This window comes from Hippocampus guttulatus, chromosome 6 (genome assembly GCF_054856545.1).
Source record: "Hippocampus guttulatus isolate MCC_2025c chromosome 6, RoL_Hgut_1.0, whole genome shotgun sequence".
NCBI lineage: Eukaryota > Metazoa > Chordata > Actinopteri > Syngnathiformes > Syngnathidae > Hippocampus > Hippocampus guttulatus.
The window spans coordinates 2,161,308-2,305,486 of record NC_141266.1 but is presented as its reverse complement, the minus strand read 5'-3'; the positions used below and the strand labels follow the sequence as shown (position 1 = coordinate 2,305,486).

Below are 144,179 nucleotides of genomic sequence, written 5' to 3'. Positions count from 1 at the left end.
CACCGAGACTTTCACCGTGTATTAGTACTGTAATTTTCATTAATTACATTTAATTAGTTAATTACATTTATGAATTAATAAAAACAGACAATCTGGTTTTTATGATACACGTGCTGTAAACAAGAATAATTAAAAACACAATATTCAATGTTAATTATTTTGTTTAAAAAATGACATATTCTACTCTTGGTAAAGTGTAACTAAATCCTGATACAGTTGACCATATTTTGCATTAGCTGCCCAGCAAAATGATACTTTACCATTCATAGTAGAATGTTTAGGGTGTGGTCAAATACAATCCATCTCGGACATAGTGTAAATAAGCAAGACTGCAAAACAGAAAACACCGACAGAATCCTCTCATGCAGAGAGAAGGTAAACTGTCTCTGATTGGAGATTCGGTTTGACACAATGTCAATCAAAACAATAAATGCTCAAGGTGATTGGCAAATGGGAAAGGTGTCATTGAAAGACAGAATAAAATCATGAAAAATACATCATGGTCACATTAAAAAGAGTACAGCAGTCTCTTACTAGGTGTGGGTTATAAATTTGTCAACCTTTCTTGGCAATATTGCATTACCCCCCTTAAATAGGTTGACAAGGTCTGCTTTGAAACTGGTCCACACACTATTTTGTGTGGATTAAAAAAAAGGTCAAACAACACAGGCAGTTGTTTTGGGGTTGTGGCTTTGACAATCGGCAAAATACATAAAGTGGCTTTTGCAGAAAAGTACAAAGAATTCAAGGACGATCTTGGAAGTGGTCAACTTTTGCACTGTCCTCTCCGCAAGTCTCAAGTTCCTCCACTTCCCCAGTTCAAAGGGAACCGGAATGAGTTCAGATCGTACTGCATTAGTGTGATAATGAGACACCTTTGAGTTGTGCCATCCACTCAAGAAGGGTGGGCCAGACAAGACTCAGCTGCTGATGCTTGTTTTGAGACGTTTGCATGTAAAAGGCAGAGAGGATTGCCGAGGAGGGTCGCCACCTCAGAAATAAGCACTTCTGACATCAAACACGGCAAATCAACTATAAGGGAAAACAATGCAAACTTGTCTGATACCACTTAGACACGTGTGCTGATTACACTGATAGTGATAAATGAATGTGGTTGTTGATTAATTCTGGAAGTCACGAATAAAGTTCAAATTCACAGAGATTGGCGTGAATATATGCCTTTGGTTATCCAAAATGAAACTGTTACGTTTGTCTGAACAAAATGCAGGAGACTATTTTTTTTTTACTGTATACCACTCATTTTACAGTATTTTCTAACCATGATATTCTGATATAATTTGGTCATTTCTATATAGGGGATTATAGTAACGCGCTAAACTTTGATAAACAATTGGTTTTGAGAATGATTTTCATTTTTTCACTGTTCGATTGCTATATGAATATTGAGCGATAAGGTCAAGGTCAAGGTCATCTTTATTGTCAAATATGCCTACATATGACATGCAGCATAGATGAAATTTCTTTCTCTCAATCCTCAGTGCAAATATGCATGCAAATGTGCTGTGCATTAAACACACAGCTAAGAAGATAGCAGCTACACTGTATAAAAAGACATAATATGCAATCTGAACAGGATAAACAATATAGATGATATAGACAATACAAACAGCATATACAATGGCACTTGTGGCTATTGTGGGTAAAGTGAGGTAGTGCATTGTGCAATACGCAATACGCAATATGCAGATGTCAGATAATGAGGGGAGGGTCATAGTCTGTGACAGGAGGCAGGGGTCGGGCAGAGGCAGAGGGTGGGGAGTGCGGGCAGAGCAGGGAGAGACTTGAGTCTCCTAACTGGAAGAAACTGTCTTTGAGCCTGCTGGTTCTGGCACGGAGACTTTGCAATCTCCTTCCCAACGGCAGCAGGCTGAAGAGGCTGTGGGATGGGTGGGTGGGGTCACCTGCGATCCGGATGGCTTGGCGGGTCAGACGGGAGTAGTAGATGTCCACGAGTGGTGGGAGATAATATGTTCTCATTAGTGATGGGACGATGATACCTCAAGGAGTGTATTGACCCACTTCACAAACTGTGTCAGCACTATATTGACACTGTGTTGGTCACCCAATAGTGACCCCTGCAGTAGTTATAAAATCATTGCAGGTAAAGAAATTCCTTATTTGTGTAAATGCTAAACTGAGTTGGTATGTAAAATATAGCAAATTTGAGTTCCAATTCAGATTTTTAACTTATGTAGAAAATTTTGATTAAATCATGTGAAATAAAAGACAAAAGTGATTAGTTTATGAATTTTTATTGAGGAACAAAAGTTTTTGGAGTGTCTCTGCTCCAAGGCGATTTCTCCTCTTCGACAGCAGCTCTCCAGCCTCAAAAAATAGTCTTTCACATGGTTCAGATGACAATAGTGAGCAGAGAGTTTTAAATGAAAGTTGATGCAGATGTGGATATATTTTCTGGTTCCATTTCCAATATTGTAAAGCGTCTTGGTTTCTGGGTGTGTTTGCTTCTGACAGGCAGCATTGAACTTCAATTATGGAGGATCTCGCAACTATAAGATAAAATGAATAAAGCAACTGTAAGACTCTTTAACTGACTATCATATGGATAACAGGCAGTGGCGTTCCGTCAAGGCCAGCAAGGCCTTCTCTGCTGGCTTAAACATTCTCAAATTTATTAAATGTACTTGTCTGGGAATAACATAAATTTAATTTGTTATTTTATTTTCATAAATATGTAAACAAAATTATTCTCTGTATTCTTTACGTCACATTATTTCCACTTAGTCACTTATTTTAAATAACATTGAAAGCCACTTGATAAATAACTTATTTATTATGGTAGAGTTTTTAACCAATCATGTTTCAGCTAGCTTGTGTTGCCAGGTAAATTAAACTTCAGATTAAATAGAGCAGGCCCCTGAGCGCTGTAAGTGAACGGGCACAGTCAGGTTGCAATAGTCTGAGACTCGTGATCTGACTCGTCTGCTAGCTAGAAGGGCTTACGTCGAGACTGGACGTGCACGTTCGGTGATTGGATTAGCGCCTGCTAGAGCTATCACTGCATTTTAACCCAAAATGGCCGATGGAGAAGACGTTGATCTGGTTGCAGAACTACTTTCCACACAATTTTCAAGACGGACCTTACACGAAAAGCTGGATATTGTGCAAAGAGATCGCCCAACTCCTGCGCTAGCTAGCCTGTCCCAGCAAGGAAAAGGGTTTGTCCGTCATTTTCAGACGAGCAATTATGAACGGTACCCGTGGCTCACAGCCTCCGAGAAACGCTGCAAATTGTACTGCTGTGAATGCCTATTGCTTGCAACTGACCGATTTGGTGTTTGGAGCCACACTGGATTTACCAATTTAAGTTGTTTTACCAAGGCAGCAAGGAAACATCAGAGCACGGCTGGGCACTTACAAGTTACGGTGCGTTTAAAAACGTTTGGGGACACTCGCGTAGATGTGCAGCTCAGTGAACAGGCACTACATTGGTGAGTAAATTAATTTTATTTTACATTTCTTCTTGTCATTTTATTTCATGAGTATTAAATTAATGGTAACGAAATAAAATGACAAAGATACAAAAATGTATCAAATAAATCTGCTCACCTGCAATTTATAATGGCGCATCACCTTCATGCACGAAAGTTCGTTCAATTTCAGCTGCTCAACATTTCCAGTTATTTGCTATTGTATAGCCGATTCTCAAAATGCAAATGATCTGTTTACTTGATTTTCAAATAATAGTTTATTTTGTTATTGTTTGGTTGGTGTCTTATATGAAACTGCGACATTGCGCAATTTATTGGACAGACTTGTTTAAGATCACACAGCGTAATTTGGGTGGCATTTTATTTAGTATTTTTAAATCATCTTTTTATTTTTGACAATATCTGTAAATTTAGTTTCCTGCTCTTCATTGTGAATGCATACTTGATGGTTTTAAATGCTCCTGAAATTAAGTGCTGCTTGACGAGCCTATATTGTGTTAATGTATGTGACGTCACTGAAGGCCTAAGGTTGAAATGCACGGCCCGCCACTGATAACACTGATAACACTTGATAAACTGATAAAGTGGGTGCAATGTGCCACCGTAAAAAAAAAATTGTATATAACAGTAAACAATGCTCAAAGGAGAAAAAGATTTACCAAGATCAAAATTCTTCCACACTGGGGAAAACTTCTTAGAACGATCCATAATTTCGCAAAACTCCAGCCAACAAACCCACGACATGTTGATACAGTTTGTGTCCTTATAAACACACTTTGGCGCAGCACATTCAAACAATTCAGTTCCTGGATTGGTCACGTGATTCTTTCTTAATGCAATACACGCACCAATACTGGGTTTCACTCTTGAGCTCTCGGCACTGTGCTAACGTACCAGTGTCGCTCGTCCCATCACTAGTTCTCATTACAGCTGGGAGCAGATATAAAGGGACCTGGCAGCAATGGAAAAGTTGTGTTCCTGGGACGTTGGGATACCGGGACACTGGAATTGGAATTTGGGGAAAATTAAGGAAGTGCATCAGATTAAAAGCTGTTTCGATGAAATATGACTTGTATGAAAGGCCTAAAATGAGATAAAATTTGAAAGTAAATTAAAAAACTTTTCTGCTTGGCTCTCGATGAAGGCGGACGCTTTTTTGCTCTGCTCCTGTCCCTCCCCTTGCTTGCCACTCAGTCTATGTGCTGTCCTTGTGCTGTCTTTTCCTAGCCTCCGCCGTATTTTCATCCGAAAAACAAACCATGGAATTGGTTAGCTGGTCTCTTGATGCAATCGACAAAATTTTCTCGACGAGAAGAGCAGGCAGTGGGGAGCCTGCTTACCCCTCGGGACATTTGCTGCCGGGTACACCCTAGATCCATGGAGGAAGCGGAGAATGGTGTGCCTGTCAATACTGTCCATTGAGGAGGAGGAAGACATCTACATTATCAGCCTTCTGATAGCAGGTATGCTGCTGTTTGGTGTGAGCAGTTTCCTGATCTATCGCAAAATTCAACCGACGGGAGCAGCTTTATTGGAAGTGAAGAAGCTGCCGGTCTTTTTGGGATGGCACGGCGCGGATGTACGACACTCCGACTCAAGCGATGACTGAGCTCAACCGCAAAATGGATGCGGTTTTGGAGCGTCTCCGTATGATGGTTATCAACTTGGAGAAGTTGAATCTGCTCTTCAGAAAGAAATGGCGGATTTGGCTGATCGGCGCCTGTGAAGGGATACAGCCACGGACTCAAGGCCCCCTGAAATTGTTGGCGGCCGTCCCTCCAAAACAAACAACGCTATTTGGATTCTTTCCCCTGGATGGAAGTATGCACGGAAGCTAGTGACCCCACCATCACCCGCCTCCTTCTCGGCCATGGACTGATAAACCGGGACTGCCTCCACGAGCAGACCTTGACGAAGCAGCTGAGGCCTGTAATATGGCAAGCCATTTGAGCATTTATTCCAAATCCCTGATATCAAACATAAGTGTGTTACACTAGTTCGATCTCTTTCAGCACTAGTTCGACACTCGGCCACACTAGTGACACCGAATGTCGAACTAGTTGCACAGAAATCCTCACTAGCCACTCATTTTTGGCAACTAGTGCCACTTTTGTCCAACTAGTGCTGACAAAATTCTAACTAGTGACACCTGGAAGCACACAAGCAGAGGGAACTTCCCAGCTAGTCAGCTTTTTTATGCCCTAGTGGCCCACTAGACCAAACTAGTGAGGTTCAAAGTCTTACTAGTTTACTAGTAAGGTTTAAAAAGTGTTAACATGTTAACTAGTAAAACGTGGATTGTTCTAACATGTTAACTAGTGGCCTATGATTTCCTGCACTAGTTAACTAGTGGGAGCTGAAATATCCATTAGTTAACTAGTGGAGGATAAAACGTTGATAGTGCACTAGTTTAAGACCGTTAAAGCCTTGATATCCAACTAGTGAGTCCAAAAATGTTACTTGCTCACCAGTGATATCCCAAATATCCACTAGTTCCACTAGTGCGACATTTTGACTTCACTAGTTCGACTAGTGAAGTCAAAATGTCGCACTAGTGGATGTCACCCTACTCACTAGTCAACTAGTTAAATGGTCGTTTGATTTAACTAGTTAACTAGTGATGGCAAAATGTTCACTTGTACAACATGTGAAACACTAATGGCTCACTGGTCACACTAGTTACGCTAAATGCTAATCAGGAGGCAGGACAGTGCCAGAAGTGAACACCTCCTATTGGCTCCACGATAAGAGCACCACCCAGCAAAAAATTAACCCTTTAAAACCTGATTCTGAGCTTTCACAATTATTTACCGCCATTTGCGTAATATCTGCAGTATACAGAAGGAATCAAGCAATTTTTACCAGTCAATGTATCTGTAGGTGATGTTTATTTATTATGTACACGGAGATAAAGAGTAATGGTACAGCTCTACAGTATCTTTCCACTTTTATATATGTATGCTATACTAAATAAAATTAATACGGCACCATATAAAGCAACAGTTCTGCAACATATTCTCCCTAAATAATGATGTGAATTTTCAGTTGTTGCTAAATCAGTTAGGATGCTATAATTTGTGGTGTAGATGCGAATTTAGGAGAGCAGGACATCGCATTGCAATTGGAGCAGCAGCTTGGTTGATGATGTCCCCAAACCGGCTCATCTATTATATTTGTCGTGCAATACAACGAAAATGAGCACAATTGAAAAACATAGGCTTCTTGTATTTTAAAATAAAATAATCACATGTTTACCGTTCTGGGGTTTCTACAATCATGAATGAAGGCATTATTTACAGCATCTTGACAGCAGTGTGATCGAGCAGATTAGATGGAGTAGAATTTGATTGGGGCTTCACTGATTTATTTCATACAATTCATATCCAAAACACAGTTGAAAAATCCTCCTCCTCCTGTTCCTCAATGAAGCTGATCACCCTCCAGCTCCCGTTAGAAACATCGTGCTGCTGACGGTGTGCCGGCAGAATGGTTGTGATGCAGGAGGTGCTGTGGACTCTCCCAGAAACGAGGACCTAGTTTAGTTTAGTTGTAGATCCAGTAAAACATAGTGCAAATGTTACATTATTTATAATGCACAGTTACAGTCTTGTGAATATTAAAAAATGTACTTCATGTAATGCAGGCAGCGAATAATTCAAACGAACTAAGGCAGCAAACAGAAAGAGCAAAATCATGTTCCAAACATTAACTTTAACTCTTTTTTAAATGTCAATTAGCTTGTGAGTAATAAGACAAAATGTGACTGTCAGACAGAGAACTGTCAGAGCAAACGGCAGATTTGAGAAAGTCCTGCCGAAATAAATCTGCACCCGACTGCGACTGTCAGCGTTGAACTGCCGCCATTGCTGTCAAAGTCAGACACATCTCCGAAATCGTTGGAGCAAATTTTTAAGCAGGCTTCATCTTGATAAATTGACCACATATTTGACATTTACACCATAACTTTACTAAAATAATCGTAAAACAACATTTTGTGTAACAACAAGAGTAATATTTACCCGAAAAGCTTTCAATGCGTCTGAAAGTTTTCTCCTCCGTTCTTAGCTCGAAATGCATCATGATTGGCTGGCTGCCGAAGTCCACGTGTCTGTCGGACGTGCTCTCATTGGTCTACAATACAATCACGGATGAATAAATACTCAAAGGGCTTGCCAGGCAAGCCCTTTGAGTATTTATTCCATATTGCCCACTAGTTCACTAGTAAGATCATTTTGACGCTTACTAGTGAACATGTAAGCCACAAAACGCCCACTAGTTCACTAGTAAGATCATTTTGACGCTTACTAGTGAACATGTAAGGCCATAAATGTGCCCACTAGTTCACTAGTAAGATCATTTTGACGCTTACTAGTGAACATGTAAGCCACAAAACGCCCACTAGTTCACTAGTAAGATCATCTTGACGCTTACTAGTGAACATGTAAGGCCATAAATGTGCCCACTAGTTCACTAGTAAGATCATCTTGACGCTTACTAGTGAACATGTAAGGCCATAAATGTGCCCACTAGTTCACTAGTAAGATCATTTTGACGCTTACTAGTGAACATGTAAGCCACAAAACACCCACTAGTTCACTAGTAAGATCATTTTGAGGCTTACTAGTTGACATGTAAGCCACAAAACGCCCACTAGTTCACTAGAGACGCTCGTGTTTATTCAACTAGTTAACTAGTGGGAGGCATTTTGTCTCACTAGTCAGACCAAGAAATGAACTTGTGCAAGGTTTGACTGAACATTTTTGACATTTTTCCTACATGTTGGGCTTTTCTTTTCACTTGTTGGTGTTAATCAGCACTTGTGAGCGAATGTGCACAACGAGTGCAACAAATATCTAACATGTAGGGATTTTTGTTGCACTAGCTCATGTTTTTGGCATACTAGCTGGCATGCACATTGCACTAGCTAAATAAAATTGCTTACTAGTTGACATGTGTGCACAACTAGTGAACTTGTAAAGTTTTGTAACTGCCAAACATGTAAACTAGCCAAATGTGATTATTTCACTAGTAAACTAGATGTGTGCACATGTCACCTAGTGCCCAGTTTTGTCAAACATGTTCAGTCAAAGTCTATACATGTTCAGCATTGAGCCTGACAAGTGAGACAAAATACGTTCCACTAGTTAACTAGTGATATGAAAATCTGTGTCACTAGCTCACTAGTATGTCACACTGAACCCAACTAGTTTACTAGTGAGGAAACATGTGTATCACTAGTTAACAAGTACAGTGAAAATGAGCCCAACGAGTGTAACTAGTGGATATCTCTACATTGACTTGTGAACATGTTCACATTTTGAAACCGTCTAGTTAACATGTAAGGTCAAATCGATTGCACCTAGTTTACTAGTTTGGATTTCTGGATTCACTCGTCGACATGTAACCAATAATGGGCATCCTCCAGTGAACTAGCTGCAAATCCTCAGGACAACTTGTAAACTAGTGTAAAACATGCAAATGAAGTGGGTGTGATTATGACAAAATCTGAATCCCGATTGGTGTATTTTAACTGCAGATCCAATAGGAATCCTGCAGCCACATTTCTGCCCCACCTCCTCATTATATTTTGTGCAACTAGCTTACTAGTGAGCAGGTTGGCATCCACTAGTTCTACTAGTGAACATTTTAGACCTCACTAGTTGAACTAGTCCGACATTAAATGTCACACTAGTGCAACTAGTAAATATTTGGGGCATCACCAGTGAACAAGTAACATTTTTGACACTCACTAGTTAGATATCAAGGCGTCAAGGGGCTTTAACTAGTAAACTAGCTACTGTTTTATCCGCCACTAGTAAACTAGTGAGTATTTCAGCTCGCACTTGTTTACTCGCGCAGGAAATCACGGGTCACAAATTCACATGTTAGAATAATCCATGATTGACAAGTTGACATGTTGCTGAAAATGAATGACTAGTTGGAGTTTGTATGCAACTAGTTCGACATTCGGTGTCACTAGTGTGGCCGAGTGTCGAACTAGTGCTGAAAGAGATCGAACTAGTGTAACACACTTATGTTTGATATCAGGGATTTGGAATAAATGCTCAAATGGCTTGCCATACTGTTACGCACACACAACCAGACAATCACACGCGCATACACATCCTTATCATCACCGCCTTCATTGTTCCTGGTTTTTCCCCGTGACGTGACCTGATCTGCTGTGCGCTGGATGGACTGGCAGCACGCCGGTCGGGCCGCGTAACCCCCCCCCCCCCCCCCCCATCCATCCGCCCCCTCATTACATGTTATGTCTTGTGACTTGTTGTAACTGACTATGCTTTTGACGTGCAGGGATTTTTTTTCTCCAAGACTTAAATTATCCTCAGAAGAGGATAGTTTGAGCATGGTTTTTTTCCCTCTCCTTCCCTAGTGTTTACTTTCTCAACTAAGATCTCGGGGCGCTGTACATACGGCGAGTACCGACAGGCCCTTCGCACTGTATCCCATGTTCGTCATTGTTTTTCATGTTTCTTGTGCAGAGCGTGCCTGTTCAGTCCAAATTAGCCCATGGGGATAAATAAAGTTTTCTGAATCTGAATCTGAATAAAAATGGCTAATTTCCTTTTGAGTTTTGAATAGGGCTCCAGAGACTTTTTTTTTTTAAGTCTTGGGTTATTTTACATGTGCCTCCAACTTTTGGTAGAGCTTGGCAAAATGTTCAACCTGGGCTGTTATGTAAAAATAAACACGTAGAGGGCTCAACTAAGCCATCTCTTCACTCCAAATTGAACTCATAAAATCGTGATTATTTGGCCAAGCATGATGCGTGTCGCAAATTTCACGTGTTTTCCTGAATGTTAAGACGATCAAAATCAGGATCTCAATAAAACCCCAACAATGGGTCAAAACCTGAAAGAAAATCCAAAATGTCAGAGTTCCTGTTAGCATATTGCCCCCATTTACTTTTTTGGAGGTCTTGGGCTGTTACATATATCTTCGGGCAATATCAACTGGTTTCCAGCCATTCACAGGGCACACGTAGATGAACAACCACCCGCGCTCACACTCACACCGAGGGACAATTTAGAGGGATATTAACCTGCTATGCATGTTTTTCGATTGTGGGAGGACACCGGAGTACCCGAAGGAAACCCACACAGGCACTGGGAGAACATGCAACACACAGGAAGGCTGGGGACAAATTCGAACACATGACGTCTGCACTGATTTCCTCCCACATTCCAAAAACATGCATGGTAGGTTAATCGAGCACTCTAAATTGTCCCAAGGAGTGAATGTGAGCACGGATGGTTGTTTGTCTATGTGTGCCCTGCGATTGGCTGGCAACCAGTTCAGTGTGTACCCTGCCTACTGTCCGAAGATAACTGGAATAGACCCTTGTGGGGATAAATTCGGATTGGAAAATGGATGGATGGATCATAATAATAATGGACGGCACAGAGTGTGACTGGTTAGCACGTCCGCCCCAAAGTGTAGAGGTGCAGGGTTCGATTCTGGCCCCGGCCTTCCTGTGTGGAGTTTGCATGTTCTTCCCGTGCCAGCGTGTGTTTTCTCCTGGTACTCAGCTATCCCCCTCCCCCCCGCCTACTGCCCGAAGACAGCTGGGATAGGCTCCAGCACGCCCGCGACTATTGTGAGGATAAAGCGGTTCAGACAATGGACAAATGGATGGATAATACCATGACTACTACTAATAATGACAATAATAACAATACTACTATTTTTCTAATAATCAAATATCAATGTTGGATGCAATCTACACTTGTTTTTACATTGTATCTAACTGTGTCCATTCAATAATTGCTTTACATATTATGGGGGCATTTTTGCTTCCTGGTTTTGCAGAGTGGTGCAGATGCAGAACTAGTCACGAAGAATCTGTAGTCAGGTATATTCAGATTCTGAAGATAGGCAATTTCAAATTATGCTTACTCAGCATGAGTATAAGGGTCATTCATGCATCCATCCATTATCTGAACCACTTAATCCTCACGAGGATTGAGTGCGTGCTGGAGACTATCCCAGCTGTCTTCAAGCAGTAGACAGTCGTAGGGCACACGTAGACAAACAACCATGTACACTCACAGTCTCACTTCGGGATAATTTAGAGTTTTCAATTATCCTACAGTGCATGTTTTTGGAATGCGAAAGATGGAGTCGAAGAACACTGGGAGAACATGCAAACTCCGCACAGGAAGGCCGGGGCCGGGAATTGACCTGTGCACTGTAAGGCGGACATGCTAAACCAGCCATGTCCAGCTCCGGGCCTGGAGGGCCACTGTCCTGCCTGTTTTCCAGCTCTCCCGGCTGCAACACACCTGATTCAGATGATCAGCTCATCAGCCAGCTCTGAAGCAGCATTAGTACGTTCCTGATTATTTGAATCAGGTGTGTTGCTCTTGGGAGAGCTGGAAAACAGGCAGGACAGCGGCCCTTGAGGACTGACTTTGGGCACCCCTGTGCTAAGCAGTTGATCACCGTGCTGCCAAGAAATTTTGAACATGTTCAAATTTTGATGATGTCCAGAAAAACTTTGGAACTATGAAAAGTGTCTGGGGAACCCCTTTGCAAGTGTTGGCAACTTTGAACGATCCCTGATTAATTTTAAAACCACAACATTCGCTACGTGCGCCAGTGGCTGTTCTGGATCAATTTCACTGAGGGGGCCGAGCTGGGGCCAGGGGTTTTGATGGAGGGGCACATTCAACCTAGGGCTAAAAAGACAGATTCGAAATCTTATTTGACTTTTTATTTCATCAAACTTTGAAAGCATTGTAGTCATAACATTACAGTGATGAGAAAAAACAGTATTAGGAGGGCTAAAATGTCTGCAACAATACGCCGAGTCCATCTGTTGAGAATATTCAAGCTAGGGGTGGATATGGTACCAGCCTGCCTTGAAGCTCCTTCTCCTGTCTCCCATCAGGGTCCTGAGAAACAGTTTTAGGTCTGGCTGCATTGGCGGATCCTCTTTGCATCTACTGATGTCTGTGGACAAAGACAAACCAAATAAATGTAAACACAAGTTCTGCATGGACACAGCATATTCACTAACCCGCTACAGTTACATTGCTGAGGCACTCAGACATACACAAGTGTCTAAAATGTATTGATTGATGCTATTTATTAATTGTATTCATTATTTTTTTTAAATTGTATTCAATAAATATAAGTTAATACATTCTCAAGCCTAACCAGGGACTAAAATTGCAAATACACTGAAGCTAGATGTTTTACATGCATACAATTATCCAAATTTTAAAAGGCAATGTCTTATATATTGTTCCTGTTAAATAAAAATTAAAATAAAAAGGGATACTAAAACAGTTACACACACACACAGAACAGGTCGGATTTGCCTGCAGTGTGCACCTAGCCAATGCAAAAGGGGACACAAGGAAAACATGACAAAACTAAAATCTAATCAAATCAACAAAAAACAGATCATGACACCAATCTGTATCAAGCACAAACACTGTATCATTTGCTGTCATAGTCTGTTGCTCGTGCACATACAGTAAGAGAAGACTAAATCACATCAAATGCTACTTCAAATGAATCTGTTTTGAAACCTCGGGTGTACAGGAAGGCTTCCGAGTGGCTTCTCCAAGCATCTTGACCTAGCTGTGCTTGCTATTTGACACGTCTAAAGGCTTCTTTCTGACACTGTGCCATCCTGCCAGCCTCCCACTCCTGCAGTGCTCGTGCCAGGCAGGCCGGAGAGGAGGGTGATCTGGCAATGAGCGTGCCATCCTGGGCCACCACCATCCAGCTGACAGCAGAAGGTCTGTTGGTTGCAAGCCATGGCAAGAACTCTGCCCCCTGTTGCTTGTGATGTCAGCACATCGTGGCCGCTCATAGGAGAGATCTTTGCCTTTGTCAACTTCGGGTCTCATCTTAACAGCCGTCCTGCCTCATGTGTGGTGAGATTATTCGGCAAACGAAAAATGTATGGTTATACTGTGTGTACTGTATGTTATGAAGTAAAGACAATTTTACAGAAGAGGAAACACAGTAAAAACATTCACATTCAAATACCTTTGGATATGTTCACCACCCAACAATCTATTTCAGTTCTCGGCCAATAAATGAGCATTCATTTTTAGTGGGATGTTCCAAGTTTATTCATTTATGCATTATTATTTTCTTTTGATAGTTTAGTTGTCAGTGCAAATAGTTTAATCCGTCATATGACAAAATTCAACCCTAGAACGGCGAAGATGTTGACCATGTGGAAGCAGAAGTTATGTGAAAGTGATAAGGACTGTGAGGTTGATGAGCTGATTAAGAATGATCGTGATGGCATCAAGCCAAGCACAGGAGTGGCCAACCAGTCAGGGACTAAGAGACAATTTTTTTACGTCTGACTGCAGAGCCACATCATACTCATGGGCATCCCTTCCTCGCTCACGCGCACACACACACACACACTTTTTTTGCCCAAAGATCGACTTTTGAAGCAACCAACTTCCCACTATCAGGATACACACACACACACCACACGCACGCGGGTGCCCAACCATGCGCTCGTGCACATATGTACTCACTCCACGATGAGCAACAGCTCGAACATGAACGAAAGCTAAAAACGCAAACACACAAATCTTTTTTTCCCACCCATTTACTGCTCCCACCCCTTGCGGTCCGCTGGCTCGTGGTTGATTGCAATCGACATATTGGGCCCCCTGCATTAATTATCAGAGGTAATTTGCTGACTAGCTTAGCGCTTTGATTCAGATGAGCTGTGATTCAGTCATTTGATTGGTTGCCTTCTATGTCAATCAAGTAATGGGATTGACAATAGGCTGACGTAGTACGTCAGTGTCTTCTGTCTTTAGCCCCTTTGTTTGAATGGCAGCGCCACTGCTGAGGCGTTTTCGATGCTAGTCGTGTGAAAGCCCGGGAGCCGCATTGAATCAGCCAGAGAGCCGCATGCGTCTTACGAGCCGCGGGTTGGCCACCCCTGGCCTAGCACTTCAAGTCATAAGAGGAAAAAATACGACATCGTGATTGAGGTAGCCCTACGTCAGGAAAAAAACATCACTCAATGGTAATTTCCAAGGCAATTCATATAGTCCAAAAAAATTGTGGTTTTCCCCTCTCAAAAATTTAAAAATTCTCTCTCTCTCCCACGGTTGCCAGTGATGCAGCAAGACTGTGCCTTCACATCTCCGATCAATGGGTAGACCGAAGAGCAGGTTCTCAGTTCCATTATTTTTGGGGGTTTGGAAATTTCTTGCCTTTTTAAAGAGTCCTCCATGGTACCTTGTTTTTTGTTTTGTGATATTGTACATTGGGAAACTAAAGAAGAGTGCCATAATTTTGCATATAGTGTTGTACATTTGCATTAGTTGATGTAAACTGTATTTAAGCCTGGATATTGGGTAAAATATATCTGATGTTAGTGACGGTATTACTGATTTTAACGTTAGTGTTCTAGGGTTAAGGAAAGTAGAATTTAAAAACTTGGACACTAAGTCCAAGGGAGATTAAAACACTGCATTTAGGATCGCATAGATTTTGTCTTTAGAGTGGAGTCGCACATTCTGTTTCGGGCAGCAGCAGCAGAAACGGGCCTGTCACATTTGGTGCTCAGTGTGGGGGTGCTTGGTGAGTTGACATGTTCCAGCTATCCCATGGAGACATCCTTCAACCCCTCCACACAGACTCAGTGTTTTCTAATTTGCATTTGCAAATGCAATCCTGTATGCATGACTTCATAAAACCCAGTAATTAAAACTGACGTCCGTTGGCTGTTGTCACACTCGTCTACTCTGTAAGCAAACCTAATACGTGTGTGTGCGTCTCTCTCTCTCTCTCTCTCTCTCTCTCTCTCCCTCTCTTCGGGCAGTAGGCAGGGAACACCCTGAACTGGTTGCCAGCCAATCACTGGGCCCACATAGACAACCAACAACGATTTGCACTCACAACCACACCGAGGGACATTTAGAGTGTTCCATCGACCTACCAAGCATGTTTTTGGAATGTGGGAGGAAAACCCACACAGCCACGGGGAGAACATGCAAACGCCACACAGGAAGGCCAAAGCCAGGATTTGAACCCACATCTTGTGAGGCAGACGTGCTAACCAGTCAACTGCGTGGGTTTTCTCCCGTCACTCCATTTTCCCCCCGCATTCCAAAAACGACAGCCTAATTGAACACTCTAAATTATTCCTAGTTGTGATTATCTATGGGTGCGAATAGTTGTTCGTCTCTGTGTGCCCTGCGATTGGCTGGAAACCAGTTCAGGGTGTTCCCCGCCTCCTGCCCGAAGACAGCTGGGATTGGCTCCATCACGCCCCATGACCCTTGTGAGGATAAGCGGATCAGAGAATGGATGGATGATATTATCATGCTAACCAGTCGACCGCAGTGCTGCCACGTGTTACATATTTGTATAGTATTGTATTAAAATGTAATTTTGACAAACACTGTTCCTTCTATATAGAGGCGTTCCTGAACCTGAAATAGAAAAAATGTCGAAATGAATGCATCTTACCTTGTGACAGTGAAGATTGACTTTAATTTAAAATACTTTAAAATCAGAAACAGCGTTTAACTTTAAATCTACCAGAAACTTTCTAATCACACCACAAGAATAATAGTAGCATTTGTTGAACCACGAGGAAGTGAACTTGTCCACTCATTTTTCATGGCAGGAAAATAAAACAATTCAATGAAACCTGGGAGCCAAGGAGAGAGATACAGCTTAGAATTTGGAATGGCAATATTTGAACTGTTGTTGGACTCTTGCATGAACAGGTTGCGTGTATGATTTAATCAACCACACAGGCGGTTGGAGACGGGCACCCACCATCACCTAGAAGGATGGAGCCAGATGGAGGGAAACATGGGCTGCTCTTCTAACCCTGGTGTCACGCACAGATCCTGGGAACTCCCCAAAAATGTCAAACGTACCATTTGCATCATATAGTGCCGATGTGCTGATGGATTGCAAACCCTTGTTGTGAAAATCATCCATCTGATTTATGTGACTCTCATCGATTGCATCGACATTGTTTAGGTGTTCCTCACAATTTGAACACCCCGCCAAAAAAGGGAAGTTCCTTCTTGATCAAGCTCGACTTTGTTCCATAAATGGTAGATCATCATATTTGAATTCAAGATCAGATAAGATAAGATATGATATGAAAACCTTTATTTGTCACACAATGGAGAAATTCGCAATTTACAGTAGCAAATTTTGGAGAGAAGCAAGTAGGAACACATGAAGTATTTACATGCACAAAATATATTGAAAAATGAACTATACACAGTACAGAATGGAATATAAAATATAAAAATATAAGCATATATGCAACTGCATATATGCTGCACAAGGTGGCTGTGGTATTTAAAATGGGTGAGTGGGGGTGAGTCCGGGTTCTCAGGACAGTCTATTCAATAGCCTGACAGCAGTGGGCAGGAATGAGCGGCGGAAAATCTCCTTCTTGCAGCACTCATGTATCAGTCTCTGGCTGAATTAGCTGCCCAGTGCTGTCAGGGTGGCCTGGAGGGGGTGGGAGGGTCTGTCCATCATAGCTGTTAGCTTAGCTAGCATCCAGCTGTTGCCCATGTCCACCAGAGTGTCGAGGGCGCAGTACGGCACTCGGCGATCCACCTGGAAATTTGTAACATTTTGGCATTGTACTGGGAATTGCAACAGTTACACATGGATAAATATGATGTCCTTGACTGCTAGCACATATACATAATGACATGCAAGTTAAAATTTCAAAAAGATTCAAAAGCTACGTTGGCAAATGAATATATATAACCATGCTCTTTGAGGGACCCTCCAGAATAGGTGCCCACAGTATGTTGACCACCTCTTGAGTACCTGAGGCTGTTTTGGGCATTTGTATTTCCTTCAAGAAGATATAATTGTAACAGTGAAAATCATAACATTTTAAAAATTCCATTGCTCTAGGATTTCAGGGGTAGACCACAAAACAAAAAAACCTGCAAAAGTCCCACGTTCCTTAACATCACAACTCAAGAGCACACGTTACACTTCTACATTTTCTTACTGCATGTCTTCCCTCACGGCATCCATGAATCTCCTCTTTGGCCTTCCTCTCTGTCTCCTACCTGGTAGCTCCATCTCTAACATTCTCCTACCAATGTATCCACTGTCCCTCCTCTGTACATGTCCAAACCATCTCAGTCTGGCCTCTCTAACTTTTTCTCCAAACATTCCTGTCTGAGTTGTCCCTCTGATGACATCATTTCTGATCCTGTCCATCCTTGTCACCCCTAAGGAGAATCTCAGCATCTTTAACTCAGCCACCTCTAACTCTGCCTCCTGTCTTTTGCCAATTGCTAGTGTCGCTAGACCAGTGGTGGGCAAACTACGGCCCGCGGGCCGAATCCGGCCTGTTGGTCTTTTTAATCCAGCCCGCCGAAGGTTGGTCCACAATTAAGGTTCGATGTGAATGATTGCATTCATTTCAATTGGACTTGTAATGACAGGCATTCACCGCCAGGTGGCGCATTGACTTGAAGTTGCAGAACATGGGGGGGCGGGGCAATCTTTTCGACCACCTAGTACCTCTGTATCGCTCTACTTCTACTGGTCTGATCACAACCCATCTGCAGCGATGCACAGGCTAAAATAGGTCATCAACAACACTTTTGTCATTTTAAAAAAGTATATTAATACCGTACTTTCATGCTTTTGTTCTGTTGATGTTTGATATGGACTGTCAACAAATGCAGTTTTTTTTTAATGTACCATAGCTTGTGCTGACCTGGCCCTTCTGTCAAATTTTAAAAGTCAATGCGGCCCCTGAGCCGAAAAGTTTGCCCACCCCTGCTCTAGACCGTACATCATGGCTGGTCTCACAACTGTTCTGTAAACTTTTCCCTTCACCTTAGCTGACACCCTTCTATCACGAATCACTCCTGACACTTTTCTCCAGCTGTTCCATCCTGCCTGCACTCTAATCTTCACTTCTCTTCCACAGTCTCCACTGCTCTGCACTGTTGATCCTAGGTACTTAAATTCCTGTACCTTCGCCACCTCTGCTTCCTGTAACCTCACCGTTCCACTGGTCTCCCTTTCATTTATGCACATGTACTCTGTCTTACTATGACTGACCTTCATTCCTCTTCTCTCTAATGCAAACCTCCACCTTTCTAGGTTTTCTTGTAGCTGCTGCCTCACTACAGATCACAATATCATCTGCAAACATCATAGTCCAGGGCGACTCCTGTCTGACCTCATCTGTCAATCTATCCATCACCATAGCAAACAAGAAGGGGCTCAGGGCCGATCCTTGATGCAGTCCTACCTCCACCTTGAAGTCTTCTGTCCGTCCAACTGCACACCTCACCACTGTTGTGCTATTCTCATACATGTCCTGAACCAACCTAACGTACTTCTCTGCAACCCCTGACTTCCTCATACAGAACCACAATTCCTCTCTTGGCACCCTGTCATAAGCCTTCTCTAAATCTACAAATACACAGTGCAGCTCCTTCCTACCTTCCCTGTATCAGCATCCTCAGGGCCAATATTGCATCTGTGGTGCTCTTCCTTGGCATGAAACCATACTGCTGTTCACAAATCTCCACTTCCTGTCTCAACCTGGCTTTAACTACTCTTTCCCAAACCTTCATCGTATGGCTCATCAACTTTATCCCCCTGTAGTTGCTACAACTCTGTAAATCTCCCTTCTTATAAATTGGTACCAGGACACTCTTCCTCCACTCATCAGGAATCTTGTTTGTGTCTAATATTCTACTAAACAACCTAGTCAGAAAATCAACCGACACCTCCCCTAAGCACTTCCATACCTCCACTGGTATGTCATCTGGACCAACCGCCTTACCACTCTTCATCCTTTTTAATCCTTTCCTGACTTCATCCTTTCTAACCTGATCGGCCTTCTTCTTAATCCTCTCTGGCTCTTCACTCCTACGTTCCCTATTGTTTTCCTCATTTAACAACTCCTCAAAGTATTCTTTCCATCTCCTCAACACACTTTCCTCACTCGTAATGACATTTCCCTCTCTGTCTTTGATCAACCTCACCTGCTGTACATCCTTCCCAGCCTGATTTTTCTGTCTCGCCAACCTGTACAATTCTTTTTCACCTTCCTTTGTGTCTAACCTCTCGTATAACTCCTCATATGCCTTCCATTTGGCCTTGGCCACTTCTCTCTTCACTTCCCTTGTCATCTTTTTGTACTCTAGCCTGTTCTCTTCTGTTCTCTCACTATCCCATCTCTTCTTCGCTAATTTCTTCCTCTGTACACTTTCCTGAACCTCAACAATCCACCATCAGGTCTCTTTGTCCACCTTTCTCTGTCCTGAGGCCACACCTAGCACCTTCTTGCCTGTCTCCCTCATCACTGCTGCAGTAGTCTCCCAATCATCTGGGAATTCCTCAACGCTGCCCAGAACTGCCCTAACCTCCTTCCTAAATTCTTCACAACAGTCCTCTTTCCTCAATTTCCACCATTTTATTTTCTTCTCTGTCTTCACCCTCTTCCTTTTCCTCACCTCCATTGTCAGCTTACACACTACTATCCTATGCTGTTTGGTTACACTCTCTCCTGGCACCACCTTACAGTCGTTAATCTCTCTCATATTACCTCTTCTACATAGGATATAATCTATCTGTGTGGACCTGCCTCCACTCTTGTAAGTTATCAGGTGTTCTTCTCTCTTTTGGAAATAGGTGTTTACCACGGCCTTTTTCATTCTTTTGGCAAAATCTACCACTGCCTGTCCTTCCAAGTTCCTACTTGCCCATCACTTCCTCATCACCTCTGTTACCTTCCCCTACATGACCATTTAAGTCTGCTCCAATCACTACTCTCTCTCCCCTGGGAATGCTCTCTGTCACGCTATCCATCTCATTACAGAACTTTTCCTTTTCTTCTAACTCACAGCCCACCTGTGGGGCATACCCACTGACTACATTCATCATCACACCTTCTATCTCTACCTTCACGCACATCAACCTGTCTGACTCTCGTTTTACTTCTACTACATGTCTAGCATATTTTTCCTTTATTAAAGTATAGAATATCCTAATAAAATCTCAAGTGTCATTAGTTTGAGAAAAAGATCTGTCATGGCATTTAGAAGCACCGGTGTCTGTGTTTTGCTCTGATGGCGTTTAAGCCAGCTCTATCGTGAGCATTTATTAACAACTTAAAAACACGGTTAATTGTAAATTTGTAAATTTAATAAAATTCCAGAATGTCATTGGTATGAAAACAATTTGTCAGCGGCGTTGGTGTTGCTATTTGGTGTCCGGCAACCAGCGTTTAGAAGCAACTCAGAACATATAATTTTACCAAAGTATAGAACATCTATCAAAGCCATGAGTGTCATTCCGATGAAAAAAAAAATCAATATTACTTACATACATGTGTTTCCCTTTTCTTAAGAACGGAATCTCATCTCTCACTTCCTTATGTTAAACCAATCAGTCATTATTTGATAGGGCCACTGGCCATGCCAAAATCTTGATGAACCATTGATGTTTTAATACCTCTATTACCTGGCTGTTTTTTTCAACTCCACAGAATATCCAAAAAGAAATGTATTTTAGCCGCATATATCTTTTCCAACATTGATGAAGTGGTTTGGTGTTAGATGGACATGCTTGGTTGAAATGCAAATGTTTTGCAGTTATTTTTTAATTAATGTTTCTACAAATTCATTTCTATGAACTTTTCACTTTTTTTTTTAACTTTAATGTGAATTTCTCATAAGGTTATTTTACCCAGTATTATTATGTATTAAATCAATAAACTTCAATATATAAGTTGGTAATGGTTTTACTTTCACGGGACCATTATTTTTGAAAACCTCAACAAAATACACTAAATACACACAAGTCTAAATGAGCATACACTGATGGGCTAACCTGCAGTGTAGGCAGACAAAAGCAGAGCAATTTGGTAACCCAGTTCAGGTTAGCAGCAGGTACAGTGTGCGTTTACAACTTTACCTAGTACCTCAGAGGAGAACACGTTTGCTTGGTATAGAAAATGTTATCTGGTTATTGACATTTGAGTAGACCCACGGTTTAGATGTTGAAGTTAGACATATTTGGTTTATCGCACCTGATTATGGCACTTGCGTTCAGCGCACTGTCGGCTTTGGCTTGGAGTGAGAAGGCGCGCCAGGCTCATCAAACATCACACCCCTGATCTTATGCATGCCATGCAACCCCACTTGCACAATATTATCTTATTGTGTTGCACAGAGGCGACTCTTCATTTAATTTAACAATGTTAAGTCACACTTGTGATTGGCACCAGGTCGGTTGCACCCACGCTATGCACAAGACTCAAGACTCGAGACCGAATTACTGTATATTGCCTCATGCATCACCAGCAAAACCGGCTAGTAAGTTTTTTAGTACCGGTGAGAATTTTAACCCGCATCTGGCAGGTGTTAATTTTGAATTCTGTTTACAATGTATATCGGGGTCAGCCCATGAGGGCCACATGAGCAGCGCGTGAACCAATGGCGGATGCTGGTCTGTCAAGGAGGGGAAGCTCAATTTCGGCCAACATCATAAAGTGTGTCACTTTTTTAATACGTGAGTTCTATTCTCAGTTCCTTTTCAAGAAAATGATCTGTGACCCTGTCATACCAACAAGGCATCTTTTCCAGGGTCTTAACTGTGGTGATTTAAGTCAGTCTGCGAACACAAGCAACTACAATAAAACACACGATCCATCCATCCATCCATTTTCCGAACCGCTTGATCCTCACTAGGGCCGCGGGGGGTGCTGGAGCCTATCCCAGCCGTCTTCGGGCAGTAGGCGGGGGACACCCTGAATCATCCATCCATCCATTTTCAGAACCGCTTGATCCTCACTAGGGTCGCGGGGGGTGCTGGAGCCTATCCCAGCCATGTCCGGGCAGTAGGCGGGGGACACCCTGAATCAGTTGCCAGCCAATCGCAGGGCTAAAACACACTAGAAATAAAATATTAATCTGTCGTTAGTCGTTTTCAACAAAGAGAGTGTGGCTAAGATTGTTAGAAGAAGTCTCCAGTTCAACTCAGAACAGAATGAGAATTGAAAAATGCTCCCACGGATGCCTTCACTAAAAGATTGGTGATTGGCTCATTTCGCTGTCAATCAAAAAGAGATTCCGCCTCAGACAGATCATCCAATTATCATGCAGAAAAGCTCAACGTCCGGGCCAGCCCATAAACCCCCACTGTAAATGGACTCCCAGAGACGCTGAGCGTCCAATGGGTGGGACAAAACCAACATTGATCCAATGACTCGTCTCGTTTCAATGCATTGGGACAACCTACCCTGAACTCTCTCGCCGCCCAGCGTCTGCGCTGTTGACACTTAGTGTCCACACAGTTTAAAGCACAGTAAAGCTGCGGGAATGAATGAGAAGAGAGTCACGACGTAACTTGTAATAAAAAGCTGATTCAGAACAAAAGTTGAGCGCGTTGTAGCGCATATTTAGTCAATGACATGTACACACAATTTTATGTACACTCATATATTTGATCACTTATCTTATGACATTTTAGGGGAAGCTGAGCTTCACTTGCAGTCTTAGAGTAATCGCCTCTGGCGTGAAACTCTTGAAAAATATCTCACCAATGATGTGACATTGTGTTTTTCTTGAAATGTTACAGAACATGGACACTGAGATTTGTAAATAATAACAATAACAGTAAATGGTGACCCGGTGGTTGAGTGGTTAGCCGGTCAACCTCCCAGTGCACAGGTCATGGGTTCGATCCCAGCACTGGCCTTTCTGTGTGGAGTTTGCATGTTCTCCCCGTGCCTGCGTGAGTTTTCTCCGGGTACTCCGGTTTCCTCCCACATTCCAAAAAACATACATGGCAGGCTGATTGAGCACTCTAAATTGTCCCTAGGTGTGAATGTGAGTGTGGATGGTTGTTTGTCTCTGTATGCCATGCGATTGACTGGCAACTGGTTCAAGGTGTCCCCCACCTCAGACAAAGTGCGATAACAAAAATATTTATGGCAGAAAAGCGCACCAACAAAGTACAAACTGAAATCGCTGGTCACAAGGAGCCAGGAAAAAAACAATGCATAAAACAAAATGCGCTTGCAAAGGCAAGGTACAAGAGAACACGCAAACGGAATATCACAAGTCCAAAACCAAAAATCAAGATATCGATAAAAAGGAATAATGAAAATACAGACTAAGTCTATGACAAAACGAGAGTGACGATGAAAGACAGAGAGGTCTAGAATACAAAACTTGAAGCAAAACAGCAAGCAAGGTCAATAATTCAACAAGAGGCTCGATAATTTGACAGTCCTTCAATACATGGCAAGCTTGATTGGTAAACACAGAACAGGTGCGCCTGCTGGAGGGAAACCCCCTTCACTACAGTTGGGGGTGAACACAAAACTAACAGACAGACATGACATGGCTAGGGATGATTCATAGTGCTCATTTAACCTACCCTGCGTGTTTTTGGAATGTAGGAGGACACCGGAGTACCCAGAGAAAAACCAAACAGGCACTGGGAGAACATGAAAACCACACACAGGAAAGCTGGAGACCGGAATCAAAGCCTGGACCTCAAGTCTAAAAAGCTGCCTTTAGTTTCCTTTTAATAAACACCTTGTCATGCAGCACGACATTCGGCTGGTTAGCACGTCAGCAGTCGGCTGGTTAGCACGTCTACCTCACAGTGCAGAGTTGCAGGGTTCGATTCCAGGCCCTGGCCTTCCTATGTGGAGTTTGCATGTTCTCCCGTGCCTGTGTGGGTTTTCTCTGGGAACTCTGCTTTCCTCACACATTGCAAAAATGTTCATGGCAGGTTCATGGGACACTCCAAAATGTCCCTCGATGTGATTATGAGTGTGAACGGTTGTTCGTCTGTGTGTGCCCTGAGATTGGCTGGCAACCGGTTCAGGGTGCACCCAAAGACAACTGGGATCACGGCCATCGGGAGGATAAGCGCATTAGAAACTGGAAGGATCGATAAACACCTTATCCTTTCACATTACTGTTAAAACTTCCAATAATGTATAATGTAACAAAACCAGTTGTCATTTTCATGTTAAGAGGAATCGTTCGTGTCCGCCGAAAGTAACCGATAAAGTAAATTCTAATCTAACTTTTAAAATCAAGCCATCTGAAAAGTAACTTCCGGTAAGTTTCTTTTTCAAAGTAACTGTGGAAACACCGGGTGCAATCAAGATTCTGAACATGATTATTGACAAACAGATGACAGAAATATATTGAGCATCATCACAATGACAACTGGGAGGTACATGATTTATATTTTTAAAAAAAAATTGTCAGTGGGAGAAACTGTGTGATCTGTTTTTATGTCCTTTCTCATTGCCAAGCAAGACCATCAGCATATCCCCACCCCACCACCCCCCATACAGGGAAATCTGCTGACTGCGGTATCACATTATGATTAACAATGAACCCCGTCTATTCCATTGTCATTCTACAGATGAGAATAAGAACCAAACACCAGTGACAGTAAGCTTCATTAGATTCATTGATAGATTTATTGTTTTCCACAGTTGTAATCACTTCCCTGAGGTAATTTGGGAGATGTCTATGATTCAGATGTACTGTATTAGCCTTGAAGACAATTAATAAGCTCTGCGTAGAGGTTTGAAAGTACTGCTTGAATTGATAAGTGCTTCAAAGTCTCTGAACTACAATTTGTTCTTGTAGCGACAAAAAAAATTAAATAGGCTAACAGGGACACATTATATCTGGTTCACTCTATTTTTTTTGTTTTTTACCTGATCAAAAATCAATTAGATATAATTCTCCTTATGAAAAACATAGTTTTCTATAATGCCTTTTTTCTGCTATTATAATGCATATACATTGAATTCGTTTCAAAAACAACTGTTTTGACACAGTATTCATTAAAAAAATTATAAACGAATTACAATTTTGGAATAAAAAAAGTTTACTACTGCAGTTGTAGCTCACAGTGCCGTGGAACTATGCTGCGTCATATGCTGTTTTGAATACTTTGGTTACCTTGCTCTATTTAACTGCACAGTGTAAAAATATTAGAACCTTAATATGTTGCAGTGCAAATCTAATCTGTGTCACTATAACTTCAAAAATAATCTCACTGTTTTGACACTATCCACTATAATATAGTGCTGTATATCATATGTTACATTATATTATATTACTGTATTATAATCAGAAAGCCACATACAATATTTGCTCTGCTTTTCATGGGAGCACCAGAGGTTGTTGCTGGAAGACAGCTGGAATAGGCTCCAGCACGCCCCGCGACCCTTGTAAGGATAAGCAGATCAGAAAATGGATGGATGGATGGATACTAAATGTAGTTTATAACAATATCTTGAGAAGTGTTCTTTTGGCGTATTGGCATGGTATAACTCAATACAGCCCTTATGTAATTAACGAACGATTAACAAAAATAAACATGATCAGAAGAAAATTTTTGGTTGGAACAGGGGCTTATCAATTTTGGAAAATAATGTAATTTAGATTTTTTTTCTCTAGAAATTGGATGATGTGTTTCTCTCAATTGAATGCAGGCCTTTGGTGCTGAAGCGTTTGCTTTGCGTGACCACCGCTTTTTGTTGACGGAAACTTCCAATACAGCCATGGTGAGGTGAAATATCATGCCAGCAGAGAATGAAGTAGAACATGACCTCTTTTGTTAAGAACAATTAGCATTGGGCTTTGTTTGTCAGGCGTTTTTCAAATTTTTAGCATTTATTACTCTGTCCATTGATTTCCATCCGTTGGCTTTAGTTTGCAGAAATGTCACTGTTGATGTTAGGATGTAGGAAAGTTCAAGTGCTGGTGTGGGTTGTTTTTTTTGTTTGTTTGTTTTTGTTTTGTCACAATAATGTTAATTACTTTAATAGCGTGACCTTTAGGGGATCAGATGAAAATATAATTAAAAGAGCAAATCCATGATTTCAATTTGACACTGCGTGCTTTTAATTGTTCACTTCCAGAGCAGTATATGGTGTTTCTTCTCTGTACAAAGTTAAGACAGTTAAGGTAAGCTGCTATAAAAAACAGGTAATCCAATTAATGTGAATTCTAATAAACTAATCTTTCTGTAAATAAAAGAGATGTGTGTCTTTAGATTGATATATAGCTAGCTATATATCAAACAATTAAACTCCCTCCAGATCCTGGCGCGGGTGGATGTGCATTGCATTTTACAACTACCCAGCCATTCGCCCTGAGTTATTTGTAATTGTCGTGACTTTTGCCACTTTTCCGTAAAATAAAAAGATGAATGCTTCATACATGACATGAAACTTCAATCCATATCTGATATTGCTTTACAATTTTTTCCCCCTCATAAGCGTTCTTAAATTTGTCAATGGCTTTGTGTTTCTTGGTAGATTTTACCTCTTCTCAAAATAATGCTTTGGTTGTGCCCCTCCAATGCTAATCTATTCCTTCTCAAAACTTTACATTTTACCCCGTTCAACTATTGTGCACATTGCTATCATCCCTTTATTCGCCCATTGCCTGTAACCATTATCATACACCCCAGGAATGAACCTGTCCTCAAATTCAATCCAGTTTAAAACCTTTGACTCTTTTTCCAATGAATATCTTTCAACAATCACACTCCATACTTCTCTAGCAGTTTTTGTTTACGCTCCCAATTGACAACTTAAAATACTCAACAGCTGCTATTGGCTGGAAACCAGTTCAGGGTGTGCCCCGCCTATTGCCCGGAAAGAGCTGGGATAGGCCCCAGCATGCCCCTCGATCCTCATGATGATAAGCGGATTAGAAAAAGGTGCAATACTGTTTTCACGGTGCAATACTGTTTTCACTGTGTAATACTTTCTTTACTGTGTCCTTACTGTGCAATACTGCTCAATGTGCAATACTATTTTGTTGCTGGAACCACTACCTCAAGACCTCAAGTGCTAAGCTTACAGCCCCACTCTCATCCTATGTTTTTCCTTTGCTCTGACTGTCTCTATAAAAAGCCGCTCTCGCACAACTCTAATTGCCCCACGGGGATAAATAAAGTTTCCTGAATCTGAATTCAATAGTACAAACAAACAGTTACTTCCATTTAGCGTTATGTTTATGTCAAATTCCCATTACACCAGACAACAAGACAACAAGAGGAGCCGCTGCGGGTGCCCGCAGTGCCATCAAAAGAACAGTTAACATAAAATGACAAAATAATACAACACAACACATAAGACACAGACAGTCGTGCAATCTTGACCACTTTTCCTGCATAGATTTTGTTGTTTGAAGCAGTTATGAGATTCAAAGTGTCCTTTCACCAGTGGATCAAAGATGTCATGCTGAAAATGTGCACGTCTGCTACAAGCTAAGTTTGAAAGCATATAATACAAGTATAGATTTTATAGTGCACATTCAAAAGTGATTTACAACAGGTCTATTCATCCATCCATTAATTTTCAACACCGCTTATCCTGAATAGGGGGGTTCTCTGGAGCCTATTCCAGCTGACTTCAGGAGGAAGGCGGACAATACCCTGAACTGGACTGAAGACCATGTGTGGAGTCTGCATGTTCTCCCTGTGCCTGCGTGGGTTTTCTCCGGGCACTCCGGTTTCCTCCCACATTCCAAAAACATGCTTGACAGGCTGATTGAACACTCAAAATTGTTCTTAGGTGTGGGTGTGAACACGGATGGTTGTTCGTCTCTGTGTGCCCTGCGGTTGGATGGCAATCGGTTCAGGGTGTCCCCTGCCTACTGCCAAGAGACAGCTGGGATAGGCTCCAGCACACCCCTAGACCCTTGTGAGGATGAAGCGGATCAGAAAATGGATGTATGGATGGATGATTTTTATTGTCGAGCAGACTTTGGCGGGTTGTGCATGTATGTACATCCAATAATTGTTTGCAGTGGCCAGATTATGAAATTTGGGCACGACACACCCAAATTGGGCCCACCATAGAATCCCGATAGCCTGCTGAGCAAGAAAAGCCTGGTGGGCTGGCAGCCTTCGGAAGAACTCAGGGAAACCTTGCAGTTTCCTTTCACCACTGGATCAGAGACATCATGATCACAGCATGCGTGACGTCACACACATCTGTTACAAGTCTGAAAGTAAACAAACAGCTGTCGTGTCCGTTGACGGGCAACACACATACTGTACATGTGGAAAGAATAGTTAGATTCTCCAGTCCCATTTAGAACCGCTTCAATTCCAAGCGCTCTTACTTCCAAATACACATCTGCGCTCCACACGAGGCTCCTTTCTCCCCACCCTCAGCTTCATGACTCAATTGCACCAATGCAGACTGTCCAACATCCTTGCTGAACAAAATGGGGCATGTTTCGTTTCTCAAGTTGTCACATATCTTTTCATCACAAAAGCAATTCCGGTTTCCTTAATCCGTTATACTTTGGTCTGTCTTTTGTCTATACTTTATACTTTTGAGTTACGATTCTTTGTTCTTGTTTTGTCTTCTGTCTTCTCATCTAAATTTGTGTAGGTTTGAATCTGTTCCTGTTTGCACATTGGTCTTCATTCCTTTATCATTTATTTCAGATTTCCCCACCTGTGCTATTGTTGTGTATTCCTTTAAAGCTGAGTTCTTTTGTTATTACTTCCATTGTTTTTTGTTTTGTTGTTTAGTAGTTATTGATTCCTCCCACATTCCAAATACATGCATGACAGGCCCTTTTCAGCGTGTATCTTCCATCATGCTTTGTCAATCCACCTTAGTCTTCTCGTATTCACTGTCCATAGACTTTTCATCATCAACCTTTTGTTGACGTTATTTGTCTTGTTCATGTTGACGTGCTCCTTGGTTCAATAAATTATCAATTGCTCAAGTTGAGTTGGCTCTGCTTTGGGGTTCCAGATTCTGTTTGTATGATTTTAACGGAATATTTTGGCCATGGACCTTGAGCATTCTGAGCATAACTTTGTCAAATCAAGGGAGACTTGTGGGCCAGCATGGCCTGAAATTATAGGAGTTTATAGAAGCGCTGAACATCCTTACCACTATCAACATAGGATCCTTCCATTTAGCCCAAATGGGCCCAATATGTCAATCACGATCGAGGCAGCGGACTGGTCGATCAAGAAGAGGGGGGAAATGGAAAAAAAAAGATGTGTGTTTGTGTGCATGTTATGAATATTATATTTTTGTATGCTAGTGCACCCTGCATCCTAAGCATCCAAACAGTTTCCTTTTCACACAAAAAGTATTGAAAACATAAAATGAATTAAAAAGCAGGTGACCTTTAACTTACAGTGGTGCATTATCTGCATCACCGAAAGCTGTTAGCGTTCAGCAGTCTGCAACTGCAACTTGCGATCAGAGCTGTTGCGATATATCTTTTATTGTTGTTATTATTATTATCATTATTGTTATTATTCTCATTCAATTATTGTTTCATCAATATAATTCACTGGCAAAGAAGGGGAATCTGGAGTGCCAGGAAAAGCATTTTAAAACAGTACATGTGAGCGTGTACACCAGTGGTCCCCAACTGCCGGTCCGCGGACTAGTACCAGTCCGCAGGGCATTTGGTTCCCCTGCCGCACAGAAAGAACTTGCCTTAATTCCGTTTTATTTATTTTGGAATACGAAAGATGTTTTATTTTGAAAAATTACCAGATTCTCCGTTACATCCGTCTCTGTCACGCTTGACACGCGTCAAACCACGCTTCTGCGTCACGTGACCGATTACGCAAAAAAAAAAAAGACAACCGTAATGTGGGCTTCAGGAGGTCATCCTGAACAAAATACATGTTGAAGTGGACTGACCCGTAGAATGTGGGCTGAATGGTTACTTCGAAACCCACAGTCACGGTTGACCACGAAACAACTAGTAGCTCAGTGTTCCAACATCCACAAACGGTAATGGTGTGTGTGTGTGTGTGTGTGTGTGTATATATATATATATATATATATTTTATTTTTTTTTTTTTTTTGGAGCTATAACGGCGGGATAGCTCAGTTGGTAAGGCATCGGTTTGGCATACGGGAGACGGTGGTTCGAATCCCGCTTGGGGCAAAAAAAAAAAATGAGCACATAACACCATCCAGTGTGGGTCCTTGGGCAAGATCCTTCACGCGAATGCCTACCTCATACAATGATGAGAGACAATAAAACAAATTACATGCCGGCTCAGACGTCGCCCGGCCAAACAAGGTCTGCGTCAGGTGCTGGGGAACCAGAGCACCTTGATAAAAAATGGGCTACTGGAACAAAGCGGAGATGGGCGAGATGCGATAACATGGCTCTGTTGGAATGCTACAACTCAAGCAAACCTCGTCAGAGGGGTTACATGCAGAGAATGTGGGCTGAATGGTTACTTCGAAACCCACAGTCACGGTTGACCACGAAACAACTAGTAGCTCAGTGTTCCAACATCCACAAACGGTAACTGCTGTCATTGTCACAACTTGAGATTGATGAGGTACAACGCAGGTTCCATGGTGAAGGGCCCCAGGCTGCCAGATCAGAGGAGGAGGTCATACCAGAGATTGGGAGGCAAGCCCCAATGAATGCATATGATGAGATTGGGAGGCCAGCCCCAATGAATGAAATGCTGAGTGAGGCAGCAACTGACCTGAAAGCTAAGATCATGGCGAGAATGAAAGCTGGGCAACCTAGAAACCGATTACAACGGCTATGTGACGTACCACCTGAAAGTCTCATGGAAAGTGTGAATGCAGCACTGAGGGCGATCCCTAGCGTAACGATCACGGAAAACAATGAGCTGATATATGCTTCAGCATCAGTGATCCTAGAGATGCTTGGCTATAAGAGCAACCATGGGAGCCATGAGATACGTTACCCACCATGGAAAAGACGGTTGGAGGCTAAGATCAAGGCGACTCGGAAAGATGTGAGTCAATTGACGGAGGCCCAGAGAGGTGTGATGAAAAGGCCGATACCCGAGAGGTACATCCAGATGACCATACCTGAAGCACTCGAAACTGCCAAACAAAGGCCTTGTCCAGCCGCCTAAAGCGGTACACGAAAGAGAATGAGGCCAGACGAATAAACAGGCTGTTCGCAACACAACCTGTGAAAGTGTACTCTCAGTGGCAGGGTCCTAACAACAGAGCTGACCCACCAAGACTGGAAACTGAAAGGTACTGGAAAGGCATATGGGAGAAGGAGGTTGCACATAACAGCAGTGCACAATGGCTGGTGACCCTGAGAGAGGAGCACAGCAACCTCCCTGAACAGAACCCAGTTACCATAACAGTGGCAGACATACAGGAAAGAGTCTCAGATATGAAGAACTGGACAGCACCAGGCCCGGACATGGTCCACACCTACTGGCTAAAGAAACTCACAGCACTCCATGAGCGCCTAGCAGCACAAATGAACCAGCTGCTGAGGGATGGGACTCACCCAGGATGGCTAACGGAAGGGCGAACGATCCTGATCATGAAGGATCCCTCAAAGGGTGCAGTCCCATCCAACTATCGGCTAATAACCTGTCTCTCCACAACATGGAAGCTCATGTCAGGCATCATTGTGGCTAAGATAAGTGGACACATGGATCAATACATGAGCGAAGCACAGAAGGGCATTGGTAGAGATACCAGAGGAGCCAAACATCAGCTCCTGGTTGACAGAACAGTCGCACAAGACAGCAGGTCCCGACATACCAACCTGTGCACAGCCTGGATTGATTACAAGAAAGCCTATGACTCGATGCCACATACATGGATCACTGAATGCTTGGAGTTGTATAAGGTGAACAGGACCTAAGAGCCTTCGTTGCGAACTCGATGAGGATGTGGAAAACCACACTTGAAGCCAATGGCAAGCCACTTACCCAAGTGTCCATCAAATGTGGCATATACCAAGGTGATGCACTCTCCCCACTACTGTTCTGCATAGGACTGAACCCCTAAGCCAAGTAATCACCAAGACAGGCTATGGATACCGCCTCAGAAATGGAGGTACGATCAGTCACCTCCTCTACATGGATGACATAAAGCTGTATGCTAAGAGCGAAAGGGACATAGACTCCCTGATCCACACAACCAGGATCTACAGCAGCGACATCGGGATGTCATTCGGGCTTGAGAAATGTAGTCGGATGGTGACTAAGAGAGGAAAGGTAGTCCGCACTGAAGGGGTCTCACTCCCTGAAGGAACAATAGCAGACATTGAGGACAGCTACAAGTACCTCGGTGTGAGAGCCACTGTCCAGGATGAAACATCCAAGCTCTATGAATACATCAAGGAGAAGGCTCCAACGGATGACGTACTCAGAGAATGTAGGTTGTGCAAAGAGGCACCTGAGACGATCCAACACATAACTGCAGAGTGTAAGATGCTGGCAGGGAAAGCCTACATGGAACGCCATAACCAGGTGGCTGGCATAGTCTACCGAAACATCTGTGCGGAGTATGGACTGGAAACCCCAAGGTCAAAATGGGAAACACCTCCGAAGGTGGTGGAGAATGACAGAGCGAAGATCCTGTGGGACTTCCAGATCCAGACTGACAAGATGGTCATGGTGAACCAACCAGATATCGTGATCATAGATAAAGGGCAGAGGAAAGCCGTTGTAGTGGATGTAGCAGTCCCAAGTGATGGAAACATCAGAAAGAAGGAACACGAGAAACTCGAGAAATACCAAGGGTTCAGAGAGGAGCTGGAGAGAGCCTGGAAGGTAAAGGTGACAGTCGTGCCTGTGGTGGTAGGAGCACTCGGGGCAGTGACCCCCAAACTAGATGAGTGGTTGCAACAGATCCCAGATTACGCCTCAGACAGATCATCCAATCATCGTGCCAAAAAGCCGAGCATTCGGGCCAGCCGATAAATGCCCACTGTCCATACACTCCCAGAGACACTGAGCGTCCGATGGGTGGCACAAACCAGCATTTATCCAATGACTCGTCTTGTTTCAATGCATTGGGACAACCTACACTGAACTCTCTCGACGCCCAGCATCTGCGTGGTCAACGCTCAGCGTGCACAGAGTTTAAAGCACAGTGATGCTGTAGGAATGAATGAAAAGAGAGTCGCGTCGTAACCAGTAGTAAGAAGCTGATTCGGAACAAAAGTTGAGCGCGTTGTAGCGCAGATTTAGTTCATGACATGTCCACACAATTGTACATACACACATATATTTGATCATTTACTTTTTGACATTTTAGGGGAAGCTCAGCTTCCCTTGCAATCTTACAGCAATCACTTCTGCTTTCCATCTCCCCCCATTGCAACACAATGGTTCAATTGATCAGGCTTTATATTAATAATAATAATAATAATACATTTCATTTATAAGCGCCTTTCAAAACACTCATGGACACTTTGCAATCAAAAGAAGAATAATAAAACCACAGATAAAATTTAAACTGAATATAGCGACTCCAAATAGTTGACGCCGGCAACATCGCCGCCGCAAGGAGCACCAGCCGACCCAGCAAGGCCGGCCAACACGGCATGGTCCGCGGATCGGCCGCCGTTTCTGCCGTTGTCTCAGCGTGGCTGGCGGGAGGACGACCAAAAGGAGAGGCTACACGCAAAGACACTGAGCTCTCACTACTACACAGATACATCCAGTTAGGGTGGTCAACTGAAATTCCCGAAAATGTCAGGGTATTTCACAAAAATAAAGATGAACTTTCTGTAGAACAGGGATGTGTTCATTGGGGAACAAGAGTAGTGGTGCCAGAGAAAATGAGAAGAGCAGTGTTAAAAGAGATCCACGACGGACACCCTGGTATCGTAAAAATGAAGACAATTGCACGACAATATGTCTGGTGGCCAAATATTGACATGGACATCGAGAAGGTCTGCAGGCAGTGTGAGACGTGCCAGCTAGAACAACGCATGCCACGCCATGTTCCACTGCACCCATGGGAGTTTCCTGGAGGGGTATGGAGAAGGATTCACATTGATTTTGCAGGTCCATTCATGAGTCACATGTTTATGGTGGATGCGTACTTCAAGTGGCTAGAGGTCTTCAAAATGTCACAGATAACCTCAGCAGCCACCATCACAAGGCTTAAAAGACTGTTTGCAGCACAAGGAGTATCCGAACAAATCGTCATTGACAACGCCACTACCTTCATGTCGGATGAGTTCCCTCTCTTCATGAAAAGGAACGGAATCTTGCACACTACTGGAGCACCGAAACATCCTGCTACAAATGGACTCGCTGAGAGATGCATTGCAACCTTCAAGGCAGGCATGAAGAAGCTTGCAAGAGAAATTTTGAGTGTTGAGGATAAGATTTCACACTTCTTACTGCGTTATCGCACAACACCAAATAGTACAACTGGAGAGTCACCAGCAGACTTGTTCTTAAAGAGACATGTATGAACACGGCTGGATTTCCTTAAACCGAGCATCTCTGAGACGGTGAGGAGGAGACAGTATCAACAGAAGGAGGAACATGATCGTCAGGCTGCCGAAAGACAGTTTGATGTGGATGACCCCGTCTATCTACGCAACACAGCAGGAGAACATCCCAAATGGATCCCTGGAGTAGTGACACAACGGACTGGACCAGTGTCATACCATGTGCAAGGTGAAACTGATCAGGTATACAGGCGCCATGGAGACCAGCTGCGCTTTCGATACCCACCTGACATTTTAGATGCGGGACCTGAAAGTGCGACTCCGTCAGCTGAGCAGAAGAAAGACTTTGACGAACCGGAGTACACAATTCCTGCATCACCAGCTTTTGCACCAGACCCGCCTGAACCACTTGTGCCAGAGACAGTAGCTTTGAGACGTTCAGGACGTAAAGCACAACGCCCTTTACGTTACAGGGATTGATTGTGATGTCGTAATTTGAAAGATGTTCAAATTGAGTTTGTTTATTATTGAAGAAATGTTATGCAGTATGATGGAGAAGGAAATGTGAATTTGTTCTGTACCTTTAAACTAAGGGGGGAGGTAATGTGGTGTATTAACCATCATAGTTATTTGTACGTTGTTTGGACGCACTGACTTCCCGTACTTTGTATTGCCATCTACTGCGCATGTGTGAAATGTTACCTTCAATGTCGAAGTCTCTTCCCCATAGTGGAAGAAACCGAAGTAGCAAGGGAAAACCCACGCAGCCACGGGGAGAAATATTTTTGTTGCTAAAGTTGTATTAGCTCTACTTTGGGGTTCTCGATTCTGCTTACAGGTTTGTAACATCAATTCATATTTGACAATCAAAAAGATATCCCCAATCCTTCACCAACCCAATGAGAATAATATTATTTCACCACATGCAATTCTTTTTCTGATGAAAACCAATCAATATCAGGACCATTGTTGTCGTCTACAGAGCACAACTCGCATGCCACCCCGTTCTTGCTGCAAGCCTGCCATATTGAGTTGTTCTCACTGTATATTTTAGCACCTATCCCCTGCTTATTCCTCTCGACTTCCTTGTATCTCTCTCTCCCTCTCTCTCTCTCCTCTCTCTCACTCAGTAGCTCCACGCGGAATAAACATGCTGCTTCTTATATTTTGTATTTATTCAGTCCGCATTTCTCCCCAAGTTTAGTGTAATTTATCATACAAACATGATACTCATCCAATAAAAGCACTGTCAAATACATTAAGAAAAAAGGAATCTCCTCTGTAAGAAACATACAATTGATGCCACACAAATCCAGAATTGAATTCCAATAACATATCGTCATCATCTCATACAATCTCAAAATTCATTTTCTAATAATATGGTATCAGCAAAATTAAACATCCAGTTTATGCTATATTTACTCAATTTATATTGTTCGGTACTATGTACAGTACAGATTCAATGATGGTGTATTTCACGAAATGGCAACGGGCAGGCCGCAAGTGGTCCTCAACCATACTCGGTGTGGCCCTCAATTATCCATTCATCCCTTCTCCAAGCCACTGATCCCAATTTTTCAAAATAAAAATGTTTACTTGTGCTGAACACGAACTTACCTGTGTGTGCAGATCTATATATAAATAATATTACTCCTCTCGCCCCTCTTTGCTTGGTCATTCTCCACCACCTTTGGAGGTGTTTCCCATTTTAGGACCTTTTTGACCTTGGGGTTTCCAGTCCATATTCCGCACAGATGTTTCGGTAGACTATGCCAGCCACCTAGTTATGGCGTTCCATGTAGGCTTTCCCTGCCAGCATCTTACACCCTGCAGTTATGTGTTGGATCGTCTCAGGTGCCTCTTTGCACAACCTACACCTTGGGTCTTGTCTGGTGTGGTAGATCTGGGCCTCGATGGCTCTGGTGTTCAGGGTCTGCTCCTGAGCAGCCAGGATGAGTGCCTCTGTCCTGTCCTTCAGGCCAGCCCTCTCTTGCCACTGATTGGACTTCTTGAGATCAGCCACTTCAGTTATGGTCCAGTGGTACATCCTGTGCAGGAGCTTGTCCTCCCATGATGGTCCCAGCACCTTATCCTCTGTTCCCCATAGTCTGAGACATTCTCTGAGAACATCATCCATTGGAGCCTTCTCCTTGATGTATTCATTCAATTTATAGTCTCTATATATATATGTATATGTATATATACAGTATATATATAGATAGATATATGTATATATGTACATATACATAGATATGTGTGTGTGTGTGTATATATAAAAAAGAATTCTTTGTCTCACCCCTCGTGGTGTCCGTCCTCCATTCAGCTCAGGTCCTCTACCAGAGGCCAGGAAGCTTGAGGGTTCTGCGCAGTATCCTTGCTGTTCCCAGCACTGCGCTTTTCTGGACTGAGATGTCCGATGTTGTTCCCGGGATCTGTTGCAACCACTCATCTAGTTTGGGGGGTCACTGCCCCGAGTGCTCCGACCACCACAGGCACGACTGTCACCTTTACCTTCCAGGCTCTCTCCAGCTCCTCTCTGAGCCCTTGGTATTTCTCGAGTTTCTCGTGTTCCTTCTTTCTGATGTTTCCATCACTTGGGACCGCTACATCCACTACAACGGCTTTCCTCTGCCCTTTATCTATGATCACGATATCTGGTTGGTTCGCCATTACCATCTTGTCAGTCTGGATCTGGAAGTCCCACAGGATCTTCGCTCTGTCATTCTCCACCACCTTCGGAGGTGTTTCCCATTTTGACCTTGGGGTTTCCAGTCCATACTCCGCACAGATGTTTCGGTAGACTATGCCAGCCACCTGGTTATGGCGTTCCATGTAGGCTTTCCCTGCCAGCATCTTACACCCTGCAGTTATGTGTTGGATCGTCTCAGGTGCCTCTTTGCACAACCTACACCTTGGGTCTTGTCTGGTGTGGTATATCTGGGCCTCAATGGCTCTGGTGCCCAGGGCCTGCTACTAAGCAGCCAGGATGAGTGCCTCTGTGCTGTCCTTCAGGCCAGCCCTCTCTAGCCACTGATAGGACTTCTCGAGATCGGCCACTTCAGTTATGGTCCGGTGGTACATCCTGTGTAGGGGCTTGTCCTCCCATGATGGTCCCTCTTCCAGCGCCTCATCTTCTGTTCCCCATTGTCTGAGACATTCTCTGAGTACGTCATCCGTTGGAGCCTTCTCCTTGATGTATTCATGGAGCTTGGATGTTTCATCCTGGACAGTGGCTCTCACACTCACTAGTCCCCGGCCTCCTTCCTTTCGGCTTGCGTACAGTCTCAGGGTGCTGGATTTGGGATGGAACCCTCCATGCATGGTTAAGAGCTTTCTGGTCTTAACGTCCGTGGTCTGAATCTCTTCCTTTGGCCACCTTATTATTCCTGCAGGGTATTTGATCACTGGCAGGGCATAGCTGTTTATTGCCCGGGTCTTATTCTTGCCATTGAGCTGGCTTCTTAGGACTTGCCTCACTCGCTGGAGGTATTTGGCCGTAGCCAGAAGTGTGTCCCATTTTGACCTTGGGGTTTCCAGTCCATACTCCGCACAGATGTTTCGGTAGACGTTATATATATACATGTATATATATATATATATATATACTGTATATATACAGTATATATATATTTTTTATTTTTTTATTTTTTTAGAGCTGTAAAACAATTAAAATATTTAATCTAATTAAGGACGCAACTGTCATAATTATCTCAAATTAACTAATAATTAATCGTGACTACTCACACATTTTTTATCGTTTCTAAATTTCCTTTTATATTTATTGTCCTATTTTTCCCCTTTTAATGCTCTCATCAACATGGAATCCTGGATCAGTTTTCCATGTGCAAAATGCAAATATTTACTGAAACAACAATTTCGATTTTACATGAACATTTTTCACTTAGAGCAGTTATTCACACATAATCTCTCACACAATATAACTGTCTATCAACAACAGTGAAAAAAAATTGTCACACAACAGCTCCTTTACCAGCTCTTTTTAGGGAATCAAAACAGAGCAATATAAAATTATAAAGTGCACATCTAAGGTAAACTAGTACTCAGCCTACAGTATAGTGGATGTAAGCCATGGTTGCATACTTCGTTTTTCTCAAGTTTGCTTTGAACACAGCAGTCAGGCTCCGTTGATTCTGTTGGTCCTTCTTCCGCGGAAGTCTCTCTATGGTTTTGTGTAGACATCATTTCGGATGACTACACTTGGTTCAATGAAACACTGGAGAAGTTTTCTTATTTTCAGCGTGGTCGCGACCACTGCACCGCTGAACTCTCGACGTGCCTCAGCGCACCGTCACTGTCAGACAAACACAGAGAAGCTCCACCCCCTTTTTTATCTGGACACGGAACACGGTACCCTTCCACACAAAATAGTTCCAAACAAGTAACAATCGTGTCCGTGGCATACATCGTACTCAACAGGCTACCTGCTCTTTATTCACCAGAGGCTCATCAACCTAGTCTCTTATTTCTTTCCCGAAACAGTGTCTTCTCCTGCTTGGTGCACCTTAGCCTTCTTCGCTACGTACAATTTCTGTACATAGCTTGTAATGGAGGCTCTCGCTGGCAATCCGGAGTAGAGCTAAGATCGGTCCGAAAAAATCGAGCCCGGCCTGAACCGGCCCGAGGGTATTTAAGCCCGACCTGGCCCGAGCCCGATCACTTAGCTTGATTTGCAGTCCCGAGCCCGAACCAAACCCGACATTTCATATTTTATTTGTGAGGACTCAGGAGGAAAGCCTCCTCGCTGCCCATCTTCAAAACCTGCCTCAAAACTCACTTGTATTCTTTGGCATTTGACTCAGCATGACTTAGATTTGTTCTTGGTTTTGCTGTTCGGTGCTTTCTTTATTACCGATTTGCTTTACTGTTTGTTGTATATGTTAAATTGCTCCATGTACAACACTTTGTATGCAGCGATGGCTGTTTGAAAGTGCTCTATAAATAGAGTTGAGTTGAGTTGAGAGGATGATCTGTTTAAGTGGGATATAGGGCCGCAAGCCACCCCAAAACCTAAAAACCTTGTCTATCACCTTGAACAGAAAGCCTTGATGTTTTTCAAAAAATTGTCAGAAATAACACAATTATATAAACAATGTATCATTGCTTGCTTGGTTTTCCGTTATTCATACGTCAAAGGAATAAAATGAATCTGTCTATTTTTCTGTATGCAGGACTTGGAAGGAAAAGCTTGGACAGCCCTGTCTTCGACGAACATACTGTATTAATTTTGTTGCAAGTTAAAAATGAGATCACAGAGGTAGAAGGGGCAAAATAATGTCCATGTTGCCGAAATAAATGGGAAATCAATTTGTGTAATGACTCCAAGACCATTAACAGAACCGATAAGGGTGGATCTTATCAGTCATGCAGTTTAGTACTCCGGTTCCCATCCCTAAAGATGAGATGACACGTCATCTTCTACCACAACATCTCTATGCACTGCTTTTGCAGAGGTAAAAATGGAACTCATACAAATTAATTAAATGTATCCATGAATGGCTTGAGAGTAATCCACAAGAAAAGGGAGCATGGGAAAGTCTCATTTTCGTCAGAGACTTAAGTCAACATCCTTACAAAAACAGTATTAAACTGAAGCATGCTCACTGAGACTAATAGAATGAAGACAAAATGGTTCTTGTTATTGCTCCAGAACAGAAATTTTGCACATTTTAAAGCCACAAATGCCATTCTACACAAGTATGGACACACTAATGTCTTATCACTCCATGATGTTACAAAAACGTCACTTTTATATGCAGTAAAAGGAAATATCGATCTTGTGCTTTTCCTTCCCAACTCAATGTTTTTTTTCCACTCATAATGGAAAATCTTCATGGGCATTTCTTCAGCCTTTTATTCATTTGTAGTAATTATAGAAGGGGAGGTAAAAAGATGTCTTCCATCTCATTCTTTTCTTTCTTCTCTCCTTCCCAGCTTTTTCTCCCTTTTGTGCATTTAGAGGAGCTTTCACGACTACATTCTTATTAGAGACATGTCTGAAAGGCTCTCGCAGCGTGTGGTGTCCTCTGACCGTCTGCTATATGGGTGCCTTTTGTTGGCATTAACAAGGCAAGCAACTGAGGATAGCTTTTCAACAGGTTCAAACTTTTCCTTTTGGATAATTAACTGCATTCAGACTGTCAGTGAAGTAAAGGCTACTGTATGTGGGCACAGACACCTAGAGAGGATCATATGAAGAAAAAAAGGAGAGAGCTGAGGGGAGGGAAACTTCAAAAGACAAGATGTTCACTTGGGTGTTGCTCAGTGCAAGTGGGTTCTTTACTAAACTCCGATTCAAATGCTACTTGCTTCATCATCTTCCTCTCTGGCCTCTTCATCTTTTCATTAAAATGACAGGGGAAACTCTTGCCATTGTCAGATGGGCAGAGGTCTGCTGGTTTAATGACTAGAGAAACCTAAGAGAGGAATGCTGCGCTTCATCAACGCAATAGTCCGAGGATGCCTCATGAAGAAGGCCTCCTCCACTAATACTGTTATCTCTTGCTGAAGGGGGCACACAGCAAGGGTAGAAGGGGAAAGTAATTTTCCTCCCCGTCAATCAGTTTTTTTGGGTGGGCTGCTGCCACTTTTTATGGTGTACTTTCATAAAGCTCAGAATTACCTGGGTAAGAGCCCTTGAGTGAGCACGAATGGGGGTTTTGGACAGTCCTACTGTATCTTCAGCATTTTTCGCTTGTTAGGGCCCGAGCAACGACTGCCGAAAGTCCCTATTGTTTTTGAAAAAAATATTATGATTATGATTATTATTATTATAACAATAGGGGAAAAAAGTTAGTTTTCAAAATAGTATTTGGAGAGCAGGGGGCATCAAAATTTGTGTTGAACAATAAATCTTTCACCACAAACAAGTAAATCCTAACACCCCTGCGCATGCTCTAAAAACATGTATTTAAATGGTCGCAACCGGAAGACATCTATATGATAACATTCTGTTATACATGAAGCACTACCTAGTGACGACTAAAAATGTCTTTTGTTTTGTACATTTTTATGGACTGCACGGAGCCCGTTGAATTATTCCAACTGAAAATTTGTCTGAAAAGCCTCATGTTGTTTTTGTTGATGTTAGTCTTGCGCTTTTTCGAATTTTGTGTCCATTACGGTGCCCCAACGGCAGATGAATCACAGTGACAATCATTTGACCCAGATGATCCAATCTTCTCTAAGTTGCACTTATGTGACCAAAGTGCAGGCCTGAAGACATAGACAAACTTATTTTTCAAGGTAGTGGTAGCACCACCGACTGGCTACAGGAAATAAATGTTCTGTTCTTTGACATTTTTCTCCTTGCGGGAAAACTAAATCTACTTCATATTTGCTCAGAAGAGTGCTTAGACGTCATGGTGTTAAAATACGAAATGTCTGAGCTTTCGCGAAACGCTGTTGACATGGGAACACGCACTTCTCCAAGAAAACAATGCTAAATTTGAGGGTCTAAACATGAATTAAAATTCATGATACTCATGAAATCACAAATATTTTATTCAGTTATTTTTTTTAAAATGTCTCACTAGTGCCCCCAAGAACTTTTTTGACAAACCTGACCCAGTATTACGTTTCACCTCTATGTAACATGCCAAGAACCGACAAAAATGTCTCTTGGAGTCTTATGCTAAATGTAATAGGAAGGCCACCAGTTTGAATTTACTTTGAATCTTAGCTTTGGCTTTGACAACAAAAGCTGCTGTAACTTGACCCACACATCATATCTTCTCAAGATTTCTCACATTTGATGATAGGCCACCTACTGGCTAAAGGAAATATATTTTACACATTGCTGTTTTTCTCCCAGTGGGTGAAGCAGATTTGCCTCATATTTGATCAGAAGTGTGTTTAAGCCTTCATGATGTTGAAACACGAATTTGTGAATTTTCGCGAAAAAGCTGTTGCCATGGCAATGCACTGATCACCAAGAAAACATTACTTTTGAGCGTTTAAACATAACGAAAACTCATGAAACTTCGAAAATACATCAAGCCTAGCAATAGCATCAATATTTTATGAGATTATTGTGCTATTAAAAAAAATGCTTAACAACATCTGTAAATTTTTAGCAAAAACTCCCTGATTTATCACTGCCATACCCAGAGGTTTTGGTGCTCCCTAATGTTGCCAGTGGTCTCCCTTTTTGGGACATCAGTCCAAAACTGACGACATTAAAACTGTGGGTGCTTTATTTTACTGAATGCTGTTGCAACGTACTGTTTGCCAAGACAAATCATTGATTTTGATGGCCTTAAAACACATGATATCATATGACACTTTACTTAAACATCATGCTTTGAAAAATAATCACTATTTTATAGTTTTAGTTGATTGTGCGTTTTTTTTTTTTGTTTTTTTTTCACAAAAGCCCTTGGGAATATTTTAATGAACCAGTTTGGTTGCATGTTTCAACAAGATCGACCAAAGTGTAGCGGAAAATGTGACAGCCCAAGACCTACAAAATAGGCTCTTGGTGTCATGGTTTGCTTTGTCTTTGTTTTGTTCCATGAGTGTTTCAGCACCAGCTGGAGTGTGGGGCGTCACCTTCCAGCGGTGCACCTGTGCTGGATCAAGGCAATCTGTGCCGCTTGCTTAGAGACACCGACCACCTGTCTCCTTTGTCGGACTATTGCTCTTGTTCACCGCTTTGCCCATGTGCTTTATGTCTCGTTCATGTTTCTAGTCACCCTCCTCGGCATAGTCGTTCGGGTTTGTGAGTATTTGTTTAGTCTTGGTATCGCACTTGGTTTTGTTTCTTGTACTAACCTCTATTTGTTTTATGTTCTCGATCGGTGTCGCTGGACCCATCACTACCATCTCCACTTGAGAACGCTTATTGGTGCTGTTCTGAGAGTTCTTGTTCTTCCTCAGTGAATCTTTACCCGACAGCCAAGAAATTACTTATTTTATACTTTTATTAATTTCTTTTAACCCAAACAAATGACGTTATGCATGAGTGGTGGCTCTTTTATTTTGAAGGTGGCCGACGCTGCTCGCTGGAAGCAGATTACCGTAATGCACATGAGTAATCGCTGTGGCGGCTGTCTTGATTTTGTGTTTCCGTGTTTTAAATGGCCTGACCACAGTGTGATTTCTTGGAAACGACTCGTGCTCCGAATCGGGGTTTTTTCATTTGGCACGCCCACTCTTGCTCTCAAGTCTCTGCACATCTCATAACATGATTCACTCTGGCTATATGCTCCTTATTTGAAAATTTTGTCTAAAAATCCTCTGACTTCTTTTTGTTTAAACGTTTGTCATATGTGTATGTATTAATAACATGTTCGTTTTGTTTTCTGTTCACTGAGAATTGTATCCTGACTCCTTCAATAAAGATTTAAAAAAACTCATACCATGAATCGTCATAATACGTCAGCGGAAGTACTGAAGCGCTCCAGCAGACATACGTTCTGTTCTTCTCGATATGAAGGGCAGCTCACGTTGATAGAGTCCTGTATTGTAATTGTGTTTATGAGCGGCTATACTACAATGGAAGCAACACAAGCAGGTATTCAATTAGTTTGGCATTTTATACTTGCCATCATTCGCACGACATATTTATCGAGACCGGGCTAGGCAACTAAGGTCGCAGTCTTGCTCCATTTACGTTTATATTTGCGTTTCCCCATATGTAAGGGCGTATGCAGCGACTTGTATCCCGCAAATGGTAGTCCGTGGAGCAAGCTACGTTGCTATCTCAAATCAGGATAACCTATAAAGTGTCGCACAAATCCCACAGTTTAACGGAGCGGCGTATGGAATGAAGTGGCTATTGTGAAAACAATACGAACTCGTACAAAATGTCGCTAGCAGCAGCACACTTTGTAATTCATCTTTTGTGTCCATTGTCTTTTGTGACCCGTTTCAGAGGAAATTCACTTAAGACACGTGGAGACCGACGTGCTCATCCCCAAAATGATGAGGGAGAAAGCCAAAGAACGCTGCGCTGACAGAGTTGAAGGTTTGTGTGCGCGTGCGTATGCGAGTTGAACACGTTTCAAGTCTAATTTACTGCAAAGCGAAGTATCGACCCAAAAACGGTAGCCTCTGCTTTTGTTGTCTACATTTGCAGCAGGTGTGAAAAGACCAAGTTTACATTAGCTGAACATTCGGATAACTTAAAGCCCTCTTGCTTCAATGGCACCTGCACCCTGTTCCCCTCCTCTCACTGTCGCAACCTCTGTGTCCTTTTTGATAACAACCTCTTTCGACCAACACATCACCCAAATCACCAAAACTGCTTTCTTCCACCTCAAAAACATTTCTCGTCTCCGCCCTTCACTTTCTTTCAACGCTGCTCAAACCCTCATCCACGCATTCATCACCTCCCGCCTTGACTACTGCAATAGCATCCTCTACGGCAGGGGTCCCCAACCTTTTTTGCCCCACGGACCGGTTTATGTCAGACAATATTTTCAGGGACCGGCATTTAAGGTGTGGCGGAAATAATACAACAAAATAATATGCTATGAGCTGCATGAAAACTGTGGCGTTTTCGTAATATAATAACAATAAACACAAGGAGCGTATAATCTGGCTGCAACACTCTGATCGCGATGGTAATGTTCAATGCTTTCAAAATACGATACAATGCAAATTTAAAGTGCATGAAAATGACGACTCACCACAGCCCCGAGCTTGATTTTCTGCAACCAGACGGTCCCATCTTGTGGGAATAGGAGACAATGACACCTCAAGTGTGTGTTTTATCTCCAGCCTACTTCGTAATTTTGTTTTAGTCGCCGTTGCTGCAGAAAACCCCCGCCTCACACAGGTAGCATGTCGGAAATAGCAACAGTGCTATTGTGGCGATCTCAGAATATTCAGACATAACTTTAATCCAGTTGTCTCGAACGTCCTTTTAAGGCCCCTGTCATTTGCGATCTCCAGCATTTTTTTTACCAAATTTCTAAGCCTTTTTTTTTTTAAGCGTAATCGGTCACGTGACGCAGAAGCGTGGTATGACGCATGTCAAGCGTGACAGAGACGGATGTAACGGAGAATCCGGTAATTTTTCAAAATAAAACATCTTTCGTATTCCGAAATAAATAAAACGGAATTAAGGTAAATTCTTTCTGCGCGGCCCGGTACCAAATGCCCTGCGGACCGGTACCGGCGGTTGGGGACCCCTGCTCTACGGTACAACTTCCAAACTCCTCAATAAACTACAGTACATCCAGAATGCCGCCGCCTGCCTACTCACCCGCACTCGTGATCACATCACCCCCGTCCTTAAAAAGCTCCACTGGCCCCCCGTTCCCCGGCGTATTCAATTTAAACTCCTCCGACTCACCTATAAAGCCCTTCACAATCAGGCCCCCTCCTACCTTTCCGACATTCTTTACCAGTACACTCCTTCCCGCAACCTCCGCTCCTCAAACACAAACCTCCTCGCCATCCCCGTAACCAAGCTCAAAACCTGGGGGGACCGAGCCTTCTCTGTTGCCGCCCCCACCCTCTGGAACGCCCGACCACAACACATCCGCAACTGTACTGACCTACAATCCTTCAAATCATCTCTTAAAACTCATCTGTTCCGCAATGCTTTTAACACCTTTTAATCTCTTTTACCCATTTTTGCTTTTTTGTTCATCGAAATGTGCTTTTGTAAATTATGTATGCTTTTTTTAAGTGCACATTTTTATCCTGTGTTTTAAGCTCTTGTAAAGTGTCTTTGAGTATAATGAAAAGCGCTTTCAAATAAAATGTATTATTATTATTATAATTATTACTCACCAATTTTAACACATGCTACATGCCAATCTGCCCGTCTAAGGAATGAAATACTGACAATAGGTACATGGTTATGCGTGGTAGCAGTTTCCAATGTGCCCACCAAGGACAGGTGTAGAATAAATAAACATACCTCGACCATAGGTTTTAAACTTTACCTCTTTTAGTACAGCAAAGCCCTGCTGTATAATAGATGTTTCAGGGATAGTGTTTTAATGGCTTTTTGTGAAAACCGTTTTTAACGTTTGAAAAATAAAGTTTAACTTGCGTGTGTGTGTGCGCTCGCATATATATATATATATATATATATCCATCCATCCATTTTCCAAACCGCTTAATCCTCACTGGTGCCGCGGGGGGTGCTGGAGCCTATCCCAGCCGTCTTCGGGCACTAGGCAGGGGACACCGTGAACCGGTTGCCAGCCAATCGCAGGGCACATGGAGACGAGCAACCATGCACACTCACACCGAGGGACAATTTTTAGTGTGTTCAATCAGCCTGCCATGCATGTTTTTGGAATGTGGGAGGAAACCGGAGTACCTGGAGAAAACCCACGCAGGCCCGGGGAGAACATGCAAACTCCACACAAGGAGACCGGAGCTGGAATCGAACCCGGTACCTCTGCACTGTGAAGTCGACGTGCTAACCACTGGACTACCGGGCCGCCCTACATATATATATATATATATATAGTATAAGAGCTGTCAAACTATTAAAATTCAACTGCCATAATTAACTCAAATGAACTAAAAATTAATCGTGATTACTCACGCATTTTTTATCGTTTCTGAATTTCCTTTTATATTTTTTTGTCCTATTTTTCCCCATTTTAATGCTCTCATCAACATGGAATGATGAATCAGTTTTCTATGTGCAAAATGCAAATATTTTCTGAAATAATTTTGATTTTGAATTTGACATGAACATTTTTCACTTAGAGCAGGTATTCACACATAATTTCTCACACCATATTACTGTCCATCAACAACAGTGAAAAAATATTTTGTCACACAACAGCTGCTTTAACAGCTCTTTTTATGGAATCAAAACAGAGCAATATAACATTATAAAGTGCACATCTAAGGTAAAGCCAACCATGGCTTAAATCAGCATATAGTGGATTTAAGCCATGGTTGCATACTATGTTTTTCTCAAGTTTGCTTTGAACACAGCAGTCAGGCTATGTTGATTCTGTTGGTCCTTCCGCGGAAGTCTCTCTACGGTTTTGTGTAGACATCATTTCGGATGACTACACTTGGTTAGATGACAACACTGGAGACGTTTTATTTTCAGCGTGGTCGCGACCACTGCACTGCTGAACTCTTGACGTGCCTCAGCGACGCACCATCGCTGTCAGACGAACACAGAGAAGCTCCACCCGCTTTATTTATATGGCCACGGAACACTGTAACCTTCCACACAAAATAGTTCCAAACAAGTAACAATCACGTCAGTGGCATACATCAAACTCAACAGAATGTCTGCTCTTTATTCACCAGAGGCTCATCACCCTCGTCTCTTATTTCTCTCCCGAAACAGTGTCTTCTCCGCTACGTACAATCTCTGGACACAGCTTGTAATGCAGGCTCTCGCTGGCAATCCGTAGGGGAGTCGTTAGATGCAATGTGAATGATTTCAGCTTGAGTCGAGCTGTGGACAATGTTGACAGGCTTGCATGCAGTCGCCATACATTTAGCTATGGCTTCAGCAAATTTGTTCTTCGTGGTGTTATCCATTTTCTTCACTTTGAAATGACCCACAGCTGTCTGTCTTAGACGAGGGGGCGGAGTACTCACATCAGCTGTGTGCTTGGCCATTATGTGGTATTTCAGATTCGACGTGCTATGATGATAGCTCAGTTTACGACTGCAAAACATCCAGGTAAATTTGGTCTTGTCAGTGGAACTATCTGGCAACTTCTTAAAAGTAAACTTTCCATTCATAAACTCTTTAGGTATCCGTTTTCGGTGTCTCGCGCTGCCATGGCTGGCAAAACAGACATGGGCGTGGACTTTTGCAGCGCACTTGTTTTGTTTCTGGTTTATTTATAGAGCAACGTAACATCCGCTGTGGCATGTGCCGCGTTAATCTCGCGAGAAAAAAATTAATCCCGTTAAAATTCATTTAAATTCATGCCAATAAAAATGTGCTAAACTGACAGCTCTCTCTTCTCTCTCTCTCTCTCTCTATATATATATATATACACACAGTATATATATATATATATATATATATATATATATATATATATATATACAGTATATAAATCCTCGTCTCACCCCTCGGGTGGTGTCCGTCCCTCATTCAGCTCGGGTCCTCTACCAGAGGCCAGGAAGCTTGAGGGTTCTGCGCAGTATCCTTGCTGTTCACAGCACTGCACATTTCTGGACTGAGATGTCCGATGTTGTTCCCGGGATCTGTTGCAACCACTCATCGAGTTTGGGGTCACTGCCCCGAGTGCTCCGACCACCACAGGCACGACTGTCACCTTTAGCTTCCAGGCTCTCTCCAGCTCCTCTCTGAACCCTTGATGTTTCTCGTGTTCCTTCTTTCTGATGTTTCTATCACTTGGGACCGCGACATCCACTACAACGGCTTTCCTCTGCCCTTTATCTATGATCACGAAATCTGGTTGGTTCGCCATTCCCATCTTGTCAGTCTGGATCTGGAAGTCCCACAGGATCTTCGCTCTGTCATTCTCCACCACCTTCGGAGGTGTTTCCCATTTTGACCTTGGGGTTTCCAGTCCATACTCCGCACAGATGTTTTGGTAGACGATGCCAGCCACCTGGTTATGGCGTTCCATGTAGGCTTTCCCTGCCAGCATCTTACACCCTGCAGTTATGTGTTGGATCGTCTCAGGTGCCTCTTTGCACAACCTACACCTTGGGTCTTGTCTGGTGTGGTATATCTGGGCCTCAATGGCTCTGGTGCTCAGGGCATGCTCCTGAGCAGCCAGGATGAGTGCCTCTGTGCTGTCCTTCAGGCCAGCCCTCTCTAGCCACTGATAGGACTTATTGAGATCATCCACTTCAGTTATGGTCCGGTGGTACATCCCGTGTAGGGGCTTGTCCTCCCATGATGGTCCCTCTTCCAGCGCCTCATCCTCTGTTCCCCATTGTCTGAGACATTCTCTGAGTACGTCATCCGTTGGAGCCTTCTCCTTGATGTATTCATGGAGCTTGGATGTTTCATCCTGGACAGTGGCTCTCACATTCACTAGTCCTCCTTCCTTTCGGCTTGCGTACAGTCTCGGGGTGCTGGATTTGGGATGGAACCCTCCATCCATGGTTAGGAGCTTTCGGGTCTTAACGTCCGTGGTCTGAATCTCTTCCTTTGGCCACCTTATTATTCCTGCAGGGTATCTGATCACTGGCAGGGCATAGCTGTTTATTGCCCGGGTCTTGTTCTTGCCATTGAGCTGGCTTCTTAGGACTTGCCTCACTCGCTGGAGGTATTTGGCCATAGCCGTTTTCCTTGTTGCCAGTTCGAGGTTACCATTGGCTTGTGGTATACTGAGGTACTTGTCGCTGTCCTCAATGTCTGCTATTGTTCCTTCAGGGAGTGAGACCCCTTCAGTGCGGACTACCTTTCCTCTCTTAGTCATCATCCGACTACATTTCTCAAGCCCGAATGACATCCCGATGTCGCTACTGTAGATCCTGGTTGTGTGGATCAGGGAGTCTATGTCCCTTTCGCTCTTAGCAGACAGCTTTATTTCAACCATGTAGAGGAGGTGACTGATCGTACCTCCATTTCTGAGGCGGTATCCATAGCCTGTCTTGGTGATTACTTGGCTTAGGGGGTTCAGTCCTATGCAGAAATGCAGTGGGGAGAGTGCATCACCTTGGTATATGTCACATTTGATGGACACTTGGGTAAGTGGCTTGCCATTGGCTTCAAGTGTGGTTTTCCACATCCTCATCGAGTTCGCAACGAAGGCTCTTAGGGTCCTGTTCACCTTATACAACTCCAAGCATTCAGTGATCCATGTATGTGGCATCGAGTCATAGGCTTTCTTGTAATCAATCCAGTCTGTGCACAGGCTGGTATGTCAGGACCTGCAGTCTTGTGCAACTGTTTTGTCAACCAGGAGCTGATGTTTGGCTCCTCTGGTATCTCTACCAATGCCCTTCTGTGCTTCGCTCATGTATTGATCCATGTGTCCACTTATCTTAGCCGCAATGATGCCTGACATGAGCTTCCATGTTGTGGAGAGACAGGTCATTGGCCGATAGTTGGATGGGACTGCACCCTTTGAGGGATCCTTCATGATCAGGATCGTTCGCCCTTCGGTTAGCCATCCTGGGTGAGTGCCATCCCTCAGCAGCTGGTTCATTTGTGCTGCTAGGCGCTCATTGAGTGCTGTGAGTTTCTTTAGCCAGTAGGTGTGGACCAGGTCCGGGCCTGGTGCTGTCCAGTTCTTCATATCTGAGACTCTTTCCTTTATGTCTGCCACTGTTATGGTAACTGGGTTCTGTTCAGGGAGGTTGCTGTGCTCCTCTCTCAGGGTCACCAGCCATTGTGCACTGCTGTTATGTGCAACCTCCTTCTCCCATATGCCTTTCCAGTACCTTTCAGTTACTAGTCTTGGTGGGTCAGCTCTGTTGTTGGGACCCTGCCACTGAGCGTACACTTTCGCAGGTTGTGTTGCGAACAGCCAGTTTATTCGTCTGGCCTCATTCTCTTTCGTGTACCGCTTTAGGCGGCTGGACAAGGCTTGGAGCCTTTGTTCGGCAGTTTCGAGTGCTTCAGTTATGGTCATCTGGATGTACCTCTCGGGTCTCGACCTTTTCATCACACCTCTCTGGGCCTCCGTCAATTGACTCACATCTTTCCGAGCCGCCTTGATCTTAGACTCCAACCGTCTTTTCCATGGCGGGTAACGTATCTCATGGCTTCCATGGTTGCTCTTATAGCCAAGCATCTCTCGGATCACTGATGCTGAAGCGTATATCAGTTCATAGGTTTCCGTGATCGTTACGGTCGGGATCGCCCTCAGTGCTGCATTCACAGCTTCACATAACCGTTGTAATCGGTTTCTAGGTTGCCCAGCTTTCATTCTCGCCATGATCTTAGCTTTCAGGTCAGTTGCTGCCTCGCTCAGCATTTCATTCATTGGGGCTAGCCTCCCAACCTCATCATCTGCATTCATTGGGGCTTGCCTCCCAATCTCTGGTATGACCTCCTCCTCTGATCTGGCAGCCTGGGGCCCTTCACCATGGAACCTGCGTTGTACCTCATCAATCTCAAGTTGTGACAGCAGTTGCCGTTTGTGGATGTTGGAACACTGAGCTACTAGTTGTTTCATGGTCAACCGTGACTGTGGGTTTCGAAGTAACCATTTAGCCCACATTCTCTGCATGTAACCCCTCTGACTAGGGTTGCTTGAGTCGTAGCATTCCAACAGAGCCATGTTATCGCATCTCGCCCATCTCCACTTTGTTCCGGTAGCCCATTTTTTTTATCAAGGTGCTCCGGTTCCCCAGACGTGTTCCTCCGGGCGACGTCTGAGCCGGCATGTCATTCGTTTTATTGTCTCTCATCATTGTATGAGGTAGGCGTTAGCGTGAAGGATCTTGCCCAAGGTTATACAGCCGCTATATATATATATATATAGATATATCTTTCTATATAAATATATACAGTGGGGCAAATAAGTATTTAGTCAACCACCAATTGTGCAAGTTCTCCTACTTGAAAAGATTAGAGAGGCCTGTAATTGTCAACATGGGTAAAGCTCAACCATGAGAGACAGAATGTGGGAAAAAAACTGAGAAAATTACATTGTTTGATTTTTAAAGAATTTATTTGCAAATCATGGTGGAAAATAAGTATTTGGTCAATAGTAAAAGTTCATCTCAATACTTTATGTTCCCTTTGTTGGCAATAACGGAGGCCAAACGTTTTCTGGAGCTCTTCACAAGCTTTTCACACACTGTTGCTGGTATTTTGGCCCATTCCTCCATGCAGATCTCCTTTAGAGCAGTGATGTTTTGGGGCTGTCATTGGGCAACACGGACTTTCAACTCTCTCCACAGATTTTCTATGGGGTTGAGATCTGGATACTGGCGAGGCCATTCCAGGACCTTGAAATGCTTCTTACGAAGCCACTCCTTTGCTGCCCTGGCTGGTTGATCAAGAAATAACATTAAATGATATAGTTAGCCGAAAACGTTTTGCGGATGGGGTTGGGGGGCTAATATTCTTTTCAAAAGAAATTACGAGAGCACTTTGCAATACACTGGCTACACGTGTGCTATTGTAAACTAAAACGATGATCCAGCAATTCGTTGCGCCCAAAATAGGCCAGTTGTATCTATATATTTTTACAATTGTAACATCTTCCGTATGATGTCCAGCAAAATGAAAAGAGGCGGGTGGCCCGGTGGTTGACTGGTTAGCGCTTCGGCCTCACAGTGCTTAGGTGCAGGGTTTGATTCCGGCTCTGGCCTTCCTGTGTGGAGTTTGCGTGTTCTCCTCGTACCTGCGTGGGTTTTCTGCGGGTACTCCGGTTGCCTCCCACGTTCCAAAAACATGCATGGCAGGTTAATGGAACACTCTAAATCAAGGGTGGGCAATCCCAGTCCTGGAGGGCCGCTATCCTGCATGTTTTGCATCTCTCCCTGTTGCAACACACCCGATTCTAATGATCAGATCATCAGCAAGCTCTGCGGAAGCCTGATATTGAACCTGTTCATTTAAATCAGGTGTGTTGCAAGAGGGAGAGTTAGGAAAACATGCACGAATGGTTGTTCGTCTCTGTGTGCCCTGCGATTGGCTGGCAACCAGTTCGGGGTGTCCCCCGCCTACTGCCCAAAGACTGCGGTGATAGGCTCCAGCACGCCCTGCGACCCTTGCGAGGATAAAGCGGATCGGCAAATGGATGGATGGATAGATGAAAACAAGCTCCATTCTTTTTCAAAGAAAATAGACATTTTTTTCCCTATTTTTCACTCTTTATTATTTTTAATCCAGAGTACAGTTCTGTAAAATAGAACACTCTATCCCTGAAAATAGTTAGCTCTTAAAACAATCATGTACGAACTCCTTTACACTTTTTTTTTAAGTTAACATGAGTAGAAGAATACATTCAGAAATGCACACAGACATACATTTTTAACATTGTTCCCGAATATGCCATAACTTTAAAATGGGAAAGTGATAGCAGAGTAAATTAGCCATAACCTATTGCGGATTTCAAAACAAAAACACTGCCAGTGTGATATATTGATGCTGTATTCAAGCGACAGAACTTCTTTCATTTTGGAATCAGTCAACACAAAATTGAGTTTGGAGCATTTGATTAAGAGTATGACTGAGCTATGACTGTGCGTCGGTGCAACCTCATTTTTCACCCGTGAGAGGAAACATTGTTCTCAATCCATTCAGACATGAGCCGATTTGATACTTTCCTACCAGTGACCTCCTATACTTTCATACCATGGTTTGCAAGGACATGCGGGGTTACCTTGGATCAGTCGGTCTTTGTCCATTTCAGACGTACTGCAGAATTCCCGTGAACAAATTCCAAAACGTTTGGACAAAAAGAAATGGCTTCATCACACATTCGTTTGAGGCATAGTTAAAAACAAACAACAAAAACCACTCGACATATTTAACTGGTTGACCAAAAGACATACAGTAATGGCTACAGTTGTGTCACACCGAATCATGTTCGTCGGGTGTTCCGGTTCCCACCAACAAGCAGAGATTGTGATTGGGGCACATTCCGCTTTGATGGAACCACTTTCCATGCATTTGGGCGGTTGTTTGGTATCTTTTTAATTATTCTGAAACCTTTTTTTTTCTTTTAATGTAAAGATGCAAGGCAGTCACAAATTAAAACTAGGTAATGCGTGTTTAGGCACATCGGAACATTTCATCATGGCAAAGCACCCTCATTAAAAGAGCCAACCTGGATATTTTCAATAAGTCACACATTATTACAATCACCGCCGCCCCCCAGCAAATAAATGTTTGTCTGTCTAGTATTTGTACAGCAGTGCGACATCAATTATATGCTCAGAACTACCAAAATGGCCTGAATATAAAAATGACATGATTTGACATTGCAGAATAGGTACAAATGCACACATAAATCAAGCAGGGGGTCTTAATAAACTAATCCGTCTCAATGCTTTTGTGTCATATTTACAGTGCAGTGGCGGGAGACTGATTCACCGGAATAAAATCAAACTGCAGACATTTAGGCAAATTTTTGGATTCCCAAGTGTCGCAGTTTAATACCTGTACTTTGCTTTGTTACTTGATCTGCTGGAGTGTTAGTACGCTTGAACGAGAACTTTTTAGGTTCACCAAAAAGTCCCAACGGGGCACAATTCATCTTACCTGTGCTCCACGTCATTCATATTCAGGCCAGGATGAACATTGAAATCTTTCATTTTGGAACGAGTGCAATTGTTCAAGTTGGGGAGGTCAGTGGGAGCTTTTCACTCAAAATCTCTCGATACATGGCCCCATTCATTCTTTTCTTTACACAGATCAGTCGTCCTGGTCCCTTTGCAGAAAAACAGCCCCAAAGCATGATGTTTCCACCCCCCTGCTTCACAGTGGGTATGGTGTTCTTCGGATGCAATTCAGTATTCTTTCTCCTCCAAACACGAGAACCTGTGTTTCTACCAAAAAGTTCTATTTTATAATAATAATACGTTTTATCTGTAAGCGGCTTTCAAGACACCCAAGGACACTTTACGGGTTGAGCAGCTGCAGCCAAACGCACCAGCGTTCACTCAACCCGGAAGTCAGAAAGAAACCACAAGGAAGGGAGAGGGGGTGGGGGGGGAAACCATGCTCGAACTATCCTCATTTTGAGGATATTTTGAGTTAGGCAAAAAAACTCCTGCATAAGCATATGACAGTTACAACAGGTCACAAGACATAAACAATGAAGACAGTGATACAAGGGAGTGTATGAAGGAGGGGGTGATGGTGGGGAATTAGCTTCCGTGCATACTTTCATCAGGGGAAGGTCGAGATAGCAGATGTTGTTTTGGTAACAGGCTCCCCAAGAATTTAAGACAGCCTTGAGTCCGTGGCTTATGTCTCTTTAGTGGCGTCGATCAGCCAAATCCGTGATTTCTGTCAATATTTGAGCATGGATTCCAGTTTCTCCAAGTTCTTGACCATCTTGCAGAGACGCTCCAAAACCGCAACAGTTTGTGGTTGAGCACAGTCTGAGTCTGAGTGTTGGAAATCCACACTATGCCATCCTTAGACCGGCAGCCTCTTCACTTCCAATAGAGCCGCTCCTGTCGGTTGAATTTTGCGATCGATCAGGAAACTGCTAACACCAAACAGCATACCTGTTATCGGAAGGCCGATAATGTAGATGTCATCCACATCCTCAATGGACAGTGTTGACAGGCACACCATTCTCCGCTTCCTCCAAGGATCTAGTGTGTACCCAGCATCAAAGGTCCCCGAGGGGCAAGTAGGCTCCCCACTGCCTGCTCTTCTCGTCGAGAAAATTTTGTCGATCGCATCGAGAGACCAGCCAACCAATTCCATGTTTGTTTTTAGGATGAAAATACGACAGGAGGCTAGGAAAGTTCGACAAAAGACAGCACATGGACTGAGTGGCGAGCAGGGAAGTGTGGGGGTGGGGGGACAGGAGCAGAAAGCAAAAGCGTCCGCCTTCGTTGAGAGCCAAGCAAGAAGGTTTTGGTTTTGGTTTCATCTGACCATAACACATTCTAATGCTCTCTAGCGAACCGCAGACGGGCCTGGACGTGTACTGGCTTCAGCAGGGGGACACGTCTGGCAGTGCAGGATTTGAGTCCCTGGCGACGCAATGTGTTACTGATTGTAGCCTTTGTGACTGTGGTCCCAGCTCTCTGTAGGTCATTCACTAGGTCCCCCCATGTGGTTCTGGGATTTTTGCTCACCGTTATTGTTATCATTTTGACGCCAAGGGGTGAGATCTTGCATGGAGCCCCAGATCGAGGGAGATAATCTGTGGTCTTGTATGTCTTCCATTTTCTAATAATTGCGCCCACAGTTGATTTATTTACACCAAGCGTTTTACCTATTGCAGATTCCCAGCCTGGTGCAGGTCTACAATTTTGTCTCTGGTGTCCTTTGACAGCTCTTTGGTCGTGGCCATAGTGGCGTTTGGAGTGTGACTGACTGAGGTTGTAGACAAGTGTCTTTTATACCAATAATGAGTTAAAACAGGCACCATTAATACAGGTAACGAGTGGAGCCTTGTTCGACCTCATCCGAAGAAGTTCTTTGAAGCTCTTTGACAGCCAGAAATCTTTGCTTCTTTGTAGCTGACCAAATATTTATTTTCCACTCTAATTTGAGTTTTTTTCCCACATTCTGTCTCTCATGGTTGAGCTTTACCCATGTTGACAATTACAGGCCTCTCTAATCTTTTCAAGTAGGACAGTGTTTCTCAAATAGCGGGGTGAACACCAGGGGGGGGGGGCACGTTTGACCTCGGCGAACATGCTTTTAAATTTTTTTACCTTCCTAAAATAACTTGCAGTTGCACCTCCACTACATTAGGGGGCAGTGGCACTCTCATTGGCAGAGTTTGCTCAGGGAGCATTCTCAGGGAGGAAATATGACGAGGCGTATGTAGAGCTTGGCTTCAATGTGCCTGCGGTGGCAGATGAGGGAAGATTGATGTGCTTACTTTGTCTAAAAATTTTGGTAGCGGACAGAATGAAGCCATATAAATTAAGGCGTCACTTAAAGACATTACACCCCAATCACGCTGATAAGCTGCTTGAGTTTTTTATAGCAAAAACGTGCCGAAAATTGCCAACAATGTGTGTTGTGACTGCTACTTCAGTAAACTAATCCAGGAATACACATTGAGCAGGAGCCGAGAGTCGCTGTGTCCTTCTTCAAACCTCGCTTCGAAAAGCTGTGCATTGCAAAATGTGCTCATTGTAGCCATTAATCCAGACATCATCTTTGATTAAAAAAAAAAAGCACAAATTCTTTTATATATATATTTTTTCCTGGTTAAAGTTTTTTAAAATATTGTGCTCCTGAGATAATGTTGGTGATTTGTTTGAATGCATTATTAGTTATTGAGTTTATGTCATTTTATTTTTCAGTATCATATGGTTTGATATGGTCAGTCAAAAAATATTTATTGTTAAATTAAGGATTCAATGTTATTTTTGAATTTCAGATGCACTTTAAATCTTTTCTGTTCCAGTTACTAAAGCTATTCTTTGTTGTAAGTTGGTCCATATTTCTTTCTTTTTTTATTCTCTTATACGTTAATAAGGGTACAGTGTTATGCAAAGGTGTACTTACAACAATTTTATAGACAAATGATACTATTTATAGCCGTGCGGGGTGGAGGGGGGCGCGAGATGTTTTCCTCTTCCTTGGGGGGGCATGACGGAAAATAATTGAGAACCACTGAAGTAGGAGAACTTGCACAATTGGTTGACTAAATACATATTTGCCCCACTGTGTGTGTGTGTATATATATATATACAGTATGTATGTGTGTGTATATGTATGTATAGGTGTATATATATATATATACATACATACAGTATATACTTTATATACTGTATGTGTGTGTGTGTGGCACGGTTGTTGACTGGTTAGCATTTCCGCTTCACACTGCAGAGGTGCAGGGTTTGATTCTGCTCAACCCTTCCTGTGTGGAGTTTGCATGTGGAGTCAACATGATTCTATTAATTGTTGCTGGTCAGCGAAATGGCACACATAAACTGCTCCCTGAGTTATCAGTTTTAACTTTTTTTTTTTTTACTCCTCAAGAAACTATATTGTGATCACATATAAGCAGGACTGGGAAAGCAGACACTTTCTATCCCAAGTTCACGTCCTTGAAATAGAGTACACAGTAACTTATACTACATTAGGCATGTTTTGGATGCTTGGAGTATAGATTACATTCCTCATAATTGGGAATTAAAATAATTTTTCATTACTTAATGTGATTGTTTTCTTGTACATTAGTGTCCCTGTTTGTTTACTACGGAGCCCCTAAGGGGACATGGAAGGGGGAAAAAAAACTTTACGAAATCCCGCAAAGTAATGCAAGATCTTGCAATACTTTGCAAAGAATGTGAGATCTCGCAAAGATTGCGAGATTTCGCATTCCTTTTTTTTTTTAATGCGCGTTGATCTACTTCCGGGTCAGCTTGGCGAATGTTGACTCTCGTGCGCGACTGATTTGAGAGACGACACTACCTCGGGGGGAGGAGAGAATCATGGAGGAGTACTTGGAACACTTCTTGCGATCAAGAAATGTCCCTCACATGGACATTACGCGCATGAAAAGCGACAAGGTGGGCATACAGCCACACACTGTAACGTAATGAGCGTAACAAGAGCAAAATGGACACTGGCTCCGACACACTCACTTTCCCTACTGTTAATTTTCTGTCTCGTAAATACGCTCCTGTCGTGCAAACCGTTTGATTCTTTTGAGTGGTAAGAAAAACATTTCATAAATTGTATTATTATTGTTACTCGTAGTAGTAGTCATCGTAGTAATAATTAGTAATGCAGACCTCCAAATACAGTGAGAAACTAACTTGGCAGGGAAAGTGAAGCTAGCATTTCTATCTACTCTACCTGTACTGTTGATGTTCTTACAATAATGACTTTATGTAACACAATTTAAAAACGACATCACAGTTAGTAAATGTGCTGCCGCTTCCTGATGTATTATGATTATATTAAGTAATATTGAATACAAATAATGATGACTGCTCTGTACCATCATTCATGTTACATTTGTTAAAAGTTATTATTAAAGAAGTCAAAATTTCAAGCATTCATTCTCACAATTTATCTTTGCAGGTTGACATGGCAGTAATTTCTCTGATGACTGAAGAGCAAATGGGCAAATATATCACTTCCTATGGTGATCGAATAGCTGTCCTTTTCTTTTGTCAACAAAAAATGTGAAGTGGTGATAATGAAATGCTCCTCAAAGTTTGAGAGACAAAATAAGATCGAGGAAAAAAGGTGTGTGTGTGTGTGTGTGTGTGTGTGTGCGTGTGTGTATATATATATATATATATTAGAGCTGTCAGTTTAGCGCCTTTTTATTGGCATTAATTTAAATGAATTTTAACTGGATTAAATTTTTTCTCGCGAGATTAACGCGGCACACGTCACAGCGGATGTTACGTTGCCCTATAAATAAACCAGAAACAAAACAACAAGCGCGCTGCATAGGTCCACGCACGTTTGTTTTGCCAGCCACGGCAGTGTGAGACACCGAAAACTGATACTTAGAGTTTATGAATGGAAAGTTTACTTCTAAAAAGTTGCCAGATTGTTCCACTGACAAGACCAAAGTTACCTGTATCATACAGGTATACGATGTATGCCACTGACGCGATTGTTACTTGTTTGGATTTTGTGTGGAAGGTTACAGCGTTCCGTGTCCATATAAATACAGCGGGTGGAGCTTCTCTGTGTTCGTCTGACAGTGACGGTGAAGTTCAGCGGTGCAGTGGTAGCGACCTAGCAAAAATAAAACGTCTTCAGTGTTGTCATCGAACCAAGTGTAGTCATCCGAAATGATGTCTACACAAAACCGTAGAGAGACTTCCGTGCAAGAAGGACCAACAGAATCAACATAGCCTGACTGCTGTGTTCAAAGCAAACTTGAGAAAAACGAAGTATGCAACCATGGCTTAAATCCACTGTAGGCTGAGTACTCGTTTACCTTAGATGTGCACTTTATAATGTTATATTGCTCTGTTTTGATTCCATAAAAAGAGCTGTTAAAGCAGCTGTTGTGTGACAAAATATTTTTTTCACTGTTGTTGATGGACAGTAATATTGTGTGAGAGATTATGTTAATAACTGCTCCGAGTGAAAAATGTTCATGTAAAATTGAAAATCGTTATTTCAGTAAATATTTGCATTTTGCACATAGAAAACTGATTCATGATTCCATGTTGATGAGAGCATTAAAATGGGGAAAAATAGGACAAAAAATATAAAAGGAAATTTAGAAACGATAAAAAAATGTGTGAGTAATCACGATTAATTTTTAGTTCATTTGAGTTAATTATGACAGTTGCATTTTTAACTAGATTAAATATTTTAATCATTTGACAGCCCTCATATATATATATATATATATAAAAAATAGAGAGAGAGTGAGTTGAAGCATTTCATTGGCTCTGTTGTTCATTTGCACTTTTGAGATGTAAAACATCTGGCATACTTAACCACGTGAAGGGCAGTCTGCAGTTGTATTTTCCATTTGTGTATTGTGCATTATTACAATGCAATTGATTCCACGTTAATTCTCCATTCCTTCCATTTTCTGCACCACTTATTCTCATGATGGTTTCAGGTAAGAAACGGTTTGACCCAAAGGTTTGAAGTTGATACATCATAAATGGTTACTAATATTTGCACTGTTAGAAGAAAAATGTTTTTCTTGTTTATATTCCATTTAAATTTATGAGATTGATGTTTGTAAGAATTTGTCAATGTGAATAAAATTTGTTCCAAATCATTCTAACAGTTTTTTTAACACAAGACACCACCTGCTGAGGAAAGTGAGGAGTGACAGTTACGTCATCATTTACAGGCAGGTGAAAATTCAATTGGGATGATGTACAAGTATGCAGGAATAATGAGAAGTTTCAGCATCCACGTTGGTTAAGTATTTGTGGATAAAGTCAGCAACCAAGAAAGAATGTTTATTTGCACCAAGAATGCTTTGACAAACAAACATTTTATATTGTAAATCAAATATGTTGTCCTTATACAGTAAGAAAAACAGCAGATAAAAAATGTTTTTAATTGTGATGGCTACATATTATTGGTCATCAAAAGTGTTTCAATTATCCATTGAAAGTGAAGTGATAAAAGAAATGACAATGGTCAAAGTCAAGCTTCAATAAATGTTACTTCTCACACCAGTTGAGGAGCCATAATATAGTTTGGCCCAAACACCAAGCAAAACGATGGCTGTAATTTATATTTACATTTGAATATAAAATAATAGAATATAAATACCATTCTAATATGATTGGTGTTCGAAAGGAAACCTACTTTCACCAACAGTTAATGTCTCTGAACCCTGAAAACATAATCCTCCTAATTTAAAGAGTTGCGGTGAGGGCCTCTCTGAGGTGCAAATACAAGTGCACAGCCTGATACGGATCTTTTGGTGGCATCAGATCGGACTGGGCCATTAAGAAAGCACACAATGCAAATACATCTGGATCACAAGGCATGGTCAAACGAAAGACACACTGGCTTTTGCACAGTTGAACTTGTTCATTGTCAACTGGGGAGAGGAAGTCCCTTGTATCATAAAGTTCAGGTAACGTATACATCACGTTGGGCCGACCACTGGGGACATTCATGTTCTTTGAGGGCCTGATGAGATGGCTGTTCCAAACTAGGGCCGTGTCATCCAACTCATCCTGTTGAAAATAATATACAGACAGATTTAGGAAGAGCTGCACAGTCATATCAGCTTTTATGAGCAAGAAAGTATGGCATGAAGCTGCTATTTTTGTCTCACTCCTCCCCTCTCATGTGTACCACATCTCACCACTCCCCACTTTTCCTTCATCTGTATTTACCTTGGTCATTTCATCTTCACACTGTGACCCCCCCCCCCCCACACACACACACACACCATTATCTTCTTTCCTTCTTTCGTGTTCCTGTCCACTTTCCCATCAACTCACTCTCACATGAAAAAATACACATGTAATTAATGAGTCTATCAGAATGTATGAACTCACCCGAATAAGTCCCATGCAACAAAATTGGAGGATGCTTTTGTCCAGAAATCCACCATCAAAGAAGCCATTGTCTCTGAGGTCTGTGAAGAGGGATAACCAGAACTCCATGCACTGGCTGCGAAGAAACCGCCACCAATATTCAATTCTTTGATTGGCGGTGCTGGCTCCATCCAAGTAACTGTCAAGGCTGCTGCCTGGCGTATGGGCACCAGGAAACGCTGGAAGCCTTTAACGTGACCATTTTCAGTCCCAAGATCAGCTCAAACGATTCGAGGACAACCCCCCAAACGGTGCACAACTTCGATGTAGTAACCTCCAATCAACTTCGGGTCACTACTTGTTATGTAGGCATTGAGCCACATTATTTTCCTTGAAAACCCATCAATAGTCCCATTGATACAAATTCCAAATGGTTTCAGTTTGTCATCGGAGTCCATGTGCCATATAAAATTTGGCCCTTTGGAGAAGTAGTTTCGTCGTCTCAGACGTCTTGCTTGCCTTAACGACACTCCTCTCGGATTCAACTCTTTCAGGACCAGACGAACATCCTCTTTCCTCACAAGAAGTCCATATTCTCTGCACTTACTGTATATCCACCTGAAACCGTGTCGTTGTCCGGAATGCTGCAATTGGTTGCGAATGAAGTCAACCAGGACTCCCAAGTCATTGAACGTTTTCAGACGAAATAGTCCTCTTTGATTCAGCACTCGCTTCAAATGTCTTTCGCTTCTTTGGAAACCGTATTTAACATCAAGAACAGATTTAATGTCTTTGTATTTCAAGCCAATTTCAAAGTAAAATTCTCTTAAACTCGCTCCATGATTGTTGTTTTCAGTTACACGTACGATGACCCGAAGCACATCGAGCGTTAAAAAATTAAATAAATAAAACAGATTGCGAGATATCGCAAACTTTTTTTTTTCCCTTCCATGTCCCCTTAGGGGCTCCGTAGTTAACTGTACAAGTCATGTCAAATATAGCGAATTAAACAAAAGTCCTTTCTAAGTTTTTAACATCCTCATAATAATGGCCAGTGATTCATGGATTTTTGGGGGCATTTGAAGCGCCAGTGCAACACGGTCAACTCACAATTTGCAGTGTGTCCTAAGCATGTGTCCAAAGCAAATATATATTTTTTAAAATTTCAAATCCCATTTTTGTTTGATTGTACATATAGAGTATGCCAATAACTAACATAGTTAAGAGGAGATAATGTATCTTTTCCTGTTTGTGGTCTATGTAGATGTACTTTTGTTTCTAGTTCGCTTTTTAGACGGTTCTACTGGTGAGGTTCTCCATCAACCCATCTTCTACCTACCCGGGCTCGGGTTGCTGGGTCGGCAGTTTAAGTAAGGAAACCCAGACTTCCCTCTTCTTGGCTACTAAGGCCAGCTCTAAGGGGGCAGCTGGAAGAAGGAGTCATTAAGTTCTAACAATTCAAAACCTTTTCTTCCTGCTCATTTTGAACCATATTAACATTTCGCAAATAATATTTAATAATTCGATATTCATTGGAATAGAGTCACCTTTGTCTGCTTGTTGGTACAAGACAAGACACAAGCATGCTCGTTCTCATCTCATTTTCTCGTCACATATTTATTTATCTGTGTCTAAATAAGTGTTAGAGCATCACGGGATGATCCGTTTGAATCTAAGTCGACTCAAAATATAAGCCGATTGCTTCTGCTTTTTAACTGCCCAGCATTGCACGTGCAACCTTTCACAAGTGACGGTGAGATGAGGCGTTTCTTGAGAAGCAGACTGCCTTTTTTATTTGACTGCTTGTTAAGCTGCTGAGGAGAGAGGCAATCCTCTATTTGTACCATGGGATGCAGGAGAGGCACTGGTTGATTAGATTAGTTTCACTGTTCTGCTCTTCTAAATTGGTTTGGTTTCAAACATGCATCCTGATGAAAGTGCCTCTGTGATAACCATTCTCATTTCACTGATGAAAGGTAATTATAATATTGCTTGTTTAGCGGATCAAGAGTGGGGGGGGGGGGGTTTCAACCTGATGAAAAAGTTTGCCAATGAGCTGCCTTTTCCCTCTTGTGGTATGCTGCCTACGAGATCAAATAATAAATTCCCTTTTATTGGTAGCTTTTAACCTTTGAATTGCAGCCTTCAGACAGCAGGTAGAGTACATTGTACGACATAGTGTTTTTTGGAAAGTTAAAATTGCATTTTATGCAGGATACGGAAGACTCTGCCTGACCCCTGCCTCCTGTCACAGACTATGACCCTCCCCTCATCATCCGACATCTGCGTGTTGCACAATGCACTACCTCACTTTACCCACAATAGCCACAAGTGCCATTGTTTATATTGTCTATACTGTTTACATTACATTACATTCAACTCAACTGTATTTATAGAGCACTTTCAAACAGCCACCGCTGCATACAAAGTGCTGTGCATGGAGCAATTAACATACACAACAAACAGTAAAGCAAATCGGTAAAATAACCCGAAATGGCAGGAGCGTCGCCGAACACACTGGCGCACTGTCCACCATCTTGATACTTTGTATCATTGTATACATTAGCTGCTATCTTGTCTTAGCTGTGTGTTTAATGCACAGCATGTTTGCATGTTTGCACTGAGGAGCATTGAGAGGGAGAAATTTCATCTATGCTGCATGGCATACATGGGGCATATTTGACAATAATGATGACCTTGACCTTATTCTTCCAAATGTACACAAAATCTTGGTAGGTGTTATCTGTGTGTCTTTCAGTTTTCAGTTATGTTCAAGGGAGTAGGAAGAAGTAAAAAACTTATCTAGTCCTACCCCGTTATGTGATTGTATCTAATAAATCATTTTTATATCAATCAGAAAAGAAAAAAGTAAGAAGAAAGAAGTCTCCATTAAGGCTCATACTTTACCCTTAACCGTGATATTTTTACAACTTTTGGTTTGTATCGGGATTTTATACTTCCACACCCTGACACTCTTGTGTCAATTTTCTCTTGTATTCATAATGGATATTTATATACCTTTCTCTATTTATCAACTTAGTTCTGATTTATCATTATATTTAATGTTTTGAATTTATCATTTTAACTCTGATTGATGTAGGTTGTTTGTACTATTTTTTTGAATTTGTTTTTGAACTCAGCAAGCGATTTACTCATTTTCAGGTCCGTTTCGAGATTATTCCACAGATTAACACCTTTGATAGATACACTTCTTTGCTTGATGTTTGTTCTTGTTTTGAGTTTTTTGAATAAGTTGGTACCTCTTAAATCATAGCTGCTTTCTCGAATTTCGAAAAACTTCTGAATGTTTTGGCAGAGCAGGTTATTGTGTGCTTTGTACATTAATTGGGCGATTTTAAAGTCAACCAGGTCATAAAATTTCATCGTATTTAATTTGATAAATAGTGGATTTGTGGGTTCCCTATATTTTGATCTATTAATAATTCGAATTGCTTTTTTTTGTAGGTTGAGAATAGGGAGTGTGTTTGTTTTGCAGGCATTTCCCCATAATTCCACACAGTAGGTCATATATGGTAATAATAATGAAGTGTATAATGTGTACAAAGATCTCTTATTTAGCACTTCCTTGGTTTTGTAGAGGATCCCTACGGTTTTGGCTATTTTTCTTTTTACGTTATCGATATGTGGCTTCCAACATAGTTTTGAGTCTATTACTAATCCGAGAAACTTGGTTTCATACGCTCTTTCTATCTCAATTGAGTTTACCATAATTTTAGCTTGGTGTTTGATTGGTCTTGTGCCAAAAACAATTAACTTCGATTTTTTCAGGTTAAGTGACAATTTATTTCTGTCGAACCAGTTTTTTAATTTGTTTAATTTGTTTTCTACGGTTGTCAGGAGCTGTTTCAGATTTATTCCAGAACAGTAGAAAGTTGTATCATCAGCAAATAGGACACATTTAAATTGTTTTGAGACCTTGCAGATATCATTTATATATAAGATGAATAGTTTTGGACCAAGCACTGACCCCTGAGGAACTCCGTGAGCGATTTTCAGTTGATTCGTTTTTTTATTGTTGAGTTGCACGTACTGATATCCATCCATCCATCCATTTTCCGAACCGCTTGATCCTCACTAGGGTCGCGGGGGGTGCTGGAGCCTATCCCAGCCGTCTCCGGGCAGTAGGCGGGGGACACCCTGAATCAGTTGCCAGCCAATCGCAGGGCACACAGAGACGAACAAACGTACTGATATCTGTTTTCTAAACAACTTTTTATCCGTTTATAAGATACACCTCTAATGCCATATCTTTCTAGTTTTTTCAATAATATACTGTGATCTATTGTGTCAAAAGCTTTTTTTAGATCTAGGAAAACCCCAACAGTAAATTCTTTATCTATATTAGTGGCTATTGCTTCCACAAACTCCATAACTGCCATTGAGGTGGTCCGTTTTTCCCTGAAGCCATATTGATTCTCACTTAACAGCGCATGCTTTTGTATAAAGCTATCAAGCCTGCGAGAAAATAGTTTTTCTAATATTTTTGAAAATTGTGGTAGTAGTGATATTGGTCTATAATTTGTAAACCGATGTCTTTCTCCACTTTTATAGATTGGAATAACTTTAGCAATTTTCATTTTTGATGGAAAGATACCAGCTTTGAATGACAGGTTGCATATGTGCGTGAAAGGTCGCACTACATATTCTATAATCTGCTTTATTATTGTCATGTCAATATTAAAGCAATCAGTTGACTTTTTATTTTTAAAAGTTTTTATAATATTTGATACTTCTTCTTGTTTTACAGCAGTAAGGAACATTGTGGAGGAGTTGTTTTCTACATATCTATCTATTTCAAACAAGTTTGTTGGATCAGGAATTTGTTTTGCTAGGTTACTGCCGATGTTGACAAAATACTCATTAAATTCAGTTGCTATTTCATTTAAGTGCTTTGTCTACATATATTGCAACCCCCCCCCCCTCCTTTTTTGTTTTCCCTATTAGTTGCAAACATTTCATAACCTTCTATTTCCATTTCAGTTGTTTTATCTTCATCAAGCCAAGTTTCTGATATGGCAATTATTTAAAATTTATTGAATTTAGTCAGGTATTCTTTGATTTTTGTGAAGTTTTTATAGAGACTTCTACTGTTTAAGTGTATTACTGAAAGTGCATTTTCCAATTTTATATTAGTGTTGAATTTTTCATCCAGGTAATAGTCAGAGTTTGTTACCCTTTGTTTGTTCTGGAAGAAGTTGTTGTCTGGGTCCAAATTGTTCTTGGGATCGAATGGCTTATAGTCAATATCTTCAAAGGGTTGGAAGTCCATGTTTTTGGGATGTGAATTTCCCGCTCCCACGCGGTCGTCGCTGGCTCCCTCGCGGTCGTCGTTGGTTCCCTCGCTGTCGTCGCTCGCTCTCTCGCCGTCATCACTGGCTCCCTCGCGGTTGCTGGCTGGACGTCTCCTGGCTCCCTCGTGGTCGCTGGCTCCCTTGCGGTCGTCGCCGACTCCCTCACGCTCGCTGGCTGGCTGTGTAGACTCAGGGAGGATGCCGCGGGTTGGGACAATTCCCTCTCAGCCATTGTTAGAGGGTACCAGGACACATCGCCCACAACTACCCTGCTCCAAAATCAAAGCAAGTTGCGAAGTGCGCGGCTTCAGTACTGTTACAATGCAAATCAGAGATGGGCTACCGAAACAATGGCATGGATGAAAAATTCACTGCTTAACCATATGCCTATTTTTACGTTAATAGGGGGTTTCGTACATCCCATCCATTTTCTAATCCGCTTATCCTCACGAGGGTCGCGGGCATGCTGGAGGCTGTCCCGGCTGTTTATGGGCAGTAGGCGGGGGACACCCTGAACTGGTTGCCAGCCAATTGCAGGGCTCACACTCACACCTAGGGACAATTTAGAATGTTCCATTTATCTGCCATGCATGTTTTTGGAATGTGGGAGGAAACCAGAGTACCCGGAGAAAACCCACGCAGGCACGGGGAGAACATGCAAACTCCACACAGGAAGGCCAGAACCGAGATCGAACCCACGACCTCTGCACTGTGAGGTCGACGTGCTCACCACTCGACACCGGACTGCCATATAAATAAATAAGTGTGTGTGTGTGTGTGTGTGTGTGTGTGTGTGTGTGTGTGTGTGTGTGTGTGTGTGTGTGTGTAAAAAATCAAAAATAGAACTCTAATTCGGTCAATTTTAGAGGTGAAATGCAAAGCTATGTTTCGTGGACTGATTTACAAGAAAGCAGCAACAAAACATTGTCCATCCATCATCTGATTCGTTTCATCCTCACGAGGGACACGGGCGTGCTGGAGCCCATCCCAGTTGTCTTCGGGCAGTTGGCGGAGTACACCCCCCATTCTAACCTCCATAAATTAGCCTGGTTAGAATGAGGACAATCTCAGTCTTTGTACTCTACTCATGATTCAAATCAAATGAACTACAAAGGGGAGTCGGCTTGTTTCCTGTGTCTGTGTCAAGCCCTGTTTAGCTCTAATGTCCTGCACTTTTCTTCTGTTCAGCTTTCAACCACTGTTGCAAAGATTCAGGCTTCTTCATGGTGTTCAAGTGTCGAGAGGAAAACGCTGCCCTGAAAGACTGCTTGACACAACAGTAAGTGCTTTTTGTGGTGGCTTGTCACAGTGTGGCGACTGCTCCACGTGCTTGTCTTCAAGTTTCAGTGGAAGGGCCGTTTGTCATGAATACATCATTAGTTACTTTTACATTTGTCTCTCACCAGCTACAAGGACCCTGACTTTTTTCAGATGTGTAAGCAGGAATACATCGAGGAAAAAATGGAGTTTGAGAGGACCGGGATCCCTGCAAAAAACCGACGACAAAAGCTCCCAACAACCATGTAAACACAACCGTGGATGTTTGGAACATGGATGGAAAAAAAAAACACTTTAATTTTCAATACTGAGATGTAAATGTGTCTTGGAATTAAATGACTTGAAGTTTGAGAGATATTTGAACCCAGATACCTTCCTTTTCTTCAGGAAATCACGAGTTTTCATTTTTGACTATTACTCTTTCGTTCACAAAATACCATATTGGCCCGAATATAAGACGGCCCTGATTATAAGACGACCCCCTCTTTTTCAAGACTCAAGTTTGAAAAAATTACTTTTTGAACACCAAATTAATTTTTATACAGAAAATAATTAGAGTACATCTGAAACAAATGATTATAACAATATATTTGAGAGAAAAAGCATGTTATTTTGCCTCATTCAAATCTAAAGTGCAATCACATTGGTAAATGAATGGCTTCTGGTTTTTGAAATGTAAATTACATCATAACTTCTCAGCTGCCGGTTAACCTGGCCAATCGTCGACCCACTTTTCTCCAGATTGTCGCTGCGTTTCTCCAGCATTCTGTTATCTCTTCTATTATTTTCTTCTCTTTTCTTTCTTACCGCTATTTTTTATTTTTCTTCTTCGTGCTACCGCTATTTTTATTCGTCGTGACGGGTTCACTTTGGCCTGGGGAGTCAAGTTAAGCATTCGCTTCAATGATATCTGGCGCCATCTAGCGTCGTGAATGGGTATAACGTCTAGACCCCGAATATAAGATGACCCCCACTTTTTCGGTCTTATTTCAATGCAAAAAAACACTTGCATTCGGGCCAATACGGTATCGACATGAAAAGGTTTTATGGCACCGTTTTATAGAATTGTTTCGTAATATAATCGCGCGAGACTACACAGGATCGCGAAGGAGCCAGTCTGACTCTCATGCATGCCGCTGGAGTGGGGCGAGATGGCTCCTCTGCAAAAGTGAAAATGCTTTGCTGGTTTTCAATGTATCTCAAGTTAGAGATTGCAAATGAGACTGGAGTGATAATAGGTACAAACATGACATCCATATCGCCTGAATAAATACAAAATAAATTTGAATCATTTCTCCATGACTGTTAACAGAACCGTTGAGGGTGGAGTTTATCGATTCTCCGGTCTTTAATAATTCATCGCGGGTGACAGTTTTTGCACCAGGGCTTGGTACCCATCCCTACCGATGACCATATACCACCTTGCAGGGAAAATGCCGAGACTAAAAAAGGACCCACTTGTTTGTCCTTCGTACAGTGGATTTCAAAAGTCTGTGCACCCCTGTTCACATGCCAGGTTCTTCTGGGGGGGGGGGGATTATTACTAAAATAAACAATTTTATTTCAACCATCATTACACCACATTTTCTGTTATCTCTTCTATTATTTTCTTCTTCGTGCTACCGCTATTTTTATTTTTATTCTTCGTGACAGGGGTTCACTTTGCCCTGGGGAGTCAAGTTCAGCATTCGCTTCGATGATATCTGGCGCCATCTAGCGTCGTGAATGGGTAGAATGTCTAGACCCCAAATATAAGACGATCCCCACTTTTTCAGTCTTATTTCAATGCAAAAAACACCGTCTTATATTCGGGCCAATACGGTATGTATCAAATTTAATCTGGTTTTAGTTAATGTTAGCAAAAAAGTCTAAGCTGTTAACATTTTTAACCAATTCGAGTGATTTGACAATCTCGAGTGCAGTAAATCTAAAATGGATATCTGCTGTACATTGCATGTTGGTTTGCAAGTATGATTCTGCCATCTATTATTGAGAACTGTTTCAAACAACAAAGCGTATGCAGGAAAAAAGTGGCTAAGATTACATGACTGTCAGTGTTTTATGTAATGTGTTGTGTTTATATTATTTTGTTATTTTAACTCTTTATATTGTTTGTGTTATGAAACCTGCCTTGGGACTACGGTTGAAAACGAGCAGTTATGCTAAGTAAGGCACATTTACACTGTTTATTCTTGTTGATTAACTCATTTACACCCTTTGACGTATAAATACATCAATTTGCGCATAGCCGTTCCCTCCCCATGACGTATTAATACGTCAATCACGTGTTTTCGTGGGGGGGGGGGGGGTTCAAGAGAGTCCGATGCAACTTCTCACCACCGGATTAGGCTCGACGGCAATGTTAAATAGCAAAGAAATGGCCATCGGGTGGCAGTGGTGCAAAAATCAACCAGGATCACGCCGCAGGAGGAGTAGAAAGGGCATACAGTGAAGGAGGGGCGTATGTGGATAGTGGATTGGAACATTAGCAACGAGCAACGATGGAGAAAAGGAAATAACTAACTAAAAATTATTTTTTTTTTGGTATAAAAGCGTCCTCGAAACAAAACAACAAAGGAGATGGTGTTTGTGTGGAAGAGAAAATGACGCTTCGGTCACTAATCGAAAGCGGCACCCGTCAAACGAACGTCGGCCTGCACAAACATGGCGTGCTACACGCAGCCCGCATAGCTCATGCCGAGTTTCGAGTTCATCTGATGAAGATGAACTTGCTCCACGTCAGCGATCATCGCTTGGCAGAGCATTTTGTGCCTCCCGATGCCCCACGTCGCCCACAAATCGTCTCCCCGGCGACTTCCAGCGATGACGGCAAAGAGACTGCATGGCCGACGCCGGGCACACGTCAGCGATTCGTTGGAATCGTCTCGTAGACGACGGCGAAAACGATGAATTGGAGAGCAATTTGGATCCCGATCTGTCGGACGAATACGTGCCTTCGGACATAATGGAAAGCAGCCGAGAGTCCTCGCCAGAGCCGCTGGAACGAGGAGGTAACCGCTGACTAGCTTGCAAGTTCCCATTCAAAACTTCATCACTTCTTATGCCTCATCAGTCACTTTTATGTACGGCTACATTCCCCGCTGTTCTATGAAGTTGCCAGTAACACCCATCATTTATGTACGGTTGATGCGTCTCGTAGATGTGGATGAAAATATGCGCTGACTTGCATGTCGCCATAGGTTTTCAAAAAACAAACAAAAAAAAAAACAGGACACATTTGGTCCGCTCAGCTCTGCTAAAACCACTAGTGTTAAATTCATATTACATTTCATTTCAAATTGGATGCTGAGCAACGTGGAATGAATGGTGTAAATAGCAGTGTGCGAGCATGTATGTGTCTGTGTGTGAGAGATGTTGAAATGTAAGTGGAAAGCAACAATAAAAAAAATTGAAAAATAAAAGTGTGGTAATTGTACATACTTCTATACATTACAGATTGTCCAACCAGAAGCCAAAAGATGACGACTCCTCGCTTTGGTGGTGGAAAGAAAGGTAAATAAAATGATTGTACCTCACTCTGCAGCAAGATATATTTGCAACTTTTTATGTTTCTATAATTTATAGGTCGTGCATCTGGACGTGGTGGGATGAATCGATGTGGTGACAAACTGGATGGAAGCCAAAAACCATCTTCTCCACAGCTGCACTTTTGCTCATAGTTCAATAGTTTTGTTGTTTGTAAATAAATTATTTTGCGACAAAAACATTATTTGTAATGTTCTTTTGTAGGAGGAACACATTATTGAGGTATTTGAGCTGCCACAAAAGCAAAAAATAGTGTCAAACTTGAAATGATGCTTGAAATGCATGCTTTTACAAAAAGCTCATTTTCTCTGGATTTCTGCAGAAAATCGGCCTTTTCCATCAAACTTAGCAGTTTTCTAATGCTGATTGCCAACGAACGGAGAAAGCTAGAAACAAACTTTTTTTTCTGCTGAAAGAAGAGAGTCTCACCTTTCTTTTGGCAGGTTGCATGTATATATAGCCATAGGACAGAAAATTCTGTGGGCCTTGCAAATCAGTCGAAATTCAGTAAAATGTGAGGGATTGAGGGGGTTGCTCCAGTGAAAAGGGGTGGTATTCAATGAGTTAATGTGCTCTGTCCAATGAAAGAGATATAAATGATGTCACTTTCAGCTTCACACTCACAATCTGGTAGCTGTCGCCTGTGAGATTTCGCATGCTATGTTTGTACAGTTCATCATATAGTTCATTAAAAGATCTGTTTTCTTTCGAATCCTGTTTTACTTGCATTTGTCAATGACTTAAACTACCGTCAGGCGAATAGCTCAATAAATCTTGGCGGCAGGCGTCGCACATTGGCGGCTGTGACAAATTTTAGGCGGCAAAATAATTAATTATATATATATATAAATTATCTATTAATGACCCCATAATTGTAAAAAAAATTAAGAATTACATTTGTCAAAGAGAGTTATAGCAACAAAGTGTTGAATGTTGCTCCAAAATCATGGGGTTGTTAACCCATCCACACCAGAATTGTAACAAAAATGTGAAGAAGAAAATCCATATATTAAGCCCGGATGGGGGCCCAGGGGTCAAAGCCCCCGGAAGCTAATGGGTTTTAGAGATTTTAAAGCTTGAAAACCAACCACTTTCTGCTTGGCTCTCGACGAAGGCGGACGCTTTTTTGCTCTGCTCCTGTCCCTCTCCACTCCCCCCCCCCCCTTGCTCGCCACTCAGTCTATGTGCTGTTCTTGTGCTGTCTTCTCCTAGCCTCCGCCGTATTTTTCATCCTAAAAAACAAACCATGGAATTGGTTGGCTGGTCTCTTGATGCAATCGACAAGATTTTCTCGACGAGAAGAGCAGGCAGTGGGGAGCCTGCGTGCCCCTCGGGACATTTGCTGCTGGGCACACCCTAGATCCATGGAGGAAGCGGAGAATGGTGTGCCTGTCAATACTGTCCGTTGAGGAGGAGGAAGACATCTAAATTATCGGCCTTCTGATAGCAGGTATGCTGCAGTTTGGTGTTTGCAGTTTCCTGTTCTATCGCAAAATCCAACCGACGAGAGCAGCTTTATTGGAAGTGAAGAAGCTGCCGGTCATTCTCGATGGTCTAGCGCGAATGTCCAACACTCAGACTCAAGCGGTGACTGAGCTCAACCGCAATTGCGGTTCTGGAGCGTCTCCGTACGATTGACAACAACAGGGAGAAGTGGAATTCTCGCTTCGAAAAGTAATTGAGGATTTGGCTGATCGGCGCCAGTGAAGGGATACAGCCATGGACTCAAGGCCACCTGAAATTGTTGGCGGCCGTCCCTCCAAAACAAACAACGCTATTTGGACCCCTTTCCCCTGGATGGAAGGTATGCCCCCACCATCACCCGCCTCCTTCTCAGCCATGGACTGATAAGCCAGGACTGTCTTCATGAGCAGACCTTGATGAAGCAGCTGCGGCCCGTTCACGCATACACATACACAACCAGACAATCACACGCGCATACACATCCTCATCCTCACCGCCTTCATCGTTCCTCTTCTTTTCCCCCGCGACGTGGAATGATCTGCGGAGTGCACGGCGGACTGTGCAGCTGGTCGGACGGGCCGCGTCGCGGTCACCCTCCTCCCCCTCCCCCCTTCCCATTCATCCTCCCCCTCATTACATGTTATGTCTTGTGACTTGTTGTAACTGTCATATGCTTATGTAAGTGCTAGGGTCTTTTTTTATCCTGGACTTAAATTATCCTCAGAAGAGGTTAGTTCGAGAGTGTTTTTTTTTCCCTCTCCCTACCTTGTGGTTTCCTTTCTTGACTGTAAATTTCCCCATTGCGGGACAAATAAAGGATATCTTATATCTTATTAATTTTATCAACAAAATTGGAACTTTATACTAAACATACTAAAGATGAAGAGTATTCAATGTACACACTACCTGTTCTCGAAATTTTCACAGAAAAAAAAGATCCCAAGATTGTTCACTATTCTTTCAAGTGAAAATTTGACATAGGCCTTGTGCAATTTTGCTTATGCATTCCTGTTGAGCACCAACATGTAATTTGAAATTTGCAGCTCAAAATCAAAACTAAAAAAGGAAAATATTCCCTGCCATATTTAAGATTTGTTCATCACTTGTACAGTATTCATAAAATGTTGTGTAAATGTGATAAAAAGCTCTTGATTCTTACCTCATACAGTGGTAGTTAAGTCCCAAACTGTTTACTATATATGGGTTATGAATGCATTTTCCGTATCGAACAAGGTGTCAAACGTACGGCCCGCGGGCCGGATCCAGCCCGCAAAGGAGTTTAAGCCGGCCCGCGAGATGATTATGTAAAGTATAAAAATGAGCTGCAATTTTTCATTAAACTGCTGTTCCAATTGCATCCACTGGATGGTGCAATTGGATTGTGGGAGGCATGCAAACTGTTCATACCATACTGTTCGCATTATATGCTTTGTCACCCTCATTACCCCAATATGTCGCTGTCAAAAAAGAGAAAAGTGGACGTCGAGTGCAGTGTTCCAAGAAAAATGGTCATCCTCCTATTTTTTCACGGAAGTGAATGGGAAAGCAGTATGTTTACTGTGTTCACAGCATGTTGCAGTGCTGAAAGAATATAGCCTTCGTCGCCACTATGTGAGTTTTCATGCCAACAAATATGACAACTTTCAAGGACAGCGGAGAAAAGAGAAGGTGGATGAACTGTTGTCGGGTCCGAAGAAACAGCAGTCTGCTTTTACTCACAGCCAAGACATCAGTGACGCTGCGGTGAAAGCTAGCTACCTCATTGCTCATGAAATCGCAGTGGCTTCAAAACGATTTGGTGAGGGTGAATTCATAAAAACATGCATGGTGAAGGCAGCGGAGATAGTGTGTCCTGAAAAGCGACAGGCTTTTGCAAATATTAGCCTGACAAGAAACACCATCGCAGACAGGATTTCTGATCTTTCAGTGGATTTGGACAGCCAGTTAAAGAACAAAGTAAAGGCTTTTATTGCCTTTTCAGTTGCCATTGATGAAAGCACGGACATTACAGATGTTGCACAATTGGCCGTTTTCATCCGCGGAGTTGATGACACATTGACCATCACCGAAGAGTTCGTGGAGATGATGCCAATGTACAACAACAGCCGCTGATATTTTCGACGCACTGGACAGGGTCGGAGTGGACTGGTCCCGCGCTGTCAGCCTGGCTACGGATGGTGCACCCTCAATGATCGGGAAAAAAAGCAGGTGTTGTGACAAAGTTCAGAGAGAAAGTGCGATCTGTCACTTGGGGGTCCTGGTTGACTTCATTCGCAACCAATTGCAGCATTCCGGACAACGACACGGTTACAGGTGGATGTACAGTAAGTGCAGAGGACGTGATTTCTGGACTTTTCATTGTATTTTGCACCAGGAGGCTTTGTGTTGCAAGTCATTAAACATGAATCACGTCATGAAAGTGGTCATCCAAACGGTGAATTTCATTCGATCCAGAAGCCTGAATCAGCCGTCAGTTTGACAGCCTTCTCACAGAGAAAGACCACATCAATGGCTTGCCATACCACACTGAGGTAAGGTGGTTAAGCCGAGGTGCAGTGCTGAGGCGTTTCTAAGACTTACTAGAAGAAATTGAATTTTTTTGGAAGAAAAGGACAAACCGATGTTAGAATTTCATTCCGGAGAATGGATGCAGGACCTTGCATTTATGGTGGATGTTACCGAGCACCTGAATACCTTGAACAAACAACAAAGTTGTCATACAGTAAGATGATAGCATATGCGCTTTCAAATTGAGGCTGTCATTGTGGGAGATGCAATTCGCCGGTGGTGATGCAGCTCACTTCCCCAGTCTGAAACGTGTGCGTGACCCAACGCGTCGCAGACATGAAGCGGTTCAAAGATAAAATAACGGGACTGTTACAGGAGTTTGAGCAACGTTTTCAGATTTTTGGTGAACTAGAGAAAGACTTCAAAGTTTTTTGCTCGCCATTCACCATGAATCCCTCTGATCTGCCCGTCAACATCCAACTTGAAATAATTGACTTGCAGTGTGATTGGGATTTGAAGGGCAAATTTGCCACAGCTGGCTTGGACACATTTGATCAGAACCTCTTGCCAGGTTACACCAACTTGACAGCCCTCGCTGCAAAGCTGTTGTCCATGTTCGGAACCACATATCTCTGTGAGCAGGTTTTCTCTGTAATGAGCATTAATAAAACAAAGCTGCGGTCAAGGCTCACGCACAGCCACTTGAACTACATCCTGAAGTTGGCTGTTACTCAGAATGTGACGCCTGATATTGATGCGCTGGTGAAAGCTAAAAGATGCCAGGTATCAGGAGTCAAATAAGCAATGTAACCCCACTTAAAGTGCTGCATTAGACACCTTAATATAGTTCTGTGATCTGTGAAAGAGTTCTGTGAAGTATGTTTGTGTGTTCTTTGTCCTCAGAATTTTCAAATAACTTAGTGATTTATGATGAATAGTGACGTCGTGTTTGCACTATTTTGGATACACTGTCCTCAGGTTTCAGCTTTATGTTTATATAATAATAATATAATAATACATTTCATTTATAAGCGCCTTTCAAAACAATCAAGGACACTTTACAATCAAAACAAGAACAACAAAACCACAGATAAAACTATAAATAATAGAAGGCGAGATGAATTTAAACTGAACATGCGATTCCAAATAGCGATTTTAAATAGCTGACGCCGGCAACATCGCCGTCGCGAGGAGCACTAGCCGACCCAGCCAGGCCAGCCAACACGCCGTGGTCCGCGGATCGGCCGCCGTTTCTGCCGTTGTCTCTGCGTGGCCGGTGGGAGGATGACCAAAAGGAGGTGATGCCCCTGGTGCCATCGAGGTGGAAGCCCCGACGAGATCCGTGGCGGATGCACCCCCGGGAAGGACGAGGAGCGACGCGCGGGAAGCGGTGCAGCGTAGGCGGGGAGCCCGACCGAGGACAACCGACGGTCCAAAACCACAACGAACCGCGACAGGAGTGCAGGGACTCCCCCGTGACGAGAGCAAACCGCAGAAGCGACAGCAAACCGCAAAAAAAAAAGAAATCCGCTAAAAAAAGAATAATTGCGGGTGAGCAGCGGCAGCCAGACACGCCAGCGTTCACTCAACCCGGAAGTGTGTGTTACCGATGTTAGATGCCATGTCAGACTTTTTTTTTTAATCTTTTTTTTCCCCACGCATTTCCTCCTCCCAACCCTTGCGGTCGACTTGGGACCAGTTCGCTGGCTCCCGGTCGATTCTGATCGACGTATTGGGCACCGCTGCCTTAAAATCAGAGGTAATTCGCTGACGATCTTAGCCCTTAGCGCCGTTGTTTGCGCATGAGCGGTGATACAGTCATCTGATTGGTTGCTCTCTATGTCAATCAAGTAACGGGATTGATGATAGGCTGACGGACTACGTTCTGTGAAGTTGGCGCTTTGTTTGAATGGCATCGCCGCTGCCGAGGCGTTTTCGATGCTTGTCGTGTGAGAACCCGGGAGCCGCATTGAACCAGCCAAAGAGCCGCGGGTTGGCTCTTTGGCACTACACCAGGCTAACTAACCAGTTAACCTGGTTAGCAGCCTGGTGTAGTGAGTGCCTGTATTTCCTAAATTTTATATATAACAAAAAAAAAGACATTAAAACATCTTTTGAGATGGACCAATACACATTGAGAATATGTATGTCATCAATTTAGTGCTTAAGAGAGAGAGAGAGAGAAATATAAAACTGAGTTTATTTTTAGAGTATTACAATTGGCACTGATTTGGTGGAATGGTGCGTATAATAGAAATAAATATAACAACATATAAGATATACACATTGATGTTTGTATGTTTCGGTTTTAATTTGAGAACAATCGGTTGCATGGTCTCTTTCTTCATCCGTGACTCAGTGTTGGATGATACTTAAAACCAAAGACTTGGACTCTAAAATCTGAGGATAACATTTGTATAATAATTTAAAACGTGGTGTAATGATGGTTGAAATAAAATTGTTTATTTTAGTAATAATCCCCCCCCAGAAGAACCTGGCATGTGAACAGGGGTGCACAGACTTTTGAAATCCACTGTACGAAGGACAAACAAGTGGGTCCTTTTTTAGTCTCGGCATTTTCCCTGCAAGGTGGTATATGGTCATCGGTAGGGATGGGTACCAAGCCCTGGTGCAAAAACCCGCGATGAATTATTAAAGACCGGAGAATCGATTAACTCCACCCTCAACGGTTCTGTTAACAGTCTTGGAGAAATGATTCAAATTTATTTTGTATTTATTCAGGCGATATGGATGTCATGTTTGTACCTTTTATCACTCCAGTCTCATTTGCAATCTCTAACTTGAGATACATTGAAAACCAGCAAAGCATTTTCACTTTTGCAGAGGAGCCATCTCCAGCGGCATGCATGAGAGTCATGACTGGCTCCTTCGCGATCCTGTGTAGTCTCACGCGATTATATTACGAAACAATTCATAGCCTTCTATAAAACGGTGCCATAAAACCTTTTCATGTCGATACCGTATTGGCCCGAATGCAAGTGTTTTTTGCTTTGAAATAAGACCGAAAAAGTGGGGGTCATCTTATATTCGGGGTCTAGACATTATACCCATTCACGACGCTAGATGGCGCCAGATATCATTGAAGCGAATGCTTAACTTGACTCCCCAGGCCAAAGTGAACCCGTCACGACGAATAAAAATAAAACTAGCGGTAGCACGAAGAAGAAAAATAAAAAATAGCGGTAAGAAAGAAAAGAGAAGAAAATAATAGAAGAGATAACAGAATGCTGGAGAAACGCAGCGACAATCTGGAGAAAAGTGGGTCGAAGATCGGCCAGGTTAACCGGCAGCTGAAGAGAAGTTATGCTGTAATTTACATTTCAAAAACCAGAAGACATTCATTTATGAATGTGATTGCACTTTAGTTTACACATTTAAATATTCAAATATTAAGATTTGAATGAGGCAAAAATAACCTGCTTTTTCTCTCAAATATATCGTTATAATCATTTGTTTCAGATGTACTGTAATTATTTTCTGTATAAAGATTAATTTGGTGTTCAAAAAGTATTTTTTCAAACTTGAGTCTTGAAAAAGAGGGGGTCGTCTTATCATCAGGACCGTCTTATATTCGGGCCAATATGGCATTATTATTTTGATGTGTGGGGTGTACAGCCTGTGATGCTACGTTAACCATCGCATTCAACTTCATTCAGCTGAACACAACAGCCATTATCATTATCTCTCACGCCCCAGGCATGACCAATCAACTTACCGTATTTTCATGACTATAAGGCGCCATTAAAAGTCTTACATTTTCTCCAAAATGGACAGGACGCCTTATAATGCGGAGCGTCTAGTGTATGAGCTGAGTTCCGAAGCCTGACTGAGAGCACTTCTGGCCAACACGTTGTTTATACAGAGAAAAGGCGGACGTGAGTGATGACAGGCATGCGGAAGTCCGCCAATGAGTGAAGGGTGGGTGTGTAAGAGGACGCTAAAGGCACGCCCCTAGCAGGTACCAGTCGCCAATGAGTGAAGGGCGGGCGTGTAAGAGGACGCTAAAGGCACGCCCCTAGCAGGTACCAGTCGCCAATGAGTGAAGGGCGGGCGTGTAAGAGGACGCTAAAGGCACGTCCCTAGCAGGTACCAGTCGCCAATGAGTGAAGGGTGGACGTGTAAGAGGACGCTAAAGGCACGCCCCTAGCAGGTATCAGTCGCCAATGAGTGAAGGGTGGACGTGTAAGAGGACGCTAAAGGCACGCCCCTAGAAGGTACCAGTCGCCAATGAGTGAAGGGCGGGCGTGTAAGAGGACGCTAAAGGCACGTCCCTAGCAGGTACCAGTCGCCAATGAGTGAAGGGTGGACGTGTAAGAGGACGCTAAAGGCACGCCCCTAGCAGGTACCAGTCGCCAATGAGTGAAGGGTGGGCGTGTAAGAGGACGCTAAAGGCATGCCCCTTACATGCCGTATGTTGAAGCTGGCGTATGTTTTACCATGCCTGGCTGCGCCCAATAATACAGTGCGTTTTGTGTATGTGTCAAATACAGAAATAGCACCTGCTACTGAGACTGCGCCCAACAATACGGTGTGCCGAATGGTCGTGAAACTACAGTACACGCAATGCAATTCTTACGATCATGAAAATGCTTTGTTCTTCTTGGTTTGATTAGTCATGCCTGGAGAGGGACGAAAGAATGTTGTTTCATTTTCCCGGGGAGCGCAGCAGCCGCGGTGTATCTTGCATGACCGATCGGGGAAGAGAGCCCCCCGCACCCTTTCTTTTGAAATTGTAACAATTATCTGGCAGTTTCATGTGGCCTCCTAAGTACCACCAAAGAATTTAATTTACATTCACTTAAAAGTGCAAATTCGAGAAAGGTTTCTCATTTCCTGAGCTACATTTATGAGGTCCTTAAAATCCTTATTGAGGAGTAGTATCTAAAAAGTGAAACATGGAAACATTTTTTACTTTAATTGAAGAACATTAATCAACATTTAATATTGTTCACCCTCCTAACCGTTTCCTCTTGGTGTCCTGTTTCAGTTTGAATACTTCCAAAACTTCTCCAATAAGGAATATTTGTCCTCTTTTATAGTTAGCTTGTAAGAAACCTTTAGCCATGAACCTTAAAGTTCGTTTCATTTTTTTAATGCCTTTCGTTTTTGATACAAGAAAAGCTAAGTTTAAATAAACTACGGTACTTTAAGAAATTATAACTGATGATTATATAAAAAGGAAAACGATTGGTTGTTCGTTCTTAAGTGAAATAAAGTAAAAGTGCCGTTGATATGGCTACGTGATTATTCTATGGAATTTTCAGGACACGCAAGTACTGAAATATTCGATAGCTGCAGCCCTGCATACAACTCCCTGGTTATATTGTTGTATGTTCATTGTTTAATAAAACCCTTGCCTCAAATCATTGGGATTAACCTGCAAAAAAAAAAAAGATCCTCAATATTTGTAAATTCATCCACAATTGAAGCCATTGATGAGCAAAATTGCTCTTTAAATAAAAAGTGACATTGAGCCTTGTCCCTCGACACCCAATTTAACTTTGCACCAAATGACTGTGAGTAAAAATAAATGCTTCACATTATGATTTCTTCAGAACATTTCTTTCCATACAAATCATTGTTTTTATTTTAAATTAATGTTGTAGTTGCATGACACATTCATTTAAAAAAAAAAATTAAAAACAAAACCCTATTAATTCTGTTCTTGTTTGTGTTTTTCCAAACAAGTACAGATTAGAATACCAGATTGATAAGGAGCTTTGTAAAGTGTGGGACTATCCTCAAATTTGGAATGAGACCCATCCCTAGTCATCAGTGCTGCATGCAAGCAATGTTGAGTCTTTACCTCAAAAACCCTCTTCTGGCCTTCATCTGGTTCCCGTAACTTTCAGGTCCAATTTTGTCCACCCCGCAGGGGAGTAGTGTTCTTATTAATTTAAGGCAGATAAGGCGTTAGCAATGTGGCAGGCTTGCAAAGTCATATTTTTTGTGCTGAAGTTCTCCTCAAAAGGGTTTGCTGTACTCTGTATTGGAAGTGCTCCTCGGACTGCAGTTTCCATTCAAGGATGATGAATTTGACGCAGCTGAGTGGCCCTCCCAGAAAAGGGTTTCACTTGGTTTAGGGGGACTGGGGAAGGACCTTGAGCTGTCATCGATGGAGGCCTGGTTAAGGGGTGGTGGGGGCAAAACAACAGAAGCGGTCTCATTCCCGACCAAAGCCTCTCCAGAGCACTGCTGTGTTGGCCATGGGCCATTATACCAGCGGTCCTCTCTCAAAATGTCCGGCAGCAAGGTGCTAGTCGGGCCAACCACGGGGGGGCAGGGGCGGCCAGAACAAGAGGGCAGGGGTGGGGCACTGGGCGGTTGAGGTGCTGGCGTCCGAAGAACGGCATGGTGGTTTGTCTCAGTCTCTTGCAGACAGTGAATTGGAACTGCTGTGGGAGAGAGGAAAAAGGCAAAAGTTGTCAAATGTTGAACGAGAATCCTTATTTCCACCAAGCAGTGAAGGTGGATTCACTTTTGTACATTCGTCAATTTTTGTGAACAGGGGGCTGGAAAATATCTGAGAGAAGCCCACATCCGGTCCGTTCATCACTTAAGCTCGCGATATTAAATTACCAGTAACTGCCTGGGGACTGCATATTCTCAGATAAACTACTTAATGAATGCCAGGGAGGTAGAGACACAGCCGTGGAGCCTTTTCTGCACGATGTGGAAAGTCTCATCTGTCCAACATGGTTCCTATTCTTAATAATTCCTGAGCCACACCAGCGCAGGATGGTGGCTCTGCCAAGCCCATTGTGACGATGTGTGTGTCCTAACTGATTCCAACTGGATATGTGTGCCAGAGTGCAGATTGATAGGAAGATGGTGAGCCAGGAGGAAAGGTCATAGCGACACAACAGCCTCGCTCAAGTCACACATCTCATTATAAAAAGGCACCAAAATAACCATTCGTTCCAGTGACTGTGTACAGTACAGCTGTAGCAGGATGGATGTAGGCAGAATTCAATGGCGGGTTGGACCGCAAGGTTGACTTGTAAGTTGATAAAAGTAAATGCAATGCCGACACGGCCTTCATATTGTGCAGTGGAAATGGCATTCAAGTTCATCATCCAAAACACAGTTAAATCAGCTGTACTACTGAGAGGAAAATGTTGCTTGTGAAGGCTAAGTGTGTTATGTTCAATCCATCCATCCATTTTCCGATCCGCTTTATCCTCACAAGGGTTGCGGGAACCTATCCCAGCCGTCTTTCGGGCAGTAGGCGGGGGACACTGTGAACGGTTGCCAGCCAATCACAGGGCACACAGACGAACAACCACCAACGCTCCCACTCATACCTAGGGACCATTTTGTGAGTGTTCAATCAGCCTGCCATGCATGTTTTTTTTTTTTGAATCTGGGAGGAAACCGGAGTACCTGGAGAGAGCATGCAAACTCCACACAGGTAGGCCGGAGCTGGAATTGAACCCAGTACCTCTGCACTGTGAGGTCGACGCGCTGGCCACTGGACCACCCGTGTGTTATGTTATTTGACAAAAATCTTCAAAGTTTTAAGCCATCCCAAATGAACAGAGAGGTTCACAACTCAACGGGTCAATATTAGCAACATTTTGTTCAATAAGCTGTTGGGAATAAAGCCATTCAATTCCTGCTTTTGATTTTGCCTGTACTAGGGCTGGGCAGCTTATTGTTTTTATCGAGTTTACTGCCCAGAACAATCTCCTTTAAATGTATTTATTTATTTTTTACCAGCTTCCCTATTTCAAAGTGTGTTCTCTGTGACGTGCACTGCTCCCACTAAAACCATGGAGAAAAGAAAGGATCAAATTTGTAAAAGCAGACTCAGTGTTGCCCAGTTCGTAACGTTTAGCATGTATTTTTTCCAAAAAGCAACTCGCTATTTGTAATCGCCCCCCAATAAGAATTAAAACAAAAAACAGACGTTGTATCGAGCGAAAGGGTAAAGCGCTCAATTTACCGGTCGATCTACGTCCCAACCCTCATCTATGGTCACGAGCTATGGGTTGTGACCAAAAGAACGAGATCCCGGATACAAGCCGCCGAAATTAGTTGTCTCCGCAGGGTGTCCGGGCTCTCCCTTAGAGATAAGGTGAGAAGCTCGGTCATCCGGGAGGGGCTCAGAGTAGAGCCGCTTCTCCTCCACATCGAGAGGAGCCAGATGAGGTGGCTCGGGCATCTAATTAGGATGCCTCCTGGACGCCTCCCTGGTGAGGTGTTTCGGGCATGTCCCACTGGTAGGAGACCTCGGGGACGACCCAGGACACGCTGGAGAGACGATGTCACCCAGCTGGCCTGGGAACGCCTCGGGATCCGCCAGGAAGAGCTTGAAGAAGTGGCTGGGGAGAGGGCTTCTAAAACTGCTGCCCCCGCGACCTGGCGGATAAGCGGTGGAAATGGATGGATGGATGGATAAAACAAAAAACAGAAAAGACATGAGAAGCATAATTTTCCGCATGAGAAGAAAGGAGATGGAAAGTAAGCACCGAGTCAATTCATGCCACGCCAAAGACGTGGTGCTTACTTTTGTTGTTGTGATTTATTGAAATGTTGGAAAGTTTTGACCCAAAGTATCTGCTTTTAGGCCGCAAATATTTTGCTGAGGTCACCTTGCCTCACATGACAATTCTCTACATGAGAAACAATTGTGTGAGAGCTGGACGTGGTGTAGTTAATCTTGGTTAAATTATTGAATATATGATAATTTATTAAGAATTGTACTTTAAACATTTTGACAAAAGGGAGATTTTTAACCTTATAGGAAGCATTTATTTTCACAATATTGATGAAGAATAAATTTCTTTTACTTCTGTGGAAGTTGATGCAAGTTAACGCTGGGGCGAAACATGATGGTGAGCAAATCGTGTTTAGTATCAGGAGGTTTGTTTTCTTTTTCTATATGGGAAAAGGGGAAAACGTTCATCTAAATCAGAAATCAAGACAAACCACACCCTAACCACTTTCACAACATAGTGTTATCAAATGCAATAGCTGTATCACGATAATGATTTAACTGACAGTTTTCGAAAGAACCATGCTCATTATTGTGGTTGAAGTTTACTGGGGTGTAAACATTTGTTATGTTGTGACTGGTCTAACCGTTGATGTAAATTTTTTTTTTTCGAAGTCAGCAGTTCTAAAACCTTTTTTCAATGTACTGTACATCTTTTCGTAGAGAGGCTTACTGACTTGTCACTTCAAGTCATGACACAAAGGCATGGAAGTACATTAGGGCAAATAAATGTATCCTAAGAAACACGTGAGATCAGAAATACTTTTTTTTAATGCCACAGACCATGCTAAAGGCCAAACAAATAGTTTGATTCTTTTACGGCAACAATGACAATTTTTTATTTCAAAGTGTAAATTGTTGCGGTGAAGGAATCTAATAGAAACAGTTTCAAGTAAAAAAAAAAAAAAACAACAACATATAATAATACAGTTTATTTGTAAGCGCCTTTCACAGCACTCAAGGACACTTTACAACCAAGAGCAAACAATAAAACCACAGATAAAATTATGAATAAAGAAGAAATAGATTTAAGTTGAAGATGCAAGTCTGAATAGGTGGGTTTTGAATGTGGGAAGAGAGTCAATATTACGACTATTGGGTGGAAGTGAGTTCCAGAGTTTGGGGGCAGAGCGGCTGAAGGCTCTGCATCCCATTGTGTTGAGACGGGCAGAGGGTACAGAGAGGTGGAGGACCTGAGTGAGGAAGTATTTTTTGTAGATGTTGCGCACACTTGATGCCTTGTCCAGAAAGTTCTTGACAGTTGCAGAGTCTCTCTTCTTTTGCAGCATTTCTTCTGCTGCAAGGCCAAGAAACATGTCTTTGGGATCTAACAATTGCTCCTCGCCTTTATCAATCTTGATGGTCCTCACTTGTTCGGATGACAATTGAAATTCAGGCTTCATGAAGCACGCAAGAAAGCTTTTCATTAGTTCTTCTTGTTTGTCATGAAGGATGTGTATTAAGGGGGACTTACTCTGGAATAGCAGAACATAGTCTTTCAGGAGTCTCAGTACGGCCAGGTAGAAGGAACTGATCAAATCAGTCATTTTGGACTTGACAATGATCTTTTCCACTATCCTCTCTTTCCTACTTCGGCCATCTTGTGTCATATTCTTGTTTGACATTGTCTTCCAAATTTCCTTCACTCTTTCTTTGCCATCTGAAGAGACCCCACGTTCACTCAAAATCTGCATGATAGGACTCTTGTACAAGGCACGATCTTCAAGGCACATGAACCCATACTACATGACCCTAAATGCATCCATCATGACCATGTTTGGGGCAGTCACATCATAACAGGAGAGCCATCTGTGAGAGAGAAACCTCAAGGGAGTGGTGAAGGGAATTGACATAATTTCACAAATCTCTCTCAAGAGTAGTTTCAGATCGGCAGACCATTTGATGTCGTTGTGAAGATCTGTTGCTAAACTCTCAACCCAGCCATCGAATGGTTCACAAAACTTCTGACAAGCATTATGGACATGATGGCAGGAATCTCCATTGATGTCCAGAAGCTGAGGAGCCTTTTCCTTCCTAATTTTCACTTCCAATCCATTCTTGGCACATCTCATCACAGAACAGGAATCTGGGAGCAAGGAAACAAGGTTTTCCCAAGGTATATTGTTGTCATCGAAGATCTTCTCAATAGCAGAAAACACACTGATCGTGTCCACTTTATAGAGCTCAACTGACTGCAGGTGCTCAACCGCAATACCGCCCTGTTTCATGGATGGATAACTGACCAGAATGGCCAATATCCTCTTGTCAGCATTGCTGGTGCTTTCATCAACATTAAGAGAAAATGGCCCACTACGCATGTTCTGAATTGTCTCAATTGTAAAGGTTTTTCCCAGTCCATGTGTCATTTTGTAGGATGCTGTTTTCCTTTCAAGTTTCACATTACTGAGCGCTCTTGGGTCTTTCGCCAGCTCCTTTGCAGTATGGATAATAACAAGCGCCGATGACAAGGGAAGGCTGTGCTCAGCAAGAACTCCAAGAACCAGTGCCTGAAAAAAAATTAATTCCATTAAAGAAATGTCTTTGCAACAGAATTCATTCATGCATATTATTGAACATTCAGAATTTAAATCAATCTTCATATATTCATTGATATATTAGAAATTGGAAAATGAAATACGATATGCAGTAAGAGTTTTAGAAAAGATGAAAAAAATTGCATTCGTTGAACTGATCTTTCATATATGTGTATATTTATTTACATACTTTATTTATTTATTGCTGGTAGTATTAAACATATTTAATTTACACTGAACCGATTAACATATTAAAGAGTGATATATAGACAGGGTTGATGACAAGAATTAATCACCATAAATGAAGTAAATGTTAAGTAAGATATGAGTTTGTGACAAAAATACAGAGGGTGATTTGTTAATATTTTTAACCATATAACCATATGTAACTTGAATTCGCCAAGATTTTCTACACAAGTTAGAAGTTAGTGCAGGCAGGCAACAAATTGGAAAGCATCTACACATGATACAGTCAACTTGAAAAACACAGTCAAAATACTACATTCAAATATTACAATCATATTCACTTTGTGTTCCTGAAACATGCAGTTAACTCATTCAGGGCCAGCCAATTCTGGACCAAGTCTGAAAAGACGTTTAAAAACGTCTTTGGGAGTGAATGAGTTAATCATTTTGATTATATCATGCATTCAAATGCAGGAAAAACATCAACATTTTAACAACATCCCTTAGCTCTCAGATAATACAATTTATTCTGCATAATCGTGCTTTATTATCCAATACAAAATGTGAATTATCAATATGAATATAAAACGCAAATAAAAACAATGAAATGTTATCATGCTGTTGCTACAAATGCATACCAAATAAAATTGCAAATATCATCCTAGTATATTTGAATAAAAAAGTACATACCTCGGAGTGTACCTGTCTATCGGCAAGGGGCGTCAGTGGAGCAGATTCGTTGCTTGGTTCAGCCAAAGTACCCCAGTGCGTAACGTCTTTCGTTGTATCCGCTGACGAAGTTTGTTTGGAAAATGCTGAACCCAAAGAATAATTGCTCCGTCGAATTTTGTCGGCATGTTTTTTCACTTTTGTTGCATGATCTGTCAGTGCCACGCATCCACGGGAGCCATAGTTAATTAAGTCACGACAATACACACAATAAGCTTTGCCCGCGACGTCTGGTTTCTTCAAAAATTGTCCAAGAGCTTCTGTAACTTTGTCGAACTTGGAACCAATCTTAACCTTTACAGTGACTTTTCTCTCAAGCCAGTCCCATCAGAATTTATTCTTGACATTTGAGTCAATTTCTAGGATTGAAGACTCCTGATCTTTCGTCAAAAATCTCATAATTCCACTCAAAACGATCCCAGAACAATGAATTTGCGAGACGAACAGGCCACCATGAATCAGGTAAAAAAAAAAAGTTACATGAAATTTGATTGGTCCAATCGCTTGTAGTTGACCAATCGCTGGGCCGTATACAATCGAGCTAAGACTTCCGCAACAAATTAAGATATCCTTTATTTGTGCCACACTGGGGAAATTTACAGTCTACAGCAGCAAGATTGTGGGTAGAAAGAAGAAAAAAAAAAACACCGTTCAATTAAGTGCAATATAAATACAAATATGGATAAGGTCGCAGTGCTATTTACAATTGTTTTTCACATCATTTAATTAATGTTATTATGTTTATTTATTTATTTTTTTATTTTTTATTCAGCAGCCTGACAGCAGTCGGTAGGAACGAGCGGCGGTATCTCTCCCTCTTGCAGTTCGAGTGTAACAATCTCTGGCTGAAGAAGCTACCTAGTGCTGTCAGGGCGGGCCTGGAGGTTGTGGGAGGGACTGTCCATCATAGCTTTTAGCTTAGTTAGCATCCTCCTGTTGCCCACCTCCTCCAGAGTGTCGAGGGAGCAGCCCAGGACAGAACTGGCCTTCCTGACCAGTCGCTCCAGTAATAATGCTTCCAGTGATCTGATTAGTTGAAGCTTTCATACACGTCCAATCGCAGGGCTGTTTACAATCGGAAGATGGAAAGACTGATCGGGAGAGCTCGTGAAAACTCGACGATAAGGTACCTCACCCCCCCTAAAATTTTCTCAACGGATTTAGACGATTCACAAAAATTATCAATTTAAGAAATAAAACGGCGGATTTCCGCGTATCTGCGGAAAATTGCCATCCCTGCACAGTCTTGTTTTTTCGATCATGACTCAGAGCTCGTGACCATAGGTGAGGGTCTTTCACCAGAATGGACTGAAACAGAGATGAAAGATGCTACACTGATCTGCCTGTCAATCTCCTCTTCCATTCTTGCCTCATTCATGAACAAGACCCGAGATACTTGAACTCCTCCACTTGGGGCAGGATCTCATTCTGATACAAACCCAAGCAAGAAGCAGCGGGAGAAGAAATTTGGATTTCTTTGGAAGGAGCATTCTGAAGAGAAGCAGCTCTAACTCCCTATTCATACGCAGATTGTTGCCACAATGGTTTTGGTAAATTTGATCTTACTCATATCAAACACGAACACACACACACACGCACGCATGCACACGCACACACACACACACACACACACACACACACACACACACACACACACACACACACACAAGCGATGCAGACTGTAAAATGTCAGACATAGGGTAGAGTATGAAAATTAGTCATTTGTTTTAGTTCGGCTACTCGAAATGGGGACCTAGTCAGCAGTCTTTTTATATTACAGTCAAACCTTGGTTTTCAATCATAATCTGTTCCAGAAGGCTGTTCGAAAACCAAATTGTTCGAAAAGCGAAACCCATTCCCATTATAATTAATGGAATGGATAAAAATTGTTTACAAGTCTCGAAAAAAACTTTTTTAAAAGCATTTTTTCAACTATTTTACACCATAAACTGTAAATTTCCCCAGTGTAGGACTAATAAAGGATATCTTATCTTATACACATGTAATATGAGAGCAGGTAACAACACACTACAAACATTTTGCGTGTTTTATTTTGACCAATTTTAACATAAACATTGATATTGTAACATAAAAATTGAACCTCTCTCTCTCTCTCTCTCTCATCGTGACAATTGTAGATTGCATTCTTTTACACCTTTATAAACTCTAAAGTAATGGCTGTAACTACGGACGCTCTGTCTGCAATCCGACACTATTGTACGAGGTAACATCCCTCCATCCATTTTCTGAACCGCTTTATCCACATAAGTCCAGTCTCGTCCTTATTAAGAGTTGCTGGGGAAGACATTCCTCGGCCTTGATGAGATTTTCAAACTCAACTTTAACTTTTCGACAGCTTCCTTGTCTGAACTGGCTGCCTCCCCATGACGAATCACTTCTTTTCCTCAACTTTTCGAACCATCCTCTGCTTGTTTAAAATCAAACTCTTCAGAGCAATGCTAGGATCCTTTTTTTTTTTTAAATCAAATCTCCATACAATTGTCTTGTTTTGCCACAAATCGTATCTTGGCTAAGACTGTCCCCTGCTAGCTGTTTCTCGTTTATGAAAATAAGTAAACGTTTCCTCTAATATTTGCGGCCTTTGTTCACTAAACACACGACATCCTTTAGCTACATCAATGCCTTTTTGATGGTCTTACTTTTTTAGGATGCTGCTGATTTCGGCATGCCGAACTCCTTAGCCAACACAGCCACATGCACACCTGATTCATATTTCACTCTCAAATCTTTCTTAAATTCAATAGTTTTGCGCACTATTTTCCTCTTTTTTTCAGCATCTTTACTCCTTCCACTTGCTTTCTTTGGTGCCATGCAGAAATAACAGTCCAATTTGTGTCGATCTCAACAAACACGTCTGCTTTTTAAAATCATCTTTATTGAACACGTCCGCTCACAATGGACACACAATGGACGTTCTTTTTTAAAAATCTTTGAACATATCTGCTCAAAATGGACGCACAATGGCAGCCATCTCGTTACCTCTGCGTCCCGGGTCCTAGACGCATAATTTTCCCGTGGGACGCACAGTTCCAAGTAATGTGCGTTTTTGGGACGCAAGGAAATTTGTCAGTCCAAAAAAAAAAAAAAACTATGGCAGGCCTGAGGATTTCACGATAACGATCGTTACCGGTAGCGTTTCGTTTCCGTGGCGTCATTTTGATGGTACCGAAAAATCGTTTCCCATAAAAGTCACCGTACACGAGTTGACTGTATGCGATCGAATCTCTCCTGTGTGATCAATGTGATTTCACTGTGCCTGTATGTGTGTTTGTGGTGTGGTGTGTGAGCGTGTTTCTTCTAATTTACTTTCATTTTGTTTTGTTTTGTTTTGTTTTCAGTGTTGGGGGGGGGCGGAACAGATAACCTTACGTGCGCATGCGGGTTGCTATTTTAGTCTACAAACTGAGGAATTGCGCGGATGAAAGTTTGAGATGGCGGCGAAAAAAACACACCAAGGTCTACTAATTACAACATTTAAGAAATGGGAATGCCAGTCTGATTTTTCATATGAATCGTCCGAAGGGCGTATCACTAAACTCACCTGTGATGTATGCACAGAACACGAGAGCGAGATACAACGGGAGGCATGATTACGAGGCAAATTGGTCATTAGATCTATAGGCTAATCGCTATGAAACAGTATTGATTATTCTATAATTTACTGGTTGTAGGGTGGTAACCTTATGAATAAAACATTCGTCACAAGGTGTGGTAATGCTAATGTTAACTGTTGGTAGAACTAATGATGACGTGTGGTAGATTCTTTGTGAAATTGATAGTATACTACACATCATCGTCTTGGGAACAGGATGGCAAGCCACATCAGAATCAGAATCAGAATCATCTTTATTGGCCAAGTATGTAGAACACACAAGGAATTTGTCTCCGGTATAACACGCTGCATTAGTATCATCGTAAACAACAAATCATTGAACACATCAATACTTGCCTGTATTAATGATTACCAGCAAATTAATCTTTGCAGTGTGAGACTGGAAAAAAATACTATTTTGTGGTATGTTGTATTCATGATGCCATATGAGTACAACATATTTTGATCCATTTATTTTTTTGAATAAACCTGGAGTACACAGCTGCTGATGTAACGTTCATTGTTAATGCATAGTTTTCAAACATTTACCCTTGAAACATTATACTTTGGAGTATCAGAATTCTTGATTATGAATATCACTCAAAATAGAAAAATTGGTTCCCATGATGAACACGGAACCCAAAATTAGTTACCGTGGTTTCCCATTGGGTAATCCGACGGAACCGAAAAACGGTTACCGTGAATTTCCGAAATCCTCAGGCCTGCTGCGGTACATCTTTTTGTCCCGCAACGATCGCAGTTTGACAATCACCGCCATTGTTGTTTTGATCTCGCATTAAGTAATCTCGCGTGACGAGATTTCCGCTCTCGCAAGACGAGATTGGCAAGATCGGCCTCCACCTCGCGGAAAGCAGACGATTGCCAAGTTGTGTAACATTAAAACAAGTGTTGCGAAAGTTTATTGCGGAGATATCACAGAGGAAGCAGCTAAAGTTGGATATTTTTTGCGATAATAAGTTGACTTTGAGAAAGCCTTGCATCATTGGAAGCAGAGTAAAGAGAGGAGAATTTATGAACTCAAAGACTAAACCATGGGATGAAATAAGAACCTATTTCTCAGCAAATCTTATATGCCTGAATTATTTAAAATTTTGCAGCATCCATCCATCCATTTTCCGAACCGCTTAATCCTCACTCGGGTCGCGGGGGATGCTGGAGCCTATCCCAGCTGTCTTCGGGCAGTAGGCGGGGGACACCCTGAATCGGTTGCCAGCCAATCGCAGGGCAAATTTTGCAGCATTTGTTTATAAATGTATGTATATGTTGTTTGTGTTATTATCATATGCAATTGAATAAGTAGACCATTTCAGAATTCGAAATTTGGAACTAACTAAATGCATAATGGGACTCATACTTTTCTGATCAGCGAGTTCCTGGGACTCGCTGGGGGTAAACGGTAAAATTATCAGTGCAATGGACGCTCTTTTTTTAAAAAGATCTTTGAACACGTCTGCTCACAATGGACGCTCTTTCTTTTTAAAAAAAAAATCTTTATTGAACACGTCTGCTCACAACGGAGGCATCACTTCTTCATCAACCCGAGGAAGCGTCACTTCTTCGTGTAAGGAAGTCGAGAGAAGTCGAGTGGCGCATTCAAGTGCGCTAAATTTGGTCGAGAACCGAATTTCGGTCGTAATCCGAGGCATAAAAAAATCGAAATTTGTGGTCGAAAACCGATTTGGTCGAGAACAGAGACGTTCGAAAACCGAGGTTTGACTGTACTTCTGAAAACAAAGACTCTTTAAAGTAGGATGATTTTGTGTGGTCTCCAACGATCAGGGATTGGGAGGTGTGTCGAGATTTTGGTTAAATTCTGACTTAGGTTAGGTTAGGTTTCAGTTGGCTGGAAACCTTTCCTCTCGTACAGGGGTGTCCAAAGTCGGTCCTCAAGGGCCACTGTCCTGCCTGTTTTCCAGCTCTCCCATGAGCAACACACCTGATTCAAATAATAAGGAATATTCTAATGCTGCTTCAGAGCTGGCTGGTGAGCTTACCATCTGAAGCAGGTGTGTTGCAGCCGGGAGAGCTGGAAAACAGGCAGGGCATTGGCCCTCCAGGCCTGGAGCTGGACATGCCTGCTCTAGTACATGTTTCTGTTGGGACTCATTTAGTGAAACATCCATCCATTTTCTGATCCGCTGATCCTCACAAGCGTCGCAGGGCGTTGCTGGAGCCTATCCCAGCTGTCTTCGGGCAGTAGACGGGGTACACCCTGAACTGGTTGCCAGCGAATCGCAGGGCACACATCAACAAACAACCATCCTTGCTCACACTCACACCTTGGGACAATTAAGAGTTCTTCCATTAAACCTGCCACGCATGTCTTTGGAATGTGGCAGGAAACCGGAGTACCTGGAGAAACCCAAGCAGGCACAGGGAGCACATGCAAACTCCACACAGGAAGGCTGGAGCCGGAATCTAACCCTGCACCTCTGCACTGTGAGGCCTACGCGCTAACCAGTCGACTACCGGGCTGCTTTTTTACAGAACATTTATCATAAATAAATAAATACAACACAACATAAAACAGTGACAATAATACAATCGTAACAACTATTCTCACATATGACCAGGTTGAAGAAATGTATCCACAAACACCACTGAGCTACTAGCCATGGCAAGTAAGGAAGACCACATTTCCCCACGGCCCTAAATAGCTCAGGGCACCACAGCAATGTGTGAAGCAGGGGATGATGACACAACAGAGCCACCCAAAATGCCCCCTGGAGGACCCCCCCCCCCTCCAAAAAAACAAACAAAAACAAAACTAAACTAAACAAGAGAAGACACAAGAGAAGTGGATTCACCAGCCAGTGCCACTGAAAGTACGTCTAAGAGCTACCTGGTAATACCTGAGGTGGACAGTGATGTCAATCTTCTTGAGTGGTGGTGAAACGGGCTTGAAAATATTTATGCATACATGCCTCAAGTAGCCTTTCAGCCATGGCTTTCTTTCTTTTGGACACACAATCACTGATTGTCTTTTGTAGTTGAGCAGGGCATCTTTTCAAATGCATTCAAAAATGTCAATATATGAAGATAGTCTTCTGTACTTAGGTTTGTATTTTTGTCATACATCTGGTTAAGAAGTGCGCGGTCCTATTATTGTAGTGCTGTTGAAAAATTGTGTACCCATCAAACATTTAAACTGCCCATCCCTAGTACATTTGTTCTTAAATATTTAATTTAGATTACATTTTGATGCTGTCTTAATTTAATAGTATTTACAGTTTTTACTTTTTTTTTTAAGAAAAGCTTAAGATACTATTAAGCAAACATGATTTGGCATTTTCTCCTGTGATTTATGTACAGTAGAGCTTGTTAAATATTGACCCATAATATTGTTCTGCGATGTTTTCCAGAAGATGTATGAATCGCTTTATAAATAAACAGCTGTTGTTCAGAACCACTGTCTACCGTATATTCATTATTGTCCTGGGAAACCAGTACAGCATTCTTTGTCGGTTATTGTCCAATTATCGTTAATGGGGAAAAAAATAATACAAACATGCACGCACACACACCTCACCTCGTCTTGCCTCACTGATCAATGGTCTCAGCTTCCGAATCAGGCCTCTTTGGTGTCTCACCTCTGAATGGAGACGAGTGATCTCAGAATGCAAAGTCTCATATGCCTGCTGCATGCTCCTCTCCCTGCAGATGCACAGAATATTGGATTTAAACGGTGTTCGCCACATGCCGGTAAAATCAGCTCAAGATTGTCTTTTACCAATCTCTGTATAAAAGTAATTGTGAACTGATTGCAAGAATAATTTGTTCAAAATGTTGGCACAGATGTCTTTTGAATGGGGCTCTTAAAAACATCTGGCAGTCAGTAGTCAGATTAAATGAGGTTTGTAATAAATGTGAAGACCTTCTGGTGTTGAGAAGGATTACATTAGCAAGTGAGGTTTGCTGATACAGCAAGATACAGGAGAAACTGCATAATTTGTGTGGTTTAACAATTCAGTTTGACAAAGCACAAGTAATGAGATGAATATGAGGCAACAGGTTTTATAATCTGCATTCTCAGCAGGCATCGGAAAATATTACTGGTATGATTTGTGAGATCAGCAACACAAAACCTGTCCGATCCACACCTGACATGAGGATGCAAATCTCATGAATACTTTCTCTGAACACAAAACACCTGCCTGAAACGGCACGAAAGCTAAAATGTGAGGACAATTTACAAGCATTTACCAGAGAAAAGTAGGTGGAAATTAATTCCCATTGCCGCATGATTAAAGCTCATGTCAAGATCGGGTGAAGTCAAGTGAATGCTGTCTGCTTTCTACTTTCTCATGAAGATTAATGTACAGTAAATATTCCCATCCCCGGAATTCTATGAAAAGGAATTTCCTTCACCCGGAATTAAAAACCTATGCATTAACATTTTGACTACCATATTACATTTTACCGGAACTTACGTTAGCGGAAATTCCACTATCCGTAACCCGGATGGAGACAGAAGGCCGTGGGAGCTTAAATACACGCAGCGCCCACCCGATGCAACGGAAGACGCGACGGAAGACACATGTTCACTTCGCCGTTTTCTATCATTGGATTCGAAACGACGAAGTGTAAGTGACTTTCTATTGGCGTGCGTTTTACTGTAATTGCGAACGATTTTAACTTTATTTACTTACGTCCTGTAGATCGCGGCACTAGCTTAAAAAGCAACGCCCACTCGACACAACTGGAAACACGATGGAAGAAAGGTGTTCGCTTCTCAGTTTTCTATCATCGGATTCGAAACGACGGCGTGTAAGTGACTTTTTGTTGGCGTGCGTTTTACTGTAACTGCGAAAGATTTTAACTTTATTCACTTATGTCCTGTCGATCATGGCATCGAAAACGAAGAACCCAACAAAACAAAACAAAACAACCCAAAATCGACTCATTTTTTCCCAAGACGGAAAAAAATCAACATTAAAATACTGTACGTACTGTACTGTGTTGTGGGGTTTTTTTAATACTCTACACCTGTACTGTATACTGTACTTCTGTTTATGTTATATAAACAGTTTTTGGACAGTATATTTTTGCATTTTATTGCTTGTGTTGTTACACATATATTTTTTCAACATACATGCAGGTTCATAAAGGACATGTACCATGCTCATTTCCTAAATCAGGAATTTCTGTTATAAGGACAGATTGGACAGCGCAAACATGAGTCCGTACTAGAGAATGTTTACTGTATTGGGTTTCACACTCCTCTAGTGGGCATAGAGGAGAATTGCAACCAATAATAAAAAATGTCTCTCAAACTTGTTGAGCTTGTGAAATCCCATTTCCCCCAAAATGAGCAATCTATTCCAATTCTAACACGTACTAAATGTATTCTAAAACAGCAACTTCAGAAGTCTGAAACTTAGACGGGTTACAGTGGAAGTCCAAAATTTTGTTGGAATCCATCCATCCATCCAATCACATATAGACAAAAAAAAAAGTTCCCAATTAAACTACTAAGCATTTCTTTGGTGAGTGGAAGGAGGCAGGATTATACAGATAAATTCCCAGGGAGAATATGCAAATCCATCCATCCATCCATTTTCCAAACCGCTTTATCCTCACTAGGCGCGGGTGGTGCTGGAGCCTATCCCAGCCGTCTTCGGGCAGTAGGCGGGGGACACCCTGAACCGGTAGCCAGCCAATCGCAGGGCACACAGAGACGAACAACCATGCGCACTCACACTCACAACTAGGGACAATTTAGTGTGTTCAATCAGCCGGCATGTTTTTGGAACGTGGGAGGAAACTGGAGTACCCGGAGAAAACCTACGCAGGCCCGGGGAGAACATGCAAACTCCACACAGGGAGGCCGGAGCTGGAATTGAACCCGGTACCTCTGCACTGTGAAGTCGACGTGCTAACCACTGGACTACCGGGCCGCCCTGAACATGCAAAACACACACACATTTTAGAATCAAGTCTGGATCTCCTAGCGGCAAGAAAGATGTTGAAACCCAAATTGTCCAAAATGCAAGCTAATTTTGTTGTCGTTAAATGTAGACCTGGAGGATGACGATTAAATTCTCATACTATCTTAACTGTCTTGTAACACAATATGTTTAACTTAAAAAAATGAATGAGAATCCAAGAAACTGTAAAAAAGCAACACATTGACATGAAACCTGATTCTTTGAAAGATATTTTTAAATATTTGCTCATTATAACAATTGGCCAATGGTAATTATTAGTGAGGTTATGAGATGTGCCGAGACTGTGGAGCTGTCTGGAGCCCCGATTCAGAGAGAGTGCAGTTTCTAAGAAAATCAAGTGACGGAAACAAGCCCTCTTTATGTGCGGATGACATCATTGGGTTATTCAATGTATTATGACTTCATAATCGCGCCCGAGACTTCGCGCCACTTTGCGGGCGTTGTCAGCATTTGATGTGAGCGTCAAATTAGTTGGTGAGTGAGGGAGTCACTCTGAGCATGAGAAAAAAATATTCTGAGTGCAGAAGTACTCATGTGGAATTAGCACTTGTGTTTATTTTCTGTAGCGGCCGCTATGTAGCCACTGTTTATTGATGTTTGCTTGTTGCAAGTTTGTGCGCACTCATGTTCAGCTGGAGCAGTTGATAGAGCGTTGCGCTTCCAGTCACAGTGTCCTAGATCTGAGCCCATTAGTCGATGCTGACAGTTTTATACTGATACTTATTTCTATTCACAAACATTGTTCTTAAAACTGTTATACTCTTACTAATGCCATATTTACACTATTGCTGAAACTGTAATATTGCAACAGATGTCAATGTTCAGCCGACAATCTTGGTTTGGTTTGTTTATTGAACATAAAACATATACAGTAATAATTTGACAGAAAATAAGGTAAGTAAAATAGTAAAAAGGAAAGAGAAATCAGTCATCATTCAACACAGTTATTATGTTCAAGGGAGTAGGAAGAAGGAAGGAACATATCTAGTCCTACCCCGTGTTATGTGTTTATATCTAATAAATCATTTTTATATCAATCAGAAAAGAAAGAAAGTAAGAAGAAAGAAGTCTCCATTAAGGCTCATGCTTTACCCTTAACCGTGATATTTTTACAACTTTTGGTTTGTATCAGGATTTTATACATACACACCCTGGCACTCTTGTGTCAATTTTCTCTTGTATACATAATGGCTATTTCCATACCTTCCTCTATTTATCAACTTAGTTCTGATTTATCATTATATTGAATGTTTAGAATTTATCATTTTAACTCTGATTGATGTAGGTTGTTTGTACTATTTTTTTGAATTTGTTTTTGAACTCAGCAAGCGATTTACTCATTTTCAGGTCCGTTTCGAAATTATTCCACAGATTAACACCTTTGATAGATACACTTCTTTGCTTGATGTTTGTTCTTGTTTTGAGTTTTTTGAATAAGTTGGTACCTCTTAAATCATAGCTGCTTTCTCGAATTTCGAAAAACAGAATGTTTTGGCAGAGCAGGTTATTGTGTGCTTTGTACATTAATTGGGCGATTTTAAAGTCAACCAGGTCATAAAATTTCATCGTATTTAATTTGATAAATAGCAGTGATGTGTTCCTCGAGCCGGTCCTTGGCCTCGAGGACCGGCTCGAGGACCGAAGGGCGGTCCTTGGTCCTCGGCCTTGGCCTCGGAGTCAAGTCCTTGGTCCTTGGCCTTGGCCTCGGAGTCAAGTCCTTGGCCTTGGCCTCGGGTTGCCGGTCCTCGGACACAACGAGGGATTAAAGCCTCTAATCCTTCGTCCACAGGTATAAAGTGGGCCAGAGGACCGCAAAAATCATCAAGAAATCAAACAAAATCCATCCAGGGAAACCCACGCTGATGACTTTCTCTGGCGCTTTAAGAGGGGCGGGGCTGCCACTGACAGTCAGTACAATGTGTAAAGAGCGGCATCACAGTTAGTTTCAATCACGGTTCGTTCCGTTCGCGATCGGCAGTTTAAATAGCGTGTGAAGCCTTTCTGTAACAGTGGTGTCTTTTATTTAGTTATTTTTGCACAGTCGTCACGTTTGTGCAGTGGCGCTAGAATATTTGTTTGAACCAAGTAATTTGCGTTACAGCTGGAGTCAATAATGCCGGCACTTCACTTCCGGGTTTGGCCGTTGGGATTTGGAGTCCTTTTGCTCGATTCCAGTTATGTTTGCTGAATGCTTTCTCATGTTTGGTATAATGAATATTGATAATACACAGTTTAAAATCATGGTTGATTTAATTATTTATTATTATTGTGAAGTTGAAGGTATTAAATTAATTAATGTAGTATTAGTGGTAGTGGTAATAATAGTAGTACTCAGAGAATGTTTAGAGATTCAGCCATCTCGTTACCTCTGCGTTCCGCGTCCGAGACGCATAATTTTCCCACGGGACGCACAGTTCCAAATAATGTGCGTTTTTGGGACGCAAGGAAATTTCTCAGTCAAAACAAATAAACAAACAAAAAAAACCTACGACAAGCCTGAGGATTTCACGGTAACAATCGTTACCGGTAGCGTGTCGTTTCCGTGGCGTCATTTTAACGGTACCGAAAAATAGTTTAACCATAAAAGTCACCGCACACGAGTTGACTGTGTGATCAACGCGATTTCACTGTGCCAGTATGTGTGTTTGCGGTGTGGTGTGGTGTGTGAGTGTCTTTCTTCTAATTTACTTTCGTTTTGTTTTCAGTGTTGGGGGGTGGGGGGATGCAACAGATAACGTTATGTGCGCATGCGGGTTGTTATTTTGGTCCGCAAACTGAGGAATCGCGCAGATGAAAGTTTGAGATGGCGGCGAAAAAAACTCACCAAGGTCTACTAATTACGATATATAAGAAATGGGAATGCTTGTCTGATTTTTCGTGTGAATCGTCCAAAGGGCGTATCACTAAACTCACCTGTGACGTATGCACAGAGCGCGAGAGCGAGATACGACGCGAGGCACGATTACGAGGCAAGTTGGTCATTAGATTTGTAGGCTCATCGCTGTGAAAAATATTATGAAACAGTATTGGTTATTCTATAATTTACTGGTTGTAGAATGGTAACTTTATGAATAAAACATTCGTCACAAGGTGTAGTAATGCTAATGTTAACTGTTGGTAGAACTCATGATGACGTGTGTTAAATTCTTTCGTCAAATTGATCGTAGATTACACATGCATCGTCTTGGGAAGAGGATGTCAAGCCACATCAATACTTACCTGTATTAATGATTACCAGTAAATTAATCTTTTCAGTGTGAGATTGGAAAAAATACTCTGATGATGCCACATGAGTACACCAGTTTTTGATCCGTTTATTTTTTGGAATAAACCTGGAGTACACAGCTACTGATGTAATTAATGCATCGTTTTCAAACATTTACTCTTGAAACATTGGAGAAGTATCTGTGCTTGGTGGTTGCGCCTTCTCGGCAGCACGCCTGTACCAGCACGGATTTTGATTGGGATGAATGTCGGCGCCATTGACTGTTGGTGCTGGACAGACCTGGGGCGCTTGTGTTTTTTGCGCCTGTAATGGGCAGCATTTTTGTACAGTGGATATGTCGGCGCTGTTGGACAGTCGGCTTTGGTGCTGGATGGATGGCTGCTGAAATTGAGGATGAGGAGAGAGGAGCGTTGGCGCAGAGCACCGATGCTATTTGGAACTGAGAGTCGCCGCTAGGAATTGAAATGGATTTCCATGGGACGGGAGAAGTGAACCAATCTCTTTTTTCGTCAATGGATGCTACAGCTTCTTGTTGAATTTGAAACTTAGCTTGTAGCCGACGTGTGCACATTTTGAGCATGACGTCTCTGATCCACTGGTTAAAGGACACTTTGATTCTCTCCTCTTTCATCTCAAACTGCTTCAAACAACAAAGCGTGTGGCGGAAAAGTGGTTAGGACTGCATGACTGTCCGTGTTTTATGTTATATGTTGTGTTTATTATTTTACTTTATGTTAACTGTTTTGTTAAGCGCTTTGTTACAGCTGCCGCTGTTGTGAAAGCGCGATATAAACCAGCATGTATTGTATTGTATTGTACTTTTGAGTGTCAGAATTCTTGATTATGAATATCAGTCAAAATAGAAAAATGGGTTCCCATGATGAACTTTTACGGAACCCAACATTAGTTACCGTGGTTTCCGATTGGGTAATCCGACGGAACCGAAAAACCGTTACCCTGAATTTCCGAAGTCCTCAGGCCTGCTACTGAATTATTTAAAAAAATGCAGCATTTGTTTATAATTGTATGTATATGTTGTTGTTTGTGTTATCATCATATGCAATTGAATAAATAGACCGTTTCAGAATTCGAAATTTGGGACTCTCTCAATGCATAATGGGACTCATACTTTTCTGATCAGCGAGTCCCTGGGACTCGCTGCCGGTAAACTGTAAAATTATCAGTGAGAGATTACTGCTTTTTCTGCACTCAGTGATTGACTTCTATGCAAAGTCATTTCTCAACTTGTCTTCCGTGCCACGTCATGCCTGTTGAGTGTTGATTTTCTTCATATTAAGAAACGACTGCACTAAAACATTAATTCATAAATGTATATCATATGCTTTTATTTTTGTTTTTCTCAGTATAAATAATACGTGCCCTGACCGTTCTACTCTTTGAATAAAAACACTTCATTCAAGCGTTAGGGAGTGCAAGGGGTTATGACGGAGGGGTGTTGCAAATCATGAAGACCTGCCAAGTGGTATGATAGCATTGTTTTATACATGTCCTCGGCTAGGCCTCAGCTTCAAAATCAGTCCTTGGTCCTTGGCCTTGGCCTCGGAGGCAAGTCCTTGGTCCTTGGTCCTTGGCCTTGGAAAATTTCTCAAGTCCTTGGCCTTGGCCTTGCCTCGGAAAATTTTCCAAGTACTTGGCCTTGGCCTTGGCCTCGGAGTCAAGTCCTTGGCCTTGCCCTTGGCCTCGGGTTGCCGGTCCTTGGACACAACACTGATAAATAGTGGATTTGTGGGTTCCGTATATTTTGATCTATTAATAATTCGAATTGCTTTTTTTGTAGTTTTAGAACAGGGAGTGTGTTTGTTTTGCAGGCATTTCCCCATATTTCCACACAGTAGGTCATATATGGTAATAATAATGAAGAGTAGAATGTGTACAAAGATCTCTTATTTAGCACTTCCTTGGTTTTGTAGAGGATCCCTATGGTTTTGGCTATTTTTCTTTTTACGTTATCGATATGTGGCTTCCAACATAGTTTTGAGTCTATTACTAATCCGAGAAACTTGGTTTAATACGCTCTTTCTATCTCAAGTGAGTTTACCATAATTTTAGCTTGGTGTTTGATTGGTCTTGTGCCAAAAACAATTAACTTTGATTTTTTCAGGTTAAGTGACAATGTATTTCTGTCGAACCAGTTTTTTAATTTGTTTAATTCGTTTTCTACGGTTGTCAGGAGCTGTTTCAGATTTATTCCAGAACAGTAGAAAGTTGTATCATCAGGAAATAGGACAAATTTAAATTGTTTTGAGACCTTGCAGATATCATTTACAGTATATATAAGATGAATAGTTTTGGACCAAGCACTGACCCCTGAGGAACTCCATGAGTGATTTTCAGTTGATTCGTTTTTTTTTATTGTTGAGCTGCACGTACTGATATCTGTTTTCTAAATAACTTTTTATCCATTTATAAGCTACACCTCCAATGCCATATCTTTCTAGTTTTTTCAATAATATACTGTGATCTATTGTGTCAAACGCTTTTTTTAGATCTAGGAAAACCCCAACAGTAAATTCTTTGTTGTCTATATTAGTGGCTATTGCTTCCACAAACTCCATAACTGCCATTGAGGTGGTCCATTTTTCCCTGAAGCCATATTGATTCTCACTTAACAGCGCATGTTTTTGTATAAAGCTATCAAGTCTGCGAGCAAATAGTTTTTCTAATATTTTTTGAGAATTGTGGTAGTAGTGATATTGGTCTATAATTTGTAAATAAGTGTTTGTTATAGTTTTTTATAAATTGGAATAACTTTAGCAATTTTCATTTTTGATGGAAAGATACCAGCTTTGAATGACAGGTTGCATATGTGCGTGAAAGGTTGCACTACATATTCTATAATCTGTTTTATTATTGTCATATCAATATTAAAGCAATCAGTTGACTTTTTATTTTTAAAAGTTTTTACAATATTTGATACTTCTTGTTTTACAGCAGTAAGGAATCCCATTTCATTCTGTATATTTTACTGCTTGGTCTTCTTGAGCACTTGATGGCGCCATTGAGAAAATGATGCACCATGAAGCTTTGAACCGTGTGCAAAACAATTTGCTGGGTAGCTTCAGTGCTTCATGAAATCGTAAATATACTTAGGAAATATTGTACCTGGTATTGAGCTTGTCATCACACACCTGCTCCACGTTTGGTCCATTCAGGCCACATAGTTCTGCCTGTAATAAAGCAAAGTTTGAGTGTTGTTTACAGATTCTTTAACATAACCTTGATTAAGCACACGCTTGTATACGGCATCCTTCTCAACCTTTCACCTTCAGGGCAAATTGTCAAAGGATTCTATCATCCCTCCCACTCTTTCAGTTGATTCTTTTCTGTTCTCCTTTCACTTTTATTTTTGCTGCTTCGTCCAAGTCCATACTTTCTTACCCCACTCATTTCCAGTTGTTTGCTGTTTTCCAGTGTCAACCTTTCCAGCTCCTCCTGAAGTTGAAGGATTTTTCGCTCGGCACTGACACAGTCCATCTGCCAGTAGTCCTGAGGACTGTTCAAGCTCTTCATCACTGCACAAAAAGATGATACGCGCAGGTAAATACATGCATTAAAAAAAAGTCAGGTACAACCACTTGTGGAGCACTGGTTTACTTCCAATGTTGGAATTATTTTTTTCTTATTACAACTGGGAATAAAATAGATTTGGTTTGGAGGATCAGCATTTGACTTTGGATGAAAGATAACAAAGTAAATTAAACCTTAGAGGGCAGGATCTGTAATTAGCACATCAGTTACTGAGTAAGAAGAGAGCAGTTATTACTATGGTTCTAGGGGCGACCAGGTGTTCCAGTGGTTAGCGTGTCGACCTCACAGTGCAGAGGTGCAGGGTTCGATTACGGCTCCGGCCTCCCTGTGTTCTCCGCAGGCCTGTGTGGGTTTTCTCCGGGTACTCCGGTTTCCTCCCACATTCCAAAAACATGTATGGCAGGCTAATTGAACACTCTAAATTTTCCCTAGGTGTGAGTGTGAGCGCGGATGGTTGCTCGTCTTTATGTGCTACGCGATTGGCTGACAACCGGTGCAGGGTGTCCCCGGCCTACTGCCCGAAGACAGCTGGGATAGGCTCCAGCACCCCCCAGCGAACCTTGTGCATTTTTATTGTGTAAAGAGTTTAACTTGCAAACAGTTTCGACCACCAACAATCTGCACTGTCATCACTTGCTGTGGTGAGATCGCCGTGTTTCACATATTACAAAATCGTGTGGATAACAAACTACCGGTCTTTAGTTCCATAGGAGAATTTTGCCAAAACCATCACATCATTCTCCATAAATATGGAACATTAGACATTAATATCATACTGGAATGAAAATAAATCTTTTCCACAACCCCTAGGTAACGGTAAACATTATTAAAATGTGACAATCTTTCAGCTTTCCGTACACCTATGTATAATACCCTCCTTCATTTTTTTTCAGAAAATGCATATTATTCTTGAGAAATTATGGTGATTGTAATTTAAAGTTATATATCAAGTTCTATGATTATTATCGCACATTTCCTCTTTTTCTAATTGTTCATTAGCGACATTTGGAATAACTATTAGAGAAAAAAAAGAGCCAAAAAAGTTCACTTCGTAACATAAAGTTGGACCCAAACATATGGTCATTGATTGACTATGACTAAATTATTAACATCTGATCAAATGCCTTAACTTTACAAAGTACAATATTCCTAACAAACCTTGGCTGGTCTCCATCTCTGTCCTAAGCTGAAGCAACTCCAGCTCTTTACTTTGAAGCTGCTCTGTCAACAGCCTCTCACTCTCACTCTTCTCCTTTTTCTGAGAAGACAAAATGAGAGATAAGGAGAAGATAATTGAAGAGAAAGGGTGCACTTATCGCAATCAAGTAAATACCGTTTGATTCAAGTATAAAGTTGTCCACACATGTAATGTTTTTTTTCTTATCAAGGACTCTTTCCTATGATGCCTTGACTCAAAAAACAAAACAAACAAGAAAGCACAAAAATAATAAAGCACTGCCCATGGCCCTAACCAATACACACATGGCTAAAATTCTTGGTACGGCTCTGTTAATGAAAGGACAACAATAATAATAATAATAATAATGGGTGGCCTGGTGATCCAGTGGTTAGCGCGTTGACCTCACAATGCAGAGGTTGTGGGTTCGATCCCGGCTCCGGCTTCCCTGTGTGGAGTTTGCATGTTCTCCCCGTGCCTGCGTACTCCGCTTATCTTCCACATTCCAAAAACATGCATTACAGGCTGATTGAACACTCGAAATTGTCCCTAGATGTGAGTGTGAGAGTGGATGGTTGTTCGTCTCTGTGTGCCCTGCGATTGGCTCGCAACCGGTTCAGGGTGTTCCCCGCCTACTGCCCAAAGAGAGCTGGGATAGGCTCCAGCAGGCCCCGCGACCCTTGTGAGGATAAAGCGGATCAGAAAATGGATGGATGGATGATAATACTAATAATACTAGGAAGAAGAATAGTAAAAAGTATTTTATGAAAATTATTATATATTAAATATCAAATGAAAATTACTTTTGAACAGTGGCTCAAAAGAGAATTATTTCAAAAAACAAAGTCATGAAACAGACCTGGGCAACAATTATGGTACAGTGATCCCTCGCTATTTCGCGGTTCGTTTATCGTTTTTCGTTTTTTTTAAATGAAAAAAATCAGTGCATCGCGGATTTTTTCATTCAGAAAAAGTCCGCAAAAATCAGTGTCTAAGTGTTGTTTACTCTGCGTGCTAGTGTGTGGCACTCTGCTCAAGAGCAGAAGGTCCACGTGGGGCGGGTGACCGGTAGTCACAGCAATGTTTAGTGACATGGCGTGTACCACACAAAACATTAGCCAGTAAAAACAAATCAGTTTTGTCAGGAGATGAGAACGAAAATTAAAGAAAAGCACAAAAAAAGGAAAAGGCTCCTGGACCATCTCCAAGCAGCTTGATGTTTCTGTGATTACTCTTGCACAAATTACCGGTATTCAGAAATTTAAGATCCACGGGACTGGTGCAAACTAGGGGTGCAACGGTCACAGTTTTTGGCAGATCACCGATCATTAACTCATTTAATGCAAAAACTTAAAAATACCTTTGCAAAAAAATTTATGTGTGTGTGTGTGTGTGTGATAAACTGCAGAAAAGACGATGTGGTGTTGGGTCTTCTTCCACCTTATAGAGCAGGCATGTCCAGCTCCAGGCCTGGAGGGCCGCCGTCCTGCCTGTTTTCCATTTCTCCCGTCTGCAACACACCTGATTCAAATGATCAGCTCATCAACCAGCTCTGAAGCAGCATTAGAACAATCCAGATTATTTATATCAGGTGTGTTGCTCCTGGGAGAGCTGGAAAACAGGCAGGACAGCGGCCCTTGAGGACCGACTTTGGACATCCCTGTTATAGAGAAATAGAAGAACCTGTGTCCAAGGAGGGCCATAAGGAAATGGACAGATCCCCTCCTCCACAGTAGGCCACAAGAAGCTGCAGAAACAGAGTAGTCCACCGCGGGAATGTAAGAAAAAAAAATGTAAACCGTATTTTCCGCACTGTAAGGCGCACCGAAGTCTTCCATTTTCTTAAAAGTTCAGAGAGTAAGCCTTAAAATCCGGTGTGCCTTGTGTATGGTCATTACGGTAATATTTCAAGCCCAAAATGGCTCCTTGCTGGAGACATGCTTACAATGTATGAACTTGCTGTTGGTTCAGTGAACTGTATCGCTGCTTTATTAAATAAGTTTTGTTGCAGCTCCGAAAAAAGGAGAGCTGTGGTGTTGTTTTAAAAAGCACACGTTATTCATGGTTTTCACAGTCTCACAAATACAGGTGGGTTTTTGTCCGTCTCCGTGCCTTCTCTTCTTCCATTCGACTCGAGAGGCATTAATGACCGCCTCCGAAAAACGTAAATTAACGATTCCTTCAATGAAACTACGAAAATTGAAAATAATGCATCAAAACAGAAAATCAAGTGAGGAAATCACAAAATAAATTCTATAGCCCCCCTACAGAATGTATTTTGTCATTTCCTCATTTGTTATTTATTCCTTTGTTGTGTAGTCACAAACACTTCTGAGACAGTCCAGTCTCCTACATTTTACTGACATCTGATCATTCTGTTGGAGCTATGCTCAAGGAAATGCAAAAAATAAATTCTGTAGGGGGGCTATAGAATTTATTGATTGATTTCCTCGCTTGATTTTTTGTTTTGATGCATTATTTTCAATTTTCGTAGTTTCATTGAAGTAATCGTTAATTTACGTTTTTCAGAGGCGGTCATGAACGCCTCTCGAGTCGAATGGAAGGAGCATAGCTCCATCTAGTGGATGCATTCTAGATTGCGCCTTATAATCCAGTGCGTCCAAATATGAAAAAATATTTGAAAATTGCCCATTCGTTGAAGGTGAGCCTCATAATCCAGTGTGCCTTTTAGTGCGGAAAATACAGTCATATTTAATGACAAAGTTATCCATCCATCCATTTTCCGAACCGCTTGATCCTCTCTAGGGTCGCGGGGGGTGCTGGAGCCTATCCCAGCCGTCTCCGGGCAGTAGGCGGGGGACACCCTGAATCAGTTGCCAGCCAATCGCAGGGCACACAGAGACGAACAACCATCCACGCCCACACTCACACCTAGGGACAATTTAGAGCATCCAATCAGCCTGCCATGCATGTTTTTTTTGGAATGTGGGAGGAAACCGGAGCACCCGGAGAAAACCCACGCAGGCCCGGGGAGAACATGCAAACTCCACACAGGGAGGCCTGGAATCGAACCCGGTACCTCTGCACCGTGAAGCCGACGTGCTAACCACTGGACTACCGGGCCGCCCATGACAAAGTTATTTTACTTTTTATATGTTGATTAAGAGATCCCAAGCAGAAAATTACATATGATGAAGTGTGTCCTGAAACTGACTTGGATAGTTTCTTGTTGAAAGGACCAAGAAGTGCTGTTCAGACTCGGTCATTATTTAAGATCATCATTAAAATAATCAATAATAAAACGAATAATAATAATCATAGTAATAATAACATAAAAGTTAAGGTGGCGGCCCGGTAGTCCAGTGGTTAGCACGTTGGCTTCACAGTGCAGAGGTACCGGGTTCAATTCCAGCTCCGGCCTCCCTGTGTGGAGTTTGCATGTTCTCCCCGGGCCTGCGTGGGTTTTCTCCGGGTACTCCGGTTTCCTCCCACATTCCAAAAAAACATGCATGGCAGGCTGATTGGACGCTCTAAATTGTCCCTAGGTGTGAGTGTGGGCGTGGATGGTTGTTCGTCTCTGTGTGCCTTGCGATTGGCTGGCAACTGATTCAGGGTGTCCCCCGCCTACTGCCCGAAGACGGCTGGGATAGGCTCCAGCACCCCCCGCGACCCTAGTGAGGATCAAGCGGTTCGGAAAATGGATGGATGGAAGTTAAGGTCCACATGAACTGCATGGTGTTAAGAGATGAATAGTTTCTCCAATGGCTTCTTCACTGTACTTTTTTTCAGCTACAGTTACATTAAGCATAAGTAATGTCGCAGCTTAGTTTTGACAGTAAGGTACTTGCTTTCACACTTCGTTAAAATAAAATATTTATTGTATATAAGATCATAGAGACTTATAAGATATAAGACTTCTGCTTGGCTCTCGACGAAGGCGGACGCTTTTTTTGCTCTGCTCCTGCCCCCCTCCCCACCCTCCTTGCTCGCCACTCAGTCTATGTGCTGTCCTTGTGCTGTCTTCTCCTAGCCTCCGCCGTATTTTTCATCCTAAAAAACAAACCATGGAATTGGTTGGCTGGTCTCTTGATGCAATCGACAAGATTTTCTCGACGAGAAGAGCAGGCAGTGGGGAGCCTGCTTGTCCCTCGGGACATTTGCTGCTGGGCACACCCTAGATCCACGGAGGAAGCGGAGAATGGTGTGCCTGTCAATACTGTCCGTTGAGGAGGAGGAAGACATCTACATTATTGGCCTTCTGATAGCAGGTATGCTGCAGTTTGGTGTTAGCAGTTTCCTGTTGTATCGCAAAATCCAACCGACGGGAGCAGCTTTATTGGAAGTGAAGAAGCTGCCGGTCATTCTCGATGGTCTAGCGCGAATGTCCAACACTCAGACTCCAGCGGTGACTGAGCTCAACCGCAATGGCGGTTCTGGAGCGTCTCCGTACGATCGACAACAACAGGGAGAAGTGGAATTCTCGCTTCGAAAAGGAATTGAGGATTTGGCTGATCGGCGCCAGTGAAGGGATACAGCCACGGACTCAAGGCCACCTGAAATTGTTGGCGGCCGTCCCTCCAAAACAAACAACGCTATTTGGACCCCTTTCCCCTGGATGGAAGGTATGCCCCCACCATCACCCCCCTCCTTCTCAGCCATGGACTGATAAGCCAGGACTGTCTTCATGAGCAGACCTTGACGCATACACATACACAACCAGGTAATCACACGCGCATACACATCCTCATCCTCACCGCCTTCATCGTTCCTCTTCTTTTCCCCCCGCGACATGGAATGATCCACGGAGCGCACGGCGGACTGTGCAGCTGGTTGGACGGGCCGCGTCGCGGTCACCCCCCCTCCCCCTTCCCCCTTCCCATTCATCCTCCCCCTCATTACATGTTATGTCTTGTGACTTGTTGTAACTGTCATATGCTTATTTATGTGCTAGGGTCTTTTATTATCCTGGACTTAAATTATCCTCAGAAGAGGATAGTTCGAGCATGTTTTTTTTCCCTCTCCCTACCTTGTGGTTTCCTTTCTGAACTCTGACTGTAAATTTCCCCATTGCGGGACAAATAAAGGATATCTTAATCAAATACAGGCTTCCCAAATGCTGTAACAAATTAAGAATGAGGTTTTGAGCATATGTCAGCATGTGGTCTCGAACTTTTAACATTTTTTTTCAAATTCTTTTTGCAGATGGATGGACATATTTTGAAAAGTGCAGTGCTATTAGACTTAATCAACACCAGGGAAGAAAATTTGTAAGCAGGAAAGGTCGCAGCATGGGGCAAACAATGGGGAAAAACAAAAGTTGTGGTCCCATCTTAGGATTCATTGTATTGACTTGTATGAAAGAGCACTAATGAAATGGAAATCTGATTCTCATGAAGATGAGGCAACTTAATCTCTGCCAACAATAGATGACATGTTTCAAAATTAAAAAAAAGTGGACAAACTCAGATGACAGGATGAAACTAATGGACAAATTAGTTTTCAGAGATGATAGTCACTGACAAGCAAACATTCATGATGATGTCTAATGTTGGCTTTAAGCACCTCATGGCTGGAGCAGAACCATGACATGCACTGAAATGTGTTTCCAAATTCTAGGTCTTGATTCAAACAAAGAATACTGGCTTCTCTGTGTCTGTCCCCACAGACTGCAGCTCCTGTGTGACAAAGTCTTCTATGAGCCTGACATACCATTTCATCACTACTGAAGGGCCTAAAAAAGACAGGTCATCTTAAATATAAGAGCGATGCATGGGTCCCACACAGGAGAATACTTGAAAGAGACATTCCTCACTAGTCTTGAGGACTGGAAGAGAAGCAAAGACCATGTGAGACAGCTGAACAAATATTATCAATGGTATGAGGTTTGATGAAGTCCTGGACCTCAGAAGCACAGCATTCGCCTTTTTCGCTTGACAGAGCAAAAAATCCAGTTCAGGGTATCATCATTTTTGTTGAAGACCGTTTCATGAACACATCCTGGCCTCACTCATGAACAAAGACCACAAGATACTTAAACCTCCACTTGGGGCTGGATTTCAACCCTGACCCAGAAAGGGCACTCCACCCTTTTCCAACTGAGGACCATTGTCAGATTTGGAGGTGTTGATTTTCATTCCAACCGCATCACACTCAGCTGTGAACTGCTCCAGTGAGAGTTGAAGATCACCGCTTGAACAAGCCAACAGTACCACAGCATCTGCAAAAGTGAGTCCACCATACTGGACCCCGTCCCTGCCTCGGCTGCCCCTAGAAATTCTGTCCATAAAGGTTATTAACAGAATTGGTGACGGCGGAGTTCAACCCTCACTTAGCACCGGCAACGCGTACCAAACTGACATTGGTGTTATAGGGACTGTATAGCCCATATCAGGGGATTCAGTTCACCATACTCCTGAAGCACTCCCCACAGAACTCCCCAAGGGACACGGCTGCACCTTCTCCAAGCCCACAAAACACATGTACACTGGTTCAGGGAATTTTCATGAACCCTCTGATGACCCTGCTAGGGTTGTAGAGCTGGTCAGTGGTTCCACTGCCAGGACAAAACCCGCACTGCTCCTCCTGGATCTGAGACTCAACTTCTCGATGGACTTTTCTCTCCAGCACCCCTGAATATACCTTCCTGGGGAGGCTGAGGAGTGTGATCCCTCTGTTGTCGGAACACATGCTCCGGTCCCCCTTCTTAAAAAGAGGGACCACCACTCTGGTTTGCCAATCCGAAAGCACTATCCTCCATGTCCACACAATGTTGCAAAGGCTTTTCAAACAGGACAGGACAGCCCCACAACATTAAGAGCTTTGAGGAGCTCCGAGTGGATCTCATCCGCCCCTGGGGCTTTGCCAGAGAGGAGTTGTTTTAACCAGCTCTGTGACAGCAATCCCAGAGATAGGAGAGCCCACAGACTCCTCCAAGGAAGGCCTGTCGCTGGAATTGTGGAGGTCTTCAAAGTATTCTGCCCACAAACAACCCCGCAAGTAAAGGTCTGCAGCGCCCCTATCCCCACTATATATATAGTGTTAATGGTGCACCAGATGATGGACCAGAATTTCCTCTAAACCGTCCGAAAGTCGGTTTCCATGGACTCGCCAACACTCTTTCCATGCCTGAGTTTGTGCTTCGGGAAGCACCAAAGCTGCATTTTGCTTGGCCAGATGGTGCCCGTCAGTTGTCTCCGGGGTCCCACAGGCCAAAATGGCCAAATAGGACTTTTTCTTCAGCTTGATGGCATTACTTACCTCCGGTGTCTACCGGCAGATTCAGGGATTGGCACCAAAACAGACACCGACCACCTTATGGCCACAACTCTGTTTAGCCGCCTCAACAATAAAGGCATGGAACATCAATGTCCAGCGCCTCCCCAGGGACGTAGGCAAAGCTCTGCCGGAGGTGGGAATGAAATGCCTCCTGACAGGGGATTCTGCCAGACGCTCATTATATGTTTGGGTCTGCTAGGTTGAACTGGCAACTTGCCCCACCATTGGAACCAACTCATCACCAAGTGGTGATCAGTTGACAGCTCTGCCCCTCTCTTCATCTAAGTGTCCAAAACATGCAGCTGCAAATCCATAATACGACCATAAAGTCAATCAATCGAATTGCCAAGTGCACATATGGACACCCTGATGTTTGAACTTCGTGTTTGTTATGGACAATCTGTGACGAGCACACAAGTTCAATGACATAACACCACCAGAGTTCTGATCATGGGGTGAGAGAGGGGGGGTTCCTCCCAAAATGCAGAACAGCGGCCCGCGAGGACAGGAGCTGGACATACTTGATTTAGACCTTCATGATAATGCAACACGAAGTTTGTGAATTTTTGCACTGTTGCCATAACAACACGCAGTATGTCAATAAAACGGCTGACTTTGAGGGTCTAAACATGCATGAAAACATATGAAACCTGGCACACACACCAGGCCTAGCTAAATCATCAAGTTGAAACCTATATGTGTAACAGGCCAAGATCTACAAAAACGTCACATGGACCCATGTGCTAAAGCTAACAGAAAGTCCGCCAATTTGATTATATTTTCAAAGCCAGCATTGCCTTGACTACAAAAGCTGCTGTAACTTGACCATGATCATTTCTTCCAAAGATTTTTCACATTTGATGATAGTCCAGGTATGAAGACATCTACGATAGCATGGTAGCCAAGCCTGCACTCGGCACAGTCCAAAAAAGCAATGTGGGATCCCACCGCCAAAGGGTTCACCACCTGTGTGAGGGGCCTAAGGGGTCAGGGGCAGCGTGAATAGGGCGGTAGCCAAAGGAAGGGAGCCTGAGCTAGTGTACGAGGTCAAGAAGTTCTCAATAGATTTTGTCGGGCTTGCCTCCACATAGAGCTTTTGCCCTGGTATCAGTCCTTGCCACAAGGGTTGGATTCTCTTCCACTCTGGAGTTGCCCAAGCAGGTCTCGGCATACTTATTGTACCCCGACTCGGTGCCTTTACATTGGAGTTAACCCTGGTGTATGAGAGAGTAGCCTCCCTCTATCTTCAGGTGGGGGGGGGGGCTGGCTGTTGCTTGTGCCTATGACAAAGGATACAATTGTTCTGCTGGGGGACATCAATGCTCAGTTGGGCAATGACAGTGAGACATGGAAAAGCATAATGGGAAGGAACTCCCCGCACCGCTGGATTAGAACACAAATGGTGTATTTACAGTATATTGGACCTCTGTGCTCATCACAGATTGTCATTACCGAACACCATATGCAGACACAGCTGTACACCTGAGCAATTGGCAACAGCACACTTTAGACCATGATTTCGTGATCCATTTTGTGGGTTTTTAGTTGGACTTGTGGCCACATGTTCTGCACACTTGGATGAAGAAAGGGGAGGAGCTGTTAATCGAGCACCGCCTGTTGGTAGTGTTGGCACCGATGCTGGGGGACCCGGCAGACCCAAAAATGTATTGTGAGGGTTTCCTGGGAACAATTATCGCAGTCCCCTGTTAGACAGAGATTCAATCCAAATTCAATTTAGACAGAGATTATTATATTTAAGATTAAGATTAAGATATACTTTATTTGTCCCACACTGGGGAAATTTACAGTCTACAGCAGCAAGATTGTGGATAGAAAGAAGAAAGAAGAAAAAAAAAACACTGTTCAATTAAGTGCAATATAAATACAAAATGGATAAATCGCAGTGCTATTTACAATTGCTTTTCACATCATTTAATTATTATTATTATTATTGTTATTATTTTTATTCAGCAGCCTGACAGCAGTCGGTAGGAACAAGCGTCGGAATCTCTCCTTCTTGCAGCACGGGTGTAACAGTCTCTGGCTGAAGGAGCTACCTAGTGCTGTCAGGGTGGGCTGGAGGGGTAGCTTTTCGCTTAGTTAGCATCCTTCTGTTGCCCACCTCCTCCAGAGTGTTGAGGGAGCAGCCCAGGACAGAACTGGCCTTCCTGACCAGTCGCTTTCTGTCCCGGGCCGAGATGCTGCCTGACCAGCAGACAATGCCATAATGGATGGCCGAGGCCACCACCAAGTTATAGAATGTCTTAAGGAGTGACCCCTGAACCCCAAAAGACCTCAGTTTCCTGAGTAGGAAGAGTCTGCTCTGTCCTTTCCTAATCAGGGTGTCCGTGTTTGTAGACCAGTCCAGTTTGTTGTTCAGAAGAACACCAGGTACTTGTAGGAGGTCACCCTCTCTATGTCCATACCCTGGATGTTCATCGGTGCTGGTGAGGACTGTTTCCTGCAGAAATCCACAACCAACTCCTTAGTTTTCCTAGGGTTGATCTGGAGGAGATTCTGCTGGCACCAGTCCACAAAGTCCTTCGTCAGTCCCTTGTACTCCCGATCGTCTCCCTCTGTAATGAGGCCAACAGAGGGGGCCGATTTATTCTACAGATATATTGCTAATGCTATATTTTATATTGCACTTAGATTGAACTCTGTACAGTTCTTTTCTGAAATATTTATTTTGTGCAATGAAACACTTTGTTATCCCCCCCACTCCAATTTTGCTGCTGTAGACTGCAAATTTCCCCAGTGTGGGACAAATAAAGGTTATCTTATCTTAACTCAGATTTGTAGTAGAACTTTGCCCACATCTCGGGACAGCTCTGAGTCTGAGTGGACCATCCTTTGTTCCTCCATTGTTGAGGAGTGGTGCCTTCAGTGGTGGCAACACTCGAATCTGTTGGTGTACACCAGCTGTGAAGCTGAAGACAGAGTCCTATCAGGCTTTTTTGGGACTCCCGAGGCAGCTGATGGATACCAGCTGGCCAAGCAGAACACAGCTAGTGGTTACTGTGACAAAAAGTCAGGCCTGGGAGGAGTTTAGTGAGGCCATGAAGAACGACTTCTTGATGCCTTTGAGGAAATTCGGGTCTATATTCCAGCATCTCAGAGGGGGAGCAATGCAACATCATCACTGTGTCTAATGGGGAAAGGTCATTGTTGACCTCGACTTGGGACGTTATGAGTCGGTGGGGAGACACGCTTTCCCATGAGGAAGCACAGTCTGGGATCTCTGAGGCAGGTTCTCTTATCTGTGGAGTTGAGGTGTCCGAGGTGGTTAATAAGGTCCTCTGTGGCAGGGCTCCAGGGATGGGTGACATCCCTTCTGAGTTTCTAAAGGTTTTGGATTTTGTAGGCCTCTGCAAAACTGCATCGACATCGGGGACACTGTCTCTGGATTTGCAAACTGCGGTTGATGTTGACTGCAGGGTATGCTCCAGTGAAATATGGATCCCACTCCTCAGCCTCCCTGGTAAGGTCTATTCAGGGGTGCTGGAGAAGAGGGTCTGTCGGGAAGATGAAGTAGGCTAGCTACATGTGTTTAATGGACATGGAGAATAAGTTGTACCGTGTCAGAGTTTGGTCTGCATTGCCAGCATAAAGTCAAATTTGTTTCCGGTGAGGGTTGGACGCTGCCAAGGATGGTCTTGGTCACAGATTATGTTGATTATATTTGTGGACAGAATTTCTAGGCTGAGCCGAGGTGGAGAGAGGGTTTGGTTGGTGACCTGAGCAGCGGCATGGTGGCCATTGGGAATTTAGAGAAAACTGGTACGTAAATAGAAAATTCCAGGTCGAAATGACCATGCACCAGCCAAGGGTTATAGAGGAACAGCATATGGTGGAATGTACTGTGTAAACCCATCCCTTCAGCCATCGACGTCATCCCTGGGTATTTGTTTTGAATATGTTATTTTTGTAGATGATATGCTTATGTTGGCGTCATCAAGCCGAGATCTCCAATTCTCACTGGAGCAGTTCGTAGTCCAGTGTTAAGTAGTTATGAATCAAATCAATACCTCCAAGGATGAGAAAGTGGCGCTTAGTTGGGAAAAGGCGGAGTGCCCTCACCAGGTAAGGGATGAGACCTTGCCCGAAGTAGAAAAGTTCAAGTATCTTGGGGTTTTGTTAACGAGTGAGGGAAGAATGGAACATGAGCTCACCTATGGTCACTAACTGTGGTCGTGACGGAAAGGACAAGACCCCATATACAAGCGGCTGAAATTAGTTATCTCCGCAGGATGTATGGGCTCTCCATAACTCCATATAATTCTACATCATCAACAACTACAAACACGGACAACCTGATTAGGAAAGGACAGAGCCGACTCTTCCTATTCAGGAAACGGAGGTCTTTTGGGGTTCAGGGGTCGCTCCTTAAGACTTTCTATAACTCGGTGGTGGCCTCGGCCATCCATTATGGCATTGTCTGCTGGTCAGGCAGCATCTCAGCCCGGGACAGGAAGAGACTGGAGCGACTGGTCAGGAAGGCCAGTTCTGTCCTGGGTTGCTCCCTTGAGACTCTGGAGGAGGTGGGCAACAGAAGGATGCTAACTAAGCTAAAAGCTATGATGGACAGTCCCTCCCACCCTCTCCAGCCCGCCCTGACAGCACTAGGTAGCTCCTTCAGCCAGAGACTGTTACACCCGCGCTGCAAGAAGGAGAGATACAGACGCTCGTTCCTACCAACTGCTGTCAGGCTGCTGAATAATAAAAAATAGCAACAATAATATTTAATAATTGAATGATGTGGAAAACAACTGTAAATTGCACTGCGATTTATCCATTTTGTATTTATATTGCACTTAATTGGACGGTGTTTGTTTGGGGTTTTTTTCTTCTTCTTTCTGCCTACATTCTTGCTGCTGGAGGCTGTAAATTTCCCCAGTGTGGGACTAATAAAGGATATCTTATCTTAACTAACATTGTATTGTTATCATATTGTGTTAAATGTTGCCCACACATTATCCATTATAGCCTGGTCATCCTGGAATTGGCATTCTCCCATCTGTGTTTCTTATTTTTCCACAAAATGATTTTTTTTAGTTTTGCCGTGCCATCCTGTGGGGGAGATTGTTAATATTGTGGGCATGTGATGCTCTTCAAGACTATTTTGCTATTAAGGGCAATATAAATAAATTTGACGACGTGAGAAGCTTAGTCATCCAGGATGTGCTCTGAGTACAGACTCTGTTCTTCTGCACCCAGAGGAGACAAGGTGAGTTGGCTCAGGAATATGGTTAGGATGTCTCTTGGACGCCTGCCTAGTGAGGTCTTTCTGGCGGATTCCTTTTCGGGGGACGATCTGGAGAGACTGTCGCTCTGGTGGCCTGGGATCGTCTCAGGATTTCCCCAGAAGAACTGGATGAAATAGCTGGTAAGAAGATTGTCTGGGGTTCCCTGCTAAAGATACTGCCTCTGTGACCCAATCCCAGATATATTTGCAGAAGAAAATATAATGGATGGATGAACGGACATAAGATTAAAAAAAAGGGTACAATTTAATATACCTCCTGGAATAATGTTTGACTTTTTTTTTTACTTTAATGGGATTAAGAAATATTAATGTAACCCGTAAAACACACCAGTTTGTTAAGCTCCATCTGCAGGTCCTCTTTTTCAATATAAATTCCTCGATATGCGGTGAAGGCCTTGTTGACATATTGAGGACCCTGCGAAGCCTCAGGCCGGAAGAGCTAGAAGAATGACACAAGGGTGCAAAAAAATAGGCTGATAAGTATGTACAGATATCATCTTCCACCACATCATATGTATATTAAAACAGATGGAAACCAAAGCAAATGTGACAAACAGAAATGATGCCATGAAGTTACTTTAACTCGGGTTGCGAAAATTCCAGGAAAATTTGAAGTTGTAAGTTTTCCACTAAATTATTGGGAATTTAGTCGAGTTAATGAGAATTTATGGGAATTCACGGGGATAAACTGAGTAATTTACTTCATAGATAACTCAATTCCAGTTTATCATCATCTTGCCTGAAACAATCAGATTTCATGGAATTAAAGTTGAATATGAAGGGCAAAATGCAGAGGGTAGGCATTTCCCATGGGTTCACCACCTGTGGGAGGAGCCAAGGGGGTCAGGTGCAGTGTGAGCTGGGTGGCGGCCAAAACTAGGAACCTTGGCTGTCCGATCCCCGACGACAGAAGTTGGCTTTCGGGATGTGGAATGTCAGCACTCTGGCAGGGAAGGAGCATGAGCTTGTGTGAGAAGACCAGAAATTCCAACGAGATATCATCGGACTTGCCTCCACACACACCTTGGGTTTTGGTATCAGTCCTATCAAGAGATGTTCGACTATTTTCCACTCTGGAGTTGTCTACAGTGAAAGGTGTCGAGCAGGTGTGGGCATATATCTTGCCCCCCTGGCTTGGAGCCGGTCAATTGGGGTTCATGCCGATGGGACAAAAGGGTAGCCCTCTCTCCATCTTCGGGTGGGGCATGAGTCCTGTTTGTGCCTATGCACCAAACAAAAGTTCAGAGTTCCCACCCTTTTCTTGTATCCTTGGAATGAGTGCTGGAAAGCCTTAAATGAAGAAAAAAAAAAAAAAAACGTGGTTGCCCCGAGTGGCGGCTGAGTGTAAAATTTATTAGCGATACCATTTTTGGTGGGAGCTGGAAAACTTCCTTGTATTTTTGTTTTAGATTTTCCCATTTTTGGAGGCTTGTTGTCCCCCGTCCCTTCCCCTCTGTCCTAATTTCCTTTAAAAATAAACACTACCACAAATGTCTCACATTATTTAAAACAACAACAGTCAAGAGCACACATGTAAGAGTAAAGATTTGCATGTTACACTGCCACGTTTTCTTAGACTAGTGCGGGGATCGGCAACGTGCGTCTCCGGAGCTGCATGTGGCTCTTTAGTGCCGCCCTAGTGCCTCCCTGGAGCTTTTTCAAAAATGTTTGAAAATGGAAAAAGATGGGAGAGGTAAATATATTTTAATATGGTTTCTGTAGGAGGACAAGCATGACACAAACATTCTCAACGCTTTCTAATGCTGTAAAAATGTGTAGAATGAATATTACATTTCAACATTTCTGTCAACGAAGATTTGCGTCACAGCCTGCGACACATATTTCTCTGAGCAGGGTGGGGTACCAGACAGGTGGCTGTTATTTAAAAAAAAAAATGGTGTTTCATATACAATTCACTGGGGGTACTGGCAGAGAATGGGAATCTGGAGGGCAGAGAGGAGCATTTTTAAACGGTACACGTGAGCAACGATAGTTAACACGCTGCAAAAATGCGTACCATGCCTCGGCATGCGTGTGTAAGTGTGTGCGTACGCGCGCGTGCGGTAACAGGTCGATCTCGGGAGGCTGGTTGATCGAAATGTAGATCTTCGGTCAAAAAAGGTTGCATCCTGCACGACAGGATGCATTGCAGCGGAAAAAAAAAAACATTCAATCATGAAGGCTCATTGTGTATTTGTAGCCAACTTAGTCATTTTGATTGTAGGATAATATATCTAATATAGCTCCATACAGCATGTGTTTCCTTCATCATCAGGCTTTTAATTTTTTGCGGGTCGAGAAATATTTGTTTTTTTGTTGGCGGCCTGGTATTCCATTGGTTAGAACGTCGACTTCACAGTGCAGAGGTACTGGGTTCAATTCCAGCTCCGGCCTCCCTGTGTGGAGTTTGCATGTTCTCGCCAGGCCTGCGTGGGTTTTCTCCGGGTGCTCCGGTTTCCTCCCACATTCCAAAAACATGCATGGCAGGTTGATTGGACGCTCTAAATTGTCCCTAGGTGTGAGTCTGGGCGTGGATGGTTGTTCATCTCTGTGTGCCCTGCGATTGGCTGGCGACCGAATCAGGGTGTCCCCTACTGCCTGAAGACAGCTGGGATAGGCTCCAGCACCCCCCGCGACCCTAGTGAGGACAAAGCGGTTCGGAAGATGAATGAATGAATGTTTTTTTGGTCCAATATGGCTCTTTCAACATTTTGGGTTGCCGACCCCTGGACTAGTGTGACAACAGCCAATGGACATCACTAGTAATGACTGCATAACATGATTGATAAGACAACTCAACAATGAAAAACTTACATCACAGAATTCAGAAGCAACAATACTACCTAGCCTCAAGTGTCTGGGTTGTTATTTTGCTCCGATAGCGTGTAAGCCAGCTAGATAGTAAGCACTTACCAACAACTTAAAAAGACAACAAATAGTACAAAAGTAAAGTAATCTAACTAAGTGTCAGTATGAAATTCAATGTTTCACTAGTGTGGGTGTTGCTATTTGTGTCTGGTAACCAGCTCTATCGTGAGCGTTTACCAACAACTCAGAACATCAGGTATAGAACATCTAATCAAACCATGAATGCCATTTTCCATTTCCTTTTGCTGGCCGATGTTTTTGTTGACTGATGCCGAGAAAACGGGATGTGTAGAACTCTGTCGTCTGGAGAGGTCAGGGTCTGTCTTCATGTTGCAAGGTCCCATGTCCCTTGTCTGTGACCCTACCCATAAAATTTACAGGTGATTAGGACACTTCTTGGTTCTTGTCAATGCACAACTCTAGGGATAAGGGACAAGATGAGACGTAAGAGTTTTATTGGGATTGGGCCTTAGTATCAGTCCGTCGTGGTGAAGAAGAAGCTGAGCCAATAGGCAAACGTCTCAATTTACAGGTCAATCTACATTCCTTCAATCACCTATGGTCAGGAGCTGTGAGTCGTGACCGAAAGAACAAGATCTTGGATACAAGCGGCCGAAATATGTTTCCTCCGCAGGGTGTCGGGACTTCTCTTAGATATAGGGTGAGAAGTTCAGTCATCCTGGAGGAGCTCAGGATGGAGCTGCTGCTCCTACACATTGAGAGGAGCCAGATGAGGTGGCTCGGGCATCTGATTATGAAGCTGGACGCCTTCCAAGTGAGGTGTTCTGAGCACATCCCAGTGAGAGGAGGCCCTGGGGGAGACCGAGGACACGCTGCACGGTGTCCTGTATCCTGGTTGGCATGAGAATGTATCGGCATCCCCCCGGAAAGTTGGATGAATTGGCTGAGAAAAGGCAAGTCTCGGCTTCTCCACAAAGGCTGCTGCCCCTGCGACCTGACCCCGGATTAGCAGACATGGATGGATGGATGGTAGAGGCTAGGCTTGATAAGGTTGAGGGAAGATTCTTTTTATTTGCATCTTGAACGGGACTATTGAAGGGAGATGTACTCTTTCATTTCAGGTTTAGAGTGGGATTTTGTGAGTCTTGTTAGATGGAGTGAATGCATTTTTTTATTTTATTGAATTTTTTTACATTTTGAATAGGTTGGGTCAGGTAGTTAATTAAAACGATCAAATTCAACTTGAATTTCAAATCTTTTGAATTTCATGCTTTTTAATTGACACTTTGAATGTATGACTTCTGATGACATAAAATATTTATGCTTATTACAGTGATCCCTCACTTATCGCGGTTCATGGGGAACAGGACCCTGCTGCACGAAGTGAAAAACCGCGAAGGAGGGTTGGCTCCCCCCTAGGAATTTATGTGTAAGTGTATGCGGGTAACTGCATGTTGAGAAATACTGTATGTAAACAGTGATTATACGTTTCATATCTGAGACAAAGACTACAGCAGAACACATATTTACTTAAATCTAATTATAAAACCTCATGCAGTAATTAATATTCATCAGCATTGCCTTCTAAGTGAGGCTAAGAGACTTGTGTTCGTGAAGCTGCTCTCACTTTTTGCTCTGACGGTGTCGCCGCCGTTAGCCTCCAGCTAGCTCCTGGCCAGCAGCCGATGTGTTTATGACAACACAATTATTCGGTATTGATGAGGAGGAGGCGTTCAAGCCCAATCACCCTCTCTCTCTCTCTCACACCCCCCCCACCCCCCGTGCACGGAGCAAACATGACAGAAGAAAGTATGCCAGAGAGAGGTAGGCGAACGAGAGTTAGCGTGACGAGACCCACCGATCAGAGAGTCAACAGCGTGACGAGCTCACAAGGGAACGTGTTGGGCGGGGCTGCGAAGATGCGCAGCCAATCAGCTCGTGGGATAAATCCACTCATGCTGTCATCGGCCGACATCGCGCCAGGAACCATTCACGCATACAGGCATGTACAAAACCTCTGAGTAACTCGGCATTTTTTTCTGAATACAGTGCTTTTGGGGGGGGGGGGGGGGACGATGTACTAAAGGCACGATAATTGAAGTGCGATATAGCGAGGGATCAATGTGTTTTCAAAATTCCAGTTTAACTCCCCATGAATTTGATCTGAAGGCTTTGCAGAAATTTACCAGAAATGATGCACCCCTTTGCAAACCTGACTTCAGCATTGCATTGTATTCATACCTTATCCTCCAGTTGCTTCACTCGTTTCCTAAGGAAAGTATTATCTCGCTCAGTCTCTCTCAGTCGCTTTTTGATGTCCTCATAGGCTGTGACAAGGGCAAAATGAGAAGCTACAGATTCATCGCCAGCACACACCGATACAGGGCTCTCTCCCACAGCAGTGTAGGCTGTCTCATGTTTAAGGATGCAGATGTCATCATCCACAGCCTGGTGTTCCATGGCTGCACAGGCCGACTATGAAGCAGATTGAAGGTCTGTGGGATTAGAATGCAGAGATTCCTTTTAAAATCTAGTTTTAACATTCAGGGACACTTTGTGATATTTCACTGTGCCTTTGTTTCATTTGCAGAAAACACTTCTTCCACAGTTCTCTTGATTAAATAGTCCACAAAACCTCGAGAGACTTCTGTCAGCAACGACAAAGAGGACACTGATTTCTCTCAAAGGTGTGTGATGATCATCCCCCACTTTGGAAACTCAAATCCAGAGAGGCACGTGACATCCAGAAAGCTTAGCCAAAAGAACCACACGACAAAACAATTTTAAAATGTATCCTCAGGCATATGCAATTTTGAGAAGAACTTTACGAGACATTGCACATGTTTTATGTTTGTTCCATGTCACACGCGTATGCGCACAGACGTACACACACACGATGAGCAACAGCCATAACGGCCCCGAAGATGTACAGTTGACAGTTTATGAGCGTGTTAAAAGGAAATCACTGCTGAGTGGGAGACTATCTTAGTGGGAGACTAGCTATCTTAGTGGGAGACCTGATGCGGAAGCATGCGATGCAGTTTTGCAGCCTGTTAACTGTCGCAGGTCATGCGTACCGACTGCCATCAGTGAATTGTACACAAAATGAACTTTGACTGATAATAGTAATCATTATATATATAAAATTATGATTCCGGTATTATTATTGTAATAAAACCTATATCACAACAGCTCTGACCGCAAGCCGTAATTGCAGACTGCTGAGCGCGAACAACTTCCGGTGATGCAGATCACCCGCCACCCTCACTAAAAAGTGACCTGCTTCATTTTATTTTATTTTTTAAATACTTTTTGTGAAAGTGAGACTGATAGGATGCAGTGTGCATTAACACAAAAAATATATGAACATGCACAGAGACACACAAATGTATATTTATTTATTTATTTACTATACACCCCTCATGATCGACTTGGGACCAGTCCGCGAACTACCCGTCGATCGCGATCGATGTAATGGGCACCCCTGATTCTATAATCTAGAATCAGGGATGCCCATTACGTAGAATCTAGATTGATTGGTTTGCATTTAGAAGAGTCAGTACTTTGAATTACAATGTGTTAGTGTCTTTCAGAAACATTTGTAGTTGGATATTTGTAAAAAGATGTTCGAGTAATTCGAGTACCTCTGTTCAAAAAATGCTTTGTTTATTTTCAAGTTAATGATAGGCGAAGTATAAATTTTAAGATATCAGTCAAATCTGGGGCCGGAGACTAGTTACCTGAGTACAGTAACTACAGTATTATCTAATTATTTGCAAAAGAAGTAACTAATCCGTCCTCCCCATTCCAAGATTGCACCCACATCTGGGAGTGGGATCATTTTTTAGTTTGCAAGAAGAGCCTGTGCTCATTGTTCCTCAATCTCGTTATTCTTCTCATTTGGTCCCAAAAACTCTGAACCTGCTGTGTCTTATTTTCCCCTCCTTTTTCCTTGGCCCACCACGGACCTCTGGGTCCTCCTTTCTTCATTCCTGCCCCTACTCGACACCAGGACCTTCTCTGCCGCCTGATCATTTTCCTCCATGTGCTTTCTCTTTTGCAAGAATTCCTTTTTCTTCCCTTTAGGCTACATGCCCTGCACCACCATCTCATGGTGACCATACAAGTGCAACAGGGCGGAGGAAATAATGTCCCTATGTACGTCTGCCAGGGCCCGAAAACTCTTCTGACCAACTGTGCTACAAAGAAATCTAGTTCACCAGTTCCCCTCCAGAAAAAGGTGCCACGGACCTACACTGTATTCTCCACTCGACCACATTTTTCTCTCTCTTTTTTAAATTTCTAATTTTCCCGCTGACTGTGAAATCTGAATTCAGAGACAATCAATAAGTACCACATTTTGCAGACTTACACATTTTGTACAAAACTGGGGCTGAAGTAAATTGGATTTAAGAGTGAAATTAGCCTCACGGAGTACCCAGGTTTGTCATTTAAGAAAGTTAAGTTAGAATGAGAAGTCATTGTACAGATTTGTAGCGTTTTCATTGTTTATTTTGTCTTAATCTCATTCGTTCTTCCTTGTGATGTACCCTTTTCAAATTCTCATGTAGATTTACAAAATAAACAAGCACATCATAAAAATAAATTCTGTACTGTGTGTATGTTAATATACAAAGTTTCAAAACCGAACCCAAAACTCTCCAAATGTAGCATCCTTCTAATTAATGACTGATTTCAAGAGTTTTTTCTTCAGTTAAAGCCTTTCAAAAACCGGTGTGGTGCTCCTAAGCGGTGTTGAGGTTTTTTTGCAGGCAGTAAACTCAAGCCCCTGTCAATTAATAAAATGAAGTGACTAGGACTGGAACGGATCCTCAAGTACTGTACCTCAGTTTTGAAATGCTTGAGGCACTAATCGCAGCAACAATTGTTCATATTATAAATGATAGGAACGCGTCACCAACGCGGTATGAATGCCAACTTCAAAATAAACCGTACCTTACCAAATAATATTTAGACATATCACTTGGGACATTTTTATTTTGAAGTTGTTCCCGGCAGCATGCCGTTGTGAAACGGCTATCTTGACTTGAGCATTTAATTGCCATCATAAGCTGAGGCCACCAACAACGCAACGTTGTCCTGAAATAATGTTCAATCGCTAACTCAGTGTGCTGGTTGTCAGCGTTTAGCTCTAACAGTGCTAGCCGCTTAGCCTGGCGCTGCTTGTGAAAAGAGAAGCCAGTGCTAACGTCTTGCAGTGTGTTTGTTGGAAGCTTGTTGATGACGCTGTCACCTGGTTCACAAACAGACTATTGTTTGGTCACAGCTAGCCCCAAAACACAGCCCCACAACACTGCACGGTCCAAAACGAATGCGTTGTGAAATAAAACAGACAACAAATTATACATGTTAAAAAAAAAGTCCACACTTCCAAGTGCACACAATTAATGTTTTCTTTGGACTTACATTGCTGTGAAAAAGTATTTCCCCCCCTTCCTGATTTCTGTGTTCTTTGCATATTTATAACGCACAAAGTTTCATTTTATCGAACCAATTTTAATATCACACAGAAACTACTCAAGTAAATCCAAAATGCAATTTCTAAATGGCAATTTAATTTATAAAGGCAAAAAAAAATGCTAAATTACCTGTCCCGACGTGAAAAAAGTAATTGTCCCCCGCCCTTATTAAATTTCAAAGTAACTGTGACTAACGACTATTTTGGGAAGACTAAGTTCAATTTCACAGGCAACACCCCAGCACCACATTTGTTGAATCAAGAAACCACATGAATAGAATCTGTCAGAAAAAGTGAAGTAGGACACAAAATCTCAAGAAACAAACGCATCGTGTCACGATCCAAAGAAATTCAAGAAGAAATTATAAAAAGGGTTATTGAAATCTATCAGTCTGGAAATGTTACAGAGCCATTCCCAGGACTCTGGGACTCCAGCGAACCACTGTCAGAGCCATTATCCACAAATGGAGAAAACTGGGAACAGTGTCAAACATTCCCAGGAGTGGTCGACCAGCTAAAATTACTCCAAGAGTGCGGCAACAACTCATCCAGGAATCCACAAAAACCAGGAATCCACAAAAACCTAGAACAACATCCAAAGAACTCCAAACCTTGCTGGCCTTGGTTCCAGTAAGTGTTCATGACGCTAGTATAAGAAAGTCACTGGCCAAAAATTGCATTAATTGGAGAGTTCCCAGGCAAAAATCACTGATGTCCAAAAAGAACACTAAAACTCATCACACATTTGCCAAAAGTCATCTTGATGATCCTCAAGATTTTTGGAAAAAAATCTGTGGACTGAGGAGTCACAAATTGGACTTTTTGGTCGTCTGGGTTAAAATGGCACAGCATTTGATCAAAAGAACATCGTGCTAACAGTGAAACATGGTGGTGGCACTGTGATGGTTTGTAGCTACTTTCCTTCCTCAGGATCAGGAGAACTTGCAGTGAGTGATTGATGGGACAATGAATTCTGCTGTCTATGTCTACCAGAAAACCCCTGAAAGAGAACGTCCAACAAGTTTACGCAGGGTCAAGTTTGCGCTCTCAAACTCAAGCTCTCTGGGATCATGCAGCTGGATGATCCGAAACACACCAGCAAGTCCACCTCTGAATAGCCAAAAAAAAAAAAGGAAAAGGAACACTAAATTAAGGTTTTGGAGTGGCCAAAGTCCAAATTTGAATCCAATTGAGATGATGTGGTGTGACCTTAAACGGGCAGTTCATGGGAGAAAACCCTGCAATATGGCGGAGTTGAAGCAATTCAAAGAAGAGTGGGCCAAAATTCCTCCACAGCGATGTGAAAGACTCATCACCAATTATCACAAACGCTTGATTTCAGTTATTGCTGCCAAGGTGACAGACACAACCCATTATTAGATTCAGGGGGCAGTTACTTTTTAACATCAGGACAGGTAGGTTTGGATTTTTTGTGTGTGTTAAAAAAACAGAGATGAAAGTGGACTTTTCTGAAAATCCCGGAAAAATAAAAAAATACACACACACACACACACACACGCGCGCGCGCGCACACACCTGGCCGATCACGCATGAATCAGTTTACACAAAACGCTATTCAAATACTCGACATTCAATGACTAATCTTCCTTTTGTGTGCACACGTGCACCCTTTGTGGCTTCCGTTCTCGACGAAATTTCGAAATCTCAGAGAAATGGCGAGGCCATGAGAATGCGAGGCGAGGGTATTACTGTTGTGGCGACGCCACTCAAGTTAAGCGCCTCAGCAGTAGATAGTCTCTGCTGTGCATGCTTCAGCGCGAACATGTACGCAAGCGCGTCTTTTGATTTCAACCAATCAGCGCCGACGCAACGATGACACACACCCAACGTCACCCACGACCACAGCTAAGCTAAACTAGCCGAGACGACACTCGAAGTCGGACGGACACGTTTTTCTGCCAATCTGTGTGTTTCCCTTTTTGTCCAAATATATTTTTTACGACAACTGTCTTGTCCACGGTGTCTTTTATTCATTCCACTGGGGTTTAGCAAGTGTGTTTATAAAGAGACGAAAATGTCTTTACTGTTACTAGTGTTAGTGTCTCAACATGGCTACGCTCGTGAAAGCAAAACAACGAACTCAAAGGCGTCTTTCGTTCAATGTTGTCAATTCATATCCGGATTAATTTTAGGCAAATTTTCCTCAATTCTCCGGAGAGATTTTCATAAAAATTTGAAAACCCTGGAATTCCGGGAAAATCCGGAGGACTTTCATCTCTGAAAAAATTAATTGGCATTTATAAACTGCTTTGGGTTGACTCTGTCCGATTTTAAAATTGGTTGAATTCATTTAAACCTTGTGCTTGATAAATATGCAAAGGGGCAAATATATTTTCACGGCACTGTATTGGTTATGTCTGTCAATCATTTCAAATATCCTCAGGATTGTTGAACCGCTCGAATAAAAATTAAATAAATAAAAAGAAGCAGCTGGAGCCAACAGTGCCATCGTGTGGAGATCTATGGCCATTCCCACTTCTTGTAAGGAAGCACTTTATAAGTTTGATAATCAATTCACCGTAAACCTAAGTCAATTGAGGAACTAAATATTTCGGGGGGTTTAATATATGATTTTAATCAAAGTCTAGTTATGTCATCCAACTGTAATAGCGCCTGATAAGCCTAATTATTAACCGTTTACTTGCCATTTTATGGCGGCCCAGTAATCCAGTGGCTAGCACGTCGGCTTCACAGTGCAGAGGTTCGATTCCGGTTTCCTCCCACATTCCAAAAACATGCATGGCAGGCTGATTGGACGCTCAAAATTGTCCCTAGGTGTGAGTGTGGGCGTGGATGGATGGTTGTTCGACTCTGTGTGCCCTGCGATTGGCTGGCTACCGGTTCAGGGTGTCCCCCGCCTACTGCCCGAAGACGACTGGGATAGGCTCCAGCACCCCCCGCGACCCTTGTGAGGATCAAGCGGTTCGGAAAATGGATGGATGGATACTTGCCATTTTCAAATATGCGATTTTCTCTCAATTGAAAGCTTGACAGATGACACAAAAAAACAACTGACTTCATAAATACTATGTACAGCAACAGCCTTTTCCCAGTAATCCTGAAACCTAGCAGAATAACAGTTGACACGGCCACATTAATAGATAACATAGTTATAAATAAGATTGATCATAAAATGGAAAGTGGACTTCTCATTAATGATATAAGTGACCATCTACCTGTCTTTGCAGTTTTTCATAATTATTTTGATAGAAAAGCAAAATCAACAACTCACATAACAGAAATAAGACTAAGAACCCAACGCTCCATCGATGCTTTTAAGCAAGACCTAGAAAAACAAAACTGGCCGAGGTCTACTCAAACAAAGACCCAAATACAGCGTTTGAAGTATTTCTACCATAATCTCCTTATATGATAAAAATTTTCCATTAACTAAAGTCTCCAAAAAGTATAAAGACCCAAGTAAGCCATGGATAACGAAAGGCATAGAAAACGCATGTAAAAAGAAAAACAATTTATATAAATTGTTTTTAAAATTGAGAACTGAAGAAGAAGAAAAAAATATAAGACCTATAAAAATAAACTAGTAAATATTATAAGACCCAGTAAAAGAGATCATTATCATGCACTATTAGAGCAGAATAAAAGTAACACACAAGAAATATGGAAAATACTTAATCAAGTAATCAGAAATAGTCCTAAAAAAAATGGATTATCCAGAGTATTTTATCAAAGGCAAAAATACTATTCTGGAAAAAACTGCAGAAATAGCAACTGAATTTAATAAGTATTTTGTCAACATCGGCAGTAACCTAGCAAAACAAATTCCTGATCCAACAAACTTGTTTGAAATAGATAGATACGTAGAAAAAACTCCTCCACGATGTTCCTTACTGCTGTAAAACAAGAAGTATCAATTATTGTAAAAACTTTTAAAAATAAAAAGTCAACTGATTGCTTTAATATTGATATGACAATAATAAAGCAGATTATAGAATATGTAGTACGACCTTTCACGCATATATGCAACCTGTCATTCAAAGCTGGTATCTTTCCATCAAAAATGAAAATTGCTTAAGTTATTCCAATCTATAAAAGTGGAGAAAGACATGTTTACAAATTATAGACCAATATCACTACTACCACAATTCTCAAAAATATTAGAAAAACTATTTTCTCGCAGACTTGATAGCTTTATACAAAATCATGCGCTGTTAAAGTGAGAATCAATATGGCTTCAGGGAAAAACGGACCACCTCAATGGCAGTTATGGAGTTTGTGGAAGCAATAGCCACTAATATCATCATCATTCATCATTGGCATTTCAATCACAGTGTGATTATCTGTTTGTGCCTGACTGGGAGCACCGTCTGGTATGGCTAAAGAGGCCGATCCGGGAGTGACAGTCCCTGTTGCAGTGGATGCACCTGAACACACAGTTGGAGGGGGGCGCTTGTTTGTCCTGGCTGTTCTTTCTCCTGGCTCTCGTCTTCTGCCGATGCTCTCATCTACTCCTCCCCTCGGCACAGACCACGTGCCAGTTCTTGTTTCCAGTTTGGGCGGTTCTGGGCCAGTGACTCCCATCCCTTCACATCTAACTCGACAGCTTTCAAGTCCTTCTTGCAAACGTCTTTGAAACGAAGCGGCCCTGTGTTCTCGTTCCAACTGAGAGTTCTCCATAGAGCAGATCTTTGGGGATCCTACCGTCCTCCATCCTGTGGACGTGGCCGAGCCACCGAAGGCGACGCTGACGGAGGAGGGTGTACATGCTGGGGATGTTGGCACGTTCCAAGACGTTTTTGTTGGTGATGAAGTCAGACCACTTGATACCAAGGATTCGCCTGAGGTTTCGCATGTGAAAGGTGTTGAGCCTCTTTTCTTGGTGTGCATACAGGGTCCAGGACTCGCTGCCATACAGTAGGGTGCTGAGAACACAGGCCCTGTAGACTGCCATCCTGGTGTTGGTCGTCAACTTGCTGTTCTCCCATATGCGTTTGGTGAGCCGGGCAAGAATTGTGGTGGCTCGGCCGATCCTTCTGTTCAGTTCAGGGTCCAAGTCAAGCGAGTCCGTCACCGTGGAGCCAAGGTAAGTAAACTCCTTGACTACATCCAGCTGGTAGTTGTTAATGGAGATGGTGGGTTGGCTCTCCGTGTCCTGACTCAAGATGTTGGTCTTCTTGAGACTGATGGTCAGCTGAAAGTCGCTGCACGCCCTCAAGAAACGATCCATGAGATGCTGAAGATGTTCTTCCTTGTGGGCAGTGACAGCAGCATCATCCGCAAACAGCATGTCTCTGATCAGGACTTTGCGGATCTTGGTCTTGGCCCTCAGCCTCGCCATGTTGTAGAGGCCGCCGTCAGAGCGAGTATGGAGGTAGACACCCTCAGTGGAGTTCCCGAAAGCGTGCTTGAGCATGACAGCGAAGTAGATGCTGAAGAGGGTCGGAGCAAGTACACATCCCTGCTTAACACCGCTTTTCACTTCGAAAGAGGAAGATGTTACGCCGTCAAACTGGACGACACCCTTCATTCCGGAGTGGAAGGAACGAATGATGCTCAGCAGCCTCCCCGGGCAACCAATCCTGTCTAGGACTTTGAAGAGGCCGTCGCGGCTCACAAGGTCGAAGGCCTTGGTCAGGTCAATGAAGGCAACATACAATGACTGGTTCTGCGCTCTGCATTTCTCCTGGAGCTGGCGGAGCGAGAAAATCATGTCGATGGTGGATCGTTCCGACCTGAAGCCACACTGTGATTCGGGGTACACCCTGTCAGCGAGCTTCTGGAGTCTGTTCAGGACCACTCGGGCAAGGAGTTTCCCCACGATGTTCAGTAAGGAGATGCCTCTGTAGTTGTTGCAGTCACTGCGGTCACCTTTGTTCTTGTAGAGGGTGATGATGTTACAGTCACGCATGTCTTGAGGTACCTCAAGCACTGGCAGAGTAGGTTGTGTAGGTGGTGCAGCAGATGTTCTTTGCTCACCTTGATCACCTCTGCTGGGATACCGTCAAGGCCAGGAGCTTTCCCGATGGGCAGGCTGTCGATGGCTTTGCTGAGCTCCTCAAGGCTTGGTAACTCGTCTAGTAGCTCCTCCATGACGGGCAGGCGCTCAACAGACTCTAGGGTGGCATCGGAGATGGTGGTTTCTTTGCTGTAGAGGTCTGAGTAGTGCTCTACCCACCGCTCCATCTGCTTGCTCTTGTCTGTGATAGTCTCGCCTGTCTTCGTCTTGAGGGGGGGTGTCTTGCTGTGTGAAGGACCTATGGCTTTCTTGATCCCGTCATAGACGCCTCTGATGTTGCCGGTGTCTGCGGCTCGTTGGATGCCATCACAGAGATCCATCCAGTACTTGTTGGCACAGCGCCTCGCTGTAGCCTGGACTTGACTTCTGGTAGCTCGGAGAGCCTGCAGTGTGGACTGGGAGGGATGCTGATGATGTTTCAGCAGTGCTGTGCGCTTTGCTTCCATTACGGCACTGAGTTCCATCTCGTTTGCCTCAAACCAGTCCTGGCTTTTCCTTGTTCTCTTGCCGAAGATGGAATAGGCAATGTCGTGGATGGTGTTGCGGAGGAGTCCCACCTCTGTTCCGTGTTTCCTTCTGGTGGTTTCTTCTCCAGGGCGTCTTTCAGGTGCCGGGCGAGTGCCTCCACCATGTCCACATGGTTGCCATTGCCTTGGCTGTGTCGATGCGGGGCTTGCTTGGTGGCTTGGCTCGGTGCAGCTTCTTGGGCTGGAGTCGGATCTTGCAGCAGACCAAGGAGTGGTCTGTGTCGCAGTCAGCGCTGTGGTAGGAGCGTGTGGTGAGAATGCTGCTTAGCTGCTTGCGGCGGGTCAAGATGAGGTCCAGTTGGTGCCAGCGCTTTGAGCGGGGGTGGCGCCACGACACCTTGTGCTGCGGTCTGCTCTGGAAGAAGCTATTGGTGACACACAGGTAGGTCATGAAGTGTGCACAGTTCTAGGAGACCTTGTCCGTTGTTGTTCATGTCACCCACTCCCCAAGGGCCGAGGCAACTGGGCCATGATGTGTGGTCGGATGCAACGCAGGCGTTGAAGTCCCCAAGAAGAACAAGTTGGTTGGTGGTTGGAACTTTCTGGATGGCTGCCAACAGCTGGTCATAAAACTTGTTTTTCACCTCCTGCGTGGAGTATAGAGTAGGGGCGTAGACGCTGAACAGGGTGACAGTGCAGACTGTAGTGTGAAGTCGCATGGTGAGAATCCTCTCAGTCCCTTCTCCACCAGGCTCTATTATGCTCAGCAGGGAGTTCTTGACAGCGAAACCAACGCCATGCTCTCTGGTCTCGTCGGCAGCTTTCCCGCACCAGTAGAAGGTGTAGTCTTTCTCCCGGAGAGATCCAGTTTCGGCGAGGCGGGTTTCTTGCAGCGCAGCAATGTCAATGCTGAGTCTCAGCAGCTCGTTGTTGATCACTGCTGTCTTGCGGGCATCGCTGATGTCCATTAGGTCTGACGTCAGACCGGTTGTCATTGTCCTGACATTCCATGTTGCAAGTTTTAACAAGGGCTTGCTCCTTGTTGTGTTTCTTTTGTTGTTTCCTGGTGCATCGGTTTTACAGTCCACCTTTCAAACTATTCCTGGTCCTAATCCCTACGCACCCAGTAAGGAAAGTGAACTGTGGCGGGGTAGCACCTTACTGTCCGGGGGCTGCCCGGCTTGAAGCGGGCGGTAGCTACCCAGTGGGGGTACGAGGCCCCTTCCCACTGTCAGGAGTGACCCCTAGCGCCTAGCTCTACGCCAATTAAGCACTGATTTATCACTGGTATCTGCCACTCCTCGTGTTGTGTCGTCACACGATGACGCTGGAGTGTCCTCTCCAGGGCACAAGCCTGGGCAGGTGTGTATGGAGGACCTGGCGTTGCCCATGCACTAGATACCCCCTCTCCACGCCGTTGATGTTGTCCAAGGGAAGGGCGAGGCCCAAGCAGCTTGGCATCGACGTCGTCGCAGGAGTTGCCGGGACGCTGAGAGAGTTTCACAACGCACCGCCTTAGGGACTCCAACTCCGGATTTGGCCTCTGGGTTTACTCCCGAAGGAAGATTGCCGAGCAAGGCTGAGGAGCTACTCCCACCCCACGGGTCGCAACTCGCGGAAAACGACTCGCCCCATTTGTCGCCTCTTACGAACAGCAAGGGGTTGCTAGGGACCTATTCTACCCCGGGCCCCCACGGGATTAACATTGCTTATGCCACTAATATAGACAACAAAGAATTTACTGTTGGGGTTTTCCTAGATCTAAAAAAAAGCTTTTGACACAATAGATCACAGTATAGTATTGAAAAAACTAGAAAGATATGGCATTAGAGGTGTATCTTATAAATGGATAAAAATGTATTTAGAAAACAGATATCAGTACGTGCAGCTCAACAATAAAAAAACGAATCAACTGAAAATCACTCATGGAGTTCCTCAGGTGTCAGTGCTTGGTCCAAAACTATTCATCTTATATATAAATGATATCTGCAAGGTCTCAAAACAATTTAAATGTGTCCTATTTGCTGATGATAAAACTTTCTATTGTTCTGGAATAAATCTGAAACAGCTCCTGACAACCATAGAAAACGAATGAAACAAGTTAAAAAACTGGTTCGACAGAAATAAATTGTCACTTAACCTGAAAAAATCGAAGTTAATTGTTTTTGGCACAAGACCAATCAAACACCAAGCTAAAATTATGGTAAACTCAATTGAGATAGAAAGAGCGTATGAAACCAAGTTTCTCGGATTAGTAATAGACTCAAAACTATGTTGGAAGCCACATATCGATAACGTAAAAAGAAAAATAGCCAAAACCATAGGGGTCCTCTACAAAACCAAGGAAGTACTAAATAAGAGATTTTTGTACACATTATACTCTTCATTTTTATTACCATATATGACCTACTGTGTGGAAATAGGGGGAAATGCCTGCAAAACAAACACCAAGGTTTCCCTTGCCCGGACGCGGGTCACCGGGGCCCCCCTCTGGAGCCAGGCCTGGAGGTGGGGCTCGTTGGCAAGCGCCTGGTGGCCGGGCCTACACCCATGGGGCCCGGCCGGGCACAGCCCGAAGAGGCAACGTGGGTCCCCCTTCCCATGGGCTCACCACCCATGAGAGGGGCCAAAGGGGTCGGGTGCAATGTGAGCTGGGCGGCAGCCAAAGGCGGGGACCCTGGCGGTCCGATCCTCGGCTGCAGAAGCTAGCTCTTGGGACATGGAATGTCACCTCTCTGGCAGGGAAGGAGCCCGAGCTGGTGTGTGAGGCAGAGAATGGATATAGTCGGACTTGCCTCCACACACAGCCTGGGTTCTGGTACCAGTTCTCTCGAGAGGGGTTGGACTCTCTTCCACTCTGGAGTTGCTCAAGGTGAGAGGCGCAGAGCAGGTGTGGGCATACTCATTGCCCCCCGGCTCAGTGCCTGTACATTGGGGTTCACACCGGTAGACGAGAGGGTTGCCTCCCTCCGCCTTCGGGTGGGCGGACGGGTCCTGACTGTTGTTTGTGCATATGCACCAAACAGCAGCTCAGCATACCCACCCTTTTTGGAGTCCTTGGAGGGTGTGCTGGAGAGTACCCCTGCTGGGGACTCCCTTGTTCTGCTGGGGGACTTCAATGCTCACGTGGGCAATGACAGTGAGACCTGGAGGGGCGTGATTGGGAGGAACGGCCCCCCCGATCAGAACTCGAGTGGTGTTTTGTTATTGGACTTCTGTGCTCGCCACGGATTGTCCATAACGAACACCTTGTTCAAGCATAAGGGTGTCCATATGTGCACTTGGCACCAGGACACCCTAGGCCGCAGTTCGATGATCGACTTTGTAGTTGTATCATCGGATTTGCGGCCGCATGTTCTGGACACTCGGGTGAAGAGAGGGGCGGAGCTGTCAACTGATCACCACCTGGTGGTGAGTAGGCTCCGATGGTGGGGGAAGATGCCGGTCCGTCCTGGCAGACCCAAACGTATTGTGAGGGTTTGTTGGGAGCGTCTGGCGGAATCCCCTGTCAGAAGGAGTTTCAACTCCCACCTCCGACAGAGCTTTTCCCATGTTCCGGGGGAGGCGGGGGACATTGAGCCCGAGTGGACCATGTTCCGTGCCTCTATTGTTGAGGCGGCCAATCTGAGTTGTGGCCGTAAGGTGGTTGGTGCCTGTCGTGGCGGCAACCCCCGTACTCGCTGGTGGACACCAGCAGTAAGGGATGCCGTCAAGCTGAAGAAGGAGTCCTATCGAGCCTTTATGGCCTGTGGGACCCCAGAGGCAGCTGACGGGTATCGACTGGCCAAGCGGAACACAGCTTCGGTGGTCGCCGAGGCAAAAACCCGAGCGTGGGAAGAGTTCGGTGAGGCCATGGACGCCGACTTCCGGACGGCTTCGAGGAAATTCTGGTCCACCATCCGACGTCTCAGGAGGGGGAAGCAGTGCACCACTAACACTGTGTACAGTGGGGATGGGGCGCTGCTGACTTCGACTCGGGACGTTGTGAATCGGTGGGCAGAGTACTTCGAAGACCTCCTCAACTCCACCAACACACCTTCCTTGGAGGAAGCAGAGCCTGTGGACTCTGAGGTGGGCTCTCCTATCTCTGTGGTTGAAGTCACCGATGTGGTTAAAAAGCTCCTCGGTGGCAAGGCCCCGGGGGTGGATGAGATCCGCCCGGAGTTCCTCAAGGCTCTGGATGTTGTGGGGCTGTCCTGGTTGACACGCCTCTGCAACATCGCGTGGTCAACAGGGAGAGTGCCTCTGGATTGGCAGACCGGGGTGGTAGTCCCTCTTTTTAAAAAGGGGGACCGGAGGGTGTGTTCCAACTACAGAGGGATCACACTCCTCAGCCTCCCTGGTCAGGTCTATTCAGGGGTGCTGGAGAGGAGGGTCCGTCAGGAAGTCGAGCCTCAGATTGAGGAGGAGCAGTGTGGTTTTCGTCCCGGCCGTGGAACAGTGGACCAGCTCTACACCCTTAGCAGGGTCCTCGAGGGTATGTGGGAATTCGCCCAACCAGTCTACATGTGTTTTGTGGACTTGGAGAAGGCGTTTGACCGTGTCCCTCGGGGAGTTCTGTGGGGGGTGCTTCGTGGGTATGGGGTACCGAACCCCCTGATACGGGCTGTTCGGTCACTATACCACCGATGTCAGAGTTTGGTTCGCATTGCCGGCAGTAAGTCGGAATCGTTTCCAGTGGGGGTAGGACTCCCCCAAGGCTGCCCTTTGTCGCCGATTCTGTTCATAACCTTTATGGACAGAATTTCTAGGCGCAGCCGAAGCGTTGAGGGGATCCATTTTGGGGGCCTCAGTATTGCATCCCTGCTTTTTGCAGATGATGTGGTGCTGTTGGCTCCTTCAAACGGGTCTCTCCAACTCTCACTGGAGCGTTTCGCAGCCGAGTGTGAAGCGGTTGGGATGAAGATCAGCACCTCCAAATCTGAAACCATGGTCCTCAGTCGGAAAAGGGTGGAGTGTCCCCTCCGGGTCGGGGAGGAGATCTTGCCCCAAGTGGAGGAGTTCAAGTATCTTGGGGTCTTGTTCACGAGTGGGGGCAGGAGGGAGCGGGAGATCGACAGGCGGATCGGTGCAGCGTCTGCTGTGATGCGGACGTTGTATCGGTCTGTCGTGGTGAAGAAGGAGCTGAGCCAAAGGGCGAAGCTCTCAATTTACCGGTCGATCTACGTTCCAACCCTCATCTATGGTCACGAGCTATGGGTCGTGACCGAAAGAACGAGATCCCGGTTACAAGCGGCCGAAATGAGTTTTCTCCGCAGGGTGTCCGGGCTCTCCCTTAGAGATAAGGTGAGAAGCTCGGTCATCCGGGAGGGGCTCAGAGTCGAGCCGCTACTCCTCCACATCGAGAGGAGCCAGATGAGGTGGCTTGGGCATCTGATTCGGTTGCACCCTGAGCGCCTCCCTGGTGAGGTGTTCCGGGCATGTCCCACCGGGAGGAGACCCCGAGGAAGACCCAGGACACGCTGGAGAGACTATGTCACCCAGCTGGCCTGGGAACGTCTCGGGATCCCCCGGAGAGAGCTGGAAGAAGTAGCTAGGGAGAGGGAAGTCTGGGCTTCCCTGCTAAAGCTGTTGCCCCCGCGACCCGGCCCCGGATAAGCGGTAGATGATGGATGGATGGATGGATGGACAAACACACTCCCTATTCTAAAACTACAAAAAAAGCAATTCGAATTATTAATAGATCACAATATAGGGAACCCACAAATCCACTATTTATCAAATTACATACGATGAAATGTTACGACCTGGTTGACTTTAAAATCGCCCAATTAATGTACAAAGCATACAATAACCTGCTCTGCCAAAACATTCTGAAGTTTTTCGAAATTCGAGAAAGCAGCTATGATTTAAGAGGTACCAACTTATTCAAAAAACTCAAAACAAGAATAAACATCAAGCAAAGAAGTGTATCTATCAAAGGTGTTAATCTGTGGAATAATTTCAAAACGGACCTGAAAATGAGTAAATCGCTTGCTGAGTTCAAAAACAAATTCAAAAAAATAGTACAAACAACCTACATCAATCAGAGTTAAAATGATAAATTCTAAACATTAAATAAAATGATAAATCAGAACCAAGTTGATAAATAGAGAAATGTATTGAAATATCCATTATGAATGCAAGAGAAAATTGACACAAGAGTGCCAGGGTGTGGATGTATATAATCCCGATACAAACCAAACGTTTTAAAAATATCACGGTTAAGGGTAAAGTATGAGCCTTAATGGAGACTTCTTTCTTCTTACTTTCTTTCTTTTCTGATTGATATAAAAATGATTTATTAGATATAAACACATAACACGGGGTAGGACTAGATAAATTTTTTACTTCTTCCTACTCCCTTGAACATAATAACTGTGTTGAATGAAGACTGATTTCTTTCTTTTTTACTATTTTATTTACCTTATTTTCTGTCAAATTATTACTGTATATGTTTTATGTTCAATAAACAAACAAACCAACCCAAACAGTAGTTTCAACAAGTATTGAAGACCCTCAGCCAATCCATTAAATCGTTTCACTCATTTAAAGGCAGTTTTGTGAAAATGAGATTAAATTAATACAATTTTAATTTAACCTGACTGTCGTCAGAACAGCGATATTTATTTCCAAAGCCCAAAGCCCTTCCTGCTCAGAAAACTGAGGTCTTTTGGAGTTCAGGGGTCACTCCTTAAGACCTTCTATGACTCTGTGGCGGCCTCAGCCCTTCATTATGGCATAGTCTGCTGGTCAGGCAGCATCTCAGCCCGGGACAGATAGAGACTGGACCGACTGGTCAGGAGGGCCAGCTCTGTCCTGGGATACTCCCTGGACACTCTGGAGGAGGTGGGCAACAGGATGCTAGCTAAGCCAACAGCTATGACGGACAGACCCTCCCACCCACTCCAGGCCACCCTGACAGCACCGGGCAGCTCCTTGAGCCAGAGACAGACACCCAGCTGACTGCTGTCAAGGCTATAGAATAGACGGTCCTGAAAACCTGGACTCACCCTCACGCGCCCATTTTTAATATGCTTGTATTTATATTTTATATTTATGTATATACTTTTTGTCTTCTACTTTGTCCATTTCATAATTTTGCTGCTGTAAATTGGGAATTTCTCCATTGTGAGACAAATAAAGGTTTTCTTATCTTTTCTGATATTGTCTTAACCTCAAATTTGTGGTGCGTTTAATTGTAATTTATCCAACTAAATTAATTTGTTAGCACGGTATTTCCTTTGGTTTTAAAATTATTTGATGAATTGCCATTAAAATAATTGTTAACATAATTTGACACCATCCTCATATTGTTTCTTATTTTATTTATTTATTTTTTATAAAACATTCTTCCTTGTTGCTGTTCTCTGTCTCTCAATTCAATTAGAATGTTTTGAAGCAACTAATTGAGCATTAAGCCACCCTCCAATTATTGTCTAATTCATTCACAATTAGCTCGCTCACCAAGTGTATTGAAGAAGGCATACAACTATCTTAATTGATATCGATACGGCTAATTTGCGGTAACTATCGAGGCTTTGGGAAATGCACTTGCGAACCTGACCAAAGCTCTCATGCTGAATTATGCTGACACCATTAAGGATGTAAATCCGGAAATTTTGGACACAAACATAGCTCAACTTCTCGGCAACGCTCAAGTTGAAACCTTAACACAAAAAACATGGCAAAAATCCTTAGCTGCATGGTTTTAAATGTTGTGGCACAGTGGACAAAGTGCCAAGAAATCATCTTTTTTTTCTGGGCATCTATTATAAAAATGATGGAAAACAATAATTACTACTAATTACATTATTTTATATTGGTACATGGTATTACTTTACAAAAAAGGAGGCTTTGAGAATATTTTCTGTTGAAAATTACAATTCAATATCGATTGTAATTTTCAAATTATGACTTGTGCTCGACCGATATTTACCGACTATTTCATATAGTGCCAGGAATTACTTCACATTTAACTGGAAAAAAATAGACCTTCATTGTTACATGCGTCTGTTTCTGTGTTTGGTAGGCTTTCAAATGGTAGGAGCCTTTCATACGTAGGAGTCAGAACATACTTAAATTTTGTCACACATAAATGCAAAAAAATAAATAAAATAATAAAACAAACGCAAGAAAGAAGTGCTGCAATCACAGTATATGCAAACATTTAAAAAAAACATATGGAAAAAATGCTGCAGAAATCCAAAAACAACTCAAAAACAATGAGAGGAAAAAAATGATGCAAGTCAATGCCAGATTCTTCAAGAGTATCTGGTCTCACAGGACTGGTCCTGCGATGCCCCCTGGTGGCCTACCAAACTTCCGTTTCGTGGCGTGAATTTGCATCACTTTTTCTCTTGTGAGTTTGTGAGTTAATGTATTTGTATTTGCGCAGCATTTTTGTGTGTGTATTTGTTTAGGAGTTTATGTTTGCTTCCACTTTGTTGCTGTGATTGCAGCATTTCTTCCTCATCTCTGTTTTTCTCATGTATGTGTTTACGTTTTTTGTTTGTGTCATTCCTATGTTGGGAGCATTTGAGCGTTTGCAGCATTTCTTACATGCAGCGGTTTTGTTTTGTAGTTGTTCTGAATAGTTTTTAGTTTGCATGTGTGTGTTTGTTTTTCTGAATAATTTTTTGATTGCTTGCAGAATTATTGTGTTTGCAGCGTTTGCCTGCTGGTGTTTGCTTTTGTAAAAAATAAAAATATATAGCTGCAGAAATGACAACTTGTATGTGTGAAAAACAAATTCTACTTGGTAGGAAAAACAATTTGTAGGTGTGAAAAATAATTTTGTAGTTCAAGTAAAATGTATCATGTACCTGTGGCGAACTACAAATTTGTACTTGTATGAATGGCAACACTTAGTCGAATAAGTCGCCACTCCCGAGTGTTTTTGCTGTGGTTGTACGGACACGTGACTTTTACACCAACATATCTCACCAAAACAGATTTGTACTTGTACATGTTGCAGATTTGTATCCGTATGCTTAGACAATCAAGCGAGACGGATATGGGTGGGCTGAAGCTTAACCTCATTTTCATCCTCATCACACACAGATTGATGTCAGGTGAAACAAAACGCTTCTGTGAAGGCATGCATGGAAGGAGCTCATTCTTCTTTCTTCTTGCTCTATTTCACAGGTGGCAAACTCAAGGCCTGGGGGTGAAATGTGGCCCGCAAAAGCAAATCAAAGATGACATAAAATGAACAAATCAGTGACATACTGTAAGCATTTTCTTGTTACCAAACCCCTCATTACAGTTACTTACACAATACAGTCATACCTTGGTTTTCGATCATAATCCGTTCCAGAAGGCTGTTCGAAAACCGAAACCACGCTCTTCTTTTTAAAAAAAATCTTTATTGAACACTTCCTCGTGTAAGGAAGGCGAGAGGAGTCAAGTGACACATTCAAGTGCGCTCAGTTTGTTCGAGAACCAAAATTCGGTCGTCATCTGAGGCATAAAAAAACTCAAAATTTTTGGTCGAAAACCGATTTGGTCGAGGACAGAGACGTTCGAAAACCGAGGTTTGACTGTAATTGAAAAAAAACATTATTCTTGACTTCTTTATACAGTTTTGGTCATCACGGCCTTCCAACGGAAACAGTAATTGCAATTTGGCCCGTGACAAAAATGAGTTTGTATGCATATAGAGCACATGCATTCATATTGACAGGTACCCAAATAAACCAGTGAGATTGAGCTTTGGCCTGCCTTGTGCTAAAACGAGCCCTTTTGATTGGTCAAAATGGCCCTTTCTTGCAAAAAGCCTCCGCTTCTTAGTGCATGAGTATAAAATTCAACCTGTACAGGTACGAATCTGTTATGCTCCTATTTTAGCTAGATAAATGGTATAAAGTCAAGTGTCCGTACAGCAGCAACAAAAACACTTGTGACTCCAAGTGGTTTCCATTCATACAAGTACAAATCAGTTTTTACCCAAAAGTACAATTTTAAATTAATTTCCAACCGAGTAGTTTTATTTTTCACACATCCATGTTATCATTGAACACATATTTTTTTTAAACAAAATATTTTTTGTGGTAGAGAAACACATTACTGTACTTAACACACCTAGAAGTTGTTTTTCCTACGAATAGAACTCTTACATTTCCTTGGTACAACTTTACCTTTGTACCAAATATAGCTCGTTATTTGGAGCGCGTTTGACCCTATCGTCCACCGTAGGGAACAGTCTTTAAAGACCTGTCTGATAACACTGGCTTCGTGTAAATCATATAACCTTTGAAATTTTATGCACACACAAAGTTATTTCAAACTGCGGGGGGTGTATTTCGGGACATAAACATAAACAAAAACTTTATAGATGATTTTAAATGCTAACGTAAAACAATTGCTCACGAAAATGTATTGACTGAATATTCGTAATGGATTTGGTCGTGTTAAAACAACAATAACTTTGCAAAGACAGGCAATTGATTAAAAAAAATGTCGATGAGAACGGGGCGTTAGTTTGAGACCATAACAGGCTAGCTAGCCAGAGGCTAACGTCTTTTGGCTATCTGCAGCATCCGGCCAAGGCAACCATTTGTTTCAATCACATGACTTACTAACCGTGTTAAAACGCTGTCCTTGGTTCAAGCTCTGCTGTCCAAGATGGTAATGTCATTTATTAACGACAAAAAACACGTACTTGTTACGAGGCCAATGAAGTGACACGAGAACCTTTACAGAGCAGAAAGACGAGGAAACAGAAACTTCCGGGAGTGACGTGTGGAAGGAAATATTTCAAAACAAAAGCGCCAATATTTAGAATTTTTTTAATAAATGGTGCAAGTAAACTTTTCTTGCCGATTTTTTTGCGCTGATTGCGAATCTATCCTTGCCTTTTCTCTCGTGCATCAGGTTGTCATAACAATATCAGTCATATAATAACAATAATAAATATAATAAGAACAGGTGGGTTATTTTCCTGAAACCTCATAGCTATAAATTGCAATGCATAAAAAAAATTCAGCATTGCACAATCTTTTACAGGGGTCAAACTTAAATCAATCTATCTATCTCTTGGCGAGCACACACACACACACAGTATATTGTACATATAGCTCCAGAGACAACAATGGGTATACTTCACCGCACACCGAGC

General features: G+C 42.9%; 3 protein-coding genes and 3 pseudogenes across 9 annotated transcripts; 2 read left to right on the top strand and 4 right to left on the bottom strand.

Moving 5' to 3' along the window:
- Positions 1-17,483: 17,483 nt before the first annotated feature.
- Positions 17,484-19,984, bottom strand: LOC147203284 (uncharacterized; annotated as a pseudogene).
- Positions 19,985-44,108: 24,124 nt separating this feature from the next.
- On the top strand, positions 44,109-69,138 carry cmc1 (C-x(9)-C motif containing 1). The gene is made up of 4 exons (XM_086113873.1): positions 44,109-44,240; positions 44,601-44,693; positions 68,698-68,788; positions 68,916-69,138. Exons 1-4 carry the CDS (start codon positions 44,204-44,206, stop codon positions 69,034-69,036), a joined length of 342 nt encoding a protein of 113 aa, XP_085969999.1. The 5' UTR covers positions 44,109-44,203; the 3' UTR covers positions 69,037-69,138.
- LOC147203283 (uncharacterized) lies at positions 61,493-64,733 on the bottom strand (annotated as a pseudogene). The gene is made up of 4 exons (XR_015101170.1): positions 64,724-64,733; positions 63,537-63,624; positions 62,219-62,947; positions 61,493-61,891 (listed from the first exon to the last, which is right to left on the bottom strand). The product of XR_015101170.1 is annotated as an uncharacterized LOC147203283 (transcript).
- A 12,747-nt stretch (positions 69,139-81,885) lies between the features above and the next one.
- Positions 81,886-143,792, bottom strand: azi2 (5-azacytidine induced 2). 6 transcript variants are annotated; one of them, XM_086112843.1, is made up of 8 exons: positions 143,724-143,792; positions 123,379-123,632; positions 118,637-118,747; positions 105,788-105,887; positions 104,480-104,613; positions 104,204-104,268; positions 95,436-95,560; positions 81,886-82,721 (listed from the first exon to the last, which is right to left on the bottom strand). In XM_086112843.1, exons 2-8 carry the CDS (start codon positions 123,595-123,597, stop codon positions 82,291-82,293), a joined length of 1,185 nt encoding a protein of 394 aa, XP_085968969.1. In that variant the 5' UTR covers positions 123,598-123,632; positions 143,724-143,792; the 3' UTR covers positions 81,886-82,290. The 6 variants fall into 6 exon arrangements, with proteins under 6 accessions (XP_085968969.1, XP_085968973.1, XP_085968968.1 ...); XM_086112847.1 differs by having other exon boundaries at positions 123,514-123,632; XM_086112842.1 differs by having other exon boundaries at positions 143,645-143,788.
- LOC147203281 (protein CFDP2-like) lies at positions 133,218-134,076 on the bottom strand. The gene is made up of 2 exons (XM_086113399.1): positions 133,544-134,076; positions 133,218-133,506 (listed from the first exon to the last, which is right to left on the bottom strand). The coding sequence occupies exons 1-2, from the start codon at positions 134,074-134,076 to the stop codon at positions 133,218-133,220; spliced, it is 822 nt and encodes a 273-aa protein (XP_085969525.1).
- On the top strand, positions 134,403-140,026 carry LOC147203280 (uncharacterized; annotated as a pseudogene).
- Positions 143,793-144,179: the final 387 nt, after the last annotated feature.

What these genes read in the sequence shown, in the direction of transcription:
- cmc1 (XM_086113873.1), top strand. Translation starts at nt 44,204, where the DNA reads ATGAGCGGCTATACTACAATGGAAGCAACACAAGCAG. An exon ending in AATGGAAGCAACACAAGCAG is followed by an intron (nt 44,241 to 44,600) that starts GTATTCAATTAG and finishes GACCCGTTTCAG; the next exon opens with AGGAAATTCACTTAAGACAC. An exon ending in AAAGACTGCTTGACACAACA is followed by an intron (nt 68,789 to 68,915) that starts GTAAGTGCTTTT and finishes GTCTCTCACCAG; the next exon opens with CTACAAGGACCCTGACTTTT.
- azi2 (XM_086112843.1), bottom strand. Translation starts at nt 123,597, where the DNA reads ATGGAACACCAGGCTGTGGATGATGACATCTGCATCCTTAAACATGAG. An exon ending in AGAGATGGAGACCAGCCAAG is followed by an intron (nt 104,614 to 105,787) that starts GTTTGTTAGGAA and finishes CTTTTTGTGCAG; the next exon opens with TGATGAAGAGCTTGAACAGT. An exon ending in AACAACTGGAAATGAGTGGG is followed by an intron (nt 104,269 to 104,479) that starts GTAAGAAAGTAT and finishes GCTTTATTACAG; the next exon opens with GCAGAACTATGTGGCCTGAA.
- LOC147203281 (XM_086113399.1), bottom strand. Translation starts at nt 134,076, where the DNA reads ATGACAACCGGTCTGACGTCAGACCTAATGGACATCAGCGATGCCCGC. An exon ending in GGACAAGGTCTCCTAGAACT is followed by an intron (nt 133,507 to 133,543) that starts GTGCACACTTCA and finishes TGTCACCAATAG; the next exon opens with CTTCTTCCAGAGCAGACCGC.